The following is a 144,179-nucleotide window of genomic DNA, read 5'->3' as shown; positions in this document are numbered from 1 at the left end:
TGTCACGGAAGTAATCGGAGGAGGAGCATACAGGATAAAGGACAAGAAGACAGGGGTGGAGGAGCCAAACCCCTGGAACGTGGCGCAACTTAGGCGGTTCTACGCCTAGAGTCGAAATATAGTCCTTGTAAAACTTCAATGTACTGAAACGCCCGCGAGTTTTCAGACGCACTCTTTTCCTTTTTCGGGGCACCGAGTGGGGCCGGAGAAGGTTTTTAATGAGGCGGGCTCGCGATGCTGCAATATAATAAAGATAGTGAGGATATAACTTTTCTTCTTTATCGACATGATCAAAGTCTTTGCTCCAACGAATTTCAATATAGTTCATCGACAAAAGAAAAGCCTTGCCTTGGTATTTAAATACCTCGTGAGTCAATAAAAATACAAAATAGTACTCAATAAAAAGCTCGGGGGCTCATATTCACCATAAAAATATAAATGCCTTGGTTCAAAACCTCGCAAATATACAAATACAGTAAAGAGTCACCGAAACACTCGGGGGCTAGACAAACAGAGATTGCTTTACAATATAGTCATGGATTACAAAGAAGAAATATCTACAAGAAGAAAATAACTAGTCTTGATTCAATATGTCATCAAGAGTAATTCTGTTTTCCTCAGGAGCAGCACCAAGAAAATCGGCATAATGGCCATCGGCAAAAAAGTCGGCGTCCATCCGAAGAAGGTCCTCAATCATTTCTTCGGCTATAGGCGTAACCTTCGTGTTAATCCTGTCAACACCAACTCTCCGACGTTTTACCTTTTGGTGAACCTTCGCGACAACCTGGGTAAGGTCAAGCTTCGAGTGGCAGATCTGGAGCATGATAAGAGCAAATCTGGCGCCAGCTACTAGTTGAGCTTTGACAAAATCATGGATACTGCGAGCGTCCTTGAACCTTTCCATCAATTCAGGAAGAGTTTTTGGTTGGACGTTCCGAGGAAACATGGAGTTGTAAACCATGGACAAGGTCTTGGTACAGAAGTCAAGGAAGTCGCGAGTTTGAGAGGTGCGATCTTGAAATCTGACAATTTGGCGGGTCCTCTCTGGGGTAGCCCAAAACAAAGAACCATGGTCCAGGGAAAGATTAACAAGGAGGTTTGTCCTAGCATTTACCCTCTCTTCCTCGGCAGCAGCATCAGTAAAGGCACCTATCAAAACAAAGAAGTGGAAACCTTTAAGAGACAATAGCATGAAGATAAAAGATATCAGAGGATGAAACAGGCATACCCGACATATCTGCACTGGCTTCATTCATTAATTCGAGCATGAAATTTTCTCGAGTAGTCGCCTTTTCAGCCTCGGAAGCAGCAATTTCCTTAGCAGCCACAGCCTCGCGAGCCTGCTGGAGAGCAACTTTTTCGGCTTCAGATGACTTACGAGATTGCTCCATCATCACAAGTGTTTGCTTCTTCGCATACTGAAGTTGTTGTCGAAGTTCGTCCAGTTCTTGCGACAAGGTATCGTCGACAGGTGCAGTATCAGCAAAAGCTCTCCTCGCGCGAGAAGAAGAAGGCGAAACATTGGAAGGAGCGGAAGTTGGAGTATAGTTATCAAATATCAACTGAAATTTAAACAGGACAATATCAAACGACAAGCAAAGATAGAGTTTTTCATTAATCTCTTGGAATAATTACAAGGGCATTACAGTGGAGCTAACGAAATACGTGTCGCCAAATGACTACTTTGGCGACAAGAGCAAAAGAAACAGAAAGAAAAACAGAGGCATGCAACTAGACCTCCGGCCTTGACGAGCTAGGAGTCGACGCTGGCTTAATCCCGAGATAGGCCAAGATCTTCTTCGTGTTGGGCTTGGCTGCCTTGATCAGCGACTTCCACCTTGATTGCTCTATTTGCTCGGTGTCGCCAACTTTCATCCAGTCAATAGTCTGTCGACTGTCAGCAACCAAAGCGACCGTGTTTTCAACGGCAACCTTCATATTCTCTTGGCGCATCTTCAGTCCAAGGTCTTCCGGTGTATTGAACATCTTGGCAAGGTTGAGGAAAGTCGCAGGCTCCTCTTTCTTCGGGAAGAAGTAGGGGAACAATGCCGACAACACTGCGCTAGCATTCGACACACCTTCACGAATCTCGGACCCATGAAGCTCCAGATAGGAAAGTGCGTCAAGGACAGGGTCATTGACAGGATTCGTCAGATCAAAATCCTGGTTTGTTTGGGCTGTCAAGAAAACAAAGCATTAGTGGAAAGACAAGAAACAACGATTCTCATAAAAATAGAAGGGATCAGCAAACTTACTGAAAGTGCGGCGACTCTGAGTTTTCAGGCGCTTGAGGATTCCTTCTTCACGAGAAGCTTGCGCAGCTTTGTGCTCATCTAAGGCAGCTGTAGCATCCTCAAGTTTTTTCTGCAATTCCTCGACACCAGCAGCTTTCGCCTTGGCTTCATCAGCTTCGGCCTTGGCTTTGCTAGCAGCGAGGTCGGCTTTCTTGCGAGCCGCCTCACTTTGCTCAAGTTTTCGAGCAAGTGCGTCGGCGCGTTCGTTGGCCTCTGCAAGTTTCTCTGTCAAGATATGGAAAAAAGAGAGAAGAAAGATCAAAAATCGCGTCAAGCAACAGGAGTAAAAAAGCAAGGAAAAACAGCAAGTATAAAAGTCGTTACCTTCGGCTCTATTAGCATATTCACGGTACCCAATAAATTGGGAACCGATGCGGAGAAGATCTTTGATCATAGGCTGTTCAACGTGAACACAGCAAGAAAAAACATCGGCATGACAAAGAGAAAAGGTGTGAAAAAACAAAATAAGGAAAATATAGATGTCGACAAGCTTACATCATCTAGGAGCAGAGTCGACGAACTGCCCAACTGAGGGGCAGGTTCAACAATCTTTTCAACCCTTGTCCTTTTTGGTGAAGGAGCAAGGGGGCTTGATGGTGGAGTAGTGGTGACGACATTTTGTTGAGGAGGCGACGTTTCTTCTCCTTCAACTAGCGTGTCTGAGGCAAGTACAGTACGTGACGTGCTTGTCCGAGGAGCCACGTCAGTAACTGGTACTTCTTCCTCCTCATCACTGTTGATCAAAAAATCGGCAGTATAAAAAGCAAGACAAGATAAATATTTCGAGTACAAAAATAGGGAAAGATAAAGATGACTTACGAGCTGACGAGGGATTCAACATAAGGATCATAAGCTGCCTTCGGATGAGAAGGAACAACTTCTTCAGCCTTAGAGGTGCCAGAATCTTCGGCATCAGTCCTTTTCCTTTTGTTCCTTGGAGAAACAGCAGGAGGAAGGGATTGCGTCGATTCACTGGCTTCAGACTCAACTTCTTTTTCATGAGAAGCCGCAGATTTGTGAGAACCCGCGACTTCACTTTCAGGAATAGAAGAACCTTGAGTATCTTCGGCAACGATGGCCTGTTCTTCGACTTCTCCACCCTCAGGAAGAGGAGGAAGGGAAGTCATAGTAGGATGGTTCTGTAAAAAAAAAAAAATAGTGACCAAAGGAAAATTAAAGAGATGACAATACAATGAGATGCAGAGAAAGTGCGGAACAAGATAAAAACTCGGGAAGACAAAATACCTCGGGGAGTGGATTGGTGGAGCTGTACGGTTCCACGCGACTTGGGGAAGGAATTGGGTCTTTGCCCAGACGAGAAAGTCTTCGAATCAACTTCTCGAAGTCTTTGGTGGAAAGATCACCGGAGATTCTGTTGGCGTCATTTTTACCAGAATACGTCCAAAGGGGATTTTTGCGAGCCTGAAGAGGCTGCACTCTAATCCTAAGGAAGTAGGCAGTGATTTGAACACCAGACAGCTCCTTGCCTCGAGTGTTTTGAAGCTGACGAATGCGAGACATGAGTGCCTCTGTCGCCTTTTTCTCTTCCTCAGAAGCTTCGGCATCCCAGGAACGGCGGCGCTGAATTCTGGCACTTCCGTCGAAAGGAATTATGTTGTGCTCAACGGAGTTGGCGCTTTCTTCGTGAATGTAGAGCCACTTTTTGCGCCATCCTTGGACAGAATCAGGAAACTTGACGTCGAAATAGTCGACATCAGTACGAACACAGATAACAACGCCACCTATGTTATAAGTGACGTTGTGGGAGCCATTGCGGCGGAGGCAGAAAATGCGTTTCCACAGAGCCCAATTGGGAGGGATTCCGAGGAAACATTCGCAAAGCGTGATGAAAATAGAAATGTGAAGGATGGAATTGGGGGTCAACTGGTGCAGTTGAATCCCATAAACGAAAAGAAGGCCGCGGAGGAAATCGTGGATTGGGGTCGAAAGGCCGCGGATTAGATGATCAACAAAACTAACCCGGTACTCCATGGGAGGATTGGGGTAGCTTTCTTCGCTAGGAAAGCGGATGGCGTCCTCCTTCTTCATGAGGCCAAGCCTCTTCAGCATGTTGGTGTCTTGGTTGGAGATTTTGGATCTCTCCCACTCAAGATCCTCGGCGGCCATCTTGGATTCCGGAGTGCTGTGGCGAGTCAGACGCGCGCACGGTGGCATCAACGGCAATGGGCAGAGCAATGTAGGTGCGTGCGGAAGATCGGAGAGAGTTGGGCGCAGGGGAAGTTTTGCGAAGAGGAACAAGTGAGCGGCGCAAGCGAGGGGATGAACGGAGGTTGAAGAAAGGTTTATATAAGAATCGGGTGAAGCAGTGTGCCGTTGGATGAAGAAATCGTGTGGTGAGAATGGATCTTCTAGATACAAGGGCAAAAAGGTATTTTTACTGAGATAGGCGTTACCGTACGTGCGCCAGAAAAAGCGGAGGACGTGTGTCCCCCACTTGCACGACGTGTCAACGTGGTGGAAGCAATGGACCCACAGGGCAGAAAAATCACGACTATTCGAGAAGGATGAAGTAAATTTGATTAAGGGAAGCATGTCGACAAGAAAAATAAAAGAAGATTGGCGACAGGAAGAATTATTCAATACTTCGGGAGCCTTTGATCAAAAACAAGTTTTTGCCCAAATGCTCGGGGGCTACTTCGACAAAAAGTAAAATTTCGAGTATGGCAATATAGAAATTGCGGGAGCCTACAACCAAGCACAAGTCCTTGGCTGTAGCCTCGGGGGCTACTCCCATCGGGAGCGCTGTTCGCGCACCCGAGAGATAAAAAAAAAAAAGAAGGAAGAGATCATATTGGGAAGTAATGGCAATATAGCGACAAGGTGGACTAAAATGTTGAGCCTACAACCAAGCACAAGTTCTTGGTTGTAGCCTCGGGGGCTACTCCCATCGGGAACGCTGTTCGCGTGCCCGATGAAATTAACAAAGGAAAAATAGAAAAGCAAAAGAGTATATTTCGAGTTATAATTAACTCTACATATACTCCCATCGGGAGAGCAATATAAGTCATATTTGACTCGATAAAATGTGCTATTCCAACAGCCGGAAAAGCACTCGACAATATATTCTCAGAACGCCGAAGTTGCGATCAATTTCTGAATGCCGCAAATTTGCGAAGGTAAGACCCCAGATCCGTTCTGCTGGGCGTAGCATCGCCAAAGACTGCGCTCTACTACTTTTATCCGTATCAACAGATACGAAGAAAAATCCTAACGGACGCGTTAGGTACCCGATAAATTTGACTGGGACTCGACAGAATGGTAAGACCTTAAGCGGCACCTGTCGAAGTTTACACCAGTATCCCGAGATCATGTCCAGGGACGTGATTTTGAAGTAGGTTTTTGCGGATTGCCACTAGAGCAGTTAACTAGTACCTGATCCGTCAGATGAACTAGCCCCAACTACCAGTATCCCTGTACAATATAGAATTTTATGTGAAGAAATATAAAAAAGTTAAAACTTTCGAGTAAAAATAAACAGTGGAGATTTTCCCTGACTCTACGATTCAAGCAAAATCTCGGGGGCTACTGACATAGGCATCCCAAATGGGCCTGCCGAATATAGTACCCGGGGTTTACTGAAGGCCCACTACCCGAAGAATAAGAAGATTCGGGAGCCCAAGATGTATTTAAGGAAAAGATAGAGTTGTAATAGGAAGTGTTATTTGTAATCTGGCGGGATGAGTTAGAAACCGTCCCGGACTCTGTAAACTTGTATAGCACGAATCCCTCGACTCCACCTCCTATATAAAGGGGGAGTCGAGGGACGAAGAATCAATCGAATCATTGTCTAAAAACCCTAGTTTTCATAATCGTCGAGTACTTTTCGGCTGAAACCTTCGAGATCTACTTACCCTCTACTTTCAACTAAACCCTAGCCTACAATCCATAGGCATTGACAAGTTGATACCTTGTCAGCGGTGGCTAATCGAGGCAGTGGAGTGGCTCAGGTGGTTGGGTGAGAAGAGGGGAAGGCGATGGTGTGCTCAGATCGACGAGGAGGGGTCTCCTTTTATAGGGACGCGAGGGTGCTGCGGGGCCGTGAAGAAGTCGACCATGGCGCGGCTTCTCCGGCGTGCTATCGAGCTAGGCGAGGTGGTGGCAGTGTTCTACGGCTCCTGGCGATGCTATTGGCGGTGACAGCGGGGTTGGGCGGTGGCTAGGTTGGTCGCATTGCTTCCGTGTCCGTCGCGTCCGCGGCGGACCAGGGTTCTCTTCTCCGGCGACGGCGGTTGCGGGTCGTGGTCGAGGGCATGTCTGGGAGCGTTGCGGTGTCACGGTGATGCTCAACGTGCTCGCAGGGGGTCCAGGGGGTGCTCGAGGTCGTGGCGCGGCGCGTGTCCAGTGCGTGCCCGTGGTGTGCACGCGCTCGATGCGAGCGGCGTCCAGGGCGCCATGGACGCGTGCTGGTCTGGCCGATGCCGGGCTCCTCCTCGACAATGGCCGGTGCTAGGTGGTCCAGTAGAGTGAGGTGGAGGGCAAGGACATGGTGGCCAGGGTTGGCGAGCAAGGGGGAGAGGGGAGGCTCGGCATGGTGATGCCATGGCCGACATGGCCATGCCATGCAAGCTATCTCCTCCTCCTTAGCTCCACTATGTGTCATTCATAGATGGAGGGAACTAGGGGACCATTTGGGGTTGGTTAGGGTAGGTTTGTTTGAGTAGATCACTATTTGCTATAGTGTGTGAATAGTGTTCAATTTTGGAAAATACAAAAATATCCAAAATGGAAAAATTCAAATGGTGAATGTTTTTGAAAAGTGAGTGTTGAGATAAGTTGTAAAAGACCAGAGGTGAATGGAGGTGGTGGTGGAAAAATTTGAATTCAAGATTTGGCCAAAATGGCTAAGTGGAGATTGTTGAACTTGTTAAAAAGTTAAGACTTTGGATGAGCATAGCTAGTGATCAAAGATGAATTTGGCAGGGTGGTCTTCATCAAAGTTGTTCACCTTGATGTTGACTTTGAACTGGTGCAAAGGGTTAGCAAGCATTGGTTTGGGAAAATTGAATTGCAGGGGCTCAAAGTGGTGATCAGACTAAAATTGGCAGATTTGGCCATCATCACATGTGAGTGGGAAAAGTGTTTGAAATTCATTTGAATTGTGCAACCCTGGTTCCAAAAGTTGTAATAAGTGTTTAATAACATTATTCAACTAATGGTGAAGACCAAATAGGTCTAGGGTCAAAATTTATAAAAAATGCCATAGGGCATATGTGAGGGTTTTTAGGGTTTTCCAAATATTGGAATTTCTTCCTCTTTGATATTATTTGGTTGGTGATCTTCATATGATCACTCTAGGGTTTTAGAGCATATCAAATACAAGTAATAACAATCATCATGGCATATCACTCAAATGCACAAGTCCTATGCATGGTACTATATGCAAAAGAAAAGTTTTTTGTTGGTTTGAAATTTTGCTTTCTGGAATTCTCTAACTTTCTTTTCATTGAAATTTGGGGTGTTACAAACCCTTCCCCCTTACAAAAGATCTCGTCCCGAGATCAAAAAGAAAGTTAGGTACTAAAGAGATCTGGGTATTCCTTCTTCATGAAGTCTTCGCGTTCCCAGGTGGCTTCATCCTCGGTATGGTTGCTCCATTGGATCTTCAGAAACTTGATGCTTCGGGTGCGGGTGGTTCGGTAAGCTTCTTCCAAGATGTGAATCGGCACTTCGCGGTAAGTCAGATCCTTGTTGATATCCACCGATCGGTGATCGATGTTCTTGAACACTTCGGTCTTCTCAGGGACTTCAAGACATTTCCGGAGAAGTGAGATGTGAAAAACGTCGTGCACAGCCGACATTTCTTCAGGCAACTCCAGTTGATAAGATACTTCACCTCGGTGGCTGAGGACTTGAAAAGGTCCCACATAGCGAGGTGCAAGCTTTCCTTTCAGCTGAAACCTTTGCATCCCTTTCAAGGGGGATACTTTGAGATAGACGAAATCTCCGATCTCAAAGGTCATCTCCCGACGTCTCTTGTTGGCGTAGCTCTTCTGTCTGGATTGCGCAGTCTTGAGGTACTCGCGGATCTTGTGAACCTTCTCTTCGGCTTCACGAAGAACGTCTGGGCCGAAAACTTGACTTTTTCCAACTTCTGACCAGTTCAGGGGGGTACGGCACTTCCTTCCGTACAAGGCTTCAAAGGGGGCCATCTGTAGGCTGGCTTGATAACTATTGTTGTAGGAGAATTCTGCGTAAGGTAGGCAGTCTTCCCACTTGGATCCGTATTCCAGTACGCATGCTCTAAGCATGTCTTCCAGTATCTGGTTTACTCTCTCAGTCTGTCCGTCGGTCTGAGGGTGATAAGCGGTGCTGAAATTTAGGCGAGTGCCTAGTCCTTCATGCACCTTCTGCCAGAACCTTGAGGTGAACTGTGATCCTCTATCTGACACTATCGATTTGGGGGTTCCGTGCAAAGCGACTATTCTGGAGATGTAAAGTTCAGCCAACTTGGGGCCTTGATAGGTGGTTTTGACGGCGATGAAATGGGCGACTTTGGTCAATCTATCGACCACTACCCATATGGAATCATTGCCTTTGCTGGATTTGGGCAGTCCGGTGATAAAGTCCATTCCTACGGAGTCCCATTTCCATTCTGGAATCTGAAGGGGTTGCAACAGTCCAGCGGGTCTTTGGTGTTCTGCCTTGACTCTCTGATAGATGTCACACTTAGCGATATAGCTACTGACCTCTCTCTTCATTCCGTGCCACCAAAATTGTTCCTTTAGGTCCTGGTACATCTTGGTACCTCCGGGGTGGATTGAGTAAAGGGTGTCATGGGCTTCTTGTAGGATGACTTGTTTCAAGTCAGAGTCCGATGGTACGCAGAGACGTTCTTTGTACCAAAGCACTCCGGCTTCATCTACGGTAAATCCGGGGGCTTTTCCTGCGGCTATCTGTTTCTTGATTCCGTCAATGCTAGCGTTGTCTTTCTGGGCTTCCTTGATCTGACCAACCAAGGTGGGTTGCATTTCTATGCTGGCTAGGAATCCTTCACTCACAAGTTCCAGTCTGAACTGTTCAAACTCTTGGTGCAAACTGGGTTGTTCGGTTGCGAGCATGGAGTTCAACTGGCACGGCAGTCGACTCAAAGCGTCCGCTACCACATTGGCCTTGCCGGGGTGGTAGTGAATCTCCATGTCGTAATCCTTGATTAATTCGATCCATCGGCGTTGTCTCATGTTCAACTCCTTCTGGGTGAAAATATATTTGAGGCTTTTGTGGTCGGAGTAGATCTCGCATCGATTACCCATGAGGTAATGACGCCAAACTTTCAAGGCTAAGACCACGGCTGCAAGCTCGAGGTCGTGGGTTGGGTAATTCTGCTCATGTTGCTTGAGTTGTCGTGACAGGTAGGATACAACCTTGCCTTCTTGCATAAGCACGCATCCAAGTCCAGTCTTGGAGGCGTCGCAATATACGTCAAAGGGCTTTGCGATATCTGGCATGATCAGGATTGGGGCTGTTGTCAGTCTACTCTTGAGCTGTTGAAAGCTCTCTTCACACTTGTCGGTCCACTCAAACTTTCTGTCCTTTTTCAGCAGTTGGGTCATTGGTCGAGCGATGCTCGAGAAACCTTCGACAAATCTGCGGTAATATCCGGCTAATCCAAGAAAAGCACGGACCTCAGTTTGTGTGGTTGGGGCTTTCCATTCCATAACAGTTTTGATCTTGGCGGGATCTACGGCAATTCCTCCTGCAGACAAGATGTGTCCGAGGAATCCAACTTCTTCCAGCCAAAACTCACACTTGCTAAACTTGGCGTACAACTGGTGCTGTCTAAGGGTTTCTAGAACAATCTCCAAATGCTGTTCATGTTCCTCTTCGGACTTGGAGTAGACCAGAATGTCGTCGATGAAAACAATGACAAACTTGTCCAAAAAGTTCATGAAGATCTTATTCATGAGATTCATGAAATAAGCGGGGGCATTGGTCAATCCAAACGACATGACGTTGTACTCATACAACCCATATCTGGTGGTAAAGGCAGTTTTTGGAATGTCGGTGGCCCTGATCTTCAGTTGGTGGTATCTAGTTCTAAGATCAATCTTCGAGAAAACTCGGGATCCGGTGAGTTGGTCAAACAAGTCTTCGATCTTGGGTAAGGGGTATTTGTTTTTGATGGTGACATCGTTAAGCTTACGATAGTCTGTGCATAAACGATTTGCACTATCTTTCTTGTCGACAAACAAGACGGGGGATCTCCAGGGGGATGCACTTGGTCTAATCAAACCTTTGGCTAACATGTCATCTATTTGCTTCTTCAGCTCCACAAGTTCGGCTGCGTTCATGCTGTAGGCTCTCTGGGCGATGGGTCCAGTTCCGGGGATTAACTCAATGATAAACTCGATATCCCGGTCCGGGGGCATACCGGGTAGATCATCTGGAAACACATCAGGGTAGCGACAAACGACCCTGATTTGATCCAGAGTTGGCTTGGATACACTTTGGTTGCAGGTAAATTTTCTGGGTAGTCTTTCAGAGACGTGCTCAACTACGATACCGGTGCTGCTAGTCATGGTTATGGCTTTCTTGGCGCAGTCTATCAATCCATTGTGCTTGGACATCCAGTCCATTCCTAGGACAACTTCCAAACCTTTGGTTCCAAGTATGATTAGATTTGCAAAGAAATCTACATCATGGATTTTGATTGGCACATTTTTGCAAAATTTTCTGGCTTTGGTGGTTGATCCGGGGATTTGAACTATCATAACATGCTTCAAACTGAGGGGTTGAATTTTACTTGTTGATGCAAAATCTTCGGTGACAAAGGAATGCGATGCTCCGGAATCAAACAACACTCTAGCAGGGTGTGGTTGACAAAACATACCCAAAGACAACATCCTGTGCTTCCCGGGCTTCTTCGGCGTTCATGTGGTAGAGGCGGCCGTTGCGGTTGTTGGGGTTGTTGGGGACGAACTTCTTGCCGGTGGAGACACGGCGTTGCTGCTGAGCAGGAGCAGCGGTGTTGCCGGCGAGCTTGGCAAGACGCTTAGGACACTCGTTGGAGTAGTGCCCCACTACACCACACTCATAACAAGTGATAGTGCTCTTGTCCTGCTTGTTCGCAACGGGAATGGCATTGCTCCCGGTTCTGGGGTTGGTGTTGGTGTTGGTGTTGTTGGTGTTAGGGGCTCGGGGTGGAGCGCGGTTGTAGTTGTTGTTGTTGTTGTAGTTGTTGTTGTAGCCTCCTGGCTTGGAGTTTCCTCCACTCCGGTTCTGATAACCGGGGCGAGTTCGCATCGGGGTTTGTTGTGTCTCGGAGTGAAACCTCCGCTTGAGCTAGGGCGAAACTTTTGGGGGTGGCTTGATCCACTCTGACTTGCCATGCGGCGCTTGCGGTTCTCATTGGCTTGGTTTAACTTGCCCTCCATCTGGATGGCGGAGTCAACAAGGGCTTCGAGGTCGGCGAAGGGGATGTTGACAAGGACAGTCTGCATCTCATCATGCAGTCCGTTCAGGAATCTCTCCTTCCTCTTCTCAACGGTGTCAGTCTCATCAGGGGCATACCTTGACAAGGTGAGAAACTTGTCGCGGTACTCAACCACCGTCATGCGACCTTGTTTCAGTTCACGGAATTCATCCCTCATCTTCTTGATAAGACCCGGGGGTACATGGTACTTGCTGAACTTGAGTTTGAAATCCTCCCAAGTCATGAATTGACCTCCGTTCATGGCACGGGTACTTGTCCACCAAGCGCGAGCTGGTCCAGCGAGATAGTGAGTGGCGAACAACACCTTCTCGTTGGCTTCCACTCCAGCTACTTCCAGATTGTTTTCCATGGTTTGGAGCCAATCATCGGCGTCGAGGGGCTCCTCGGTCTTGCTAAACACCGGAGGGTTGGTGTTCTGGAAGTTCTTGAGCTTGGATCCGGGGTGGTCATGATTTCCATGGCCTTGGTTGGCGATGTTCTGCAAGGCGATGATGTTGGCTTGGCGCTCGGCTCTCTCGGTTTCCCGGTCTGCAAGCAGGGTTTGCAGAAGTTGCATCATCGCGTCGTTGGTGCGATTCGGAGGGGCCATCTGAAGATATAGAAGATCATGAGATAAGAGGGAACATTCTATGGTTCATTTTGATTATGCTTGAAAAACATTTGAAAACTTGTAATCTTTTCATGACAAACATAACATTCATTCATTCATTCATGCAACACATAGTACAAACTACACACATACTCCAATGGTTTTAAGAACCATTCTCATGCTACGATACAAAGGACGGGATACAACTCACACCTACTATAAGTGAGACTAGTGCAACTACTCCTCATCATCGATATCGATCGGGACGTAGTCATCGGGTCCTGCCTCCAGGAACTCGTAGTCCTCCTCCTCGGTGTTCTCGTCCTCCTCAAAGTCATCGTCATCGCTCAGAAAGGCGTCTCCTCCTTGGATGTCGATGCCTCCATCGTCATCCTCCAGCTGAAGAATCTGATCCTCCTGGGCCTTGACAGTGGCCTCAAGTGACGCGATCCGGTCGCGAAGGCGGCGAATCGTAGCGTCCTTCTTGGCACGCTGCTGGCGAAGGTTCCTGCGATCGTTGTTGAGTAGCTTGATCGCCTCACCCTGCTCGATGATGTGAGCATGGGTCTGGTTCGCGTAAGCGCGAGAGGCGTCTAGGTCCCTCTGAGTCTGGTAGAGCATGAAGTCCAAGTGATCCACATGGTGCCTCAACTGGGGGTGCAGTGGCACATCCATGGGTCTTCCGTCAGAGTTGCGCCTCGCGAGATGCGCAAAGCGTTCCTCATGAAGGGCTTCCGCATTCTGTCCGCACAGACGAGCAAGTGCTTCCTGAAGAGCACGTGCAAGCCCGTCGAGCCAGTTGCTTTCCCTGAAAGAGAAAAGGATCCTCTCCGAGGTGGGAGGCTCCAGCTTGCCCCTCAAGTCGGCAGTGATAATCCACTGCAGTTCCCCTCCCGGCTGGTCGTCCACCTGAATCCCGTGAAACTCGGGGTGTGGGCGGCCAAGGTGATCCGACAGGGAGTCGAGGTCATGCTCGAAGATCAAGCTTCCTCCGTTTCCAAGCTGATAAAACTTGGTGTTGAGGGGTTCATTCGGCTCCATCTGAAAGAGAATTGGATGAGTAAGTTAGAGAGTGCAAAGTGTGGCAAAGTTTTAAGTTGATTCAAATAAGATAGAACATGATTCATCAAATTTTGGCAAAGTCTCAAAGACAAGAGTGTAGTAAATTTTCACAAATAATTTCTTTCATTTGATTTCAAAGTTAAATTTTTCAGAACGCCCATTCTAACTAAGGTCTTCTAAGGTCAAACAATGGCTCTGATACCAACTTGTCAACACCCGGATTTTTAAGTCCAAATGCCTATTATGTCATACATCGCAATCCCAGGAATATTGTTGTTGCGAGGCATAATAGTTAAGTATCACAGTCATCATTCCTTACAAACCATAGATCTTACAAATTGGAATCACATGATCCATATTACACGAATAGTTGATCTATTGATCAACGAACAAACACAGGTTCATAGTTCAACATAGCGGAAGCGTAAGATACAAGGACTCTCTAGTCCACAGGCCAACGCTTGACGTCGGAAGGCGCTTAGTTGTCGTAGGCGTCCTGCTGGTCATCTCCTTGTTCATCTTCATACTCTGGCCATTTGAATAGCCAGGGACAAAGCCGTGAGTACGTTGAGTACTTGCAAACTAATACTAATGTAAGTGCTAGACATTCTAGTAGGGTTTGCTAAGCTCTAGTTTATTTGCATAAAGCTAGTTTTAGTTCACAAAGTTTTGAGAAAAGCTTACTCAAGTGCCAACTAACTCAATGGGAACATTAGTGTCATTCCCACCATTCAAGTGGTGATTTCAATTCAATCCACCACAAGTCAATGCACCACCACCTTTCAACATCATTTTCAAAGATATGACATCGGAAACTGTATGGCCTTTCCAACCGTCCGTAACCGTGGACGCGGCTATTCAAATAGGTTTACACTCTGCAGAGGTTGCACACTTGTGCCACAACATTTGATTTCATCCGTCGGGATTTCCCCGAATAATCGTAACACAGTACGCGGATCATCAACCATAACCTTTCACTTACGAACCCTAGTATGAGCACCTCTCCCCATGAGCTTGGCCTCCCAGTGAAGACAGTCAGTCAGCCTGGGAACTGCACAGGGCTTGGGCCAGACATTCACCTCATTTCGCATCATATCGTATCGTTTCTTTTGTGGTAGAGGCAGCTTTCGGCATAACCCCGATGACGCTTGTTTAGAGGGAACCCATACTAAGACGCATAAACTTACAGTTAAGCCCTACCCATAATCAGGTATTGTGGGGGTACTTGATAATTGGAAAGGTATCGCATTCAAACCAACGTCATTTTTTATCAAAAATCACCATCTTTTCTTGGTCATATTCACCTTCAAAAATCATTCAATGGAATGCATCTTCATTCCAAGGTTTCAAAATCCTTTCAAATTCACAAGGTTCCCATCTAGAGTAGTCAAGTTTAGTTCATTAGCACTAGCTCTAATTCATGAGGGGTGCTACCTTGCTTTGCTTGGAAGAGACTAACTCACTACTCTAATAACCAACTTGTACTTTGACCAAAGTTAACTATAAAAGTAACTCCTTTAGAAAACAAGTAAGAACTTGTAAAGTAAAAACTTGGGATGGGTTCACATAAGGAAAGATAAGAAACATGGTGCCTTGCCCCAAGGGGGCTTTGCACCTTGCAAGATTATTAGCTTGCAGTAACTTGCAAGAGTAAAGCTTGCCTTGGTAGTTCTCAAACTGTTCCTCCTCCTCCTCTTGGTAGCAACCTTCTTCTTCGGCGTACTCTCCGGTGCTACCGTCTAAATTTGAATACGAGTATAATTACTCACTAATTCAATGGCTATTCCATACATCACAAATAAACACACAAACTACTCTATGCACACCAAATAAATAAACTAGGGTGCAAGGGTTGGGGGATTTAAATGGACTTTGTATTTCATATGTAAATGATAGTTTCCATAGGGTTCTTGAGAAATAATCTCCTCTTATTGAAATCTTCTTAAGATTTAATCTCTCCAACAATCATGGATGAACTCATATTGACCTAAGTCAAATGTTCATCATCATCATTTGGGAAAATGATTTAAATGAGGTGGATCACCTCATACCATTTAAATAACATTCTATTTGATTTAAATCTCAAGTAATTCATATAAGAGAGTTTGGGACCAGGGGTCCAAACATCCCATGAATTCATGTGAGACAAGTTTAAATGAAGTATAAGACTTCACACAATTTAACCTTAATAGTTTTGGATAATATCAACTAGTTAAACTAGTCAAAATATCCATTCATTAAACCATGGCATGATCATGCAAGGTGACCACACCATTTTATTGCAAAAACAATTAGTGTAAGTCAAATGTGAGCTATTAGAGTTGGAATTAACTTAATATCTATTTTGGTTGATTTTTAAGAATTATTTGAATAGGGAAAAGTCCCTGTCTTGTTATTTTTGTCAAATTAATTCTACAAAGAATTTGACCATGAGGCCAGTGGCATGTTGTAGGGAATTTCAGTGGCTTTCCAACAATATCAAATTCACTAAATTTGGTTTAGCCAATTTGAAACTATTTAATTTCAAAGTTTGGGGCAGTATGGAAATTTGGATGGAAATGATTTAAACGAATTTTGAATTAAAGGGCCGGCGGGAAAACGAAGCTGGGCCGATTTGAATTAAAACGGCCCACTCCAGCCCACCACGGTCCACAGACGCGCGGCGTGCTGACAGCGTGGGGTCCACGCGTCAGTGGCTGTTAAAACCCGAACCGGTATGGGTGAAGCTGGGGCGTAGGATTAGATGCAAATCGAACGGTCGAGGTTCATCGTCTTCTCCGACGAGAACCCGACGTGCTGGCGGCGGACCTAGGGGGTGGGAGTGCTAACCAGGGCTCCCGCGGTGGCTGGCAGTGTGCGTGATGTAGATGTGGACGACGGCGGTTCTCCTGGTACCGGCGGCTTGTCCTGGGGCGGCTCCAATCGACGGCGAGCTGCGGCGGCGATCACGGGCAGTGAGGCTTCAATTGGACGGCGGCGGTGGCTAATCGAGGCAGTGGAGTGGCTCAGGTGGTTGGGTGAGAAGAGGGGAAGGCGATGGTGTGCTCAGATCGACGAGGAGGGGTCTCCTTTTATAGGGACGCGAGGGTGCTGCGGGGCCGTGAAGAAGTCGACCATGGCGCGGCTTCTCCAACGTGCTATCGAGCTAGGCGAGGTGGTGGCAGTGTTCTACGGCTCCTGGCGATGCTATTGGCGGCGATAGCGGGGTCGGGCGGTGGCTAGGTTGGTCGCATTGCTTCCGTGTCCGTCGCGTCCGCGGCGGACCAGGGTTCTCTTCTCCGGCGACGGCGGTTGCGGGTCGTGGTCGAGGGCGTGTCTGGGAGCGTTGCGGTGTCACGGTGATGCTCAACGTGCTCGCAGGGGGTCCAGGGGGTGCTCGAGGTCGTGGCGCGGCGCGTGTCCAGTGCGTGCCCGTGGTGTGCACGCGCTCGACGCGAGCGGCGTCCAGGGCGCCATGGACGCGTGCTGGTCTGGCCGATGCCGGGCTCCTCCTCGACAATGGCCGGTGCTAGGTGGTCCAGTAGAGTGAGGTGGAGGGCAAGGACATGGTGGCCAGGGTTGGCGAGCAAGGGGGAGAGGGGAGGCTCGGCATGGTGATGCCATGGCCGACATGGCCATGCCATGCAAGCTATCTCCTCCTCCTTAGCTCCACTATGTGTCATTCATAGATGGAGGGAACTAGGGGACCATTTGGGGTTGGTTAGGGTAGGTTTGTTTGAGTAGATCACTATTTGCTATAGTGTGTGAATAGTGTTCAATTTTGGAAAATACAAAAATATCCAAAATGGAAAAATTCAAATGGTGAATGTTTTTGAAAAGTGAGTGTTGAGATAAGTTGTAAAAGACCAGAGGTGAATGGAGGTGGTGGTGGAAAATTTTGAATTCAAGATTTGGCCAAAATGGCCAAGTGGAGATTGTTGAACTTGTTAAAAAGTTAAGACTTTGGATGAGCATAGCTAGTGATCAAAGATGAATTTGGCAGGGTGGTCTTCATCAAAGTTGTTCACCTTGATGTTGACTTTGAACTGGTGCAAAGGGTTAGCAAGCATTGGTTTGGGAAAATTGAATTGCAGGGGCTCAAAGTGGTGATCAGACTAAAATTGGCAGATTTGGCCATCATCACATGTGAGTGGGAAAAGTGTTTGAAATTCATTTGAATTGTGCAACCATGGTTCCAAAAGTTGTAATAAGTGTTTAATAACATTATTCAACTAATGGTGAAGACCAAATAGGTCTAGGGTCAAAATTTATAAAAAATGCCATAGGGCATATGTGAGGGTTTTTAGGGTTTTCCAAATATTGGAATTTCTTCCTCTTTGATATTATTTGGTTGGTGATCTTCATATGATCACTCTAGGGTTTTAGAGCATATCAAATACAAGTAATAACAATCATCATGGCATATCACTCAAATGCACAAGTCCTATGCATGGTACTATATGCAAAAGAAAAGTTTTTTGTTGGTTTGAAATTTTGCTTTCTGGAATTCTCTAACTTTCTTTTCATTGAAATTTGGGGTGTTACAAGATGCATGCTGGATAGCGGTCTATGTACTTTGTCGTAATGCCCAATTAAATCTCACAATACTCATCATATCATGTATGTGCATTGTTATGCCCTCTCTATTTGTCAATTGCCTGACTGTAATTTGTTCACCCAACATGCTATTTATCTTATGGGAGAGACACCTCTAGTGAACTGTGGACCCCGGTCCATTCTTTTACATTAAATACAATCTACTGCAATACTTGTTCTACTGTTTTCTGCAAACAATCATCATCCACATTATACATCTAATCCTTTGTTACAGCAAGCCGGTGAGATTGACAACCTCACTGTTTCGTTGGGGCAAAGTACTTTGGTTGTGTTGTGCAGGTTCCACGTTGGCGCCGGAATCCCTGGTGTTGCGCCGCACTACATCCTGCTGCCATCAACCTTCGACGTGCTTCTTGGCTCCTCCTGGTTCGATAAACCTTGGTTTCTTTCTGAGGGAAAACTTGCTGCTGTGCGCATCATACCTTCCTCTTGGGGTTCTGATGGCGTGTATTTCACACGTTCGTTGGGCAACCCCAAGAGGAAGGTATGATGCGCACAGCAGCAAGTTTTCCCTCAGAAAGAAACCAAGGTTTATCAAACCAGGAGGAGCCAAGAAGCACGTTGAAGGTTGATGGCGGCGGGATGTAGTGCGGCGCAACACCAGGGATTCCGGCGCCAACGTGGAACCTGCACAACACAACCAAAGTACTTTGCCCCAACGAAACAAAGGAGGTTGTCAATCTCACCGGCTTGCTGTAACAAAGGATTAACCGTATTGTGTGGAAGATGATTGTTTGCAGAAAACAGTAGAACAAGTATTGCAGTAGATTGTATTGCAGTAAAGAGAATTGGACCGGGGTCCACAGTTCACTAGAGGTGTCTCTCCCATAAGACGAACAGCATGTTGGGTGAACAAATTACAGTTGGGCAATTGACAAATAAAGAGAGCATGACCATGCACATACATATCATGATGAGTATAGTGAGATTTAATTGGGCATTACGACAAAGTACATAGACCGTCATCCAACTGCATCTATGCCTAAAAAGTCCACCTTCAGGTTATCATCCGAACCCCCTCCAGTATTAAGTTGCTAACAACAGACAATTGCATTAAGTATGGTGCGTAATGTAACTAGTGACTACATCCTTGAACATAGCACTAATGTTTTATCCCTAGTGGCAACAGCACAATACAACCTTAGAACTTTCTGTCATCGTCCCTGTGTCAATGCAGCATGAACCCACTATCGAGCATAAGTACTCCCTCTTGGAGTTACAAGCATCTACTTGGCCAGAGCATCTACTAGTAACGGAGAGCATGCAAGATCATAAACAACACATAGATATAACTTTGATAATCAACATAACAAGTATTCTCTATTCATCGGATCCCAACAAACGCAACATATAGAATTACAGATAGATGATCTTGATCATGTTAGGCAGCTCACAAGATCCGACAATGATAGCACAATGGGGAGAAGACAACCATCTAGCTACTGCTATGGACCCATAGTCCAGGGGTAGACTACTCACACATCACACCGTAGGCGACCATGGCGGCGTAGAGTCCTCCGGGAGATGATTCCCCTCTCCGGCAGGGTGCCGGAGGCGATCTCCTGGATCCCCCGAGATGGGATCGGCGGCGGCGGCGTCTCTGGAAGGTTTTCCGTATCGTGGCTCTCGGTACTGGGGGTTTCGTCATGGAGGCTATTTGTAGGCGGAAGGGCAGGTCAAGAGGTGGCACGGGGGCCCCACACCACAGGGCCGCGCGGCCAAGGGGGGGGGCCGCGCCGCCCTAGGGTGTGGCCCCTCCGTGGCCCCTCTTCGTCTCTCCTTCAGACTTCTGGAAGCTTCGTGGAAAAATAGGCCCCTGGGCTTTGATTTCGTCCAATTCCGAGAATATTTCCTTACTAGGATTTCTGAAACCAAAAACAGCAGAAAACAGCAACTGGCACTTCGGCATCTTGTTAATAGGTTAGTTCCAGAAAATGCACGAATATGACATAAAGTGTGCATAAAACATGTAGATAACATCAATAATGTGGCATGGAACATAAGAAATTATCGATACGTCGGAGACGTATCAGCATCCCCAAGCTTAGTTCTACTCGTTCCGAGCAGGTAAAATGATAACACAGATAATTTCTAGAGTGACATGCCATCATAACCTTGATCATACTATTTGTAAAGCATATGTAGTGAATGCAGCGATCAAAACAATATATATGACATGAGTAAACAAGTGAATCATAAAGCAAAGACTTTTCATGAATAGCACTTCAAGACAAGCATCAATAAGTCTTGCATAAGAGTTAACTCATAAAGCAATAATTCAAAGTAAAGGCATTGAAGCAACACAAAAGAAGATTAAGTTTCAGCGGTTGCTTTCAACTTGTAACATGCATATCTCATGGATATTGTCAACATAGAGTAATATAATAAGTGCAATAAGCAAGTATGTAGGAATCAATGCACAGTTCACACAAGTGTTTGCTTCTTGAGGTGGAGAGAAATAGGTGAACTGACTCAACATTGAAAGTAAAAGAATGGTCCTCCATAGAGGAAAAGCATCGATTGCTATATTTGTGCTAGAGCTTTGATTTTGAAAACATGAAACAATTTTGTCAACGGTAGTAATAAAGCATATGCATCATGTAAATTATATCTTATAAGTTGCAAGCCTCATGCATAGTGTACTAATAGTGCCCGCACCTTGTCCTAATTAGCTTGGACTACCGGATCATCACAATGCATTGTTTTTACCAAGTGTCACAAAGGGGTACCTCTATGCCGCCTGTACAAAGGTCTAAGGAGAAAGCTCGCATTGGATTTCTCGCTATTGATTATTCTTCAACTTAGACATCCATACCGGGACAACATAGACAACAGATAATGGACTCCTCTTTTATGCATAAGCATATAACAACAATTAATAATTTTCTCATTTGAGATTTGAGGATTGTTGTCCAAAACTGAAACTTCCACCATGGAGCATGGCTTTAGTTAGCGGCCCAATGTTCTTCTCTAACATATGCATGCTTAACCATATGGTGGTAGATCTCTCTTGCTTCAGACAAGACGGACATGCATAGCAACTCACATGAAATTCAACAATGAATAATTGATGGCGTCCCCAGTAAACATGGTTATCGCACAACAAGCAACTTAATAAGAGATAAAGTGCATAATTACATATTCAATACCACAATAGTTTTTAAGCTATTTGTCCCATGAGCTATATATTGCAAAGGTGAATGATGGAATTTTAAAGGTAGCACTCAAGCAATTTACTTTGGAATGGCGGAAAATACCATGTAGCATAGGTAGGTATGGTGGACACAAATGGCATAGTGGTTGGCTCAAGTATTTTGGATGCATGAGAAGTATTCCCTCTCGATACAAGGTTTAGGCTAGCAAGGCTTATTTGAAACAAACGCAAGGATGAACAGGTGCAGCAAAACTCACATAAAAGACATATTGAAAACATTATAAGACTCTACACCGTCTTCCTTGTTGTTCAAACTCAATACTAGAAATTATCTAGACCTTAGAGAAACCAAATATGCAAACCAAATTTTAGCATGCTCTATGTATTTCTTCATTAATGGGTGCAAAGCATATGATGCAAGAGCTTAAACATGAGCACAACAATTGCCAAGTATCACATTACCCAAGACATTTATAGCAATTACTACATGTATCATTTTCCAATTCCAACCATATAACAATTTAACGAAGGAGAAACTTCGCCATGAATACTATGAGTAGAAACCAAGGACATACTTGTCCATATGCTACAGCGGAGCGTGTCTCTCTCCCATAAAGTGAATGCTAGGATCCATTTTATTCAAACAAAACAAAAAACAAAAACAAACCGACGCTCCAAGAAAAAGCACATAAGATGTGATGGAATAAAAATATAGTTTCAGGGGAGGAACCTGATAATGTTGTCGATGAAGAAGGGGATGCCTTGGGCATCCCCAAGCTTAGACGCTTGAGTCTTCTTGATATATGCAGGGGTGAACCACCGGGTGCATCCCCAAGCTTAGAGCTTTCACTCTCCTTGATCATGTTGCATCATACTCCTCTCTTGATCCTTGAAATCTTCCTCCACACCAAACTCGAAACAACTCATTAGAGGGTTAGTGCACAATATAAATTGACATATTCAGAGGTGACACAATCATTCTTAACACTTCTGGACATTGCATAATGCTACTGGACATTAGTGGATCAAAGAAATTCATCCAACATAGCGAAAGAGGCAATGCGAAATAAAAGGCAGAATCTGTCAAAACAGAACAGTTCGTATTGACGAATTTTAAAATGGCACCAGACTTGCTCAAATGAAAATGCTCAAATTGAATGAAAGTTGCGTACATATCTGAGGATCACACATGTAAATTGGCGTAATTTTCTGAGCTACCTACAGGGAGGTGGACCCAGATTCGTGACAGCAAAGAAATCTGGAACTGTGCAGTAATCCAAATCTAGTACTTACTTTTCTATCAACGGCTTTACTTGGCACAACAAAACACAAAACTAAGATAAGGAGAGGTTGCTACAGTAGTAAACAACTTCCAAGACACAAAATAAAAACAAAGTACTGTAGGTAAAAACATGGGTTGTCTCCCATAAGCGCTTTTCTTTAACGCCTTTCAGCTAGGCGCAGAAAGTGTGTATCAAGTATTATCAAGAGACGAAGTGTCAACATCATAATTTGTTCTCATAATAGAATCAAAAGGTACCTTCATTCTCTTTCTAGGGAAGTGTTCCATACCTTTCTTGAGAGGAAATTGATATTTTATATTACCTTCCTTCATATCAATGATAGCACCAACAGTTCGAAGAAAAGGTCTTCCCAATATAATGGGACAAGATGCATTGCATTCAATATCCAAGACAACAAAATCAACGGGGACAAGGTTATTGTTAACGGTAATGCGAACATTATCAACCTTACCCAAAGGTTTCTTTGTAGAATGATCAGCAAGATTAACATCCAAATAACAATTTTTCAGCGGTGGCAAGTCAAGCATATTATAAATTTTCTTAGGCATAACAGAAATACTTGCACCAAGATCACATAAAGCATTACAATCAAAATCTTTAACCTTCATCTTAATGATGGGCTCCCAACCATCCTCTAGCTTTTTAGGAATAGAGGCTTCGCGCTCTAGTTTCTCTTCTCTAGCTTTTATGAGAGCATTTGTAATATGATGCGTGAAAGCCAAATTTATAGCACTAGCATTAGGACTTTTAGCAAGTTTTTGCAAGAACTTTATAACTTCAGAGATGTGGCAATCATCAAAATTCAAACCATTATAATCTAAAGCAATGGGATCATCATCCCCAATGTTGGAAAAAATTTCAGCAGCTTTATCACAAAAGCGTTTCAGCAGTTTTAGCAGTTTCAGGCAGTTTTTCGCGCTTTGCATTAGAAGTGGAAACATTGCTAACACCAATTTTTTTATTAGTATGAGTAGGAGGTGCAGCAACATGTGTAGCATTAGCATTACTAGTGGTGGTAATAGTCCAAACTTTAGCTACATTCTTCTCTTTAGCTAGTTTTTCATTTTCTTCTCTATCCCACCTAGCACGCAGTTCAGCCATTAATCTTATATTCTCATTAATTCTAACTTGAATGGCATTTGCTGTAGTAACAATTTTATTATGATGATTCTCATTAGGCAAAACTTTTGATTTCAAAAGATCAACATCAGCAGCAAGACTATCGACTTTAGAAGCAAGTATATCAATTTTCCCAAGCTTTTCTTCAACAGATTTGTTAAAAACAGTTTGTGTACTAATAAATTCTTTAAGCATAGCTTCAAGTCCAGGGGGTGAACTCCTATTATTGTTGTAAGAATTCCCATAAGAATTACCATAGCCGTTGCCATTATTATAAGGATATGGCCTATAGTTGTTACTAGAATTGTTCCGGTAAGCATTGTTGTTGAAATTATTATTTTTAATGAAGTTTACATCAACATGTTCTTCTTGTGCAACCAATGAAGCTAATGGAACATTATTAGGATCAATATTAGTCCTATCATTCACAAGCATAGACATAATAGCATCAATCTTATCACTCAAGGAAGAGGTTTCTTCACGTAATTTACCTTCTTACCTTGTGGAGCTCTTTCCGTGTGCCATTCAGAGTAATTGATCATCATATTATCAAGAAGCTTTGTTGCTTCACCAAGAGTGATGGACATAAAGGTACCTCCAGCAGCTGAATCCAATAAATTCCGTGAAGAAAAATTTAGTCCTGCATAGAAGGTTTGGATGATCATCCAAGTAGTCAGTCCATGGGTTGGGCAATTTTTAACCAGAGATTTCATTCTTTCCCAAGCTTGAGCAACATGTTCAGTATCTAATTGTTTAAAATTCATTATGCTACTCCTCAAAGATATAATTTTAGCAGGGGGATAATATCTACCAATAAAAGCATCCTTGCATTTAGTCCATGAATCAATACTATTCTTAGGCAGAGATAGCAACCAATCTTTAGCTCTTCCTCTTAATGAGAAAGGGAACAATTTTAGTTTAATAATATCACCATCTACATCTTTATATTTTTGCATTTCACATAATTCAACAAAATTATTAAGATGGGCAGCAGCATCATCAGAACTAATACCAGAAAATTGCTCTCGCATAACAAGATTCAATAAAGCAGGTTTAATTTCAAAGAATTCTGCTGTAGTAGCAGGTGGAGCAATAGGTGTGCATAAGAAATCATTATTATTTGTGGTTGTGAAGTCACACAACTTAGTATTTTCAGCGTTGGCCATTTTAGCAACAGTAAATAAAACAAACTAGATAAAGTAAATGCAAGTAAACTAAATTTTTTTTTTGTGTTTTTGATATAGCAAACAAGATAGCAAATAAAGTAAAACTAGCAACTAATTTTTTTTGTATTTTGATTTAGTGCAGCAAACAAAGTAGTAAATAAAACTAAGCAAGACAAAAACAAAGTAAAGAGATTGAGAAGTGGAGACTCCCTTGCAGCGTGTCTTGATCTCCCCGGCAACGGCGCCGAAAATGTGCTTGATGGCGTGTATTTCACACGTTCGTTGGGCAACCCCAAGAGGAAGGTATGATGCGCACAGCAGCAAGTTTTCCCTCAGAAAGAAACCAAGGTTTATCGAACCAGGAGGAGCCAAGAAGCACGTTGAAGGTTGATGGCGGCGGGATGTAGTGCGGCGCAACACCAGGGATTCCGGCGCCAACGTGGAACCTGCACAACACAACCAAAGTACTTTGCCCCAACGAAACAGTGAGGTTGTCAATCTCACCGGCTTGCTGTAACAAAGGATTAACCGTATTGTGTGGAAGATGATTGTTTGCAGAAAACAGTAGAACAAGTATTGCAGTAGATTGTATTGCAGTAAAGAGAATTGGACCGGGGTCCACAGTTCACTAGAGGTGTCTCTCCCATAAGACGAACAGCATGTTGGGTGAACAAATTACAGTTGGGCAATTGACAAATAAAGAGAGCATGACCATGCACATACATATCATGATGAGTATAGTGAGATTTAATTGGGCATTACGACAAAGTACATAGACCGTCATCCAACTGCATCTATGCCTAAAAAGTCCACCTTCAAAGTTATCATCCGAACCCCTCCGGTATTAAGTTGCTAACAACAGACAATTGCATTAAGTATGGTGCGTAATGTAACTAGTGACTACATCCTTGAACATAGCACTAATGTTTTATCCCTAGTGGCAACAGCACAACACAACCTTAGAACTTTCTGTCACTGTCCCAGGTGTCAATGCAGGCATGAACCCACTATCGAGCATAAGTACTCCCTCTTGGAGTTACAAGCATCTACTAGTAACGGAGAGCATGCAAGATCATAAACAACACATAGATATAACTTTGATAATCAACATAACAAGTATTCTCTATTCATCGGATCCCAACAAACGCAACATATAGAATTACAGATAGATGATCTTGATCATGTTAGGCAGCTCACAAGATCCGACAATGATAGCACAATGGGGAGAAGACAACCATCTAGCTACTGCTATGGACCCATAGTCCAGGGGTAGACTACTCACACATCACACCGGAGGCGACCATGGTGGCGTAGAGTCCTCCGGGAGATGATTCCCCTCTCCGGCAGGGTGCCGGAGGCGATCTCCTGGATCCCCCGAGATGGGATCGGCGGCGGCGGCGTCTCTGGAAGGTTTTCCGTATCGTGGCTCTCGGTACTGGGGGTTTCATCACGGAGGCTATTTGTAGGCGGAAGGGCAGGTCAAGAGGCGGCACGGGGGCCCCACACCACAGGGCCGCGCGGCCAAGGGGGGGGGCCGCGCCGCCCTAGGGTGTGGCCCCTCCGTGGCCCCTCTTCGTCTCTCCTTCGGACTTCTGGAAGCTTCGTGGAAAAATAGGCCCCTGGGCTTTGATTTCGTCCAATTCCGAGAATATTTCCTTACTAGGATTTCTGAAACCAAAAACAGCAGAAAACAGCAACTGGCACTTCGGCATCTTGTTAATAGGTTAGTTCCAGAAAATGCACGAATATGACATAAAGTGTGCATAAAACATGTAGATAACATCAATAATGTGGCATGGAACATAAGAAATTATCGATACGTCGGAGACGTATCAGGTTCCCAACGAACGTGTGAGTTACACGCCATCAAGCTCCTGCGGAAGTCCCCTTATCTTCTCGCATGATCCCCATTGTGGCACTCTAATTGCTGCACAAAAATCATCAAATGGCAAGTTGACAATTTTATTATAAATTTTGTATCGAACCATGGGGTTAGATTGAGACCAATTGAATTCAAAATCCTGAACCACAGACATGGTCAGTTTTGCATATTGGTATGGTTCACCAACAACAAAACTTTCCAACCCTGCATTGGAAATTGGTTTTTGAACATCTCGCAGGATTCCTGCACTCCTCATAAAATCAACGCACGGATAGTAAGAGGGGTATACTCCCTCTTCGCGGTTAACTCTCATAACTTGTTGCACCTCCAATTCTTGTTGGTTTAGTTGATGACTATTCCACTCCATTTTCTGAAATTTTTCAACAAACAATATAAAATTTGATTTGGTGTCATATAATTGAGGGAAACTACTATAGGAACTTGCTAGAGTACTAAACATGCATCAAAACTAGTTTTTACCACTTAGAACAAGCATGCAAGCTCACTAAACATGTTACCTACAGCAGCAAAATATTCAAGATATACTCAACCAAACGAAATTCTATTTGGATAATCGAAGGAGTCACATACCGGAGAGCAAATGTGCCAAATTTCAGACAGAAATCTGGGCTGAGCAAAGAGATCGAGAAATCTTGAGCTCTTGAGCAGAAACGCGAGTGAGAGAAAGTGAGTACGAGTTTTTTCGGGAGAGAGAGTGCAATGAGTGGAAGAGATGATGAAGTGGGGCAAGGAGGGCCCCACACAACAGGGTGGCGCGCCCCCTTCCAGGCCGCACCGGCCTGTGGGGTGCCACCCTGGGGTGCCCCACTGGTCATCCCCAGGTGTTCCCAGGTGCCTCTTCGAAAAATAAGACCAACGGTATAATTTTTGTGAATTTTTGAAAACTTTTGAAAAATGCACATTTCTGGGTATTAATTTATTATTACTGGGCAGAAAAAGATTTTGAAATCTCTAATTAATTAAGGAACTTTACAAAATAAAAGTGCTACAACAAGTAAAACAAGTGGAGGAAGAAAGAAAGAAATGTTGTTTAGCTCTTCTATGCATATAAAATATATTTGTTAACAAGGTTGATCAAGTCTTGCCACCAAATAATTTTACATGTCATAAGAAGAAATAAACCTCAAATCAATCATGTTACCTTGTATTGTATTGATACGGATCCAATCACAAGAGTTTGATATTCTTCTTTAGGCTCATATATTGGACAATCAATATCTCCCACTTTGATAGATCTCAAATTAGAAATTGTATTAACTCCACATATTTTATCGATCTTCTTGGGAAAATAAACAGTATGCTCCTTGTCATCGACATTGAAAGTAACTTTTCCTTTATTGCAATCAATAACAGCCCCTGCGGTGTTAAGAAAAGGTCTCCCAAGAATAATAGACATATTATCATCTTCAGGCATTTCCAACACAACAAAATCAGTTAATATTAAGCAGTTCTGAGTAACTTGAACAGGAACATCCTCACATATACCAACAGGAATAGCAGTAGATTTATCAGCCATTTGCAAAGATATATCAGTTGGTATCAACTTATCTAAATAAAGTCTCTTATAAAGAGAAAAAGGCATAACACTAACACCCGCTCCCAAATCACATAGAGCAGTTCTAACATAATTATTCTTAATAGAACAAGGAATAGTCGGTATACCTGGGTCGCCAAGCTTCTTTGGAACCTTGCCATTGAAAGAGTAATGAGCAAGCATAGTGGAAATCTCCTCATTAGGAATTTTCCTTTTGTTAGTGACAATATCTTTCATATACTTTGAATAAGGAGGCAATTTAATAGCATCAGTCAAAGGGATTTGCAATAATAAAGGTTTCATCCAATCACAAAATTTATTATAGTGTTCTTCTTCCTTTGATTTTAGTTTCTTAGCAGGAAAAGGCATTTGCTTTTGAACCCAAGGTTCCCTTTCATTACCATGTTTCTTAGCAATAAAATCTTCCTTAGTATACTTTTTATTTTTAGCATGCTTTTCAGGTTCATCTTCAACCTCTTCTTTATCAGAAGCGTCATTCTTATCATTATCTCTATCATGTTCATTACCACTTTCAGTTTCAGAATCAGAAATAGAAATACTATTAGGATCATTAACAGGTTCAGAGGATTCTACAACATTTTTATGTTTCTTTTTCTTTTTCTTAGAAGGAGCACTAGTTTCAGTTCATTGAGAATCTTGTTCAAATCTTTTGGGATGCCCCTCAGGATATAGAGGATCCTGGGTAGAAACACCGCCTCTAGTTGTTACTTCATAAGCATGTTTTTCTTTAGAATTATTTTTTAACATGTCATTTTGCACTTTAGTGAGTTGATCAATTTGAGTTTGAACCATATGAAAATGTTTAACAAGCATATTAACATCATTGGAGGTTCTCTCCACAATACCATGCAATTCACTAATAGCTCGAGAATTTTCCATTAAATGATTCTCTACTCTCATATTAAAATTTTCTTGCTTAACAATATAATTATCAAACTCATCTAAGCATTGAGTAGGAGGTTTCGAATACGGAATATCTTCCCTAGTAAAGCGTTCAAGAGAGTTTACCTCAATCATGGATGAAGGGGGAGTTATCTTACATAAATCTTCTATAGGAGGTAAATTCTTCACGTCTTCGGATTTAATACCCTTCTCTTTAAGAGATTTCTTGGCATCCCTCATATCTTCATCATTTAATTTAATCATACCCCTCTTCTTCAATATTGGTGTCGGGGTTGGTTCAGGTGTAGACCAATCATCATGATTCCGGCCTATTCTAGCCAATAATTCTTCAGCTTCGTCTGGAGTTCTTTTCCTGAAAACACAACCAGCACAACTATCCAAATATGCTCTAGACTCAATGGTTAGTCCACTATAAAATATATCAAGTAAATCATGCTTTTCCAAATCATGTCCAGGCCGAGCTCTGATAAGAGAGCAAAATCTCGCCCAAGCTTCAGGCAATTTCTCTCCATCTTCCTGGTCAAAGCTATAAATTTTCTGCAAAGCAATATGTTGAGCACTAGCAGGAAAGTATTTCCGAAAGAAAACATCAAGCAAATCACTTGGACTATCAATAGAACCAGGAGGCAAACTATTATACTAAGTTTTAGCATCATCCTTTAATGAGAAAGGAAAAAATTTAGCAACAAAATAAGTATGTTTCTTAACATCATCAGAAAACAAGCTACTCAGAGTAGATAGCTCAATCATGTGTTCAACAACACTTTCTTTTTCAGTACCACAAAAGGGTGTTTTCTCAACAATAGCTATATGAGATAGATCAAGAGAAAAATCATAATCCTTATCCTTAATATTTATAGGAGATGTGGCAAATTTAGGATCAGGAGACAGTTTATATCTAATAAAGATGTTGTGCAAGCAACTTTTTAATTTTTCTTGCATCAGTAGTAGCATTGCATTTATCAATAAAATCATCATCAAGTTCCACATAATCTTCATCATGATCATCACTAGAGTATTCAACAGACTCAGGTGAATTAACAGGTGTAGCAGCATTTTCATTAGGAGTTTCAGCATTTTCAATTTGTCTAGACCTAGCAATTGTAGCATCTAGAAATGATCCTAACGAACCATCATTATCAAGCACAGCAGAAGCATCATCAAAATTATAAGAGGAATTTTCAGATTCAGCAGAAGTACCAGCATGTGAAGCTTGTGGTGGTGAAACAAGTTTATCTATCACAGATGGTGAATCAAGAGCAGCAGAGGTACTCAGAGTTGTACCTTTTCTTGTAGTGGATGGTAATCTGGCGACTTTAGTATCGCGAGGTTTACCCATGATGGAGAATTTGCAGCGAACAATATCAATCCAAGTGAACTTCCAAATAAAGCTATGCTCCCCGGCAACGGCGCCAGAAAATAGTCTTGATGACCCACAATTATAGGGGATCGCAACAGTCTTCGCGGGAAGTAAAACCCAATTTATTGATTCGACACAAGGGGAGACAAAGAATACTTGAAAGCCTTAACAGCGGAGTTGTCAATTCAGCTGCACCTGGAAACAGACTTGCTTGCAAGAGTTTATCAGTAGTAACAGTTTTATAGCAGTGGCAGTAGTGAAATAAAAGCAGCAGAGTAACAAAGACAGCAGTAGTGATTATAGTAAACAGCAGGATTAAAATACTGTAGGCACAGGGATGGATGAACGGGCGTTGCATGGATGAGAGAAACTCATGTAACAATCAAGGTAGGGCATTTGTAGATAATAATAAAACGGTATCCAAGTACTAATCAATCAATAGGCATGTGTTCCATATATAGTCGTACGTGCTCGCAATGAGAAACTTGCACAACATCTTTTGTCCTACCAGCCGGTGGCAGCCGGGCCTCTAGGGAATCTACTGGAAATTAAGGTACTCCTTTTAATAGAGCACCGGAGCAAAGCATTAACACTCCGTGAACACATGTGATACTCATATCACCGCCTTCCCCTTCGGTTGTCCCAATTTCTGTCACTTTGGGGCCTCGGGTTCCGGACGGCAACATGTGTATACAACTTGCAGGTAAGATCATAAAACAATGAATATCATCATGAAACAATAACATGTTCAGATCTGAGATCATGGCACTCGGGCCCTAGTGACAAGCATTAAGCATAACAAGTTGCAACAATATCATAAAAGTACCAATTACGGATACTAGGCACTATGCCCTAACAATCTTATGCTATTACATGACCAATCTCATCCAATCCCTACCATCCCCTTCAGCCTACAGCGGGGGAATTACTCACACATGGATGGGGGAAATATGGCTGGTCGATGGAGAGGCGTCGGTGGTGATGATGGCGACGATCTCCTCCAATTCCCCGTCCCGGCGAGGTGCCAGAACGGAGTTTCTGGTCCCGAGACGGAGTTTCGCGACGGTGGCGGCATACTGGATGGTTTCTGGCGACTTCGACTTCCCGTCTCGCGTTTTTAGATCGAAACCCTTAAGTAGTCCAGAGGGGGGTGTCAGAGGCTGGCCGAGGGGGCCACACGCTAGGGCGGCGCGCCCCCCTACAGGCCGCGCTAGCCTATTGTCTGGGGGGGGCTGGGCCTCCCCCAGGCCTGCCCTTCTGGCTCCGTGATTCTTCTGGAAAAATAAGCCCATCGACATAAATTCCGAGGATTTTCCTGAAAGTTGAATTTCTGCACAAAAACGAGACACCAGAGCAATTCTGCTGAAAACAGCGTTAGTCCGTGTTAGTTGTATCCAAAATACACAAATTAGAGGCAAAACAATAGCAAAAGTGTTCGGGAAAGTAGATACGTTTTGGACGTATCAGAGAGAAAGGGCTTCGAGGAGGCGATCATCTTCGGGCTTTTCAAGTTCATATTCCTGGCTCGTCTTCCCTGCTGAAGCAAATTCCAGATTACTGACAAGCATACGCAAACATTAAAAACAACCCGAGGAAAGTGATGGGTACTTACTGACAAAGCGTTGATTTTGCGACTCCAAGCGAGCGGCGATATCAGCTTCACGAGCGAGCTGTTGGGATGTGTGCTCACTCAAGGCATTTTCAGCGTCATGGAGTCTCTTTCGCAGACTCTCAACTGAGGCAGATTCTAGCTTCGCTTTCTCACGGGCTTTTTCGCTCTTTGCCAGCTCGAGAGCAAGATCATCGGCGCGCTTATTAGCTTTGGTGAGAGCCTCTGGTAAAATACAGCAACAAAAGTTACAACAAAGTAGCAAAGAAAAAATTGTTCGACAAGGAAAAGATAAGAGAAGTACCTTTCAAACTATTCGCATGGTCGCGGTTCCCAACAAATTGATTACCAAGACGAATAAATTGTTGCATCAGAGGCTGAGAAAACGAAAAAGGGATAAGAAAGCCAGAAGAAGAAAAGTTCAACAACAACAAAAATGGGTGGTAAGGCCACTTACATCATCCAGAGCGGAAGTCGACGAACTCCCGGGCAGAAGGTTTGATCCTTAGACAGGTTCAACCCTCGCCTTCTTCGGCGAAGGGGCACGGGGCTGCCGGGAGGAGTCAAGTTCCCTATATCCCGCTGAGGAGGTGAGGTTTCTTCGGTAGCAGGGCGAGTCTCGGAAAGCACCAAGGTATGTGACGTGCTCGTGTGAGCAGTCACATTAACAATGGGGTCCTCTTCTTCGTCGCCACTACGCATCAAAAGATAGTATGAGGATATGCATAAAAAGCAATATAGCAAAAAATACAAAAGGCGATGTGAACTTACGAGCTAACAAGAGCATCGTCGTAAGGGTTGAAGGCTTTCCCCTCTTTTTCGGGAGAAGTCTCCTCGACAGGAGATTTTCCCGCTTTGGAGGTGCCGGAATCTTCGAGTTCCTCCCTCTTCCTCTTATTCTTCGGGGAAGCAGCTGAAGGGAGCAAACGCGAAGACTCGGAAGCCTCGGTTTCATTTTCTTTTTCAGAGGAAGCCGTGGATTTGTGAGAACCCGCAACTTCACTCTCAGGGCGAGAAGTGCCCTGATTATCGTCAGTGACGATGGTTCGTTCTTCGACTTCCCCGCCCTCAGGGAGGGTAGGAAGAGAAGATAAAACTTGATGTTTCTACAAGATGACAAGATATGTCGAAAATAAGTTATACAAGGGAAGTCAGCAAAATAGTAGTCTACAAATGTTAAAAACTCGGAAGGGCAAAAAAAAAAGTTCACCTTGGGGAGGGTGTTGGTGCTGCTGTACGGCTCGACGCGGCAAGATGATGGAATGGTGTCTTTCTTGCTCAGCGACGAAATCTTCCGGACAAGCCTCTCCAAGTCTTTTATTGACAGATCCTTGGAGAAGCGATCCACGTCTTTCGCGCCCGCATACATCCAGAGAGGGTTCTTGCGAGCCTGAAGAGGCTGCACCCTAATCCTAAGGAAGTACGCAGTTATCTGAATACCCGACAGCTCTTTGCCGCGGGTATTCTGGAGTTCATGAATGCGCTTCATCAGTGCATCTGTCGCCGTTTTCTCTTCATCGGACGCTTCCGCGTCCCACGAACGACGACGAACGATTTTTTCGCCACCATCAAAAGGAGCGACATTGTACTCCTGCACGTCATTGTGCGCCTCCTGGACATAAAGCCATCTTTTGTGCCACCCTTGAACAGAGTCAGGGAACTTAACATCGAAATATTCGACATCTGGGCGGACGCATATAACTACACCACCTACATTGTAGGCGGTGGTGTGGGAGCTGTTGCGGCGGACAAGAAATATGCGTTTCCACAGGCCCCAGTTGGGAGGGGTATCGAGAAAGCATTTGCAGAGGGTGATGAAGATGGAGATGTGAAGGATGGAATTGGGGGTGAGATGATGGAGTTGTAGACCGTAAACAAAGAGCAATCCACGAAGAAATTCGTGGATCGGAGTAGCTAGGCCGCGGATGAGGTGGTCGACAAAAGTTACCCGGTATCCAATGCGTGGCGTGGGGTAGCTCTCCTCGCCGGGGAAGATCAGTGTCTTCTCCTACTTCGTGAACCCGAGCTTCTTGAGCAGGTTCACATCTTGATTCGAGATCCTAGATCTCTCCCACTCGGAGGACTGCAGGCCTTCCTTCGCCATGGGGGAGGTGTGCTTGGTGAGCCTAGACCGCGGCGACATCTAGTGGGGTTGAATGCAGTAGGGAAGTAAGCACGGGCACATGAGCGTATTTGGCAATGGGGATTTTGGAGAGAGAGAGAAGCAGAGGTGCGGCACAGCGAAGGGGAGAACGGAGGAAGAAGAAGGTCTTTTATAGTCAATCTGCGAATCGAAGCACCATCGGATGATATGAGAACGGATTGGATTCTTTACACGTGGTTCAAGGGGTAAGAATGTACAGCGTGCGTGCCAGAAAAAGCGGAGGACATGTGTCCCCCACTTGCGCAACGTGTCAACGTGCTGCAGATTTTGGGTCCACGGGTCAGTGACAAGATAGAACTCGCGTTTTCCCGATACCGCGGTTGTGGCTATCGTCAGCACTGATGTCACTTTAGCAAAGAGAAATTTCGGCTGCGGTGTTATGAAAATTGGTGATAATGAGGAATTGATGAAAATCTCGAGAGCTTTTGATCAAATACAAGTTTTTGATCAAATGCTCGGGGGCTACTTTAGAAAGAAGAAAAACCTCGGGTATGGCAAGAAAGAATAGGCGAGAGCCTATGATCAAATGCAAGCATTTGTCCATATGCTCGGGGGCTACTCCCATCGGGAGCGCTGGTTGCGCACCCGAGAAAAATAGCAGAAAGATGACAATATAGCAATAAAAGGTGTTAAAATGGTGAGCCTACAACCAAGTCCAAGCACTTGGCTGTAGCCTCTGGGGCTACTCCCATCGGGAACGATGTTCGCGTGCCCGATGAATTTAGAAAACAGCATGACTGGTATATTTCGAGTTATACAAATAACTCTTCATATACTCCCATCGGGAGGACAAGATAAAAATATACAAGTCATCTGTTGACTCGCATAAATGAGCTATTCCATCAGCCGAAAAAGGCACTCGACAATATATTCTCAGAGCGCCTTAGTCACGAATAAATCTCTGAATGCCGCAAAACTTTGCGAAGGTAAGTCCCCGGATCCGTCCTGTGCGGCGTGGCACCGTCTCTGACGGCGGTTTGCTACTTTTTTCCGTATCAACATATATGAAGAAAAATCCTAACGGACGCGTTAGGTACCCGATAAAACATAACTGGAACTCGACATCTGGTAAGACCTTAAGCGGCACATGTCGAGTTACGCCAGTATCCCGATATCATGTCCAGGGACGTGATCTTGAAGTAGGTTTTTGCGGATTGCCACAAGAGCAGTTAACTAGTACCTGATCCGTCAGATGAACTAGCCCCAATTACCGTTATCCCTGTACAATATATGACTGTTCTATTAAAGATATGTGCTAACTCGAAGAAGTTATTTGATAATAGTAAAGTTGGAGATTTTCCCTGATTCTCCGATTCAAGCAAAATCTCGGGGGCTACTGACATAGGCATTCCCAATGGGCCTGCTGAAGATGGTACCCGGGGTTTACCGAAGGCCCATGAAGTCGAAAGAATATGAAGTTCGGAAGCCCAATTAGTTGTTAAGGAAAGATAGTTGTATTAGGAATAAAGAGATTTGTAACTTTACGGGTTGAACTCAGAGAGTCTCCCGGAGTCTGTAAACTTGTGTAATACGAAACCCTCGGCTCCGCCTCCTATATAAGGGGGAGTCGAGGGACAAAGAGAGGATCGAATCATTGTTCACGCAACCCTAGTTTTCATAAGCAGTCGAGTACTTTTTCGGCTGAAACCCTCGAGATCTACTTGCCCTCTACTTCCGACAAAACCCTAGTCTACAACTTATAGGCATTGCCAAGTTGATACCTTGTCAGGCACCGACCTGGTCGGTGTATAGGTTTTCGCACTCCTACTGATGAGTCCCCTTCTGGCGTCTATCGAGTATCGACACATCCTCTCATACGATACGACGGTTCGTGTATAAGTATAGAGGAGAGGACATTGTTGCAACCTGGGTTCTCGAATCGCATCGATCAACGGGGAAACAACGGAAGTAAGGAGAAATCAGGCCCTCCACGACTCCGCCCTAAGAGCATCTCCAGCCGCGTCCCCCAAAGCGTCCCCAAAACGGCGCCGAATTTAGCATTAGAGGACGCTTTTTCTTCGTGCCGCGTTTGGGGACGTCGCTCTCCAGCCACGTCCCTCAAACATAAATTAAGATTTTTAAATTTTAATCAAAAATAAGTCAAATTCATTTAATCTTGAATATATTACATAAATTTGAACGAAATTTGATGAAATTTAAACCTGAACTCTAATATAGTAGTAGTTGCAGCGGCCAGAGGGGTCGTAGTACTGGTGGAAGTTGTAAATGCCGTCGTCGATGACGTCCTGCTTGTCGCGCTCGTCGGGCTCGTCCTTCACTGCCCCGCTGGCCCAGCTTCGCCTTCGTTGGTGAAGTCGACGAGCAGCATCCCAGCGTCGCGGATGGATGGCGGTCGCCACGTCAAGGTCGCCCCTCCAAGCGTCCTTGTCATTCAACGACGCCATGTACGCCGCCTGCAACCCTGGGCAGTCCTCGGGGTCATTGCTGCTGGCGATGAGGCGCTGCCGCCACTCAACTCTGCCATCTGGGCGGCCTTCGCGGCTTCCTCGTCGTCCTACTCCTCCTTCACCTCCGGCTTCGTAACGAGGAGAGCGCCTCCGGCGCGCCACTGCTGCTCCCGCGCTAGTTCGCATATGTTGATGTTGTTGCCGTCGTGCATCCGAATCGCGTGCGGCGTCGCGTACTCGGGCTCCTCCTTCACCTCGCGCTTCGGCACGTTGTACGGCGTGGCGCGGTGCGAGGAAGGCGTCGATCGTGCCAGCCCTGAAGAAGAAGAGTTCAAGGAGGACGAGTACATCCTCCTCGGTTGCCAGCGCGTTGCGGTCAGAGGAGATAGCGGCGGAGAAGCTGGCATCTCCAACCTTGCGGCGCCCCTGTGGATGCCGTCGACGACGTTCGAGAGGGTGCGCCCAGGAACGCCCCAGAAAAGGACGTGCCCCTCCTTGTTCCACGTGTTCCTCCGGCTGACGAGGCCGTCGGTGTTGTTCATGTCGGCGTCGTACTGCGCCTAGAAGAAGTCCGCCCACCAGTCATCATTGCCGGTGGGCGCCCAGGTGGGATCGGCGCGCTCCTCGGCGTTGAGGCGAGTGCGCTGGGTCCTAATCGGGTCCCTCCAGCGATCGGTTCCCGGCGGCGGCGGGACGCCGATCCTGTTGACGATCATCCTCCAGTCGCCGCTGCTTGGCAGGCGCATGTCCGGCGGGACAGGGTACCACGCGCGGTACAACGCCCACGCCTCCGCCACCGTGAGGCTGCCGGGCCCGAAGCCGTTCGCCGCGAGGATGTTCTTGCGGGAGGACGACATTGGCGTTGAGGCGAGAGGAAGGAAGGAGGTGCGGCGAGATTAGAATGGGGAACATGGCAAGAGGAAGGAGGGGCGCCCTTTATTGTACATCGGCGGCAGGCGACGCGGCAGCGGGGCGTTGGCGCAATAAACGCCCGCGCAGATGGCCACGCGGCCATGCATGACGAGACGTTTTACTGCGTCGCCTGGGAAAGCTGGCGCCATTAACATCACTTGACCAGAGGTAGGCGACGGGATTTATACTTCCGTGTCAATGGCGCGTCGGGCCCGCCACTCCCCGGCTCGCTTCTCCCTATGCCCGGCGTGCCCGGAGCGTCCCGTGTGGACCGGAGGATGGGTTCAGGAGGAGTCAGGACGCCGGACACCTGTATTGGGCCGCGTCGGATGGAAAGGGCTTTTGAGCCGCGTAACTGGTAACGAAAAATATTCGGTGCATCCAAAAATCTATGGGAGACGTTTTGGAAGACACGGTTGGAAATGCTCTCAGTGTCTCGGCGACCGATCCCATACGCACTGACGCGGTAGCCCCTGAATCGGGCGATCACCATACGTCGCCCAACCCTATCCTGTCTGCCCTTGGTCTGTGCCCGCCCTCCATCAATCAATAGTTCTGCAAAATCAACTTGGTAATTCCCTATATTTCTTCTATCTCTTTTACGAAAATGGTTGCTACTAGTCTACTAGATGAAGCGCCAAGACAAATGTAGCTACCAGGGATATAAATCTTGAGGATGATTTTGTGCAGGGTGTTCATATATGCATGATGTATCATTTTGTTTGTCAAATTTTAGAGTCTCGTGTAAATCAACTATTTGCCAAATGCAGATATATAATGGACAGATTTCTTCTCGAAAGAAAAGCACAAGATGTTCCTAAGACATGAATTGGAAAGAAGAGAATCATTATGATCTAGGCAAGAGAAAATTGATAGAAAAATATTATCTCAATTTAAAAGAATTTGCGGTATGTTGATACCACTTTTTTGTATTTATATGTTGCCTTTTATTACGTCATATCATCTATGTTACATAGTATAAAATATTCATTTAAATAGTAGATTATCACTCAAAAAATTTACGCCATAGTGAAGTAGTGCATCAGGGTGTGACTTGACCTTCAGCTCCGCCCCTGGTCTACCGTTCTTTTTATTAAGTGTGGTATCTTTCCAGTGCACATTTCGTAATTTATTTTACCTATGCTGACATCATCTACTTCCCCTTTCATGTGTTTCATCTTATAGTGCCTCTGCTATCACCACGTATTCGACTAGCTCGATTTGTGATGGCTCCCAAGTGCAGGAGATTAATCATAGTACTTTTTAATAAAAAAGGTTGTCGAACCCACGAGGAGCTGAAGGTATTGGTTAGCGGATTTGACAAGTAAACAGTAATAAAGATGCAACAGTTTTGGTATATTGAGTTTATAGTTTTCAATAAAATAAAATGTGAAAAGTAAATAGCAATATGCAAATAGTCTTCGACAAGTAATATTCCTCTATGCAGCAAAATGAGAAGCTCAAGTGTGTGCGCTTATATGAGACAAGTGTTTCCGAGTGCAGCGTGGATTTACTAGCATTAGAGTTCTACACAACATGGTAAATATTGTGTCAATTTCATTCCCCTAGGGGCGGAGCCTAAATTAGGTGCAGCCATCGATATGAGCAAATGCACCCCTTATGATGGGTCCTAGAGCAATTTTCATGTGCAAGTATATATGAATCATTAAGACGTAAATGTCGCACCATAGCAATAATATCATTGGTCCCCGACATAAACCCCTCTAATGCAACTCAAAGTATTGGAACGGTTTTTATCATTCCGTCCCTTCCAACACTCATTTATTACATTAAAGTGTAGCCCTATGAGCCATATAGGTGAAGTAATATGCAGTCGACGTTCTCATAAAACCATCATAGAACAACATGAAGATAAAAACTTGACCAGATACTCATTGCACATCATATAGAATCATAGCCATATCATCCTATGCCCTCAGAAAGATGGGGAACTACTCACAAGTGTCAAACATATTATGGACCAGAGGCATAATGATTAACACAATGTGAATATATAATATCTTCACCAAATAATGACAAAGTACCAATCACAAACATGCAACTAGCCCTTAAAAAATATCCGTGGTGCAATTAACACAAACTATGAGGGCGATGAAGTCGATCTCGTAGATGGTGTAGTGGTGATGATGGTGCTGATGGAGATGCCTCTCCCTACATCAAGGAAGAGTGGTGATGATGATGACATAGATTTCCCCTTCACCGGAGGCACTGGTGCGGCATGATCTGCCATCTCCCGGAATAGGAGATCGAGGACTTTCGCCTCCTCCATTGTCTCAATAAATCTTGGCAAAATATGTCTTAGATTTTTGGGCGAAACGGAGGCGTTAGTATAAAGGGGGGCCCAAGACAATGCTCGAGGCCAAAACGAGCTAGGTGGTGCGCCCTAGTATGGTGGGCGTGCCACATGGTCTCTTTTGGACCTATGGCCCACCTCGTGTGCTTCTTTGGCCCACGATACTTCTCTAGGTGAAAATCTAATCAGGTATTTTTTTCCTTCGATTCTTAGGTGTCCAGAAGGCCCGTGAAACAATAAATTACGAAAAAATAGGTTTTCTACCTCCCAGGAATTAAATACCAATGAAGGGGACTTTGTAGGAAAGTCCTGGAAATCAACTAAAAATGCATAAATAATGATGTATGATGGCAGATATCAATAAAAACTAAATATATATGTAATAATATTGATCATGTAAAATGTACATATCAACTCTCCCAAGCTTAAACCTTTGCTCGTCCTCGAGCAAATAAGCGAATTGATCGTATCATGCATCAATAAGCTTGTGGTTGATAAATAGAAATACGAGCATTGCATCATCAACTTATGCATATTCAATTGTCTTGTAAAATTTCTGAACTAACAAGCATACAAATGTGGACTCCATATGATAGAAACTCTAGCAACTACCCCTTACCATTTGAACAAGACTAACCATTGTATGTTGGACAATTGATCAAACAATGTTTCATGTATATCGTCATCTCGATATGCTTGGCTTTTACCAGCTTTCTTTTTCTTTTAACATGCCTTTGCAATGAAGATAAACTCACATAGAGCAACTATTTACAAGAAGAGAATTTTCTAAACAACAAGATAAGCATGAAGTTCGACTCTGTCAAACACTTTGACATATTTTCAATGGGATCTATTAATAGTCTTGTCCCCTAGTAACCAATATATAAACCTTATTTATGGATCTTTCAATCATGTCATATGCTTTACATCTACCTTTGTCTTTCACTTTTCATGGCTAACCGAATCCTCGAGTGCCGACCTTTTCATTCACAAACTTGTTTTAAGCATATGTATTAAAATATCCATGACAATCAGTTTACCCGTTGATTACTTAGTAGTACAAGAGTATGCCATGCCCCCTTGTCATCATCTCTTCCCGACTATTTGTTCTCCAAGACCACATCTCCACCACAATGTAACACCCCAGGTTTTCAGACGATTGTGTGGTAGAACTAGAAAGGGATGTGCACTGCATCGCAAAAACTAGAAAAAAATGAGCATTTAATTGCATAAAACCTAAGGGGGTCGAAGTTTCTCCCTCGTTACCATTAGGGTTTAGGGTTTCCGTCCTCACGGGGATGCCGCATGTATCGATTCAACCGATGACTCGGAGATGTCGACGATCTCCGTCCTCTTCCGCTTCTTTGAAACCTCCTCCTCCTCGTGAGATGTCGCAAAGGGGAGGGAAACTTTGATGTTGGATGCCTCGTATTGCGCGTCCTCCTCCTCATCATCATCGCCCTGCGGGGTGATGTCGGTTTCAGTTGCCTCGCTTCAGTAGTGATGACGGCTACTAGCAACGCCAAAAAGATCTTCATACGTTGGGACTCCAAGTGCAGAGTATTGTATCAAGAAAGTATCTTCCCCACAAGGGTGACTCGAGGGTTTATATCGAATTCTCGGGGAACTGGATGGAAAAGTATTCTCTTCTCTCTTCTTCAAGCAATCCTGCAAGTAAGTAAATGCCTTGTGTCCCCAACTCCACCGTGTGGTTGTCAAGCACAAAGTTTCGCGTAAGTAAATAACACAAGTAGTAATAAAACAAGTAGTAAACTAAACTAGATAAAGCAACTAAGTAAAAACTGTAAAGAGATTGATTGTTTTTGGTGTTTTAGATGCAAATAAGAAAAGTAAATATTTTTTTATTTTCGGAATAAAATAGTGCAACAAATAGAAAACAATGTAAATGCACTATAAAGGTGTTTCTTATGATAAAAAGTGGACCGAGATTCATGGATTTACTTGACTATTCTCTCGTAAATTTGTGGTGGACAAAAGGCAATTTATCAATAAGATATGAAGGTAAAAATAATATTATATGTAATATCAGAATTAATATGGGCATCACGTCCTAACATAGAAATGATGCAACACACCTCTCTTATGCTCCACAAGAATAAAACTTCATCAATCATGCATTAAGAATTAACAGAGCATAGAAATAAGTACTTTGACATGAAGTTTGAATATCAAATATGCTACCTTGAACAAACAAGATCATCATTACTATCATATGAGGAACATAGCACATGCATTCACTTAATCCCTAGTGAGGTAGAAAAGAAAGGCAAAACCATAATAGCTCTTGAACATATTGTTACTATCCAATTACTAAAACCTTGCTACTCCATCTAACACACACATCACCCCACACACGCTCTTCCATAGATGTTGGATCAGAACATAAACTTAAGAAAGGTTACATAATATGCATCTAGCAATACATCTTACAAATATAATAAGACCAGATCTCATATAGCAATATCATAGAACAAGGATCCACTACATAGGTATTACAAATATGACCATAATCATGATAGGCAGCTCATATGGCACTAAGTACTATGAAGAACATGACATAAATAGGTCAAGCTACTGCCACAAACCCGTAGTCCAGAAGTGGACTACTCCCTCTTGATCATGGTGATGATGATGAAGACATTGGAGAAGGTGGAGATCCCTATGGCGATGATCCCGGTGGAGTTCCCCCCTCCAATCTTCTCTGCAGCAGCCTCTGTTTGGTGTTTCTATCTTTCTGCGGCGCTCCCCTCCTGAGAACTCTTCGGGGCCATATATATAGTCGTTTTTAGGGCAAAATACGTCGGTGGGCGAAAGAAACTGGGCAATCGGACGATCGAGGGGCGAACAGAGGTGGGTGGCGCGGCCAGCTTCTTGGGCCACGCCACCTATGCTCGTTCAGCCCTCGGGCCTCTCCAGGTGTGCTTGAAAAGTCCGTTGTGTTATTCCCAACGAAAAAATGATGCTCCAAAAATCCCAGGTCAATTTGACTCCGTATAGGTCTCTGAAAATGGAAAATACGCGAAACAGGGTTTTCTTGTTCTACAGGGTTATAAACTAAATAAAGATGACCATTGGTAAATCCCCATAAATTAATGTAAACCATGGTATTATCATCATATATGTTGCAAATATGTTGGAATTCAATATGATAAAGGACAAAGTTCATGTATGCATTTTACATAGAAATTTTTGCTGTAGATTTTTTTTTTGGACAGATTCTGCCTTGTTTTGTTAGATCTATTCTTTTGAGTATCAAATCGGTGTTTTAATTGGATCTTGTGATATGCTAGAATGAGCAGAACATTATGCTATCTCTGGTTCACGAAGATATAATTTTATTCTTCAGTAAAATAGCAGCAAGCATAATTTATTTGTACCTCTAATGTCACCCATAGAAAAGAATGGGCAGAAAAGTCTGTGTTGAAGTTTTTTCACAAGGAATGGAGGAATATCACACTAATATGATTCAAGTATGATGAAGATCATAAGCTTGGGGATGCCCATGCAACCCAACTTGGAAAAATTCGGAGCTACCAGTAAAAATACAAAAATCATGCACTAAAAAGTGAAGCGCAGGAATCAGCAACTCCATATTATGTTTGCAACTTTAAACATCAAATGGGTAAAAACTTGATACTTTATTTTAAAACCCAGAGAGTAAATTAAAAGAAAACTAACATGATACATCAAGCATGCAAAAACACAAATAAAAACATCTCGGGTTGTCTCCCGTAAAGTGCTTTCTTTATAGCCATATAGCTAGGCTTACTTACTTGATTCAAGTGACATGGAATTTTTGTGGTAGCATAAATGTTGCCTCCATCTTACTTGGAAAGTGTTCCATACACTGCTTATGAGGGAACTGAAACTTAACATTCCCTTCCTTTGAATCAATGATAGCCCATGTTGTTTTCAGAAAAGGTCTTCCCATGTCCATAACAATGAAATCAATAGGTACATATGTCATATGTAATTCAAACATTACATCTTTTACTTTGCCTAATGCCTATGTGGTTGAAGCATTTTTCCATATTTTTAAGGTTTAGTAAATCATATAACTCTTTAGAGATAACATAAACACTAGATCCTAGATCAAGAATAGCATGCTGTGTTTCTTTGTCAATAGATATTAAAATCTTGGGAATCCACACATCCCCAAGCTTAGGTGGTATCATGGCCTCATTATTATACATCTGAATCTTTTCTTTAATAACATAGCTGGCAATATAAGAACCAAGCCCAACTTCATTAACATTGATAGTAGGATCTGTTGCAAAATTTTCAAATAGCAATCAATTCATTGAAGCTACTTCTATCAAGATCCAAGAGTGGTTCCCTAGCTTCACTAAGCATTTTAATTTCTTCAACATGTTCATCATTGGTAAGCATAAGAGTTTCTTTTTCATCCATAGCATTCAAAGTTTTCCAATATCTATCTACAACTTCTTGCACATATTTTATTGTTTCTTCATGGTTCTTTTGTTGCAAGATATTTTTAAAAGAGATAAGAGATAACTTCTTGTGTTAAAAATTCAAATTTATCAATCAAATCATCTTGTCTTTCAAATTTTTCTATGAATTATTTATTCAATTATTTTTGTGAAGCAATAAAGATCTAGTGGTATTTTCTAATTCATTAGAGTTATTACCACTAGCATATTTGTTGGGTACATAGGGGGCCGACCATAGCTATTGTTGTAATTATTCACATACCCATTGTTGCCAAAGTACCTTATAAAATTAACATCCACATTTTCATTATTGTTGCCAACTAAATCTTGTAAAGGGACATTATCATTATTTTGTTTAGCTATGCAAGCAAGGATGGCATTAATTTTACTAGATATATAAAGGATTTTCTTCTTCAATTGAATGCACCTTCTTTGTGGGATTAGGTGCTCTTTCAGTGTGCCATTGACTATGATTATGCAACATGATTTCTAATGTGGCTTTAGCTTCAGGTACAGATTTTCCCATAAAAGCACCTCCCACAGCAGAATCTATCATGCTTCTAGACATTATGTTTAACCCATTATAGAAAGAGTGTAGGATAGTCCATTCATTAACTCGATGTGATGGGCAAGTTCTAAGCATCTTTTAATTCTTTCCCACGTTGTTGCCACATGTTCATTATCCTTTTGTCTAAAGGACAATATGCTTTTTCTATTTTGTATGATTTTAACATGTGGATAGTACTTTTTAATGAAAGCCTCTTTAAGATCATCAGAAGAATTAATACTACGAGTAGGTAAAGACAATAACCATTCTTTGGCTTTTCCTTTAAGAGAAAGTGGGAATAATTTAACCTTAACAATATTGTTCTCCACATTTGTAAATTTTTGCATGTCACAAATTTTATAGAAATCATGTAAATGCATAGAGGCATCTTCACTACAATTACCACAAAATTGTTCCCTAGTTATAAGATTTAATAACCCATGACTTACTTCAAAGCTTTCAACAGTTATCTCAGGTGTAGTAATAGGCTTAGCAATAAAATGATCATTAGGAGTGTTTGTGTAATCACACAATTTAGTATTTGTTTCCCCCATGATTTTCAGAAGATAGTTGTCACTACTTTTTATGTGTTTTTCAATTTTTTAAGAAAGAGAACTAACTAGCAAAAACTAAAAACAAGCAAAAAAGACTAAAAATAAGATAAATAAAATATGATGCAAAATCTAAAAGAGATAGGAGAGCTCATATATAGTGATGTTACCTCCCCAAGCTTGGGCGAGAAACAACGCCAAAAAATCTCTTGCAGTGCTTAGAGCTTCTTGCGCAGCAACCACTGAGATGTAACTCTTCTTAGTTCCCTAGCAGCGGCGTCAGAAAATCCTCTTGATGACGGCTATTAGCAACGCCAAAAATATCTTGATACGTTGGGACTCCAAGTGCAGAGTGTTGTGTCAAGGAAGTATCTTCCCCACAAAGGTGACTCAAGGGTTTATATCGAACTCTCGGGAAACTGGATGTAAAAGTATTCTCTTCTCTCTTGTTCAAGCAATCCCGCAAGTAAGTAAATGCCTTGTTCCCAACTCCACCGTGTGGTTGTCAAGCACAAGGTTTCGCAAGTAGTAATAAAACAAGTAGTAAACTAAACTAGATAAAGCAACTAAGTAAAAACTGTAAAGAGATTGATTGTTTTTGGTCTTTTGGATGCAAATAAGAAAAGTAAATATTTTTGTATTTTTGGAATAAAATAGTGCAGCAAATAGAAAACAATGTAAATGCAATATAAAGGTGTTTCTTATGATAAAAAGTGGACCGGGGTTCATGGGTTCACTTGACTATTCTCTCGTAAAGTTGTGGTGGACAAAAACAATTCATCAATGAAATATGAAGGTGCAAATAATTTTATATGTAAGATTAGAATTAATATGGGCATCACGTCCTAACATAGAGATGATGCAACACACCTCTCTTATGCTCCACAAGAATGAAACTGTATTAATCTTCCATTAAGAATTAACGGAGCATAGCAATAAGTACTTTGACATGAAGTTTGAATGTCAAATATGCTACCTTGAACAAACAAGATCATCATTACTGTCACATGATGAACATAACACATGCATTCACTCAATCCCTAGTGAGGTAGCAAAAGAAAGATAAAACCATAATACCTCTTGAACATATTGTCACTATCCAATTACTAAAACCTTGCTACTCCATCTAACACACACATCACCTCACACATGCTCTTGAATAGATGTTGGATCAGAACATAAACTTAATAAAGGGATACATAATATGCATCTAATAATACATCTCACAAAAATAATAAGATCGGATCTCATATAGCAATATCATAGAACAAGGATCCACCACATAAGTATTACAAATATGACCATAATCATGATAGGCAGCTCATATGGCACTAAGTACTATGAAGAACATGAGAGAAATAGATCAAGCTACTGCCACAAACCCGTAGTCCAGAGGTGGACTACTCCCTCTTGATCATGGTGATGATGATGAAGATGTTGGAGAAGGTGGAGATCCCTCCGGCGGTGATCTTGGTGAAGTTTCCCCTCTAATCTTCTCTACAACAGCCTCCGTTTTGGTGTTTCTGTCTTTCTACGTCACTCTCCTCCCGAGAACTCTTCGGAGCCATATATATAGACGTTTTTAGGGAAAAATACGTCGGTGGGCGAAAAAATCAGGGCAATCAGACGACCGAGGGGTGAACGGAGATGGGTGGCGCGACCAACTTCTTGGGCCATGCCACCTATGCTCGTTCGGCCCTCGGGCCTCTCCAGGTGTGATTCAAAAGTCCATTGTGTTCCCCCCGACGAAAAAATGATGCTCCAAAATCCCTGGTCAATTTGACTCCGTATAGATCTCTGAAAGTGAAAAATACACGAAACAATATTTTCCTGTTCTGCAGGGTTATAAACCAAATAAAGGGGATCATTGGTAAATCCCCATAAATAAATGTAAAATATGTTGTTATCATCATATATGTTGCAAATATGTGGGAATTCAATATGATAAAGGACAAAGTTCATGTATGCATTTTACATGCATGAAGTAGCGACTGCGGCCTCAGGCACAGCTCCACCTTCAGGAAGAGGAGGGAGAGATGACAGGAAGCGATGGTCCTGAAAGACACAAAGAACAAATGAAGAACAAGTTAATAAGTAGTTGCAGGAAACTAAGGAAGAAGGTAGACAAAACGTACCGGAGGCAGGGGATGGTCCCTATTGAAGCGCTCAGCTTGACATGAGATAGGCACTTCATCGGCTGTGGTCAGGGTGGTCAGCCAACGAACCATCTTCTTCACCTCATCTTTAGTAACATCATCTTTAGAAACACGGGTTTCATCGGTTGAACCCGCGTAGTTCCACATCTGATGTACTCTGGCCTGCAGGGGCTGAATGTGCATCCGCGTGAAAATAGCCATAAGCTGGAGGCCCGAGAGTTCCTGGCCCATCGTCGACTGGAGGGCCTGGATCTTCTCCATCATCGACTCCATCTCTTCCAGCTCAGCAGGAGTCAGGGGATAACCCCAGGACTTTAATTTCTTCACTTCAGCGGCAGCATCAACGGGAGAAAGTCCATATTTTTGCCCATCGGCTGGCGTGTTCTTAACGTAGAACCACTTCTTCGCCAGTCTTTGTTAGAATCCTTCATACGAAGGTCGAACTAGCCGGCTAGGCCTTTCGTCGAGATAATGGCGCTACCAACGTCGTGGATGGCGGCCTGAGAGACATTGCACCGAAGGCAGAAGATGCGGTGCCAGAGCCCCCAATGGGGGTCGATGCCAAGAAAGCATTCACATAGCGTGATGAAGCACGCGATGTGAAGGATGGAGTTGTGTGTGAGCTGGTGAAGCTGCACACCATAGACAAAGAGCAGTCCACGAAGGAACTCCTGGACTGGGAGAGAGAGGCTGCGGAAAAGAAACTGAGTGAACATTACCCGAAAGTTCACTCGTGGACGAGGAATGACCTCCTCGTTGGGCATCATCACCTCAATGGTGATGTCGAGGAGCCTGGTAGCGCGCAACTTGTTGAGGTCGGCCTTGTTGAAGGTCGACGCGGTCCATCCGATGGCCTTATGCTTCGCCGCGGCGTCGCTGCTGCTACCCGCACGCTTCCCCTTCGACTTGCACATGGCGCAGGCTGTGGTGTCGAAAGATGGAGGTGTAAGAGCTACACTAGAAACAGGAGCGGCGACGCGAGGAAGAAGAACATGAAGAAGAGATGAATGGGAAGACTAGTACTGTACGAGGGTGTTTCTCCCCTTTATATGTCAAAGAGCAAGAGGAGGGCACCGTCCGATTGCAAGGGACGGTTCGTATGGCTTCAATCTAGGGCACCACGTGTCAAACCAAGTGGAGAAAGTTACCACAGTAACTCCACGCACCGCAGAAAAAGGGGAAGTTACTGCCCAGCGGGCCGGTCGCTTTGATTCTCGCGCGGTCGTGGGCGTCAAATCAAGCGACGTGGCAAACACTGCCGCCCATCATCATGAAGAGGGCCCACAAGTGACTAGTCATGTCAAGCATCGCGCCAGAATGCAGTCAAGCACGCCATTGTCGTCAGCACTGACGTCATGGTTTATTCAAAATTTGAGACAAACAACGAAAAATCATCGTGTGTGTACATAACAAGAAAAAATCCATCGGGAGCGCTGAGTGCATACTAAGCGGAAGGAACACTCGAAGATGCTTCTTTGAGCCTATGCTCGAGTACTCATACTCGGCCATAGCCTCGGGGGCTACTTCCCACCGGGAGCGTTGAATGCGCACCCGATGAAATTGGCATCATCCGGGAGGAATAAGGTAAGTCTTTAATTTGTATCATAGTTATCTTCATGTGCAGGATTCTCTAGCCTATACTCAACTACAAGTACTCGAGAATAGCCTTGGGGGATACTCCCATCGGGAGCGCTGGCCACGTATCTGATGAAAACTTGGAGCTATGTGAAGATGAAATGGTTCGATCCTATACTCGACTACAAGTACTCGAGTATAGGCTCGGGGGCTACTCCCATAGGGAGCGCTAAACGCGCACCCGATAGAAATCAAGAAGAGTCAAAATCAATCATAAGTCAGGTGTAAAGCCTCAGATACATGATCAAGTGGTAAACACTTAACGATCATTCAAGTCGATCGGAGGTCAAGCGTAAAGCTTCGAATACATGTTTAAGTGGTAAACACTTAACGAACATTTCTTCGTCCCTTACTCCCATCGGGAGTGCACGCATCTAGAATAAATTTAACCCGATAATTTCGGGAACTCCAAAAATCAAACTTGGCATCTGATAAATAATAAATACAAAAGCCTGAGCCGCGTCTTCGTGAGCTTCCAGATGCCATGCTAGACCATGAAGGTAAGACCATCGGAATCATGGCCTGTGAGGCCTAGCACCGTCACAGACTACGCTCTACTAGAAATATCCGCATTGTCAGCAATGTGATGAATAATTCTGATGGACGCGTTACGTAAAACTCTTATCCTGGAACTCAGAACACGATAATACCCCCGCGCCCCGAGCTGAGTTCCCCATGTTTCCGAATTCGTGTCCGGGGACGCGAGTTTGAAGTAGGTTCCCCGCATTTTCCCAGGCAATTAACTGATTCCCGATCTATTCAGATGCATCAGGCTAGTTTACCAATATCCTACGATTATAATATTTATTTATACAGGAAATAGCGGAATATTTCTTCATGATCAAAGACATAAGAAGTCAAAGAAAGAAGGAATCGAGGTTTTGAGATTCGACCCGAGTCTGTGACTCGAGTAGAATCTCGGGGGGCTACTAACATGGGTATACCGTATCAGGCTATGAGCGTTGCTATCCCTGGTACAAAGCCCATGAAGGAATAGATGAAATTCCATGAATAAGTCCGGAGGAATCTGAAGGAACCTCATTAGGAAATATAAGCTTATATCGGGTGAACCGACATGAACTGTAACTCGACCTCGAGCTGGAATCTGAGACCCATCCCGTTATATAATGTCTGGGAGGAGCCACCGAGGTGGGCATATCGAATCAGAGCAAACACCCCTGTAACCCTAGTTCCACATATTGTAATCTCGGTGATTCGACCTTGATAGTAATATCCGTCGACTGCCTAAGTTTGGCTGACCGGTCTGTTGATTCACCGATGTCCTCCTTCCTGAAACCCAAGTCCATCATAATGGGCATTGACGAAGTCAACCCTTTGTTAGAAAGTACGATAAATTTCGACATGACCTCTTTTGAAATTAGGGTTTCGAAAGGGAGCTGAATTTGAATTGATATTCAAATTTGAAATTTGATTTTGAATGGACTCATAAATGAATATTGAAATCATTACAGAAATAGAAATACAATTTGAATTCAAATAATAATAGAACATAAGTGAATATTTGAATTCAAAATACAAATAGCTCAATAGGGAAAACCTTGAGCTTTATTGATAATCACACACAAATACGTCTTTACAATATTCAAAAATATTACAAATATATTCTGGAAATGAATAAGTAAATAAAAATAGAAACTACAATGCTACAAATATAAACCCTAGTCTAAAATCCTAGCTACCGTTCTCTGCCTTTGATCTTCCATTCCCTTGATCTTCTATTCTTGAATCCCTGCAAAATGAAACTAAAATACAAACAAAAGAACAAATGGCAATACCACTTGGCTGTCAAAAGAAAGTTCACCACCAGGATAATATCAAACCAGCTGAGTTGATCCACTCAGCTCAAGCACCAGGCAAGCACATGTAGGGATTCGTAGCATAGAAAACAAAAAAAATTCCTACCGCGAGAACGCAATCCAAGCCAAGATGCAATCTAGAAGATGGGAGCAACGAGGGGATGAACGAGTCTAACCCTTGAAGATTTCCAAAGCCTACAAGAGGAGGCTCTCGTTGCTGCGGTAGACGATCACTTGCCGCTTTCAAAAGCGCGTAGAAGATCTTGACGGTGCCACAATCGGGCAGCACCTCCGTACTCGGTCACACGTTCAGTGTTGATGAAGACGACGTTCTTCTCCCCGTTCCAGCGGGCAGCGGAAGTAGTAGCTCCTCCTTGAATCCGGCAGCACGACGGCGTGGTGGCGGTGGCGATGGAGATCTCCGGCGGAGCTTCGCTAAGCATTGCGGGAGAGGTGGAGGAGTGGGGCGGCTAGGGTTTGGGGAGAGGGGGTGGCCGGCCACTTAGGGGTGCGGCCAAGCTATTGGCTTGTGGTGGCCGGCCCCCTCCCCTATGCCCCTCATTATATAGGTGGAACCCCAAGTGTTGGACTACAAGTCTTCGAATAAGACCCCAACCCAAAACCTTCCATGTAGTAGGGAAACCTACCCAAGGTGGGACTCCCACCCAAGTGGGATTCCCACCCTTCCATGAAGGGGGGTGGCCGGCCCCCTTGGTGGAGTCCACCTTGGACTCCCCCCTCTAGGGTTGGCCGGCCATGGGGAGGTGGAGTCCCTCCGGGGCTCTTCCTTCCTTAGTGATTTCTTTCGGACTTTTCTAGAACCTTCTAGAACCTTCCATAAATGCACCGGATCATTTTCAAACTTATAAAATGACTTCCTATATATGAATCTTATTCTCCGGACCATTCCGGAACTCCTCGTGATGTCTGGGATCCCATCCGAGACTTCGAACAATACTTCGAACTCCATTCCATATTCAAGTTCTACTATTACAACATCAAACCTTAAGTGTGTCACCCTACGGTTAGCGAACTATGTAGACATGGTTGAGAACTCTCTCCGACCAATAACCAATAGCGGGATCTGGAGATCCATAATGGCTCCCACATATTCAACGATGACTTAGTGATCGAATGAACCATTCACATATGATACCAATTCCCTTTGTCACGCGATATTTTACTTGTCCGAGGTTTGATCATCGGTATCACTCTATACCTTGTTCAACCTCGTCTCCTGACAAGTACTCTTTACTCGTACCGTGGTATGTGGTCTCTTATGAACTTATTCATATGCTTGCAAGACTTTAGACGACATTCCACCGAGAGGGCCCAGAGTATATCTATCCGTCATCGGAATGGACAAATCCCACTGTTGATCCATATGCCTCAACTCATACTTTCCGGATACTTAATCCCACCTTTATAACCACCCATTTACGCAGTGGCGTTTGATGTAATCAAAGTACCTTTCCAGTATAAGTGATTTACATGATCTCATGGTCATAAGGACTAGGTAACTATGTATCGAAAGCTTATAGCAAATAACTTAATGACGTGATCTTATGCTACGCTTAATTGGGTGTGTCCATTACATCATTCATATAATGATATAACCTTGTTATTAATAACATCCAATGTTCATGATTATGAAACTAATCATCTATTAATCAACAAGCTAGTTAAGAGGCTTACTAGGGACTCATTGTTTGTTTACATAACACACATGTATCAATGTTCGGTTAATACAATTATAGCATGGTATATAAACATTTATCATAAACATAAAGATATATAATAACCAATTTTATTATTGCCTCTTGGGCATATCTCCAACAGTCTCCCACTTGCACTAGAGTCAATAATCTAGTTTACATTTGTAAAGATATAACACCTTGGCCTTCTGGTGCTTTATCATGTTTTACTCACGGAAGAGGTTTTAGTCAACGGTTCTGACACACTCAGAAACGTATGTATTTTGCAATTCATTTGCGTCTTCACGCATCACTCATTTTCCGAATGAGTCGGCATTAAATATGTTTGGTCTTCTGGTGGAACCTTAATTCCGCGGTCTGAAATATGTCACTAATATTGTCACACACAATATAGCTTCAAAGTTCTGACACTATCGGAACTACACCAAGTTCTCAAAGAACTTATTGACTCAACATCCTCAATCATTGTCAAAACAATGACATACTCTGCCTTCTTTTGTAGAATCCGTCACAATATTTAGAACTCTTCTAAATATAGCATTGTGCTACCTTTTAATAACACTTAGTATAATTGAGACTGAAATTTTTATATGTGACCAAACTAATATCGGTGCAACACTTTACAGCGATTTTGTTTGTCATTTCCCATATAAAACTATATATTTATCCTTGGTTCTTCTAAAGCACACATGGATATTCTTACTGTTTGTCAATGATCATCACATGAATCATTCTGGTATATGCTCCTAACCTTTTAGAGCTCAGGACATCTGATTGTGTACATATTAATTGTGATCTAACATCACTCATGTGTTTTTACTCATTGAGTGTCAGATACACTCAAGTCTTGTTAAAACTTCACATGACAAGAACATTTTCTTAATATTTCTATATTAAACTACTTCAATATCCTTTCTATGTACTTTGACTTAAACTTATTATGTGTTTCAATCTATCTTCATAGATCTTGACACTAAATATGTTTCAGTCCATATTCTTTCATTGAAGTTAATTCTCAATGAAACCTTTTATAATCAAGTATATAATTACATCATTTATAATGAACTATATGTCATCTACATAAAGTATTATAAATATGTCTCAGCGCTCCCACTTAATTTCTTGCAAATGCAAGCATCTTCATCGTTTCTGATGAAATCAAAAACTCTTTGACTATTTCATCCGGTGAAGATTCCAACTCCGTGATACTCACTTCATCCAATTGAAGTTTGTATACCTATCTAGTATTCCACGGACTAGCAAAACTCTTGGTTGTATCTTGTATACATCTTTAATACATACTTCTGTTAAGTAATGTATTTTGCCATCCTACTAGCATATCTCATAAAAGAAATATGTAGCGATTACTAGAATAATCCACATAGACTATAAGCATCGCTACGAAAGATCTAATCTTATCGTAGTCAACTCTTTGAACTTTGTCATAAACTACTATTTGACAAGTCGAGCTTATTCAAGGATATTCCATCCAAGTCCATCAATTTTATAGATCCATTTACTTTAAAAAAAAAATTCATCTATCTTGGATTTCATGGCGTATAGCCATTTTAACGGAGTCAGGGCCCATCATAACTTCTTTGTTTGTAGTTGGTTTATCATTGTTCAAAATCAATCCTTTGTTCACAAATCATTTATTTGATCACAAAGTAAACCATACCTACAAGGTTCAATAGGTACTTTGATCTCCATGACTATAACATTTTGTAGACATGGGAGCCATGATCGTCGTGGTCGCTTCCGGAACCAATTTCGATGCTGCGCTACTCTGATCATTATGCTCAGGTTCATAAACCTTATCAAGTTCTATTGTCCTCCCACTCAAATACTTCGCTAGAAAACAATTTCTTGGAAATAAGCAAGTAACATTAACAAACACTTTTGTCTTTTACTTCATAGTGGAAAGAATTCCCAATTAATTCTTTGGGATAACCAACAAAGACATTCATCCGATTTTGGTTGTAAACTTATTTACCTTATGCTATGCATACCAAAATTTAAGAAAGGACTATTAGGGTTCATACTCATGCCATAACTCGTATGGTGTCATTTCAACGGATCATGATGATGCTCTATTTAGTGTAAAAGCGGTAGTCTCTAAAGCATAATCCACAAAAATATAATGGCGTCATTTTATTTTATCTCATCATTGATCCAACAAGGTTTGGATACATCTCTCGGATATTCCATCATCACTATGATACTCCAAGAAACGTGAGTTGTAGAACAACTTCATAACTCTCTTAGATGTTCGCTAAAATTCGTAATTCAAATATTTCCACCATGATCCAATCATAGATATTTGACTTTTCTATTACGATGATTTCCACTTCATGCTAAAATTTATTTGAATATATTAAAATGTTTCAAACTTCTTCCTTATCGAATATATCCACATATATATACTCAATTCACTGTTGGAAGTTTTCATGAAGTAGAAGAATCTTCCGCACACAACTATGCCCAGTGAACCACATACATCATCATGTATTTTTCCACTAAGTTAGTTGCCCGTTCAACTCTTGGCCTATGAACGGTATTTTAGTCATTCTTTTTTAGGAAAGATTTGCAAGCGCCAAACGATTCAAAAATCAAATGACTCCAAAAATCCATTTGCATGGAGTTCCTTCATGCGTTCTTTTCTAACATGACCTAAATGGCGGTTCCACAAATAAGTGGAATTCAAATCATTTGCCTTATGGCATTTTAGCGTCAGTGTTATGTATGTGTGTTTCACCATTAAGATTTATAATAACTTATCCATCGTACATGGAGTAATGTCATAATTTGAACAACTCATTGTTTTCATTTGACCAGAGCAAAATAACAATTATTAAGTTCTTTATTATAAATTCTAAGGGCTAGATAAAATGCCAATGACGAACATAATAACACTTTATTTTTTGTTCCAGAAGTGCATTCCTATCATATTCCTTGTCAGTCACTTAGGCCATAGTATTCTTGTATTGCGTTGTTTTGTATGACACTTCATACCAACCAATATGGTACTAATACCCAAGAATTTCATTGTGTGACCAAACTAGGAATACAACCATAACATGTATATCATTTATATACACCTGAGCTAGACTTTCTAGTCTTTTCTTTTCTTTCTGCCAAAATATCTTTTGTAGTTTCTCTTTTAGTTTTCCTCATTATTCAGAAAATACTTCACCTTCAATAACTTCTAGGTTTGTTGGTCAAATACCAATAAACTTGAGGTTCTTACTTTGAAGTTGATCATCATATGACAAGTGTTTCAGATTTCACTATTAGTAACTTTGTAATATGATGAACAATTTCACTCATAATTGTATCCATCAATTCATGATGACTTTCCGAGACCATGTCTGTACATGCTAGGCTCGTAAAGTTTAACCTCAGTATTCGCATGTGCAAATCTGGCTTGCACCCATTGTATGCACACGTAGAATCTATCACACCCGATCATCACGAGATGCTTCGAAACGACAAGTCTTAGCAACGGCGCATACTAAGGACGATCACTTCATGGATATGCAAATATCGTTAGTGCCCCAATAGTTGGAGGATTGGGACGCCTTGCGTCTTCAATCTTCGTACATTCCCATAAAACTTATGAGTTTATGTAGTCTCACCAAATTATATTCTATCATCTTGTAATAAGGTCTTAGATATCAAATATATCTCATACCTTGATTATTTCTGAAAACTAAATTTTCAGCTCCTTACTTTTCAAACAGATTTGAACTTCAAGTTTTATGGAGACAAGATAACTTTAGGTACTAATTGAAACCATAGCTCTTTGAATCAACAATGTGAGGTTTACTAAAAGTTTGCAATAGGACTTAATCATTTCTTGATTCTTTAACAATACGGTACCAGTCCGTAAAGTTTCTTGTCAGACTTAACAGTATTTCTATCTCAATTACAAGACTAGCGCATGGTAGAAAAACGGATGCCAATACTACAAAATTAATTCAAAATACTACTCAGACTATGTTTATGATAATTAGTTCATGTTTTAATCTAATTACTAATGAACTCCCACTTAATACAACATCCCTCATAGTTGTTAAGTGGTACACGATCCAAATCCACTACATCAAAACCGATCATCACGTGAGATGATGTAGCTTCAATGGTGAACATCAACATGTTGATCATATCATCCATATGACTCGTGTTCAACCTTTCGGCTTCCGTTGTCCCGAGGCCATGTCTGTACATGCTAGGCTCATCAAGCAAACCCAAGTATTCCGCGTGTGCAACATGGCTTACACCCGTTGTATGTGAACGTTGAGTCTATCACATCCGATCATCACGAGATGCTTCGAAACGACGAACTATATCAACGGTGCATACAAGGGGAGAACACTTTATTATCTTGATATTAATGTGAGGGATCATCTTATAATGCTACCGTCGCGTTCTAAGCAAAATAAGATGCATAAAGGATTAACATCACATGCAATTCATATGTGATATGATATGGCCCTTTAGTCTTTGCGCCTTCGATCTTCATCTCCAAAGCACGGACATGATCTCCATCATCAACGGGCATGATCTCCATCATCGTCGGCGTAGCGTCAAAGTCCATGGCGCCGTCTTCATGGTTGTGCACCTCATGTAGCAACTATTACAACTACTTTGAAATACTACTCAACATGAAATTTAAAGACAACCATAAGGCTCCTGCCGGTTGCCACAATACAATAATGATCATCTCATACATATTCATCATCACATCATGGCCATATCACATCACCAAACCCTGCAAAAACAAGTTAGACGTCTCTAATTTGGTTTGCATATTTTACGTGGTTTAGGGTTTTCGAGTGAGATCTAATCTACCTACGAACATGAACCACAACGGTGATACTAGTGTTGTCAATAGAAGAGTAAATTGAATCTTCACTATAGTAGGAGAGACAGACACCCACAAAGCCACTTATGCAATACAAGTTGCATGTCGAGTGTGGAGCAAATCTCATGAACGCGGTCATGTAAAGTTAGCCCGAGCCGCTTCATCCCACTATGCCACAAAGATGCAAAGTACTCAAACTAAAGACAACATAAGCATCAACGCCCACAAAACCATTGTGTTCTACTCGTGCAACCATCTATGCATAGACACGGCTCTGATACCACTGTAGGGATTCGTAGCATAGAAAACAAAAAATTTCCTACCGCGAGAACGCAATCCAAGCCAAGATGCAATCTAGAAGATGGGAGCAACGAGGGGATGAACGAGACTAACCCTTGAAGATTTCCAAAGCCTACAAGAGGAGGCTCTCATTGCTGCGGTAGACGATCACTTGCCGCTTTCAAAAGCGCGTAGAAGATCTTGACGGTACCACAATCGGGCAGCACCTCCGTACTCGGTCACACGTTCGGTGTTGATGAAGACGACGTCCTTCTCCCCGTTCCAGCGGGCAGCGGAAGTAGTAGCTCCTCCTTGAATCCGGCAGCACGACGGCGTGGTGGCGGTGGCGATGGAGATCTCCGGCGGAGCTTCGCTAAGCATTGCGGGAGAGGTGGAGGAGTAGGGCGGCTAGGGTTTGGGGAGAGGGGGTGGCCGGCCACTTAGGGGTGCGGCCAAGCTATTGGCTTGTGGTGGCCGTCCCCCTCCCCTATGCCCCTCATTATATAGGTGGAACCCCAAGTGTTGGACTACAAGTCTTCGAATAAGACCCCAACCCAAAACCTTCCATGTAGTAGGGAAACCTACCCAAGGTGGGACTCCCACCCAAGTGGGATTCCCACCCTTCCATGAAGGGGGGTGGCCGGCCCCCTTGGTGGAGTCCACCTTGGACTCCCCCCTCTAGGGTTGGCCGGCCATGGGGAGGTGGAGTCCCTCCGGGACTCTTCCTTCCTTAGTGATTTCTTCCGGACTTTTCTAGAACCTTCTAGAACCTTCCATAAATGCACCGGATCATTTTCAAACTTATAAAATGACTTCCTATATATGAATCTTATTCTCCGGACCATTCCGGAACTCCTCGTGATGTCCGGGATCCCATCCGAGACTTCGAACAATACTTTGAACTCCATTCCATATTCAAGTTCTACTATTACAACATCAAACCTTAAGTGTGTCACCCTACGGTTCGCGAACTATGTAGACATGGTTGAGAACTTTCTCCGACCAATAACCAATAGCGGGATCTGGAGATCCATAATGGCTCCCACATATTCAACGATGACTTAGTGATCGAATGAACCATTCACATACGATATCAATTCCCTTTGTCACGCGATATTTTACTTGTCCGAGGTTTGATCATCGGTATCACTCTATACCTTGTTCAACCTCGTCTCCTGACAAGTACTCTTTACTCGTACCGTGGTATGTGGTCTCTTATGAACTTATTCATATGCTTGCAAGACTTTAGACGACATTCCACCGAGAGGGCCCAGAGTATATCTATCCTTCATCGGAATGGACAAATCCCATTGTTGATCCATATGCCTCAACTCATACTTTCCGGATACTTAATCCCACCTTTATAACCACCCATTTACGCAGTGGCGTTTGATGTAATCAAAGTACCTTTCCAATATAAGTGATTTACATGATCTCATGGTCATAAGGACTAGGTAACTATGTATCGAAAGCTTATAGCAAATAACTTAATGACGTGATCTTATGCTACGCTTAATTGGGTGTGTCCATTACATCATTCATATAATGATATAACCTTGTTATTAATAACATCCAATGTTCATGATTATGAAACTAATCATCTATTAATCAACAAGCTAGTTAAGAGGCTTACTAGGGACTCGTTGTTTGTTTACATAACACACATGTATCAATGTTTCGATTAATACAATTATAGCATGGTATATAAACATTTATCATAAACATAAAGATATATAATAACCACTTTTATTATTGCCTCTTGGGCATATCTCCAACAGCACAGAGTTTACTCAGGACAGTACATGTCTGACAACACTTACACACAACTTAGTCACGAAGTGACTCACAGGCTTGTGTGTCGACCAAGGGAGAAGCCAACCAGTGCTATAAATAGCATTTTATACCAACTCATCCATCGGCACACCCCACAGAACCACCAGAACCAAAACCACCAGGAACAACATCAGTTGTTCGTAGATGTTCTTCTTCAAGAACAACTCACAACAACTCAAATGGGGCCATAAATCAAGCACCAGGAGCAGTAGGAGCTAGGAGGAGAAGGACAAGCTCAACATCAACAACAGCAGAAGCAAATCCACTACATCAACAAACTATAATCTAGGATCTGGAGTGAGGTATACCAATCTCAAGAACAGACCCAGGGTTCTGTTCTTAAATGCACTTGCATGTCCAACAGGAAACACACACAGAGGGCAGTAGCCAACTCATAGTTGATCATCATTTGGTCATAAACCAAGTGAGGTTGGCAAGAAAAGAAACTGCTAGGGATCAATACTGATCTAGTAGCTATGGTTGTGCAAGCGCAGAACTAGTAGCAGCATAGCCAAGAGTTAAAACCAGAAGAGTGCCAAATCACTGGAAGCTTACAAGATTCACCTAGTCACACTAGCCCATTTAAAATAATCAACATAAAAGGGATTGTCCTCATATTTAGTTCACAGTGGCAATCATAAATATGATCACCTACTGTGAACTTGTCCATCCACACCAAAGCCACACTTTTCTATAGTTGTGAGAGCAACCAGAAGCAACCGTGAATCACTGTTGAGGTCACATCAGTCACAAGCAAATCCAACATCAAATAAACCAAGTCATCATCACCAAAAGAGGTTCGGACTATTTTATAACCTCCAATAGATCTTGGAGATCATATAACTTAAGATCAATTTAATTGAATCATCACTGCCTAAGAAGTTCATCAATAGTTCATCAATATTTAAGCCCAATAACCCTCAACAAGCAAATATATGATAAGCAACCCTAGTTCAGATAGGCAACAACATTTTAGAAATGCAACTAGTAAAATAACAGGGAGCACCACAATCCTTATTTATGAATTGTTATGCTTCCATAAGCATCTCAACACTAGCAAAGACATCTAGCCACTAGCAGCCAGTGTCCAAATGGATCACTGGAGATATACAGAAATCACTCCAAGCTATAGCAGCCACAACAACATCAATAGCCACTAACTCAACAATCATCCATTAGCAACAAGTGCTCATGTGAATACCGAATAAGTTATAGGAATTATAGCAAGCTACACATAGCAGTAGAGCTAATAGTAGTACCACTAGAATACACAGAAGCAAGAGCATCTGCATAGTAAGTCAACATCACGAGGAGTCACAAGGCCAGGCTCATCACTAGAGCCACTAGGGGAAGAGAGTTCGGAGCAGACAGAGAGGGAATCGAGGAATGCCTGCAGCAGCAGCACCATGGAGGCATCCATGGCGGCATGGTGACACATGCCGATCACGGCGGCGCCAAGCCGCGACCAAGTTGGGGCCATGCCAAGCACCACCACCACCAGAGCATCGTCGAGCATCACCAGCGCGTCCAGGGACGGTAGCTCGGCGAAGATCGCCGCAACTAATGAAACCTTAGCCATGGGCAGGGTTGCATGCGAGCACAAGAGGGGCGTCTTTCAAATCGACGCGGACAGAAGTGCGCGGAATTGTGAGGCGCGTCGACCGAGACCGTCGGCGTGGCCTAAAACCACCGGAGTTGACCGGAGCAAGTCGGTGATGGCGGATGCGATTCGGGTGTCTCAGGAGCGAGAGGGGATTAGGGTTAGGGAAAAGAGAGAGGCACGCGCGGGTCTGAGGCTGATGGGCCTAGCCAGGGCGAGCTGGTCCGGTCTAACCGGTTGGTTGACCTGACCAGTGGGCCCAAGATTATTTTGGTCTTTGACCAAGGGTTTTTCTTAAATAAATTTAGGAAATCTTTTAAAGCCATAGGAAAAATCCTAAAAATTAATGAAAAATAGGAATAATACCCTAAAAATCATCCTCTATTCAGAAATGAATTCTAAAGAAACTTTTAAACACAATTTAAAAGGATAAAAGAATAAAGGAGTATATTTTAATATCAAAATCCAAGGAAATTTAATTCTTTAACATGAAGAAAATAGTAAAACATTTCTTATTTTCTTGACAATGAAGAAATACAAGAAAATCTTAAAAACTATTTTCTAAAAGGAATAAAAAGGTTTTCTTTGAAAAGAATTTCTTTAAACTTCAAATAGTATTTTATAACTCATAAGGAGTATAAATAAACCTTAAATCGTATTAAACTCAATCTTTTATAGTACAATAACTTTTGAAGTTCAAAAGTAAAACCTGACATCCAAGTGGGGGTAGTCACAACTAAAACTAGAAAGCATGCATCATTTGGATCTTTAAATATTGCCCTTATCGGACAGTGATGCTAATTTTCAGAAACCGAGGTCTAGGGTCAGTCCAAACAATCCAACTGCACTACCTTGCAGTATCTAGGCAAGTTCATCGCTTGCTCATGCCACTTGATTATTTTTATCAAATTACTTGCAAAGTACTATACTTATTACTCCTGCATTGAAAAGTAAAATATTACTTTTCCAATTATGAATATGACTATGTGGTGGACAATAAAACCATGGTATGAGTTTGGTGGAAGTTCCATTGCAACTGGGTTACTCATCTAGGATTAATAATCAATGTCGTCTAGTGATTCTTGTGCCGTATAATCCGTGTTAACCATAAGATATATAATTGCTCTAGGAAAGTCAGCTATATCTTTTTTTTTACTTTCACATATCAATGGGCCATTAATAGGGGTTGCCTAGATCGTGCTATCGATAGGGTAAAGGAGGGAATGCAGGTTCTGCTCGGTCTACCTTTTAATAAAGGAGAGAGCAGACTTATTAAAGACCTACGAAGGATTGTAAGGGTTGGTCCGGGTCGTGCTATCTATAGAGTATGGGGCGGGGCATGCGGATGTCAGAACGGTCTACCATTAGGGTAAAGGGGATGACAATGACATATGCCTTAGGGTGGAAGGGTGGACGGGTTTGCACACCCGGTTGGAAACAAAGATAAGTTCTCTTATGGGAGTGTATCAAATTATTGCTTGTCACTCCCTGTTCCAGGTTTGGAACTGCGAACGTAGCTAGAAAGAAACTCCATGAAATTCTAGACACCCGGTAAAGAGGCTGACAGACATAGTTTTTCATAATATAAGCAACCTTTAAAGAAATGTTTATGAAAACATGCATTGCCTATGACTTTCTAGTCTATGGATGTAGCTAGTGCATCAAACTCTTCTTTCCCTATAATAAACTTTGAGTCCGCTCGTACTCACCTTTAAATAAAGTATTAACGAAATAACAGTGTTTCTCGGTCGTCTTAAATGTAAATGCTCCTCGATAAATGAATTTTATTATCACATGCATGCATCGTCTATGCATTGAGCTAAATACGCCACAGATGAACCAACTCCCACACACACGACACACAGCTCGAATCTTACACATATATAGTTCCCAAATTAACTATTTCCTCCTCTTCCATGCTTCAACGAACAACCAATCTTCCACCCAATGTGATCGTCTTATTCCACCATCCAGCAGCAGTCCATCAGCCGATCAGCGCACGCATCATGATCATCAAATTTCTGCAAACAATATGTGTACAAGTTTCACACAATCAAACACTTGGCCATGATTGAGTCCATGCATGTGTACTTGGTCGATTGATTCATAATCAGTTACCAAAGGTGGAGGCCGTGGCCGGCGTGGAGACTGCTGCAGGCCGGGTCCTGCAGGTTGGGCTGCGTCGGCTGCAGCCGGAAACCGGCGGCTTCGGCAGCTTGGAGCTGCAGCTGCGGGGATGTCAGCTGCAGCGCCGTGCTCGAAGACTCCTCACCACCGTAGTAGGGCGTCGGTGGGAAGGCCGGCGTCAGCATCGACAGCACTGGCGGCATCCCCACCATCTTCGGCTCACCGCCCACGCCATGCTGGTTCTCGCTGATCTATAGAACAAGAACCCAATAAGATGAAGCACCGCTATCTAATCATTGTAATTCACACATGCATGCATATATAGTTTGCTTTCAACAAAATTTTGGATTGATTCATTACCATGCGGCACAGGAAACTGTTCTGATCTTCCAAGATATGCTCCTGTTGATTGTTCAACCAGTACAAAGAGATTAACCATTTCATGCATACACCAGAACAGCAGATGGAATCCGTTTCAAAAAACAAAAGAATAGCAGAGATGGAAATGAAATAATCTGTTACCTTGCGACGCAAGTTGTCAAGCTGCTGGTTTAGGAGCTGATGCTGCAAGAAGCCAAGAACACATGCATTAACCGGGTAATTAGCACATCAATGGTGAAACTAGTTCGTAATAATTAGTACGTGTGATGCAAGCCTGGAAGGGCAGTAGCTACTAAATATTTGACTGGATAAATATCATATCATGGCATGAATTATCATACTATCTACCTTTCTTGTGCGAACTTTGCTGACGGAGAACTCAAGCTGCTGCTCTATGTCATTGATGTCGGCGAGGGAGAGGGAGGCGAGATCGTCGCCGGTGTACCTCCGGATGCCACTTTCCAGCTTCTCCATCTCGTTCCTCATCCGTGTCATCTCCACAAATATTTGCTGCATCCATGAATGCACAATGATAATAAATTCACCGGTGAAATCAGTTAGTAGAGCAACTAAATAGTACTGAAAAAGCAATCAACAATTCAAATGAGTATATATTTATTTTGTTTACCTGATCGTGGTTAATCTCCTCAAATTGACTGTTGCTGGTGTTCTGGTACTGCTCAATGAGATCCCTCAAGCTAAAAGAACAGGTAGTATAACAAGTATGTTAGTTAAACAATCCACTTAACTAGTTTTTTTTACCTGCACTTAACTAGTGTTTTGGTGATGACAACTTTAGCTTAGTTGTGTGGTATTTGACTAATTCATGGAAAACAGGGTCTTATTGTTGACAAACATCAGATAGATTACATGGAAAACCAATCTCGATTTGTGGATTTTCTTGATGCATGCCATGCATACATGTATCATGTTAAATGTAAGATAAATTTTGTTATGAAGACCCCATATGTTAGAGATTATAGCTAGGCAACTAGCTGAACGAATTTATTACTAACAAGATCGAGCTTCTACCAAAAGGTGCTCTAGTCACATAATACTATGTCTTTAGATTCACAGTAAGAGATATGAGCTTTATGATTATATATATGACTTCATGTCCAAATTACTGTTTTGGTTCTGGGTTTTATGCTGAATATAAGCAGATGACACATGACAGGCACATGTGCATGCATGTTGTTTATCAACAATTTAGCCTCGACTGATCTGAATAATGAGCTTGAATATAACTTCGAAATAAACATACAGTTTGGACTTCCGAATGCGTGGTTTTCTGAAAGTTTAACACATTTCAATCCGTGGTATTTTAACAGATTAACACATAACCCTTGATCCACACAGAGACACAGACCAACAAATTAATCCAAGGCCTTGAGACGACATGCTAAAGAAAAAGACAATAGCTCTCTTCGCAAAGAAAATCGTAAAATAAAAGCAACAAAAAAACAATACAAAGTAGAAAAACATACTCCAATTTTAGTTCGCGCACACCAAATTAACAGCGTAAACCATCTGCTAGTAGATCCGGTGGTACTCCCAAAGTCAAAAGAAAGAAAGAAGAACGTGGCAGATCATGGAAGAACATACGTGCACGCAGGGCTGGAGTACTCGAACATCCTGCCGGTGCTGGAGAAGACGACGACGCCGACGCGGGCGTCGCAGAGCACGGCCAGCTCGTTGGCCTTCTTCAGCAGCCCTCCCCGGCGCTTGGAGAAGGTCACCTGCCTGTTCGTCGCGTTCTCGATCCGCTTGATCTCGATCTTCCCGCGACCCATCACGATCGATCCAAACAGGAAACACGCCAAGTTAATCCCTTTCTGCGTCTCCTGCGCCCCTTGATTTCTCTCCTTCTAGCTGCAGGAACAAGATCGGATAAAAAGGAAGAAGGGTTAACCATGTTCATGGGAGCTCCCGTGCATCATATTAACTGGATCTAGCTAGGGCGCATTCATTCTAGTATTTGCCACAGAAAGAAATCGCTCGAACCATATTAGAACTATACAATTACAAATATATCGAAATTTCCACTCAGAAATTAGAACTAGCCAGATGCGGCCCTCTTAATTTGCCAAAAACCAAAGAACACGCTAGTCCAAGCTAATTATAAAAGAACACACTCAGAAGTAGAAAATTTCAACTGATTCTGCAAACAAGAAATAAGCATTCCTTTTCGTACTGATCATAAGGATGGAGAGACAGGAGGGGGAGTAGCTAGTAGCAGTGGTGATATGCGCATTACCTTGTGCAGTTCTTGCTTCAAAGGCTAAGGCAGAGGTGCAGAAGGAGAGACATATATAGAAGGATAGTAAGGTGCAGTACTACTGCCACTTGCTGGCTGGCTAGCTAGGTCTACACTCTCCTCACGTCATCATGCCTGTACAACAGGTCAACAGTCCAAGTAAACGAAAAGGTAAATGGTCAGCAGTAATAATTAGCTAACTGGCAGTGAATAACTATCTTTTGCTTGCATTTGTTTTGTGTGTTTGCTCCCGTGGTTGTCCACTTGCGATGTTCTGACACACGTTTTGACTAATTATTTCCTTGATAGGATTACACACAAATAATGCTCAGTTTACGTGCTGTTAGAGCAACTCTAACAGATACTATAAAATTTCGTCCCTTAAAACGTGTAGAATGGCCATCGAGAAGTTGTTTTGAGGTTTGAAAAATCATGCGGTAGAACAGAAACCATAATCAAAACCGTAATTTTTTTAAATGCACTGGCGGCAAAATTAAGTGAACTGCGCAAAGAACATACATAGATCATAAATTAAAATTAACATAGTTCTACTGCACACATCGACACTTCATCCGCCAAAGCCACTGCTCCCCGTCATCAGAGTAGCGTCGAGGTAGTCCCCAGGAAGGAGAGCCTCCTTGTACGCCTATTCGAGCCTCTCGGTGACAACGCTGGAGCTCACCGCAACCACGAGGGAGGGCGGCGGATCCACACTGTTGTTCGTGTATCGGTGGCGCCTGCAAACCTGTGCGGTGTTCAACCGCACCGCATGTGTGGCCTCCTCGGTGAGCGTGCAAGGTTCGGCGATGAAAAGCACACGCTCGGCGGGGGTGCCCACATCTTATATGACGAGGATAAGTCCACCGGCCACATCTGCGAGCGGCGCTTTTGGATATGCTAACCACGGTCACGGATTTTGCCGGAGACGCATGGAAACAGCGGCTAGAGGCGGTGGTACAAATGGCAACGAGGGTGGGGAGACAAAGAGAGGGTAGGGGTTTTGGCTGGTTGCACCCTTTATTTTTAGCGGCTTGACGGCAGGGAATACGGTGTATTTTATTTTGTTTTAAGGGCCAGCCTATTATACGGGCTATGTTTGAGCCCTAAAAACTATAAACCCGCCGAAATATTTAAGCATCAGTGATAGAGTTGCTCTTATATTTTTGCTCTCTTTCGGGAGCATACCCTAGCCTGGTGATCAAATCTCTGCAAACACTTTCATGTGTATTAGTCTAAATTTCAAGATCTGAATGTTCTGCAATACTGAAGGTTACACTCAACCCAGTCACTAGATAATTGGGAGTCAAATTATGACCACAGTCCACATGAGCATGACCAGTGCATGCAATGATACAACCTGCGAGATGCACGAGAGACTTTCATACGCTGCAGGCCACCACACACACAAACACACAAAATTCAGACGCTGCACAACTATGTTTGCTTCATGTAGCTGGCTAGGCAACGAACGGTCTGCATGGCCCTCAAAGGCACCACGGAAAGCAACGTCCTGATGAGCTCGGTGTGTGTGGACGTGTAACCGCCCTCTGACCGTGATGGCCCCAGCTGGCAGGATTCCTGAGGTGGCCTTGGCCAGAGACAGTGACACTTGCCACTGCACCCAAGAAACAAACCCTAGATAGCTAGCAACACCGTATTGACCACAGTGGCTGCATTGCTTGCCTTCATGGGGATTGCCACCTTGTTGCACATGGGGTGCTAGCTGGGATGTGCTCCCGTTTGGGAATGGGGGAATAAAATGTGGCAGAGATTTCCTCTGGGTCATTTGGGTCCATCTCCATCATATACCATGCATTGTGCCTGCTTGGATATGGTTCATTTCATATAGTTCCATGGTTGTTTTTTTACCTTTTGTGAGGACCTACACAAATATGTAACCATGCATGATGTAGTGTGAAGTTTCGTGAGGCTTTGCATTTTAATTACTCACATAGCCCATATGAATTACTACTGAATGTTACATACTGTAGCGTATGATCGACCAAACTCGAGAACTTGGAATGAACAGATGGTTAGAGAATGTTGTCTACCTATTGATGCGGCGGCTATTCTTGCTATAAAACTTCCGGCCAGGCCCTGTGACGATTTCATTTCTTGGCTACCTGAACGGAATGGGATTTTTTCAGTTCGATCAGCCTACAGACTTGGTATGCAGCCTTTGATTGAGTCTCTGAGTGCAGGTCAGAGTAGTTCAGCCCCATCTGGAGACCGGAGCATTTGGGATATTGTCTGGAAAGCAAAGGTTCCTAACAAATTAAAGGTTTTTGCTTGGAGAGCGGCAACGTCTACCCTAGTTGTTCGCTCGGGACTTAACCGGCGGATGCCAGAGGTTGACAGCACGTGTACTGTCTGTGGCGTAGCAGCCGAAGATGAACATCACGCCCTTGTTACTTGTACTTTGGCGAGAGCTCTTCGTGAAGGGATGAGACAATTCTGGGATCTGCCTAGTGAGGAGGCTTTTTTGTTTAGAGGGACCGACTGGCTGCTTGTTTTGCTTAGTAATTCATCTCAGTCTGCAAGGTCAAGGATCATTTTTCTTCTCTGGCGAGTTTGGCACCATCAGAATAATGTCGTTCATGGTGACGGACGGGCCTCCGTCTCTGCCTCGGTTTCTTTTATACGGAACTACCTGGATAGTTTCACCTCGGCTTGTGGCACGGTGTCGGACCCGAAGGGGAAAACGCCGGTTTGTTTTGCGCCTGTTTATAGTTCTGAGGGTTTATCGGTGGTGAACCGGTGGACAGCTCCAGCCATTGGCTCCCTCAAAGCCAATGTTGATGCGGCATGGGACGCAGCGAGCCGTATGGCAGGGATCGGCGTTGTCATTCGGGACCATACTGGTTACACGCTGTTATCGGAATGGAAGCATTTACCATGGTGTTCGAGCGCTGAAGAAGCAGAAGTCTTGGCTTGTATTGGGGGATTACATCATCTTATTGGCATGTCATGTGAATTTGCCGTGTTGGAGACAGATTGTCTAAGGACCATTGATGTTATGAAGAACAATCTGGTTGATAGATCATCGAGCTGGTGCCTGTACAGAGAAGGGCAGGAGCTGCTTAAGGTCTTCCGATCCATTTCTGTTTTGAAGGTGGATCGGGGGAATAATAGGGTAGCGCATGGATTGGCGCAGCTAGGCAAGAAGGGTGATTCCGGAACTATGCTAGATTCTGTTCCTGCTGCTTTGGCGGGCTTAGTTAGAAAGGATTGTAACCGGGTCGATGAGCCTTAGGTGCTTAGGTTTGTTTTGCCTGATGTAACCATTCTGTAACTCTTTGAGCAGCAAGTTTCTTACGCACTCTTTTCCTTACCAGGGTACCTAAGGGGACTGGAAGGTTTTTAATGAGGCGGCTTGCTTGCGTATATATATTATGGTTCATCTTCAAAAAAAATGATCGACCAAACACATCATTTAAAAAAAATCGTGTGGATGAAGTCATGGGTCAAGCAGGGATGCACTCGCAGTATGCTTTGGTTTTCATTGTGCCTGCTTCGATACGGTTCATTTCATATGGATCCGTGATGTTTTTTTAGATGATATCGATCCATGCATGGAGAGTTGTCAAGTTTCACGAGGTTTTGATTTTAGTTACTCTTATATAGTGCATATGAATTGACAATTCAATGTTAATTATTGCAGTGCATTTTGACAAGACGTGCCATTTTCGTTTTCCTTTTTCATTTGGATCAAGTCATGGGTTTTCTTACTTTGGCAATATCATAGATTCTGAGAGGCGCAATACACTGAGATTTTTGGGTGTCATCCGGGTCAACTCCCTATATTGTATCTCAAAATTCTGATCAATTATTGTAAGTTCCGTTACTCAAAATGGGAAAAGGTTGAATAAAGATTAGAGAAGTGGCTCGCCGGTTGGAACACGAAGTATCTATCTTCTGGTGGACCGCTTATCCTTATCAACTTTGTTCTCTGCATTACGTTTTCTATATGGATGCCGTTCTTTCAATCACCAAAGGATGCGTTACAAAGGTTAGATTATTTCAAATCGATATTTGTTTCTAACAAAGTATAGTAAAAAGGAAGAAGACTAAAGGGAACATTGCTTTCCTCCCATAAGACCAATGTTGTTTACGAGTTTAGGATCTTGATGTAAAAAATATTACACTCCTCAGTGAAAACGCTATTCACACCTCGTACTTAGGATGGTACATGGAAATATCAACCATGTGATTAGTGTTAAGGTTCCAAAGCGATTTCACATATCCAGTTGAAACCTATAGACTCTCACTTTTTTTTTGATAATGGGCGCTTTATTACTCATAAAAAGTAATTACACCCGACCTCTGCATAGCTAAGATGCACACAGCCGTTTAAAAAGTCTCAAAAGTCTGGAGTGCTAAAAAAGACGAATTACATATTAGACATGAGCAAATGTAAAACGCCTAAGGTAAAGGCGGGCACTTCTAAATTGGTCTGGCAAAAATTAACTAATTTTTTTCTAGTTTGGAACTTCTCCAATAAGGATGGATTTCATTCGAGGTTATGGGAGGACCCTTGGTCAGGCAATTTGCCTCTATAAGATCGACATTTGTTCCGTAGTTTTTTTTTTTTTTGACCAAAAACAGTAGGAGAGGCTCCTACTGTGATATATTATAGATATAATATTTACATCATCTCGGGTGCATACACCCACTTACATAGGTCTAGAGATACAATAAAATCAAAGTCTACTAATATAAGAAGAGATTGTGTTTTGTAGGTTTTGGTTAACCTTAAACCTTAGGAGTTCTAAATCTGCTATTACTCTTGCCTTCCAGGAAGCTCTTGAACGATTTATGGGGTTAGCTTCTCCTCCAAACGTAACCTTTCGGAGGGTTCTAGTTGGTCAATTGTTAGCTATGTGGAATGCTTTGTTGGGTCGACTAGAGTCGGTTCACTTAAGGTGCAAAAGAGTTTAGGTGTGTCTAGATCTCTGCAATTGCACTTTAACTTGCATTAATTCATAGTTTCATGTTGATTAATGATAAGATTTGTGGAGGCTAAATGGTCCCCTAAAATTTAAACCGTTCGGTATTTGATGAGAGGAGTGGTTTTTGTCTTGACGAAGGATAAAATTGCTAACCCTCATTGGCAAGGACATACATAAAAATGTGTTTTTGCCATGATGATGCATGAGTCGATCAAATATCTCCTTTTAATGCAAATTCGTTTGAGGGGTGTGGTTTTCTCTATAAGTGGCTTCAAATCTACACCCATCTAGCGAATGTCAGCAATATATTTAGTAATTGGTTGTGGGGAATTTCATAAGAAGTTTTCTTAACAAATCCTGGTGAGGACGGTGGCCTTGTGTTCGGCTATTTCCCTATGCAAGAATGATATATTATGTTCGATAAAAAAAAGTTTCTTCTTCACTTCATGTTATACACTCATGTACATTGCCTGTGTGGCTATGTACATGGTCTACTTCAGCGCCCAGAACAAGGAGCTCTTTACAATTGCATATACTCAGTTGGAGCGAGTAGCTAAGGAGGTGTTTACCCTCCATGGATGGCGGTTTAATCTTCGGATCGACCCCCTGTCATCCTAGGTGGACTTTAATTTGTTATCAAAGTATAACTTTTGTTTCTTTGTTATGTCATTAGATCGTGTTGGGATGCGTGCATCCTAGTCCTGCTGAGACTATGTGTAAACTCTTTGTGATTATATCGCCTTTATTATTCATAAAGCTCCCTTTATACAAAAAAGAAAACTTGTGATAGCTACCATGACTAATATGGATGCTCTTGTAGGCATTACTAAGGTATATATATTAGTATCAAATGTGTAGGGTACTCTTTAAGATATTTAGTTAACCACTGATTTGATAAGAATAAAAAGAGAAGTTACATCTCTTTTTTTAGCAAGCAAAAGTATGAAAATCATCTGTAATTAATTGAGTAAATATTGGAGAAAATAAAGTTTCCCCAAATATCTTTACTTCTTGAGGCTAGATATAGTTACCATTGAAGGTTGTATGCCCCAAAATTAATGCATATGCATAAGCTCACTGTATTCATGTTCATGCAAAAAAAAAACGTTCAAGTTTCATGTTAGAAATGCTTTCTTTTAAACAATCATGTTGGAATTGAAATGTTAACAGTGCCGTTTCTGAGCATGTGCACAAACAGCAAACACTGCAAGCACAAAAAAACTTCGTTTCAGAACTGTGTAAGCATGCTAGTTAATTTTTAGATCGTTGCACACGTCCAAAAGTAAATGTTAGTAAATGAGCATTCTCACCCACATTCACACACGAGAGCCAAAAGTAAATTTTCCATTTGCACATTGCATACCTATCCTCGAGGGCTGTCTATATAGAGAAGGATATGGTCGAAAACTCGGAAGTCAGCCCGAGCTTGGGTGCTCCGTTTATCCTACTTCCATCGAGCCATTCGTTCCCTTGACGTACGTCATATATCATGGTGTATAATTCTGTGCACACGGGCGAGACGAATACATAGCCTGAGCATGCCAACCACCTCACTGCTATGCATCCTAGCAAATCAGGATGAAAAGGTGACAGGCAACGCGTTTGCATTGTACCAAGTTCCTGGACTGCACCCTGTCCTCTTCTTGTGTTGAAACATGTGACGCCTGTGTTCATACGATGTGTGTATATATAGGCACCCAATGTCCGAATTTTTGGCACATGTATGCTATGCACCCTATAAATTCTAAAATTCAGGGTAATTTTAAATACTGAAACAAAATTTTGAATCCTCCTGAAAACAAAAGATGATCAAATATTGTACTCGTATAAAAATATTTATGCTCTAAATAATTTCATGGTATTCTGGATAAAAAAAGTAAAATTTTGACAAATATAGCGTGGATCGTGCCTAGACTGTTCTCATTTCGAGCCAAAACATTTTTTTATCCAAGTACAATATTTAATCATCTTGCTGGCTCCAATTAGAGCATCTCCATCGGCGGCCCCCAAATAGGCGTCGGCAGCTGCACCGGCACTCGCGTATGGGGGATGCCGGCACGGCTTCCTCCATTTGGGGAAGGCTTCCCCACATCGGCGGCCACAATAGGATTTTTTGAATAAAAAACACACAAACATGGATAGAAATTCAAATTTAAGGTTTTCGAATACAAGTATAGGCTAACATCCGGCCACCAAGTCGCCGTCATTCATCATAATCCGGCACCCAAAAAATAGTTTGTGCTTCAATGCCAAATGATCACAGGAAGGGCGTCAACGGAGGCTGCACCTAGACAACATCCTCCCCGTCAGCGATCACCTGCGGCACCTCGTTAGTGGACGCCGGTGGAGACATGCATGGGAGCCGGCGCAGCCATGCTCGTCGATACAAATGTCGATGTCGGCATGTACACCGGCGCAGGCAGGTGTATCGATGGTGTCGATGCTACCATGGACGCCGCCGCAGCTTGCGTCACCATCACCTCCTTGCCGATGCGCTCGCGGTACATCTCGAGGCACACCCTCGCCAATAGATCCATGCTCGCCATGTCCGCCATCAAGATCTTCGATTCTTGAGTCATCTTGGCCAATGATAGCTGCGTCGCTTCATTCATGGCTTTCATGACGCCGGCTTGAGCTTCCATCTTGGTCGCCTCCACCTTCTCCCTCTCGAGCCCAATCTTCACATCTTGCTTCTCTAACATTGCCTTCCACATGGCGGCGCCCCTATCCTCCGCCGCCTTATTCTTGATGGAGAAGGAGGACACCATCTTCTCGATGGAGGCGTCGATGGTGGCTAATGTTGGCGCCACATTCCTCTCGGCCATGGCTTTCTTGTTGCCAGGGCCGGCTGCGACTGGTCCATCTTCTCCAACGTGGTTCTTGTCATTGAGAGTGAGGCAGACGGCGTCCCACTTCTTGCAACCCTCAATCTTTGTGAAGCAATGCATGAAGGGGAAGTCCTTGTCGCCATTTTGATGCTTGTACATGGTGAGGGCGTTGAGAATCTAGCAAATGCATGAAGAGCCTGCAATTCATGAATACAATGACATGAAGCTATCAAATGGTAGACATGAATACAGTGCCAATACATACCCAATACACCATCGTTTTGCCGCTCTCGGCACGGTTCTTCACCTTCTCATAGTAGCCATTAAACATGTTGCATGCCTTCTTGATGAGGTTCCAACGGTGAGACATGACGAACTCGTTCTGGATCATGTGGAGGGTGGCGTACTCACCAAAATTCTTCCTCGCATTGAATTGATCAAATATGCTTTTGTAGTACTTGCCGCCGGATTGATTGGCGCCGGTGATGGGGCAGAACCTTACCAGATTCCACGTGTCGACGAGGCACATGTCCTCTAGGGAGTTCCACTTCGGCCCTCAAGTGTCGACGGCCTTCTTCTTCCTCATCTTCTTGTTCTTCGTGGACATGCCGGTGTCGATGTCGATCAGCTCCTCCTCGGCTACCTCATCAGCGTCCTCGTCGATCTTCTCGCTGTCCACCTCATCTCCTTCCTCGTAGTCGTCGCCCAATTCACCGTAGTCATCCTCCTCGAAGACGGGCTCGTAGGCGTGGCCGTGGCGGATCATGCCACTCAGGATGTCAATGCCGTTCACCTAGCAAACCAATCAAAAGGCTCACATTTTGCTCCCGGAGCTCTATTATATGTGCACAAGCCATGGTTCAAGGGAAAACTTACATCTTCGTCCTCCATGGCGGCCCCGGATGCGCTGCCGAACACATGGTGGGTGCTCCTGCTGTCACCGCTGAACAGGCTGCGGGGGAGACCAGTGCGGTCAGTCACGTGGCCGGCGCTACCTCCTGATGCGCGGCGCAGATCCGGCGTGCCATTGTTAATGTCGCTATTGAGGTCGATGGTGAAGCGTATGGCGTTGCTACCCCTCGGTGCCGACGCCCGCGAGTACGTCGCGTTCGGGTCGACGGTCATGTCGATGTCGGCATACTCGGGGGAGTAGCGGGCGCACCCCTCCATCTACGAGAAATGCATCTGCGATATCGATGGAGGCTCGGCGAAGTAGGCCGTCGAGGAGGGAGAGGCGCTTCTCGAGAACGCACCGCCGCCTGCCATGCTGCGGCCAGTGAGGGGGTAGCAGCCGCTTTCGGCTTTGGATGGCATGCCACCCAAGCTCAGGCACATCTCCATCGTGGCTGCCGTCGCCACTTCCTCAACTGCTTTCGCATCGCTCGCGAGGCGACGCCGTCTACGGTCCACCGTCAAGATGGAGTAGCGCCTCTTCTCGTCGTCCCACTACTTCTGCGTCATGTGCGCTGGCTTCTCCTTCGGCGCCACCACACGCGGTTTCGCCGTAGCCTTCTTCTTCGGTGACATGGTGGCGAGGGTTTTGCGGCAAGGATTTTGCATCATGGGAGCTGGATGGATGCGGGAGATAGAGCGGCGAGCGGTAGGGGGGAGATTTTGGGGAAACTTGTAGGGATTGGGCTCGTGTGGATGATAGGCGGAGCCCACTCGTTGAATCTGACGTGGTGCTGGCGTGCCCGTTCGGCGCCCCGCACAAAGGGGTCAGCACGGGGTTGTTGACTGTTTTATTGGGCTCGAAACAGCGCCGGCGCTTTTTGGGACGCGCCGGAGTCTGTGTGCCAAAAAAAAACTATTTCATGTTGATATTTTTGCACCGTACAATATGGCATTGTCAAAATCCAGGAATTTTTTGTCGGACTGTTTTGAAACTCTAAAATGCTGGTTTGGAAAAATAATCTCCACGGAGGCAACTTTCAAAAACCTAGTTAGTAGCTATAGCTTAACACAACAGGTCCAAGATGTGCCAAACTTCGGTACATGTTGCACCTGCTCAACCACACAGCCGGATTTAATTGATTTAATTCCCATACTGCCGACCATCCATATTCATTCAATATCTTACGGGAGATGTACACAACGTGCAGTGGTATAGCAAATTTCAGCCAATTCTTCATACTAAAAAATAAAAACATTAAATGCTCATGGATTAACCTCAGCCACACATTCATCGAGTGCACCCAAGCTCGGGTGTAATTCGTCCGCACTGAGGATATGGTTTCCATTTATGATGCACTGATAGAGAAAAGAAACAGCCTCTCGTTACATCATGTGGTGGAGTACAAGTGCAAAACAGTTCACAATAATTGCCCCTTCTTTTCTGCCACTGATTAAGCTTAGGTGGAATCAAATGGCAGCAGAAATGGAAAAGGTTTGTGGTGAGGAGGTTTAGTAAAAAATGTTCCAACAGCCAACACCACTTTACAGCAATGACAAGGGCATCGATGTGCCAACTGCAAGTTGTCAGGAAAGATGAAGTTTTCTTTTTTTTTTTCAGATGAGAGATTATGTGATGAGAAGAAGTAAACATGTTCGACTAGCACTTTCTTTAAACATGTTGCTTAACTTTGGGTGCAAATTTAATAGTTGTCATAAATGAAGTCTAAATAGTAGTTCCAACAATTCAAGAGACAAGCTAAGAACATCACCTTGCATGTCTCTGTTAGGTGTACAAGTCAAGCTACGAGCAGACATGATTTGCCGTCCATTCTTCTGTCTTACACATATCACAGTTTCCTCAGGTTGTAGCTTATTAAGTAGCTGCTCTTTCTTCAGAGCTATGAGTAGCTATGAAGTTGGTATATGCAGTATGCTTATGAACAAAAATCTGAATGCACTCAAGGATAATCTTGTACGAACGTACTGCACACATGCATTTCAAGACTCAAATGAAATAAGCTGCGAAATGGAAATGTACATGCACCAACACACGTTTCAACAGTCGCTATGTAAAACACAATACTTTTTGCCCCTCAGTATTCCTCAAACAGGGGGTAGACAGGCAGTTCTATCTTTTTCACACAGGCATAGGATCCACTATGAAGAAAGGAACCAATCTGTTTACCGTGCTGGACTAGTCTTCACGCTCTGGTGACTACCAGTTCAGGAAGGCAGGATTCTTGCAAGGGCAACATGATGATTGGCAAATGAGGCAAACCAGCAGAGGTATGACATCAACCTCCACCAATCTTTTTTTTCTTACAGGGCTCTCCATAGGAGAGCATTCGGAATATTGGATTATAGGCTTGGGGGGAAAGAAAGTACTTTTCACTAAATCAGTTGCAAATCACCTAACAAATCACAATCATTTTCCTACCGCTGTCATACCAGCGTCGAAACTACCATCAATAACCCTAAGACCTAATCAGAAGTAACTGTTCCAGCCAACAATGATGGGCATAAATTAACAGAAGCCTGAATTTAGAGGCCTTTAGTTCACAATCATGTCATGACTTCATTGTAACATCTACTGAGACTGCTGCGGCTCTTCAGGGGTCTCGACCTGTTGCCCTTGAGGCTGCTGCCACGCATACGTCGCTGGGTGACCCTGCTGTCCACCATACATCATTCCTACTCCGGGCACCTGTTGCGCTGGCATGTAGTAATAAGGAGGATAGGTATCAGCTGGTGCCCCTACAGCAGGTGGCAAGCCCACCCTCGGAAGCCCAAGGCCCTCCTCCTTCATGTCATCCCTAGGAATGATGTCCACCAAGAAGTCATAGATGTCAGTCCTTGTAATAGCAGCTGCAATGTCATTTTTCTGCAAGGTCCTGCGCTTGTTCTCCTCAGTGTGCATCCATGACCTGAGTGTTAACTCTAAGATAAATACCTCACACGCCTTTGCAAAGACAACAGGAGCTTCTGCAGAGATCATTCGGACATCCTCGTCAGCCTTCATTATCTTTTTTATCCTAGCTAGTGGTAAGGTGTGGTTCTTGAAGTCAGCTGCCTGCTCGATCTCCTCCATTTGGCTAGCCCAGAACTCACGGAGTTGCTGCTGCTGCTGTTGCTGCAGTTGTTGGTGGAATTGCTGGGCTTGTTGATAAACCAGTTGGTGCTGAGCACTGAGTTGAGCTGGATTAGTGGGGAATGGCATTGTTGACTGTGAGCCGGGAGGAATGGCACCCGGAGCTCCAGCTACCATGGTTGGAGGTGGATAGGCACCAGCAGGAGGATATGATTGTGACCCAGCAGTAGCAACACCAATCACAGGCTCAGGTTGCGAGGATGGCTCCATGTGAGATCTTGTTCCCCCAAAAATCAATTATCTTTCAAACTCTGGAGAAAACAGTTGCAGGTATTAATCAACTTGTTTTTCATCTCAATTAATCAGAAAACGGATAAACTACTGGAATTTTGCCAAATATATTGTAGATGAATCTGAACTCCTCCTTATATGACTGAAGCTCTGTTTTAAAATATTTTCAGAACAGATATGAACTCAAGATTTCATCTTGATAGGTCCATCACAGTATTCCAAAGAGAAAATTATTAGCGCCACACACAGAAAAAGTGAAATTAAAATGCAAAGCACCATCACCAACACAGGCAGAAGTGGAATAAAATCAAACAGACAATGTAAATCGTAATCACAACTTTCCATCAATCTTGTCACATTATGTGTGGTCGGAAGGCAAATTTTCTTTTTATACTCTATCCAAGTCCAGTATCAATAAATTTGAAAGTGTGTGTATGCACATGCCAACAAACAACAAATAGTATGGACAGATGCAGAAGAGTCCAATTTATGAATTACTTCAACAAAGCAAGTTACATGAATCCGCGTGAACCACACATACAGTTCAGAGCCTCAGACCATCCATGTATAGCATACACCAAATGTCTGAGGATTTTCTGTGCAAGCAGGTCCCCCGGGTGACACGCAAAAGCTACATAAACCCACACCTTCAGTTAGGACTTGGGAGTGTCTACCAAAAGGGTGGTTCGGGTAGCTACATATTCCTCCTAAATTAGTAAGGCAGTGCCATACATTTGCATTAACCAGAAGAAGCTGTGAATTAAGTCAATATCACACCCAGATCCAGATGACAAACCTTGTAAAGCTTAAATAAAGTCAAAGTGAAGTGACGTGACGTGTAAAAGAAAACTTTCTTTATTTCCTGATGGCACAGCTTATGTATACAAACTTTGATGACGGAAAGAACAAAGTTAGTTTAATTAGACCTACTACATCATCAAGTTTGTCACGCACGACCAAGACGCCAAATGGTTTACGCTGTCTTCTCATCAACACTTTTCACCATCACTAAAAAATGGCTTATTGTGTCCCGCAAGTAATCTAAAGGCAGATAACAACTACCTTTAATAGGATATCTTTCAAGGAAAATAGCAATTGGGCAGCTTCAGATCGTTCACATGTATGGCGTGGGCAAAGGAGGACCTTGTGTATGCCGTGTCACCATGACATTCGGACACAGCTGGGCATCACTGAATACCTTCCAAAACCCAGACTCATAAAAGCATGCAACCAAAAACGTGGTTTCCAATACCTTGGTATAATTTAATGCTTAGGAGGTACCAAGGGGATGAACCTACGCCAATACTCATTTGTCGAAGCCCGAGCTTCTCCGGAGCCAATCCCAACTAAGCACGTCGCACAGTTAAGTTTGTCTATTTCGCAAGCTTACTGAATTTGCACTGAAGAGTGTGCACAATAAATCTCTGAAGTCTATTTGCATGGATAGAAATAGCACACAAAATTGAATACGCCACGTACATCCAGTTTCTTAGCTCTCATATCTACAAGGATCGAGCCTGTCACACAGTTCAGCAACCTGGAGAAGAAAATAAAAACTGCTGCGCATGTACAATTGCACAGAATAGGCTCAGCAAGCTGCCCATGCCTGAAAAATCGCAGAGAAACAAACAACCATACCTACGAGAAAATACCGCTGGACGTATAACTGAATCTAGCTTAGAATTACGGATCGCTCGGATGCATGCCCTGTAACAGTGCCAACGCCTGGCCAGGGTGATGGACCGATGACTACTGAGGAGTTACTCGAAGAGCAGGGCACCCATAATTTTAGCACAAACACCGCCAATTTCAACCACGGATCACTCAGGCACGTGCCGTAGAACAGTTCCAAGGCTTGGCCAAGGTGATGGGCCGATAGTTACCGACGATTTAACCGACTCCTCCCTCGAAGATCTCCAATAATTCTAGTACGAACGCTACTAATTTCAAAAGTGAACCCGTCTCCAAATCGCGCTAATCCAACGAACTCGGCAAGCACGGAAACTGCTAACATATAGCACAGGGAGCACACGTAAAACGGGAGAGAAAATTCCGGCCAATCTAAGCACGCATGCATGCGGTAACCGGACGGGATCAGGCCCGGCTTAGCCGAGGATTAGGGGGAAAGTGGAACGGAAGCAGGGTCGTTACCGATAAACCGCCGGATCTCCTGGAGGCCGGATGCGACTGCGGGCGGCGCCGGCGAGCAGGGCGGTGGTGGAGGGGCGCCCTACTTGGCTGGTAGATTCTCCGGAGCCCTCGGCGGAGCGGAGGCGGAGAGAGACGGGGTCGCCCTTGGTCAAGGACGAGGAGGAGAAGAGTCAAGGACAGAGAGACGAGACTAGTGTAGCAGGGTTAATTATGGTGATGGGCTTAGAAGCAAGATAAGCCTCGGCCTTGATGATGGCGTCACGTTGAAGCGAGATTAACCCGGCCCGTAATTAGCCTGTATAGGCCAGAATTTGACGGCGCCACGTACAGACCGTGGGCCTTCCAATTGCATGCCGTTTGGGCCTTCGCAATTGTTTATGTTGCGGAAGAGATTTTCTTATTTCTTCCATGTACAAGAAATATCGAAATATTGGAGTTTCTCGTACCTCAAAACTAGCTCAAGGTCGGTAGAAGTTAAGTATTAACAAAATTTTACAGCCCGAGTTTTAATTCAACACGTGCTAAGATTAGCCGGATTTTAGCTCAAAACTAGCATAGGGAGTATGAAGCCGAGCTAACTAACTCGAACTCAGTTTGCAGCCCTAAATGCAACCCATAGTCCTCCATAGGAACCTTTTTTTTTTACAGAAAAGGGTCGCGAAAGACCTAGAAACTGCATTACTCAGCGGTGGTAACAATACAAATTACAACAAGGCTCTCGAGAGATACAAAAACTACAACAAGACCTAGGATTCCTTCAAAACAGACCCTACAAAGATTGAGAAAAAAAAAAGCAATTGAGTCCACTTTCTTCATCACCACAAGCGTTGCTTGACCTGCGATTCCGATGACCCATCCCAGCTCCGGGGGCAAAACCTCATGGTCTAGGAAGAGCTTGCTCTGCATCATCGAGGTTGAAAGGCCTCCACATAAGGAGGTTGAAGATGCACCTGCGCATACACTGCACTGGCTCGTGGAGTGGACGCCCTTGGCCAGAGATCACCGCGGCCAAGCTTGCCGTTGTGTAGGAACTCCACAAAGCAGCTTCATGATCTTTCACTGGCACTCCAGATCCCAACACAGCTGCCCACCTTCGCCTCCATGGCGGCCAGGACAAGGGAGCTCGGCGTGAGGAAGAGCACCAACGAGACTGCCCTTATTTAAGAGGATTCTGCAAGATCCCTCCCTAGATCTCAATCTCCACCACAGAGCTTCGTCGGAGAACGACACCCACAGCCACCCGAAACCGGCCTCCTCCCCCATCCCCTCTAGCCGGCACCTCATGGCATCTGATGTGACGAAACCACGACATACATCCTAGAGGGAATGCAACTTGGGCTACAGAAAAAAAGCTCCAAACTTGTGAGTGGCTCCACATCAACTTATTTTTTTAGCTCGACTCGAGTTTCGCTCAGGAAGAAAAATGAGCCAAGTATGAGTGCTTTATTTAGCTTAAACCGAAAGAGAAACAAGCTGGTCTCGAGCCAACGATAGCTCTGCTCGACTTAGCTTGATAGACTGAAAAATATAAATGCGCATCATAATTATGTTACATATTAAAAGAAAATATGTCATTTACAATGTGGATTGAATTGTTTCCTTATATTGTTGATGGAATTTTCTGTCCGCATGTTTTGGAAGAGATTTGTTTATTTCTTCCATCTACAAGAAATATGAAAAACTATAGTTTCTTGTAGCTCAAAACTAGCTCAAGGTATTTACAAGTTAACCATCAACCAAATTTTGCAGCTCGAGTTGTAATCCAACACGAGCGGAGCTTGCTCGGATTTTAGTACGAGGCTGAGCTAATTGACTCGAGCTGAGTTTGCAGCCCTAAATGCAACCCATAGGAACCTCTACGCACACACACGCGCCGATCGCCTGTTTGTGAATCTGGATGTCAGTGGCACAACCCTGTAAAATTACAAACGGACTGCATCGGCAAGATTCCACAGGACGCTGCCGTTGCACGTCCATGTCATCGTTATCGTTGGCAAAGGCAGGCAGGCAGGCGGCAGGCATCTTCTCGTCCGCCCCCACATCCCCGAACCGGTGCGGTGGTGGTGACACTGACAGATCACTGAAAGACGTGACCGCAGGCAGAGGTAAATTCATTCGATTCGATCAGGGCCAATAATTGCGCCACCACCACCCCGACCGTCACTTATTCGCTTCCCACGGCGTCGCCGTCACCGCCGGGTACCACCCCACCGCGCGCATTCATTGCTCCGCAGGCCGCAGTACTCCGTACGTACGCCTCGCCGTCTGCATTTCTGCAGCTGAGGAATCAAACAAACCATCTTTTGTTCGTGTGCGTCTCCGATCCAGTATGCAAGCTCGACTGATCCAGCAATGGCCTACTACTATATTAATTTACAATGAATCGTCTCGATTCCACGGGCTTTCCCTTCGGATCGGGAAAGTTTTCGATGCTTTCCAGAGGTTGAGGAAAAGAGCATGAAGAGAAAAGGTGAGCTAAAAACAAGCAGTGCAGCACAGAGGCTAATGATCTGCTAGTGGCTCGCGGCGGTTGGCCGGGCGGCGGTGACGATGATGCCGGCGGGCGCTGCAACGGCTCCCGCGACGGACGAGGAGGTGGTGATGGCGGCGCCGGGCGCGAGCACGAAGCGGGAGGAGAAGGTGTAGCTGTAGTAGAGGCTGCTGGCGTCCGGGTCGCCGAAGCCGGTGTGGTCGAAGTTGCGCGCGTAGCTCAGCGGATCGTACTGGCACCCGCGGAGCGCCTCCGCCGACGCCGATGGCGGCCTGGCCGCCGCGCACAGCGCCTGCCTGCCCTGCCGCCGCAGCCGCCGCACCAGCCGCCCCAGCCCGCACCCGCCGCCGCAGCACCGCCGCGCCGCGGGGCCGACCACGCCGCCGCCTCGGCAGGACGCAGCGCCGGCGCCGCTGCCGGCTTCTACCATCGCCGCTTGCTTGCTCCCTGTGGTGTGGCGTCGTGCGCGCAGCACTGGAGTGCAGTGCGGCTCAGCTCGGGGACTTGTGCCGGGCGCGTGTGGGTTGTTGGTAGGTAGGCGTGTCCGTGAAGACCGTGGCCGTGGCCGTGATTTATAAAGAAGGAATCCAACCGTGAGCGCGGCGCACCTCCATCCAGTCCAAGAGAGCGAATATCGTCTGAAACGAGCCATGAGCCAGTCGGAGAGCACCGAAAATAGGCAACAAGTTCAGGGTTCATAGAATCACCCAGCAGCTAATCTTTCAAGGAAGGCATCTAAATCTACAGTTAGTTTAGCCTGCGAACGCTATAGAGATGAGATGACGGTAAATCTGTAATTTGAGCTGCTAACATCTGGCTCGATCATTTGGGTTTCCTTTGGATCTGGAGTGTGGAGTGGAGGGGAGGGAACAAAACGGTGGGCAGTACGGTTGGCAGTGGCACCCACGCGGGTCGGCATCGGCAACGGCAAGGACGCCGGCATGGCATGGGCCTCCCTTGTCGCAGAGCAAAGCGTGACAGCAAGCCACGTCGTCCCTACTCGCCCGTCCCGATCTGATCTAGTCCCTCTCTCTCTCTCGCTTGCTCATTTGGCAATGGGCAGTGGCACACAATTCACAGCTGTGCGCTCTCGGATTAGCTTCCAAGCACACCATTGCCAGGTTGCCATTTCGACCGAGTTCAGCTTGCTGACTGTCCACTGCAGTTTTATCCACCCTTTGCAACAACTTCCTTACAAAAATAAATAGAACACTCGTCTTAAGTTCGGCAGTGCTTGATGCCACTTTCGATCCTCCGACGTAACGTAGCTTGTGTAGGAGAAATCTTGAAAAAACTCAGACATTTGAAGAAGCATCGGTTCGAAGATGTCAGTGACCACGATCTTGCGAGTTTAAAGTCCCGGGGAAGCTAGTACCAAGGTGGGATGGAAGATAATCTCAACTCCAAACAGACAAAGAGAAAGGAGAAACGGTAAGTTCCTCGATGAAGTCGTACTTGGCTGAGCTTCATTAGGTGGAGGTGGAACTCGAAGATACCAGTACGCTGCGACATCATCCCCTCCATAGGACACTATCGTCGTAGACCGACACTTTTCACGCCAAACCTAATGTCCGTCGATCGACTCCAAACTCCAGCCTATCCACGCTCTTCCGAGGAAGAGGCACTTTAGGGTACAATTTACTAGTCATGTTGGCTAGTAGTAGTGATTCATATGATCATATCCACTACTGAATGCATGGTTATTTTGTGCAATCAGATTTGGTAGTTTCTAGAGGCAATTTTCTTTAACTATAATTGCACGAGATTTAGTTTGATATATGTACATCTTGGGATGGGTATTCCAATCATACTTAATTATCGTGCATTCATGTGGCTTGATCAAGCTCCATTACTTCTGTTTACTCTAATTCATGAAATTCATTTGAGTTGAGATCAGGTGTACATTATCGGATAGAGCCGTAAGACTAGCCACAATGGGAGTATCATAGGTAGTATCATGCATGCCATGTAGGCAAAAATCTTATGTGGCACGTCAATTAATGAGGAGAGATGTGAGAGTAGCATCATAGGTAGATACGGTATCATAGCACGTAAAACTAGAAATTTTAGTGGCAAACACATCATGTACAAATATTTGCATTGAGATTCTACAAAACATTAAATAGGATGGAACTATGATACTAATTCATGATACTATGCATTGTAGGTGTTGTATCATAAACTAGTATCATATGCATGATACTAGTCTATGATACTTCCCATTGTGACTAGTCTAATGATTTGGCATACCCATGTGTTCTATAATAAAAGATGTTATTATATTTTTGAAAACTTTTATAATATGTTATTATAACGTACTAAATTAATATAGCGCTATAAATAAGAGTTGTCGAAATTCTTGGCAATTTTGGCTACCCATGTTTCCCTGAAAGCTATGGGCTGTCTAATGATGGCAAGCCCGAGAGGACACGTGGTGCCATCGCGATGGATCCCACTTTTTTTTTTTGGCTCCGGCCCCACCCTCGCATCGCGCCACGAGATTCACACGTCCTTCGCTCTTTCACGCGTGCGTCTCCTCCCTCACGTCGCTGGATGATGGGCCTCCACGCCTCCTAGGCCCTTGCAACATAGACGCTTGGTAGGGAATTGGTCGGGCGAGCGGTTCTGAGCGTGGGAGTCCTCTGGTTCCGTCACATGCTCAACCCTGCCAATGTCCGACGTAGCCTAGGCCAGTTGTTGTCGTATGCGGGTCCCGACTCGACGCGATCCTGGGTGTACCCTCGACTGACGCTCACGCCCATCGTATAAACTTTTCTCTATTCTTGTTTGTTATAGATCAAAAAGTTATTAATCACAGTCGTGTAGGTAATTATTTATCTTGTTTCTCTACGATTTGTAGATTCTCCTATACGAAAACTGATGTAAGGAAGGTTAAAACAAGAAAATTAAAGGAATGTTAAGCTAAAGAAACGAGTGTGGTGTTTTAGAGGCCGAGATGCATGTAGCTTTTTATTTTCAAAGACATAGAATTGGTATTTCAAAGTTTTAAAAAAATCTGAAATAAAATCCTAGAGGTTGCCCATGATGTATGCTTCAATGGTGCAAAATCTCGATTCAAACTGATTTGTATTCTAGGCTACAGGAAATTTAGTAGTCTTGAAATATGTACTATTCACTATAAAATTTGTCAGAATTTGTTATTTTTGTGTAGCTTAGAATATAAAGTAGTCTGTATTGAGATTTTACATCATTATAGTATACATCATTAGGTATCTCCAGAGTTTTAATTCAGATTTTTTAAAATTTCAAAATACCAATTCTAAGTGTTTGAAAATAAAAAGCTCCGTGTAGCTCGGCCTTCCTTTGAAGTTTTTATAAGGAAACTAGTTATTATAAGGAAGGCGTCTGGGTGAGAGACTTGACCTCGTGTTGCATCTACCAAATTTAATCTTTAATGGAAAAAAATACTAGTCCTTTAATCAACAAATATTTATCAATCTGGACCACATGATCAGTTGGGCTAGATGGTTAAGGTTTACCCGTCCTTACCGTAAAAAGCCTCCCTAGGAAAACATCGATACAGGTTGAACGACTTTATTCTCATCTTCATCAATGCCCCTACACTACACCGGATGCAAAGAACTGGAAAACCTCATGAGACCGTGCACCGAGCCAAGGTTCGTCCACCCTTCAGCCACCCTAGAGTATATTTAGGTTGTCAATTTGACCAATATGAATTGTAGAATACAAAAATTATGTCATTAGAATGTAGAACACTTAAATTTTCTAATGATGTACAGTATGTTTTATAATATATACATTTTATTACGTTAATTAAATTTACGTCCTAGGAATACATAGAGGTCTTATAATCTCCAACAGAGGAAGTACTATCTAGTGTAGAACGTAGTAGTAGAATATTACTCGACAACTCGCCGTATGCAGATTAAAATCGATCCGGCTGATAATACTAGTACTACTAAACTTTTCTTTACGTGACATGGAGTACTGAACTGAACTGGATTGGGTTCGGGCTACCTAGAAGAAACGTTGCTTCGAGCAAACGCCTCCATGATTAGGTGTTTTTATAAGGTCAGAGGAAAAAGGTCCGACACTTTAATCCAGTCCTCCGAGGCATCCGGTAAGACGGCCGGGATGCCCATCATCCCAGGCAGGCTGATGAGCATATCTGGCCATGGGCAGCCCGGCCCGACGGCCCGGCCCGGGCCCGGCCCGAAAAACTCGGGCTTGGGCCAGAAATGTTGGCCCGACTGCCGGGCCGGGCCGGGCCTGGGTAGCCCGAAAACTCACTTTAACACTACGGCCCGGCCCGCGGCCCGATGGCCCGACGGGCTTGGTGGGAATTTGGTCGGGCCGGGCCGGGCTTGGGCCGGATTATTTTGCGTCGGGCCTACCTCGGGCCGGCCCGAGGCCCAGCCCGGCCCGACACATGCCCAGGTATACTGATGAGCCACCACAACATATTAAGATTTTGATTTTTACATACAAATCTAAAATTATTTATGTCCAGCCCCAGGAATCATATTCATCTGATCTGATTTGCTTCGGATGCTTGGTGAACGGTAGGCGTTCTTAAGACCAAGTTCACGTGCCTGTACAGTTTTCTTGCTTGCTGTTTAGAACAATAACCAATCAACCATACTTGCTAATGGCTAGGACCCAGATTGTGATTGGCACTTTGGCAGAAAGACCTGTTAGGGTCACAATCCGATGAGTGAATCTATGGAGCAAGCTCACGGGAACTCTTTGTGCTAAACTGGGTGGAATAATCAGATGCAGCTAAGCATCACAGTTCGGGCCTACCTAGTCAAGAGATTTGTCCTTTAGGATGCTTCAACTTGATAGAAGGATGAATTCCGCTTTGGGGAATCTTTGCCGTGTTTAGGTTTGGTTCAACATGAGAAGTTGAGAAACTCATAACAATGCACCCTCGGTAGGCCGTGTGGTTAAAAAAAAATGAAATACAGCCTGGCTCGCTTCACTATACAGTGAAGCTTGAATATACGGCACCAATGAGGCCAACGACCATTCATTAGAAACAAACCTCCAAATTTACATCTGACCACTCATGTAAGAAAAGAACCTGCAAATTTACATCCTCCAACCTCGAAAAATAATCGAAACTTTTTCATGAAGACTATTGTTAGAAATCAGATATTCTATACAAGGACGCATATGTTTTAAAACAAGTTCTACTTATCCAAAGATGAGGTGATCACCTGAGACTTCAATGAAACAGCGAATTCTTGTATGAAAAAAATGCACTTCACTATTTACTAAATGCAGAAGAACGACGATATTTCAAGATTCAACAGAGAACAGAAGCAGGGGGCATATGACTCTATGAACACTGACTCTAAGTCTCTATCAATCACACCTGTCCGAGTTACCAATTACACGTGAGCAGCATGGTGAGCGGATATCCCCTGTATCTCAAGTTGCCCATGCAAGTTCTTCGCTTGTCACTGTCGAATCCTTGGGGATGAAATCTGAAATTCCGCAGAGCACCGATAAGCCTTCATATATACTCTAAATGATACCAGAGCAGAAGCCTTACTAACAGTACCCTTTTCAAATATAATGTAACAGAGAAACAAAAGTTTGTTAATTACAGATGAATTATTTCAATTCAGGTTACCTTCAGTTACAAGATCAGTGAAAACAAGGCTTTGCTAGTTACTGCCTGCAGCCTGCATTCCACAAAGAAAAGGAAGTTATATGCTTGGCTACAGTAGCCCGGTATATTAGTCTTGCTGCAATCTTATGCATAGAATGGAAAAAAAATGGTTCAGTCATCTCATTTACTATTGTTTTCGCATTTATTGATTAAATTGGTAGAAAATGAGGATCAATAATAAGGTGCAATGATGGAATTCAACTGCTGTTCATCTACCAGTTCCTAGCAGCTTTTAGAGGCACAGGGCTAGCAGTTCGGTAGTACATGTATGCTACAGAGTACTGGTTGGCTAGCATGGCATTGACATCCATCCTTGGTAGGGAACGGGGTAGGTATATCTGTCTGTGTCTCATGATGCCCGCTTGTTCTGCAGCAACCCTACAAGGAAACAAACTGTACCTAGAAAAGTGGACATTTTGGATAGACAACCATGTGAGTCATTGCAAGTTAGCAGCACGGATGTTCTGGCTTTTAGGCCAACGTTGTAGGTTTTATGTTGTTTGGGCTTTTGTTTTCAGTTGAAATGTTACCTGTAAGACTCAATCTGGACGAAAAACAGCTATGCTATCTTTCATAAAAAGTACACTGCTAGTTATGAACTAGATACAAATACGCAAACCAGACATTTGTGGGGTAACGGCATGAATTGGCGCACAATACCAGAAAAAATTAGAATACAACGAGATCCTTCATGCTACAATAATTGTTTGAGATTTCAGTAAGAGTAGACTACAAGAACCATAAACATCTGTTGCTGACAAAAATCTGAAGTAGCAAAACAGAGTAGACAGAAATGCTTAGAAAGAATAGATACCTTTAGTAACGAAAACAACACGAACACATCAGAGAACTTCATAAAATACAACAGCTCGCTTGGTCCCTGAAAAAGTAAATTTGCTAGTTTGATTAGCGACTGCAAGTCATGTTCAAACCAAATCCATTTAAGATGATGTCCGTCTTAAAACCTAGTAGTGTTTTGCAGTTACGAACAGATGTTACATATGTTATGGATACATGTTTGAATATGTTAGTGTTGGTTGGCTATTTGGATAACCAAGTTTTTATAGGTAAATAAAACCCACTTTATAAATCCTAATCTCATGTTGAGTTAAACAACGAGAAAAGGCATACTTCTTTGGATCTTCATAGTGCCTTAAAGCCTCCAGAAATTTCTTCCAATATGGGCCAGTCTCCTGAAGGTTCACTTTGTCAGGTCCCCCAAGATAAGCTTGAACAATGAATTCATGGCTCCTCTCCCTGAACGGAGGATCATAGAATGTGTCAAATTATCGTTTTTATTGTGCACTGAGATGAAATTTATTGTCCATAATCGTATTAGACTGACCTTCCTTCATACTGCGACAACCATCCCAAGTAAGCCAATCCAAAGTACATTGATGCAAAAGGATTGTAGAGATCATCTACCGAGCTGACTGTGTATGTTGTATAGCCACAATCTCTGCATGCTCAAATGCAAAACTGAGTGAGGACAACTACATGGAAACTGTAATACTCCCTTCGATCCATAATAAGTGTAAATGTGGATCGGAGGGGGTAGCAAAGTTGAACAACAAAAGTGCCAATGTGGCTTCTGATAGCCTATGAAACCAACTTGAAACAGATAGATTCCACGTTATTAGATCAATATTTGCTCTAAAATATGATTTGCTGATTCAATAACAGAAAGTAGGGGACCAAAAGAATTCCCCTATTACGTTTTGAACTTGGATTCACCATATACGTAATGTATGAAACAGTGTATACTAAAAAAGAAGTTCAGCTATCATGCGTAAAAACAATATAAAAAGTAAAGCAACGATGACTGGTAAAACAAAGAATTTTAGGTTCATCTGCACAAACACTGTCATTTAAAATGTTAAGATCCTTGTCAGATTCCACAATCACCTCACCAGATCTGTTTGGATAAAATGTACAGCTAGATTGCTAGCGAAAGCAGAATGGTAAATATAATGTAGCACTCACTTGTAAAGCCATGCAGCAGTAGGATAATCTATTCCCATCAATCCTGTCCGTGAACGTACTCCTTGGACAAAGCGCATACTGCACACCTCTGCAAGAGCAGCTAGAGCTTCCTATGTCCATTTAAACCAGAATAGAGGTTTAAGAAGTTGTTTAGGATGCAGGGGCTCATAGAACTGGGCATAGGGAATTCAAATGATATGTTTATTGTTACTTGGACAGCCCAACAGGCACCTATATTATAAGCAATACTACTGGTAATTTTAAAAAGGAGGCATTTACATAATTTTCAAATGTTTATATGAAGAGAGAAATAACGGAAATTTTCTTATAACTAAACAACAAGAAATGCACCGATTAACAAATTGACACATTATGACGATATCATGTTCACTAGAAGAGCGTACACAGATTTAGCGACCCAACACTTACCGGCTTTACTCCTCTTGAGCTCAAATGGCGAGATATGATTATTTCAGCAACAGCCTGAGATCAATTCAGAATTGCGTGAGTGTATGATGGATGGAAACTGCGCGTTGCTAGATAAATTTCGCTTTTACATGAAACAGTCAGAAGACTACACCGATACAGAGTCAAGGCGATTGTATCTAATGACACCTGTTACATGGCATCCACATGATCGGTTCTTGTAATGGTATTAAAGTCAGAATCTTACTAGTATAAGAAGGTGGAGAAGTTTAAATGTAGCTTTACTTACAAACATATGTTAATTAAGTTATAGTATGGCAGATAGGGAAGCCCACTTAGTGGAAGGAAATGTGAAGTAACTGTACAACTATTCATAATCAAGCATACCTTCACTTCAACTCGGGAAAGATATGGTCTCTTCTTGGCATCATGAGAAAATCGGACATTTCCACGTCTCTCACCAGAATTTGTCCACTCCTTCTTCACGTCAGGATGACTCCACATTGCACCCATATCTTCCTCTGATACTTTGGAATCCCAATGTATCAGCTGTGTCCCTGACACAAAGATGATAACAAGATGAGACATTGCATGTTTTAAGAAGCTTCTCTGGAATTAAAATAGGGGTCAGCATTGAGAGTACATATGTTATTTTGTGTTTTGATTATATTTCAACATTATGGATCTAAAATAAATAAATATAATCAACAAAGTAAAATGTAACCTGCACTTGCGGAATTTTCTAGGAGCTGAGGAGTTAGCTCATTGAAACTGTCTGGTTGTCTGCCAACAAATTAGTAAGGAACAGTTTGTCAACAAGTTTGAACCTGGATCTGAGGTAAAACAAAGGAACAGCTTTTGTGCAAAAACATAACTACTGAATTTTAATTCAGTGAATAGTCTCGACACTTCTATCCTAATGGAGATTTGATGGGTTTTAACTTATAAGGAGTTGAACATGTAACCAATATATAGCTAAGGGCATGCATAGTGCACTGCAAGATGCTTTTATGTGGGTGCTTACAGAGAGAATATATATCAGCATCAGTAAGCATACATGCAAGAGTCATCCTCTTGAATGCAAGCACACATACTATTAAGATTAGCACCTTATCAGTCATAACTCATACTAAGTTGCAAGAAAACAGTTTTCTTTCGTTAAGCAACTCTTTGATTAGTAAGCACTTAACGACACAATCGTCAAAGAAACATCCAATGGACTGTCGTAAAAAACAAAAACCTGGATATTTCATTAGCTTGATACTTTGACATGTCCGGTGAACATAAATGATTAATTAAGAAATCAACCAAATATTAGTGGTGTCCAATGTAGGTTACTACAGTCTACGCTCTGTAGTCCACTATAATAGTAGGTTAGTACATGGTGATTTTCTGGCCCCATTTGTAGGGGTTAAACTTAAGATGATTTTTGGCTTAAAGTCCAGTTGTTTCCAGGAGCTCAAATCCTCAAAGAATGGTACCCAAACCCGAGGGCTTACTAAGCTTACAAACGAAGCTCAAAACCTTAAAGACCGTACTGAACATTGAACAACATAACAAAGTTAAAAGTTGAATATGAAGAGAGATTATTAAGAATGAAACCTCATAGAAAGCAGTGTCTCTTTCACATAAAGATAACGTTGGAAAATGGGTGCAGATGACTTGTGATTAGCTTTCTTTTTGCCTCCTTTGTAAGCTCGAGCGACGAACTCTTCAGTTCTTTCTCTGAAGCATTTTGCCAAATAATTGTGTTTAGTAGTAGAAAGATATGAGACAATAGTGCCAATTGAATGTAACAAGCACAAGCTACCAAACAAATACATACTTTTCATCACATGAGAAGAGCCACTTTGCATAAGCAGCACCAAAGTAGACATTTATGAAAGGCCAGTAGAGCAAATCAATATTCTCTCCGAGTTCAATGTCATAATTCTTGTAACCCAGTTCCCTTATCAAAAGTGATGAAAACAAGAATTTTCAGTGTAAGAACACAGATGAGTAAGGAAGATAGTAAAATTAAGTTAACCAGGCCTGTTGAGTACCTGCCAAGCCATTGAGCAACTTCAGGTGTCACCTGCATTATGCCCATCTTTGTCTCCTTAGTCTTGCGATCATAGTTATCCACAAAGAGTCTCCTTCCACTTGCAATTTCAGCTAGGGCACCTATCATATACTGTGCAAAAGAAGTAACATGCTTAGCAAAGTCCACCAGAATAGTTATCACTTAACAATAACAAGATAGCTGTACTCGTTCACCACGATAGTCATGTTTCATAGTCGCATCAATTCTTACTCTTCTACAAGAGTCTATGTGTTGGGAAGCATATGTTAGCACACAGTTGTAATGCAGCAGTGAATTTTTCAACTATATACACAAATGCAAACAATGGTATAACATAGAGAAATAAAATCATTACCGGGTCTAGCTGAGATTTGAAATGCCTATGAACAGTGATTGCAGCCACTGCCTGAAAGGATCAATGAATGCATCTAAGAATAGTTCAAATCCATCATTATGCAAGCAACAAACAGAATAATTGCTGAAAATAATAGACTCCTACTTTGTGATTTTCTTTCTCATAGCTCAGAAAACTCCAGCACTGCAGTAATAAACTTCTAAACAGTAATTTATCCACTACGGTGAATATAGCGAGAAACCAGCATGTTTGCCAACTTATCTCACAGGACTACAGGAGTGATAGCATTTTATCTTGTTTACGCTTCAGCAGAAAATTCATAGTCACTACTGATAGCCTACTTTTAATGCCACACACTATAGCATATTAATTTGAATGGAGATGATTGCTGATACGAATTAACCAAATAATGGATATACAGGATATGTCAGACCTTATTTTAGGAACTGGTGGACATTCTGAAACAATAAAGGTTGGAAAACCAGATATAGCAATCTAGCGAACAGCACGAGTTATTCAACATCTAGTACTAACAAAGGTTTACAGAGTTAGGCTGATAACCCACCATCATTTCAGTTTGTGTTAGATATGCCTCACCATCAGGATCCCTTGACAGGTGAACTTTCTGTCCCTTCTCTTCCCCAGCGTCGATCCACTCTTTACTTACATGAGCATCTGCCCACATCAGTCGCATATCATCCGGATCCAAGCAGTCGTCCCAATATTTAAAGCTCACAGTCATTTTCTGCTAATCAATAGTTGTTTCTGTCGATCTACATTGAAAACAAAAAACGAGTGAAAAACTGAAAATCGGATGCCATATGGTTATAACCTTTCTCAAAGCACAAACAATCCCAACGACCTAATTGGCTGTTTGTTCTGAACTTACGGACTGGGTGAGGCAGTTTTGACAGGATAACAGGTCAGTAGATACATTGGAACCAATACTTGCACAAAATGCAATCACATAATAAGAGGAAAGAGTATGCATTGACTGACTGCATGAGAATAGATGTGAGGGAATCCGAGTGTTTGTAATGCAAACTGCGCACTCACTTGAGATGAAAATTCGTCCTATCAGGTATATTTATGCACCATACGGCAGCATATAACAAACACAACAAAGTAAACGTGACATGAAACTAATCACTGAAAATGAGTAGTAGTATGGTGAACAAACACGCCAGATATCACAGTATGTTAAGTGCAGGTAGAAGTAATCACCAAAATAAGTACAGAGGATTCAGCAAGTCACACCACAACCATGCGAACTACCGAGCCAATACCCACTCAAAATGAACAATTCAGTCAAAAGCAATTAGAGAAAATAGCTCCACAAAATTGTACAACTCCCACAAAATCTCATGGGAGTATGTGACGATCGAATCGACAGGCACAAAGCACCTCATGGTCACTGTTTCCACGGATGTTTTATCTTAAGTTCATAAATTGAGCAGCGTCTCCAACTAAATAAAAACTAAAGTTCAGTCAGCAGAAACACTAGATCAGTAAATGTTCAACTCGGACCAAATTCTGCGAGGGGACGACGGACCAACCAGCCAGCAGCAGCAGCATTGCGTGATCGTACCGGTCACGCCATAGCTTTGTACACACGCTGCACCTGTAGCAACCGCATTGTCCTCATCGGCCCGCCACCAAACAGAACGAGCGCGCCGAGCATCCCACGCAACAACAGCAAAACAAAAAACAAAAAAACGCACCTCGACGTCTCGCGGTCTTAACCGGAATCTCCACGCACGACAAGGCAGAAAAAACCGGTAAAAACGAAATCACTAGACGATACGAAACACCTCGCTCCGACGCTCGAGCGCCGAAGGAAACGGGGGCTGCGGCGGGACGGCAACGGGAGCTCACCGGGGCGCGCGGAGTCAGGCAGGAGGGGATCGGAGGGGCTCCCGCCGCTGGCTCCTTCCGATCCGAAGTGGGTGGTGGAATGGGGAATTGGAGAGAGGGAGAGAGGCGCGCGCGTAAAGTGGAAGAATGGAGAGGATGGTGGTGGCAATGGCGAGTGCGCTACAGTTTAAACGTAGGCCCGCGGTGACACGTGTCGGGTAGTTAGATCTCTGATTTTGTTTTGTTGGGGAGATCAGATCATCAATCGAATGGAACTTTTTTACTCGCTCCGATCCATAATACTATAGCTCTAAATATTGCCACAGATTCAATAAATTATACGCACACATTAGCTAATAATTTGCCTAAATCTATTCCCAAAAAATGTTTACCTAAATCTACGGCAAGTATTTAGGACTGGAGAACTATTTGCTTTTTGAATTGTAGGGAGTTACACGATTTTGGACGCGCTACGCTAATACTAAATGAAATATTCTTTTATTGTGAGATACTCCCTCCGTTCACTAATATAAGATGTTTTAGCTTTCAATGAATTTTGTATCTAGTCTACTCTTAGTGTGTAGATTCACTCATTATGGTGTGTATCTAACTCACCTTAAAATTGTAAAAGGTCTTATATTTATGAACAGAGGGAGTATAATGATTTTATCGACTGCGACTCTACGAGACTTTAGAAGTAATTTCAGTCATTTCAAGGACATGTTCAGAAGTCCTCCAAAATCTGTCAAAATCCAGGTAACACTGATGTCTACGTTCCCCCTCCTTTCCTGTAGACAGTGTTGGGCCTCCAAGAGCAGAGGTTTGTAGAACAGCAGCAAGTTTTCCCTTAAGTGGATCACCCAAGGTTTATCGAACTCAGGGAGGAAGAGGTCAAAGATATCCCTCTCATGCAACCCTGCAACCACAAAGCAAGAAGTCTCTTGTGTCCCCAACACACCTAATAGGTGCACTAGTTCGGCGAAAAGATAGTGAAATACAGGTGGTATGAATATATATGAGCAGTAGCAACGGTGCCAGAAAATAACTTGCTGGCGTGTAGTTGATGGTGGTAGTATTGCAGCAGTAGTAACGCGGTAAAACAGTAAACAAGCAGCGATAGCAGTATTTAGGAACAAGGCCTAGGGATCATACTTTCACTAGTGGACACTCTCAACATTGATCACATAACAGAATAGATAAATGCATACTCTACACTTTTGTTGGATGATGAACGCATTGCGTAGGATTACACGAACCCTCAATGCCGGAGTTAACAAGCTCCACAATTTGTTCATATTTAAGTAACCTTATAGTGTAAGATAGATCAACACAACCAAATAGATCACATCAATACCATCATAGTAATAGTTAACTTCACAATCCATAAGAGATCACGATCATAAACTAAGCCAAGAACTACATGATGCACACCCTGTCCACTTTACACCATGCAGGAGGAATAGAATACTTTAATAACATCACTAGAGTAGCACATAGATGAATTGTGATACAAAACTCATATGAATCTCAATCATGTAAAGCAGCTCATGAGATCATTGTATTGAAGTACATAGGAGAGAGATTAACCACATAGCTACCGATACAGCCCCGAGCCTCGATGGAGAACTACTCCCTCCTCATGGGAGCAGCAGCGGTGATGAAGATGGCGGTGGAGATGGCAGCGGTGTCGATGGAGAAGCCTTCCGGGGGCACTTCCCCGTCCCGGCGGGGTGCCGGAACAGAGACTCCTGTCCCCCAGATCTTGGCTTCGCGATGGCGGCGGCTCTGGAAGGTTTCTGTGGGTTTCGTCAATTGGTGTCGAAGTTTTAGGTCATGACGGCTTAAATAGGCGAAGAGTCGGAGTCGGAGGGACCACGGGCTGCCCAAACCATAGGGGGGCGCGCCCCCCCCCTTGGGCCGCGCCGCCCTAGGGTGTGGGGCCCCCCTGGCACCCCTCTGGTCTTTCTCCGGTGCTCTGGAAGCTTCGCGTATTTCTAAGACTTTCGGTGTTGATTTCGTCCGATTCCGAAAATATTTCCTTACTAGGATTTCTGAAACCAAAAACAGCAGAAAACAGCAACTGGCCTCTCGGCATCTTGTCAATAGGTTAGTTCCGGAAAACGCATAAAAACGATATAAAGTGTGAACAAAACATGTTGGTATTGTCATAAAACAAGCATGGAACATCGGAAATTATAGATACGTTGGAGAGGTATCAGCATCCCCAAGCTTAGTTCTGCTCGTCCCGAGCAGGTAAAACGATAACACAGATAATTTCTGGAGTGACATGCCATCATAACCTTGATCATACTATTTGTAAAGCATATGTAGTGAATGCAGCGATCAAAACAATGGTAATGACATGAGAAAACAAATGAATCATATAGCAAAGACTTTTCATGAATAGTACTTCAAGACAAGCGTCAATAAGTCTTGCATAAGAGTTAACTCATAAAGCAATAATTCAAAGTAAAGGCATTGAAGCAACACAAAAGAAGATTAAGTTTCAGCGGTTGCTTTCAACTCATAACATGTATATCTCATGGATATTGTCAACATAGAGTAATATAATAAGTGCAATAAGCAAGTATGTAGGAATCAATGCACGGTTCACACAAGTGTTCGCTTCTTGAGGTAGAGAGAAATAGGTGAACTGACTCAACAATAAAAGTAAAAGAATGGCCCTTCGCAGAGGGAAGCAGGGATAAATCATGTGCTAGAGCTTTTCAAGTTTTAAAATCATATAGAGAGCATAAAAGTAAAGTTTTGAGAGGTGTTTATTGTTGTCAACGAATGGTAATGGGTACTCTAACTACCTCGCCAACCAGACTTTCAAGAGCGGCTCCCATGAAGGACGTTATCTCTACCAGCAAGGTAGATCATCCCTCTTCTCTTTTGTTTACACATGTACTTTAGTTTTTATTTATTTATGGGTGACACTCCTCCCAACCTTTGCTTACACAAGCCATGGCTAACCGAATCCTCGGGTGCCTACCATCAATCTCATACCATGGAGGAGTGTCTATTTGCAAAATTAAGTTGCTTACTGATGAATCAGAGCAAAACATGTGAAGAGAATTATTAATGCAAGTTGTAATTAATTGGGGCTGGGAACCCCATTGCCAGCTCTTTTTGCAAAATTATTGGATAAGCGGATGTGCCACTAGTCCATTATGAAAGTCTGTCAAAAGTAAATGACAAGGTTGAAAGATAAACACCACATACTTCCTCATGAGCTATAAAACATTAACACAAATTGAGAAGCATTTTGAATTGTTTAAAGGTAGCACATGAAGTATTTACTTGGAATGGCAGAAAATACCATGTAGTAGGTAGGTATGGTGGACACAAATGGCATAGTGGTTGGCTCAAGGATTTTGGATGCATGAGAAGTATTCCCTCTCGATACAAGGTTTAGGCTAGCAAGGTTATTTGAAACAAACACAAGGATGAACCGGTGCAGCAAAACTCACATAAAAGACATATTGTAAACATTATAAGACTTTACACCGTCTTCCTTGTTGTTCAAACTCAATACTAGAAATTATCTAGACCTTAGAGAGACCAATTATGCAAACCAAATTTTAGCATGCTCTATGTATTTCTTCATTAATAGGTGCAAAGTATATGATGCAAGAGCTTAAACATGAGCACAACAATTGCCAAGTATCACATTACCCAAGACATTATAGCAATTTACTACATGTATCATTTTCCAATTCCAACCATATAACAATTTAACGAAGAAGAAACTTCGTCATGAATACTATGAGCTAAGAACACATGTGTTCATACGAACCAGCGGAGCGTGTCTCTCTCCCACACAAGCATGATGTAATCCAATTTATTCAAACACAAAACAAAAAACAAAAACAAACCGACGCTCCAAGCAAAGCACATAAGATGTGATGGAATAAAAATATAGTTTCAGGGGAGGAACCTGATAATGTTGTCGATGAAGAAGGGGATGCCTTGGGCATCCCCAAGCTTAGACGCTTGAGTCTTCTTAGAATATGCAGGGGTGAACCACCGGGGCATCCCCAAGCTTAGAGCTTTCACTCTCCTTGATCATAGTATATCATCCTCCTTCTTGACCCTTGAAAACTTCCTTCACACCAAACTCGAAACAAACTCATTAGAGGGTTAGTGCATAATCAAAAACTCACATGTTCAGAGGTGACACAATCATTCTTAACACTTCTGGACATTGCCCAAAGCTACTGGAAGGTAATGGAACAAAGAAATCCACCCAACACAGCGAAAGAAGCAATGCGAAATAAAAGGCAGAATCTGTCAAAACAGAACAATTCGTAAAGACGAATTTTAAAATGGCACCAGACTTGCTCAGATGAAAATGCCCAAATTGAATGAAAGTTGCGTACATATCTGAGGATCACTCACGTAAATTGGCATAATTTTCTGAGTTACCTACAGAGAATTAGGCCCAGATTCGTGACAGCAAGAAAACAGTTTCTGCGCAGTAATCCATATCTAGTATTTACTTTTCTATCAAAGACTTTACTTGGCACAACAAAACACAAAACTAAGATAAGGAGAGGTTGCTACAGTAGTAAACAACTTCCAAGACACAAATATAAAACAAAGTACTGTAGCAAAATAACACATGAGTTATCTCCCAAGAAGTTCTTTCTTTATAGCCAATAAGATGGGCTCAGCAGTTTTAATGATGCACTCATAAGAAATAGTATTTGAAGCAAAAGAGAGCATCAAGAGGCAAATTCAAAACACATTTAAGTCTAACATGCTTCCTATGCATAGGAATCTTGTAAATAAACAAGTTTATGAAGAGCAAAGTAACAAGCATAGGAAGATAAAACAAGTGTAGTTTCAAAAATTTCAGCACATAGAGAGGTGTTTTAGTAACATGAAAATTTCTACAACCATATTTTCCTCTCTCATAATAACTTTCAGTAGTGTCATGAGCAAACTCAACAATATAACTATCACATAAAGCATTCTTATCATGAGTCTCATGCATAAAATTATTACTACTCCCAACATAAGCATAGTTATTCTTTTTAATTGTAGTAGGAGCAAATTCAACAAAGTAGCTATCATTATTATTCTCATCAAGTGTAGGAGGCATAGTATTATCATCATAAAAATTACTCTCCATAGTAGGCGGCACTAAAAGACCAATATCATTATAATCATCATAAATAGGAGGCAAAGTATCATCAAAGAAAATTTTCTCCTCAATGCTTGGGGGACTAAAAAGATCATGCTCATCAAAACCAGCTTCCCCAAGCTTATAATTTTCCATATCATCAGCAACAATGGTGTTCAAAGCGTTCATACTAATATCATTGCTACTAGCATGCAAATAAGATTCCATAGGTTTTTTAATTTTCGCATTAAACCATTCATGTCTTGACTCAGGAAATAGAATAAAAAGCTCACAGATGTTGTCCATTATGCCTTACTAGTGTAAACAAGAAACAAAAAGTTGCAATTGCAGGATCTAAAGGAAATAGCTTTGAGTACTTACGGCGCCGGAAAATAGCTTAGTAGCCGAGATCCGGAGTGTGAGTACCTTTTACCTTTCCTCCCCGGCAACGGCGCCAGAAAATACTTGATGCTGTCCAGGACTGGCGCGTGGTTGACGAGGGAGGAAATCCCTGTTGTGTAGCTTTCGGTCCCGACAACGGCGCCTTAAAATAGCTTGATGTCTACGTTCCCCCTCCTTTCCTGTAGACAGTGTTGGGCCTCCAAGAGCAGAGGTTTGTAGAACAGCAGCAAGTTTTCCCTTAAGTGGATCACCCAAGGTTTATCGAACTCAGGGAGGAAGAGGTCAAAGATATCCCTCTCATGCAACCCTGCAACCACAAAGCAAGAAGTCTCTTGTGTCCCCAACACATCTAATAGGTGCACTAGTTCGGCGAAGAGATAGTGAAATACAGGTGGTATGAATATATATGAGCAGTAGCAACGGTGCCAGAAAATAACTTGCTGGCGTGTAGTTGATGGTGGTAGTATTGCAAAGAAAAGAGTAATCACAAAAAACGATGAAACAAGCAGCGATAGCAGTATTTAGGAACAAGGCATAGGGATCATACTTTCACTAGTGGACACTCTCAACATTGATCACATAACAGAATAGATAAATGCATACTCTACACTTTTGTTGGATGATGAACGCATTGCGTAGGATTACACGAACCCTCAATGCCGGAGTTAACAAGCTCCACAATTTGTTCATATTTAAGTAACCTTATAGTGTAAGATAGATCAACACAACCAAATAGATCACATCAATACCATCATAGTAATAGTTAACTTCACAATCCATAAGAGATCACGATCATAAACTAAGCCAAGAACTACATGATGCACACCCTGTCCACTTTACACCATGCAGGAGGAATAGAATACTTTAATAACATCACTAGAGTAGCACATAGATGAATTGTGATACAAAACTCATATGAATCTCAATCATGTAAAGCAGCTCATGAGATCATTGTATTGAAGTACATAGGAGAGAGATTAACCACATAGCTACCGATACAGCCCCGAGCCTCGATGGAGAACTACTCCCTCCTCATGGGAGCAGCAGCGGTGATGAAGATGGCGGTGGAGATGGCAGCGGTGTCGATGGAGAAGCCTTCCGGGGGCACTTCCCCGTCCCGGCGGGGTGCCGGAACAGAGACTCCTGTCCCCCAGATCTTGGCTTCGCGATGGCGGCGGCTCTGGAAGGTTTCTGTGGGTTTCGTCAATTGGTGTCGAAGTTTTAGGTCATGACGGCTTAAATAGGCGAAGAGTCGGAGTCGGAGGGGCCACGGGCTGCCCAAACCATAGGGGGGCGCCCCCCCCCCCCCTTGGGCCGCGCCGCCCTAGGGTGTGGGGCCCCCCTGGCACCCCTCTGGTCTTTCTCCGGTGCTCTGGAAGCTTCGCGTATTTCTAAGACTTTCGGTGTTGATTTCGTCCGATTCCGAAAATATTTCCTTACTAGGATTTCTAAAACCAAAAACAGCAAAAAACAGCAACTGGCCTCTCGGCATCTCGTCAATAGGTTAGTTCCGGAAAACGCATAAAAACGATATAAAGTGTGAACAAAACATGTTGGTATTGTCATAAAACAAGCATGGAACATCGGAAATTATAGATACGTTGGAGACGTATCAAACACATAAAGCTCAGTTTCAGCTATTTCCTCAATATGCGAATTGTAGCTCAGTTCGCTCCAAGAGCGCTATCCAGTAGCGGAGAGGATCCAAACAGGTCCTAAAACTCGGCAATACAAGTCTCCATTAGGTCATTGGACATTATGCTATAGTGTGAAAAGGCACGAGCGTGTATAAGACATTTCTTAAACGTCCTGCTCAAAGAGAAGCAAACGACCATTGTAGCACCTGTTGCAATTTTCTGTGTAGAATACCATTGACTTCTTTTTTTTCTAAAAAGAATACACGTTTACTTGTATTCTAGACCCATTAATAAACATCAAAAGCATGGCCTTGGTGCTCTAAACACGCAAGGCTTTCGCATAAATCATGACGTTCTCATGTATCCAAAGCTAGCTGGCTTTAATTTCTCCAGAAGTTTTAATGGCATCAATTTTATATTTGGTTTATAGTATCACAAACCACACAAAATGTTTAGGTTCAAGAAGAAACCACAAAATGTTTTCTTGCATACTCCTTCCGTTCCTTTCTATAATGCCTATTGTTTTTTAGCATTTGTTTCAGAATATAAGAGTAAAGCTATGTTTTTTTTGCAAAGAACCCCTTCCACCGATCAGGTCAAGTCTAGAAAATGTGGAAACCGATCTGGTCATGTATTTCTGAGATCTGTTTTCAGTTTCCTATTTTGTCTGTGATATCGTTAGGGGGTTTTGTGTGAAAAAATGGCTCGCACTAATTTCCGTGCCAAAAAACAGTAGGCACTATAGAAAGGAACGGAGGGAGTATAATATAGAGTGCTAGACGTCAGCGGACTAGTGCATTAGCCGGTTTGACGGCTCATTCATGCATGGATAACCCATCATGCTAAAAACATCCCGAACTTACATTTTTGTGTGTAGTCCAATGAATCTCTAAATATTTACAGTAAATGTGTTGGTAAGTACGGGTGAGTTAGACTAATTTATGGGTATGCGATGCATACCCAATAATTTTGCTAGAAAAAATATTTACATCTACAAGCCTTACTAATTTTGACTAAATATTTAAGAAAAAAATATCTACATCTACAATATCCAATGGACATATTAAGAAATTATATTTTATGGTGAATTTACTTATACTGATTTAGGGGATTTAGGGTGTGTTTGGTAGCCCGGGCCAATAGAGAAGTGCTATCTACCCTCATACAAGGTGATCCTAGCTAAGTTGAGCACATATTTCTCATGTGTTTGGTAGCTCGCACGAATAGAGACATGTTGAGTGTGTCCGTTGTTTGGTGGGTTGTGTGTGGTGAGAATAGCTGGGGAGGTCTAAAGTTTGCACAAAAATCCCTGCATAGAAAATGAAACACAAACATGCCCTTGTATACAAAATAAAAAGCAATCAAGTCCCTGTAAATAGAAATAAAAGCAATCGGGTGCCTAAAAACTCAATCGAGTCCCTAGCAATTTTGGGCTAGAACTCCGGCGAGGCAGCTCCGGTGAGAGAGCTCCAGCGAGGCGAGGCAGCTCCGCCAGCAGCAGCTCGCTGCTTCCCATGGTCGGGTGTCCACTAAATCGATCCGATGGTTGTATAGCTCGCCGTCGCCCGTGTGAAGACCAGCAACAGTCATGGGTGCATCGGGAGAACGGGGGCTACTACTGCTACCGCTACTTATGCTCCTACTTCAACTGTTACTTCTGCTCCTACTTCTACCGCTACCGCTACTGCAGCTACTGCTCACGTATGAACAGTGCACATGAACAGTGCACCTTACATTTCAGGCGATTTGCACAAAAATAACCCAAAAGTGAAAGAAAAGCACAGAATGACCCTCCGGCGAAACTATTTCACCAATCTAACCCTTTTGTGTGGCGCCCCTCCCACGGGCGCCACACATGCCCATGTGGCTCCCCTCATGCCGGCGCCACTGACCCAGCCGACGTGGCCCCCTCGCCGCTGAGCTGGTGCGCCCATCCGACGTGGCAGCATGTGTGGCGCCCCTCCCAACGGCGCCACACATGCCAACTTATATCAAGTTTTGGGTCGAAAACATCCAGGGGCTCCGGAACCTCTGGGACTTAGCCGTTTTGCGAGGCTCGATGTGTGGCGCCGACTCCACTGGCGCCACACTAGCATATGTGGCGCCGATGCCACGGGCGCCACACATAGAGGCTCGCGAAAACGGCTAAGGACTTATCGTCCGGAGCCCCCTGGATGTTTTCGACCCAATGTTGATATAAGTTGGCATGTGTGGCGCCGATGCCACGGGCGCCACACAAGCACTTGTGGCGCCAGTTGGAAGGGCGCCACACATTGACTTTTGTTAAAAACATGAAAAATCCTACCAAACTCCAACAGTTACGAGTACAACATTGGACACAACAAGTAGCAATTTCATGACATACACATATAACACTTCATAGGTCACATTGGAGCACGTAGATTCAAACAACAAGTAGCATTACAGACCATGGTTCGACATGACATAGGGTTCACAAATCGATACTTATGAATATAGAGTTCACAACAACACGTGGGCACATCCTAGTAGCGTCCTCGACGTGCCGTCCTCGCGGGCTGCTTCCGGACGGCCATCCTCTTCGTCCGCTGCCGTGGCTGCTCCTGCTGCTGCTCCTGCTGCTCCTGCTCCTGCTCCTCCTCCTCCTCCTCCTCATCCTCCTCCTCCTCCTCTGAAGAGAACGGCTCGTCGTTCCTCATCCTCGACATATCTGATCTCCGCCGCGGCCCCTCATCCTCCTCAGTGACAACCTTCTTTCCTCGGCTGACATAATCTTCCGGAGTGTACCGGTTTGGACCCTTGCCCCTTGGCTTCAACTGGTAAGCTGACCGTGCGGCTTGCTTGGAGGTACGCTTTGGAAGTATGGCTTGACTCAGAATTAGCTCGTCCTCAGGAATCTTCACAAACACGAACACATGAGATTACAAAGTTGAAATTAGGAAGAACATGTTTGACAGCAACAAAATAGTCCATACCTCCCGCTCTTCTGAAGAGGAAGATGTAGCGATTTCGGCTTCTCGGCAACCTAGCAAGCTGGCTAACCGCCGCATCTTTCGTGCAGTGTTCTGCGTCATCCCGTTCATGGTTACAAATCCACCACATCATAGTATCGTACATTCAAAGTTGGTGATCATACCTTAATGAAATACCGCAACGGTCGGACAGGCTTGTCATCTCTCCCGCTCTGCTCCCACATAACCTCGCACTCCTCAGCTGTTTTTTCGATCTCCTTCCGCTGTGACAAATATAGCATACACAATTGAAGCGTTCACATGGCAATGTAGATGATGTACTAGTTACTGAGAGAATAGAATACCACGAAGTTCAGCTCGGAAGCAATAGAAGTCGATCTCCCTCTGCGAGCAAATCTGTCGTGCTGGCTTTGCCCAACCTCATCGAATCGGATGGGGTCGTCCAAGATCTCCTCAGGATAGCGTGCTTAACTAACTCGATACGCGTGTTCTCATGGAACCACTCGAGGTAGTTGTTGAAAGCGGCGAAGTTGTGAGGCACAATCTGCTCAGGGCCAGCATTCCGTGCCGCTTCCAAACACTGTTGGAACGCTGCGATGTGGCCGCTATGATGGACTGGCCAATTTGTGATCTTCCTCTGCCGCTGCCTATCAAGCCTGCAAGAATCAACAAGTTAGTTTGTACCTCTTCTATCAAGAATCTTCCATCGCATGATTCCAGAAGTTTACCTATGAAGCGCCTTGTCCGTGTCTTGCCACACTGGTGGGCACTCCTGATACAGCCCAAACTGTCTCATCACTCTTTGCGGCTGGTGGTGTTCAACAAGCCACATGCATATGAGTGGGCAGCGCATACGCGTAACCGCGCCTCCTCCGTGCACTTGTGGTTGAGGTCGATCATCGACGCGCCAATACGGTAGTAGCTACCATATGGCTCCCATTCCACCCGCAGCATACAAACATCTCGTAATTTAGAACATGCCGGTAGAATCAATGAAAACTAGGATTGCAAAAGAGTGATCGGTTACCTGCTCAGCGGTAAGAGTGTCCAACTCCGCAGTTGTACCGCATGTACATGATCTTTGGATCGCCCGACATCTCCGAGACATTGTCCCAAAGGTATGCCCAAGTGGGCTCCCGATCAGGAAAGTGAGGGTAATGAGGCCATGGCCTCTCGTTGAGTACCCTAGGCCGCCCAACTGATAGGCGGTCCCAGCTCCATACGGAAAGTAGGAGCATGCATCCACCAATACCGCCGCTCCCAGTCCTGCTCCCAGTTCTGCGACAAGCTTCGTCCAACTGCGCACGTAAGACATTTGGTTAGTACTCTGTCTAGCACACTACTATAGGAAAATAGTACATAGAGCAAATCATCACCTGCCGGTAGAGGTAGGCAAGTGCCGCTGTTCCCCAACTCCAACGGCCATCCAACACCGTTAGCGCCTTCAGCCAACACCAATGGGCCAGCTTCCCCCCACTGTCAGGAAAGAGAGTCCTCGAAATCATGTACCATAAGTACACGCGGGCGTACGTCCTCCGAGTGTCCTCGTCGGCCTCTTCCGGGCATTCTCCAAAGTTAGTCCTGATCCATTCGAAAGACGCGCCGGCGGGAGCTCTCTTCTTTGGATCTGCTGGCGGCGGAGGAGCCCTGCCAATAAGCACCTCCATCTGCTGGCGCCACCCATCAGAAGCTGTGTTCATACACAGTGGCTCGCCCTGAATAGGTAGTCCAAGGATCATGGAAACATCCTGGAGAGTAGGGGCCATCTCGCCGGCCCTCAAGTGGAAGGTGTGAGTCTCCGGCCTCCACCGGTCGACAAGGGCGGTGAGTGCCGACGGGTTCATGAGTGGACCCCCACGGCTTACAAGGGATATGAACGGGAGAAGACCGGTAGGCCGGATGAACTCCGTGTACCTCTCGTCGTACGGTATATCCGATGTGCCATGGTAACGAATCTTCAAAGGTTGAAGATCCGTTCCCTTCTCCGTCATATGAACAGCCCGGTGCACCCTGTCGTACTCTTCATCCAGAAGCCACACCATCCTACATGTATGAGCAACACATACAACATATTATGAGCCATTCATACCAAATATGAGCAACACATACATGAGAATATATCCAAATAAGCCATCACACATACATTCCTAACAAATATGAGTTATTCCATCAAGAATACTAGGCATATGTAACACATATGAATTTCGTAAAACATACCATTCCTAGCCGCATAATTTCGTAAAATTTCATTCAACACATCTAGGGTTCCTACATATCTAGGGTTCCTACATATCTAGGGTTCCTACACATACACATTCAACACATACATAGCCATTTCAAATCTAGTTTCCATGTCTAGGGTTGATGTACAAATCTAGCAAGATCTATGAAATTAGTGGATGAATGTGAGGGATTCGAAGGGGATTACCTTGAGGAATGGATGGGGAAGAGATTGGCCGGTCAGATCTGACGAATTTGTGCCCGATTTGTTGGGGGAGAGAGGGAGGGAGGAGGAGGAACCGCCGGCCGCCTTGGGGGAGAGAGGGGGGAGGAAAAGAAACAGAGAAGAAGATGGTCGGGCTGGGCGCGGGCGCGGGCGCCACACTTAAGTGGATGTGTGGCGCCCGTGGCATCGGCGCCACACAGGCAAGTGTGGCGCCCGTGGGGTCGGCGCCACACATCGAGCCTCGCAAAACGGCTAAGTCCCAGAGGATTTGTCTCACAGTATGTTTGGGCAATTCCAAGTGCATGTGTGGCGCCGTTGGGAGGGGCGCCACACATGCTGCCACGTCGGATGGGCGCACCAGCTCAGCGGCGAGGGGGCCACGTCGGCTGGGTCAGTGGCGCCGGCAGGAGGGGAGCCACATGCGCATGTGTGGCGCCCGTGGGAGGGGCGCCACACAAAAGGGTTAGATTGGTGAAATAGTTTCGCCGGAGGGTCAGTCTGTGCTTTTCTTTCACTTTTGGGTTATTTTTGTGCAAATCGCCTACATTTCACGTGTATGAACAGTGCACGTGAACAATGCACCTTTTTTACTTTTTATTTAATTTTTTATAGCAATTTTGTAATTTTTAAGTAATTTTTCACGGCATTTGGGGTAGAAATATTTAGATTCCGTGGTAGTTCGTCGCTGTAACTATCTATATTTTTCAAAAAATAATTTTTTTGGTAGATATCTTCACCGTTAGCAGTAATTTACCGATGCTAACTATGAAAGGTATCGTGAACTACCTAATAGTAACTATTCGAGGTTGCATAATTCCATGACGGTAATTTTCCAATGGCTAACATGCGTGGTATTTTTTTCCACGAATCTGCCTCAATTGTGGTTCTAGACATTATTTATCCACCTATAAGTTTTCAGCAGTACATAATTCTTTAACGATAATTTTTAAAAACTCCAATATTCTTCCCTCTTTTATCTAGAGAAATTATGTTGTGTTCTTCTACGATACCATCAAAAAACTATACTTACTCCATTGTTCGTCATTTTATTCTGTACCAAATAAAAAATACTCCACCATCCGCTGCGTCTTCTTGTCGATGAAAATAATACTTCCTTTTCTCCCGCATATCCGAAAAACTTGCTTCTTCATACGTCATATCTTTCAACCTGTGTGTTGTCTTTGCTAGGAGCACTACATCTACTCTGTAGTTCTACTAGCATACTACCCTATTTTTCCATCGGCCTATGTTTTTTCGTACAAACCTCTTTTTTCATCGCTTCACGATTAGAGTTTCCCTCTTTTCTGGTTCCTTCCATTTTACCACCGAAAATACAACTTATAATAGCAAAGGATATTTTTAATATGTTTCAAACAAATGGTTTTACACTTTTATCCTTCATGTCTTTTCCCGATAGAGGAGTTTCACTTTCAACTTTCTTCTGCCTCTTCTTGCCGCAGTTGCGAGAAAATCGCTCTATTTTTTCCAGCAATTCCTATGAGCGCTAAAAAAAATAAACCATGTCGCTACATTACCAGTTTTGTGTTTTTTTGATCCGTGCTTCCATATCAGGTAACTCACGTGGTTTAGTATTTCTAAAATACTATGAAAAACTGTCTAACAGCCAAGGGCGCGGCATGCCACTGTGACAAACTTTTAATAAAAATAAATCCATCTTCGATCTGCACAAAGCTCCAGTGCTCACGCATCAGCTTCGTGGTTTGCACCGCACCTGCCGCTCGCATGATGCTTGCACTACTGAGAAAAGGCTTATAGTTGCAACCGCACTCGTGAAGCAAAACTGGACATCCGCCGGTGGTAAGCTGAACTACTGACGGGCAAAAAAAAGACCGTCAGCGGTTCATCGTTTTATGGTCTCCGCGTCGTCTATTAAGAGCATCTCCACTCGTCCCCCGACGAGGCCCCCGAGCGACGTTTTTTTCCATCCGGACGGTGAAATTCGGCCCAGTCGCGCCCCCGGTTCCTCGTTTTCGTCCGGATTTGGCCCTTCATCCATCCGGCGAGCCCACGCCATCCCCGGCCCCCTGGGGCGCGCTCGGGGACTCCGGACGAAAGATTTTGGCGCGAAACGTCGTGTGGACCCGCGTAGTCGGCGACTGGAAAACCAAATCCTGTCGATTTTCCCTCCAATTTGCTTGCATATCCCCATTCCCTCCAATTTGCTTGCATATCCCCATTCTCTCCCGCCGAAATTCCCCAATCTCCTCGTCTTCCAGCTCCAGTTCCCGGCGGCGTCTTCTCGTCCACCACCACTCTCCTCCTCGTCTTCTCGTCCACCACAATGCCGCCGAAGGCGCCGGCGAGGAAGATGCGGGCGAAGAAGACGAAGCCGCCGGGCATGTCGAACGCCGAGTGGGCGGCGGATGAGAAACGGCGCGAGGTGGAAACAAGCGGCAGGGCGGAGAGGGTGAAAAGAGCCGCCGCCAAGAGGGCGGCGGCGGCCCAGGACGAACAAGCGAGGATGATCAGCATGGCCATGAGCGGCGGCAGCATGTTCCCCGGCCAATGGCCGACGCAAGGTACAACCAGTTCCCCGTCGTCCTTCTCCCCTTCGCTGTACTCGCCGTCACCGACTGCCGTGTTCCAAGAGGGCGCCTACGTCCCACCGTCCAGGTCCACGCCGTCGCCGCCCGAGCTTGACGTCGGCGGCGGCGGCCAGTTCGAGGGCACCTCGCCGGCCCTGCGACGAGGGCCGCTCGCGTTCGGTGCGATGGCGGCGCCGAACGAAGAGGAGATCCACGAGATGATCACCTCCGGCTCCGCCGCCGCCGCTGCGAGCCCGGGGTTTTTCATGGCCGCCACCGCTGCGTGCCCGGGGTTCTTCACACAAGAGGAGGCGAGGGCGACGGCCGCCGGCGGGCGCGCAACGAGCATCGGGAGGATGTTGCCGACGGAAGCCAAGCCGTCGAAGAAGAAGACGAGGAAGAAGAAGAGCCAACACAAGCCGCCGCCAACCTGTCGAAGGGGAAGAAGAAGAGGAAGAAGGACTCGCCGCCTGCCGAACCGCGTATCAAATGGACGCCGAAGGAAGAGGAGTGCCTCGCCGAAGCTTGGAAGACCGTGTCCACGAACGGCATAATCGGGGCCAATCAGTCGTTCGACACATACTGGCTTCGAGTGAAGCAGGCATACGAGGAGCGCAAACTCGTCGATCCCTACTTCAACAAGACGAACATGAACGTGTACCGGGGAGACAAGGCAATGGCCACCCATTGGGGGATCATGCAGACGGCGTGCAACAAATGGCACGGCATACAGGAGGAGTGCGACAAACGGCCGATCAGCGGCCACGACTTGGAGTAAAAGGTATGCTCCGTCGACCCTGCATCACCGAGGTACATCGTCGTTAGCTGACCCGTATCGCCGTGCTCTTTTTTCCCCAGCTGCGCCGAGCTTTGGACATGTACACGGACGACACCGGCCTGCAGTTCAAGTTCCTCAACGTCTACGCCCGCCTCGAGAATTGCGAGAAGTGGAAGGAAACTCACACGACCCTCTCGAAGAGCAAGACCGAGCAGTACAACCCCGACGCTCCGGCGGCTTGCGCGGCGGAAGGGCGCCCTGAACTCGGCCAGAAGAAGCTGAAAGAGCTCAAACGGACGGACAATCCCGCCGACAGGATGCAGGCGTCGATCGACAAGTGCTGGGCCGACTTGAGGTCGCACGCCGATGGGAGGAACGACAAGTTCGACGGCAGGTGGCGGGAGATGCTCACCAACCAAGGCGTCCGGATCGCCCTACTGAAGACGACGGCGGCGGCGAAGAAGAGGAACACAGACTTGGCGTTCCTCATGGGCGGCGGCGACATGGAACTGATGGACGAGGAGACGAGGAATTGGTACCAGGGCCACCGCAGCGACATCCTCCGAGCCACTCCGGCCAGTCCTTCGTCGTCTCCGCCGGCTCCTACCTCGTCTACCTCACCATCTACCTCGTCGACTGCGGCTGCTTCGACGTCCACTGCCGCTGCTTCCTCGTCGCCCGCCGCAGCCGCTTCGGCCACGGCGTGTGACGAAACTGGTCCGTCGGACACCGCCGTGCCGGCCGGGACTACCGACGAGCCTGTCTCCGTGTAATTTCCCTCCGATCGCCGATCTGTGGCTGATCCTTTTGCTCCTTTTGCCGATCAACTGGCCGTACTTGTAGCGCGGGACGGCGATTTGTTTGAATTTAAACTCTATCCGCCGAACTCCGGGTGGATGACTGAAAATACGGTACTCCCCACGACTTAATTTTGTCCAATCCGGCGGTTGTTTCGTCCGGATTTGGGCGTGGGGAGCGCCAACGAGTGGGGATGCTCTAGTTTTCTCCCCTAGCGAAAAAACTAGGGTTTCTCCCTCCTCTGGCGGCGCTTTGGCGATCCCGGAGTTTTGATCCTTCCATCGATCGAGCGGCCTATTCCTTTCGTCGCTAAGCGGTGGGTAAGGGCAAGGAGATCTCGAGTGATGTCTACGCAGGGAAAGCATGAGGAGAAGATGGCAGATGAAGGAGAATCAAGTGGGGCATCGACAGAAAAGAAAGAGGAAGTGGAGGATCTCATACGACGGCTGCACCTTCATGAGGACGAGATTGAAGACTTTGTCTGGGAAGAAGAAGCAGAAGAACCAGATTTCAAAGCGAAGTGGTTAGCGATCGCGAGAGTTCACACATCAAAGTTAGGGTTCAGTCAAAGTGCCCTATTTGCTGACATGCGATCGTCGTGGAATCCGGCGAAGGAGGTAACCTGGAGGAGGGTAGATTCAAATCTCTTTACTATACAATTCAATTGCTTAGCAGATTGGAATAAAGCTTTGCATCAGGGGCCATGGCTGTTCAGAGATCGGGCTTTAATCATTGAGGAATATGATGGTTTCACAAATCCGAGAACTGTAAAACTAGACAGAGTGGGGGTGTGGGCGCAAGTTCATAAACTGCCTGATAATTATCTGAAGGCGCCAATTATAAAAGGGATGTGTCGTAATGTTGGAGAGGTGACCGAGGTTCAGATTAAGTTACCGTCGGGGTTCGTTGGAAGTTTTGTTCGTATAAAGGTGAGATTGGATGTGAATAAGAAAATTAGCAGATTCGCATCGGTGACAAGAGATGGGAAGAAAGAATATTTCGAGGTGAAGTATGAGAAGATGCCAGTGTTCTGTGCGTGCTGTGGCATGATCGGTCACTGGGATGAGGAATGTGGCACGGGAGAACATGAAATATCAACGCTTGAATGGGGTGATTTTATGCTAGCGGATGGCGGCAAAGGGAGAGGTCGGGGTAGAGGCTCAGGCCGTGGCAGGAGTGGTGGAGGTAGAGATGGTTTTCCGTGGGGTCGAGGCATGGGCAGAGGTCCGAACCCTTTTCCGAATGAGGGAGATGGGGGAGAAGGTAACTTTCCATCAGATATGGAGTATGAGGGGCATGTCATCCATAATCCTTTTATTAGGAAGAGGATAGCGGAGAATTCTGCAAGAGGGATAGGAGCATCGGAAACGGCTGTGGTTGATCCCAATACAGGAGGTGGTGTGCTGGCTATGGTTGGTCAGTTTGAGGGTGGAAAGGAGATTGGTAACACTACTCCCCAGAAAAACCTGAATAAAAAGAAGGTTCGCCTAATGATGATGGCGAGACACCTGAAACAAATGAGAATATATTGGCGGCACCCCTCGAGGGTGACCGCCAGGAGCAATGAAAATCCTAGGACTCGGCCTTGTTGGGGCTGCGGCAGTTATTGCGCTTGTGAATCTTCAGAAGCGTAGAGGTGCGGATGTTTTATTCTTATCTGAAACTCATTTGGATACTTGGCCAGCAGAATGTTTACGGAGAAAGTTGAACATGGATCATAAAATAGTGGTAGCAAGCGATGGTAGAAGTGGTGGTCTTTTATTACTTTGGAAAAAGAGGTGGTAGTTGGTCTTCGGTACAAAATGGAAAACTTCATAGATGTTACCATAGGTAGTGGCCTGGAGAATATTTGGAGATTCACTGGTTTATATGGTGAACCAAAATGGCAGGATAAATACAAGACATGGCAGCATCTTCGTGATCTACATGCTCAGAGTTCCATGCCATGGGTTGTGATGGGGGATCTGAATGAAATTCTTTATCCATTTGAAAAAGAAGGGGGAAATCCTAGACCTCTTCGATACATGCAAGCTTTTCGGGATGCACTTACGGATTGCAATCTTCATGATCTTGGGTACATTGGAGATAAATTTACATGGCACCGAGGCAAAATCCGAGAGAGACTTGATCGGGTCCTGATTAATGATGCTTGGAAGAATAAATTTACGGGGGCTAGTCTAGAGAATTTGCCATATAGTCGATCTGATCACCGTCCTTTGCTTCTGTTATTAGAGGAGCAGGAATCACATGATACTTATGGACCAAGGGTCTTGAGATTCGAGGCGAGGTGGCTAAAAGAAGGTCGGTTCAAGGAAGTGGTTGAAGGGGCATGGGAATCTGCACTACATATACATGGTCTTGATCTGGCGGGCAGGTTAGCCCGGGTTCATGATCAGCTACATCGGTGGGATCGTACAGTACTCAAAAGTACTAGCAAGTGTATTAAAACAGCACAACGTGATCTTGAAAAAGTGGCGAGAGGAGCACTTACTGATGAAAACATTGCTCGACAGAAGGAGCTAGCAATAGAAATTGAAAATCTTTTGGTTCAGGAAGAAATTCACTGGGCTCAACGGAGTCGAGTAAACTGGCTCCAATACGGTGACAAAAATACATCGTACTTTCACAACTCTGCAAAGGCTCGTAGACAAAGAAATAGAGTGAAGAGGTTGAAGGATGAAAATGGAGTCTGGAGGGAAGGAACAGCATATCTAAATCCTATGATTTCTGATTATTTTTCAGGGCTGTTCTCTACTGAAGTTTATGATATTGATCCAACTCTTCTACAGAAAATCTATCCCCGTGTGACAGCCAATATGAATGACTCTCTACGTCGACCATACACGGCTGAAGATGTCCGAAAAGCTTTGTTCTCGATTGGGGATATGAAGGCACCTGGCACAGACGGTCTTCATGCGATTTTTTTCAAAAAATGTTGGCATATTGTGGGTGAAGTTTTAACCCAAGAGGTGTTGCAGGCCATTAATGATAAGGTAATCCCTGTAGGTTGGAATGATACTGTTATTGTGTTGATTCCAAAAGTGGAGACTCCTGAATCTATTTCCCAATATAGACCAATTAGTCTATGCAATGTTCTATACAAGGTTATATCTAAAATGATTGTTGTTCGTATTAAGCATATTTTAGATGAAGTTATTTCACCCGTACAAAGTGCCTTTGTTCCTGGCAGAATGATCACAGACAATATTCTTGTGGCATATGAAAGTTTGCATACTATGAAGAACAAAAAGAATGGAAAGGAGGGATACTGTGTTGTTAAATTGGACATGCACAAGGCCTATGATCGTGTAGAATGGATTTTTCTTGAGAGAATGTTAATGCAATTGGGCTTTCATCCTGAGGTGGTTGAGCTGCTAATGGCTTGTGTGAAATCTGTGAAGTATAAAGTGAGATATAATGACCAAGAAACAGAGGGTTTTATTCCAACCAAGGGACTGAGACAGGGGGATCCTCTCTCTCTCCCTACCTGTTCCTGATTTGTGCGGAGGGTTTATCGAGTTTACTAGCTCATCAAGAGGAGGTTCGTGGTATTGAAGGGGTAAAGGTGTGCAGAAATGCACCATCAGTGTCACATCTTTTATTTGCTGATGATTCCTTAATCCTAATGAAGGCAAACATAGTTAATGCAACCTCGTTGAGACAAGTGCTTGATCAATATTGCACAAATTCGGGACAATTGGTGAGTGAAGGGAAGTGTAGTATTTACTTCAGCCCCAATGTTGATGTTCTTACTAAGGCTGATATATGCTCTGAGCTGAATATTATGACTGAAGCCTTATCTGATAGATATTTGGGTCTTCCTGTTATGGTGGGGATAGACAGAAGTGATAACTTTATGTATCTGTTGGAAAGAGTGATAGCCAGGCTGAATGGTTGGAAGGAGAAAACAATGTCAATGGGAGCAAAAGAAATTTTACTCAAAGCTGTAATTCAATCTATATCTGTCTTTGCGATGGGAGTTTTTAAAATACCAAAGAATATTTGCAAATCCATTACTGATGCTATGGCAGCATTCTGGTGGGGTGATACTGAGGATCAGAAGAAGATGCATTGGAGGGCATGGTGGAGAATGTGTATTCCAAAAATTGATGGAGGGATGGGATTTCGTGATCTCCATTCTTTCAATTTGGCGATGTTGGCAAAACAGACATGGAGACTCCTCAATAATCCAACCAGCCTATGTGCTTCCATTCTTCAAGCAAAGTACTACCCAGATGGAAATTTGTTGGCTGCGGGGCCTAAGAAAGGGTCTTCTTTTACCTGGCAGAGCATAATTAGTGGCATACAAACTTTCAAGAGAGGCCATATCTGGCGTGTGGGTGATGGCACAAGGATCAATATATGGAGAGATCATTGGGTACCAGGGAGTGTTACACGTAAAATTGAAACTAACCGTGGTAATTGTTTACTGAGGACAGTTGATGAGCTTATTGATCCATCGTCTGGCGTTTGGGATGAACAGTTAATCAGGGACAATTTCAACCCTTTGGATGTTAGAAGAATTCTACAGATTCCCATTAGCCAGGATTTGGGTGATGACTTTGTAGCTTGGCACAAGACTAGTAATTTTTGTTTCTCTGTTCGATCTGCCTACTACTCAGAATGGAAGCATCAGTTTGGTCTGAAAATCAGAAGCAATGTTGGACAAGGCTCATCATCTATAAATCCAGTATGGGGAATTGTTTGGAAACTGCAAGTTCCATCTAAAGTCAAAAATTTTATCTGGAGAGCTTTACATGGTTTGGTCCCTGGAATGTCTATATTAGCAAATCGATATATCAAAGTGCCAGCTCAATGTCCTATTTGTAAGATGGGGGCTGAGGATATTCTGCACTTGATCTTTACATGTAACGGAGCAAAGGAGGTTTGGACGGCCCTAGGTCTGAATGATTTTATCATGCAATGGTCGAAACTGGATAAATCTGGGAGTGTTGTGCTTGAGGAGATATTACGCTCAGATTTGAATCACCCGCCTTTACTTGGTCCCCTGAGTCTGAAGGAGACAGTGGCGGTGGCGGCTTGGTATATATGGTGGCAGCGGCGAGAAGGAGTAAAGGGAGAAAAGGTGGCTTCACCAATCAGCTCAGCATTCTCGATTAAAGCCCTGAGTATGAATTTTTCTCTAGCAGAACAGAGAGCAACACCGAAGGTGGTAACATGGAGTAAACCTCCAGCTCGAAATTATAAGCTTAATATAGATGCATGTTTTTTCTCGAATGGTACAGGGGCTGCGGCAGCTGTTATTAGAAATGATCATGGTGAGGCGATTGGAGGCGGGACGTGGCCTTTACTGGATATGTTAAGTCCAGCAACTGCTGAAGCAATGGCGTTGAAAAATGGCTTGATGTTACTTGAAAATATTGGATGTTCACCGGTAGTGGTGGAATCTGATAGCTTAGACTTGATTACAGCATGCAATGGAGAAATTGAGTTATGGAGCCCTTATGCGTAATCGCATTTGTTTTCAAATTGCTCGAAGAATTGGGAGGATATCTTTTCAGCATTGTCCCAGAGAGGCAAACAAGACGGCGCATAATCAAGCTAGATTAAGTTTTGAGTCTAATATTTTTTGTATTTGGGATAGTAACCCTCCTTCATCTGTTTTAACACATGTGCTGAACGATGTAACTGTACTAAATTTGTGAAGCAGCAAGTACCAGACGCACTCTTTTTCTTACCAGGTTACCGAAGGGGACTGGAAGGTTTTTAATGAGGCGGCTTGCTGACTTAATATATTGGTTTTCAAAAAAAAAACGAGTGGGGATGCTCTAAGGGTGGGCCTTGGGCCATCAATCGAAGTCCAATATCGTTACGGCCCTGCGCAAGCAACAAAGGAAGGGACGCAGAGGGGAGCCCCTATTCCCCGCCCTTAGCGTTACCTACGTGGGGCTCCGCTCAAGTTACCTATACTTGGGCCTGGCCCATTTATGCTAGCGTGGCTTCTTTACTCCCACGTTCAGTCTATCGCTGACAGGTAAACTGTATTCCTTTTGCTCCGGTTTTCTGGAGTTTTTTTTTTAATATTCGGATTTTGAATAAATTTAAAAAGTTCAAAATTGAAAAATGTTCAAATCCAAAAAATGTTCAAAACATCAAAATTGTTCGGATTAAAAAATGTTTAAATTGTAAAAAAATCAAATTTGGAAAATGTTCAAATATGAAAAGGTTCAAATTTTGAAAATGTTCAAATTTAAAAATTGTTCAAAATTGTAAAATGTTCAAATCCAAAAAATGTTCAAAACATCAAAATTGTTCGGATTAAAAAATGTTTAAATTGTAAAAAATCAAATTTGGAAAATGTTCAAATATGAAAAGGTTCAAATTTTGAAAATGTTCAAATTTAAAAATTGTTCAAACGTAAAAATGTTCGAATATAAAATTCGTTCAATTTTGAAATTTGTTTACATTTAATTTTTTTCCATATTTTGAAATTGTTCATATTAGATGAAAGAAAGTAAACAAAAAAACAGAAACAGAACAAATCGAAAATGAAAAATCTGAGAAGAATGAGAAGAAAAACCAAGAAAGAAAATGGAAAAACCGAAGAAGTACCGGGAAGGCACGAAGACAGGAACACATAGCTCGACCTGATCCAACGCGAAGAACGTGAAACAAAGCTCCATCGCTGGTAATGGGCCGGCCCAGAATAGGAACACCCCTGTGCGGCGAGCCAGATACAGCCCGCAATAGGCGGAGAATAGGGTTTCCCGACGCAGAGGCTACTTACTTTTACCTGAGAGACGGAGACGGTATCGATGACCAATTGTAATCCAATTACTCGACCTATTTCTACTGTTCTTCTCCTCCACGACAACAACTTCTGAACAATAACTGGACTACATATACTCCTGTTCTTCACCTTTTGCCGTGCGAGTTTATTATCCAAGTACGCGTATTTGTTGGCTACTAAAACGCGCTGATCGCCTGTGTCCTCTATGTTGACGTGATCGATCGTCGGACGAAACCCAACTATAGCAAGCAATGGACGTCCCCACGGACGTGCTGGTGAAGATACTGCTGCTACTCTCGCCAATCTGCCGGCGGCGGCTCCGACTCGTCTGCCGGCTCTGGCGCGACCTAGTCCACGAGCGCACCCCCAAGATACAGATCGCCCCGGCCAGGCCTCTCATCGAGACGGTGTATCCCCGTGCATACATCGTCGACGACGTCCAAGGGCGTGGCGGATGCACTCCGCTGTGGACGACGGGCCACGACGAAGCGTACACGGCGATGCAGCTAGTCGGCAGCTGCAACGGCCTGCTGTGCCTGTGCGACAACCACAGACCCGGTGGCGCCATAACCTTGGTCAACCCTGCCACCGGCGAGGCTCTGGGCCTCCCGCCGATCCCAGGCGCCGGCCGGTTGAGGCGCCCCAAGACCGGCTGGCATCACGCATACGGCTTCGCGTACCACTCGGTCACGGGGCAGTACAAGATCGTGCGTGCCTCGTCCGACGAAGACAAGGTGCAGGTGTTCGCGCTCGGGGAAGCCTCGTCGTGGAGGGATGTGCCAGCCCCTGATGGGAGATGCAGGCTCGACGCCGGCGTCGTCGGCCTAGACGGGGCAGCATACTGGGTCGCCCTCAGCGAGAAGGGAGCCGAGAGAATCATGTCGTTGGATCTCGAGGACTGCTCCGTCGCGTCCATCGAGTCACCGCCGGAGCCTATCCGCCACCTGGCGGAGGTGCGTGGGAAGCTGGCCGCCGTCATTAGTGATGGCGTCATGGCGCATGAGAAGATCCAGGTAGCATATATTTTTCTTTTGACATTGTTCGTTTACTGATGTACATTCACTATATGTGTCTTTCCTCAATCGATTGCCATTGTTATAGGTGTGGATTCTCGAGGGTGAGGGGATGGAACGAAGCTGGAACCATCGTTACAGCGTGCAGCTGCCACGACGAGGACTGCAGGAGCATCCGCTGCCGAGGCCAGGGCAGCGGCTCGCGCGGCCACACCTGGGTCATGGCATGTCCACCATCCTGACGCACGGGACATGGCTGGGCGATGTGCTGGTCCTATATGAGCACACGCCCACAAGCTCGCCGTGCATGCACTAGTGCGGTGCAGAACCATCCGTGGAAGCCACGGCCGTTATTAGACTGCAACAACAGAGGCCGAATTTACAGGACGTTCGCGTACACGGAAACCACGGAGCCGCTCAGCGCTTATAAGCTTTGGTGACCCAGGTTGCTCGCGCGAGCAGGCGACGAACCCTAGTCCCAAAGGACCCTCATCCCCCTGTGTCCCTGGCGGCCCGACGGTGCAGAGCCGAGGAGGACGTCAAGCGGGTAGGGTGGGCACAGCGGAGCGGCGGAGCATGGCCTGGAGCCCTGGAGGCGCAGTGGAGCTGCTAGAAGCGAGGCGGCAGTGCTGGCCCGATGCTGCGGCTGTTACGTGAACGGCTGTGTGTGGCGGCTGTTCCGTGGTGCAGGCCATCCCACGGACGCGCGGGAGGTGGATGGTGAACCGATGCTGACGTTTCTCGGCGTGCAGGAGGCAGGACGTGCTCTCGGTCGTGTGGGTGTGTAGGTGGACCGCGGCTGCAAAGGTAAGCTGCTCCGGCAGCGGATGATGTTGTCCTAATCCGGTGGGCAAGGACGGATGAGTGCGATGATCCGAACGAAAGTCCTGCCCGTCACCTGTAGGTGCCGGCCGGCGGCGACGGCGCCCTTGCGTCTACTGCTTTGGTAGTTATTTTTGAACAAAAGGTTTGGTTACTCGGTTTTAATATATCTCAGTCAACTGAGAATTTCTTAAGTCTAAGTCACTTACAAAAAGGTACTTGAGTTACACTTTTCTGTTAAAAAGTACAATTCCAGAAATTTGCAACTTTTCTGAGGTGACTAAGACTTAAAAAAATCTCAGTCAACTGAAAGGCACGAATGAGATTTTCTTATGTCTCAGTCGACCTAAGAACCGTTGGATAATTCTGTAAGATTCGTGCAAACTGAACAAAGACGAGAAAAAGAATAGCGCGGGCGCGTGGAGTCGAACCCATTGCAGCACCAGATCAATACCGGCAAGCCACTAGCTCTTAATGATAAGGAATCACTATGACAGTTTTATATAGATAATTTCACTGGTTTGTTTCCATATAGTTCAAAGAGCATATTAGACTGCATTTGTTATGATACTTTTTTTGTTTTTTCTTTTGCTTTCTTTCTCATTATTTATATTATATGTATACCTTTTTATTTCATTTCCATGTTGACCTTTAAAGAAACTAGATTTAGTTGTGCGCCTTGGCGCACGACCCCGTAGAATTCGCACCAACTTATACGATGATTAAAATTAGATGGGAAATGATAATATATAAAAATTTGAATTACCAATTTCAAAGTCCTTAGCTCGTGAAGTTCAACACAGACTAAGCATTGGGTGGTATATTGAATCAGATGCATAGTGTGTAATATTTGACTAACAAAAATCACAATCTGTTTCTCATAAGTATATAATGCCATAGGTTCGGAAATAGCTACATATTAGATAGCACTTTTCTAGGTAACTAAGCCACAACCATAAACTGGAGGTTCATAGGAATGAGAAAATTTTAGGAATAGTTAGGCCTTTGCTAGAAAGAATAGAAATAATCGAGCACACCCCGTCCCTCAGCAATACACAGTTTTGTAGATCACTATATTGATGATGGAAAAAAAAGCAACATCACATAAGTAGCACACGGGGACTGTTGCAGGAAACTGGTCAATCATCATCACAAAAGAAATACATGATCCTTGGCACACGCCCCGTCCCTCAGTAATACATAGTTTTGTAGATCACTATATTGATGATGTAAGAAAATCTATTATAAGCAAGCAGCATAGACCTGCTGGTTCACAACATAACACTTGCTTTTCAAATCACAACAATCATTTAATATACTTCAAATCACAAACTTTATTTCTTTTAACTAACTGGGAACAAGTAAATAAGAGGGAATTAGATCTCTAAGATGAAGTGCCAATTTCTAAGAGGGGCATGCACAATATACGTGGTGGCCCAGATCGGGCTCCAGCAAGCCAATTCGCAAGGCAAACCACAATTGCCGGCTCGCGCCACCCGGAGGTGCACACCACCACAGCACTGTCCGCAAAGCCACCGCTGAACAGGCCATGCCATGGCGTCTGGCATCCACGGCGTGCCAGGCCTGAGGTGGTCGTCCCGCACCGACGACCTGCGCAGCTGGAGCATCATCAGATTGTAGCTCAAGTAAAATTACCACTTGCAGCAATGATGGATCTCAGTTGAGCTCAGTCTTGAGGAACACGTTGGGATCATCATAACGACTACTTGCACTATTATGTTAGTTAAAGTTTAGTAGAAAACACAAAATATATCTCAACAATGACTATGTACTTGCGTAAGGATAGCGGTAGCACGAGCAACCAATGTTTAGCAGCTAATTAGTGGTACATAACAACATAGGAGTATCGTATTTTGTTACTGAACCTTCCACAAACTGGCCGTCATCCGTTGAATCTTCAGACAACAAATCTAATACAGAAACATAATAGTCAGGGCTGTAGCATTATAGATTGGGACATGGAAGAAGTAATCTACATCAGATGGCAAAACACCCGGAAAAAATAATGTCCAGCAAGCGTGCATCTGTGCTCGCTTTCAATTTACAAAAATTGAATGATTAGGTGGAGTGGAAACCTGAACATTACACGCTATCTACTGATGGTTGACTATGAGCATGGTTTCGTTCACATAGAAATGGAACCTGTGCATAAATCCTTTTGCGTAATAACACACAAAGTTATTCCTGTAATTTTAACAACATAGAACTACTGGAAACCAGTATGTAAGGCTGACAACGGGAGCAAGTAAAACCCAGTCAAGAAGGAGAACTAAAAATGCCAAGAAATTATAAGAGCACTCACCTGGACCCTAGGTTGTAGAGTTCGAGGGAGACAGCGAGCCTGGAGTGGGTGAATGCTACCTTGCTGTGTGCGGTGGACCCTGCTGCTCACTCCACTCGTCGCTGCAGAACGCCACCTCGCCCCTGCATCACACGGACATATAGACATAGGAAGAATTCAGGCATCATGTCACACCTCAAAAACATCTCTAATTCTCAATTCAAGCATCGTGTCACATCACAAACATCTGATTTTCCAGCCAAGGATTTTTAATCCATCTTAATGTACTCAGGAAACCATCTATAACTTTGGTTGATGGTAGATTGTGACAATTAAACAAACACCGGCGCTAATCAGATGGTACCGCCACCAAGTGACCAGATTTGTATGAATAATCAAGCAAGAACTCATATGATTGGTGGGTTAATTTTGCTTAATGCGCGTATTCTAAAAAGAAATGTTTAATGTGTCTTTAGGGGAGTACAGTATGTTAGCCTTGACTCGAAATCTAAAATATCTCCCAATAGTTTTATATTCTGGAACAACACATAGCAGATCTTGTCCAAGAAATGGCACATGTTTAATTGAGATGCATTCATAAAAAATAGATTTCTGAAGACGACTAAAAGAATAATACGCCTATCACACACAACGGAGAATGGTATGATCCAGCTAAATACAGTTGACACTATCAAATGAGATAAGCTTTTCTCCAGCTGTAAATAAGGGATGCTACCACGAGTGTTACCACCTGAAGAAGAAGCTCGCTCCTCTATCAATACCGTTGCTGGAATGCCACCTGAAGAATGGTTGTTCCTGATATTAACTTCAGCCCACCTACTGAATAAGGTCAGAATTTAGAGGAAGAAGAGGAAGCAAACAATGCATCAGATCTTAATTTCCACTTCACTTAATCAAGAATAATTCAGTGTACTGTTGGAGTAAATGACAATATAACTGAATACTACAACACTACTCCAACAACTACAAAGAGAAATTATAACACTCATACATCAAGTACTCCTACATCAAGAATTTTTGCTTGTTCACTAAACAATTACCTCACTTTTCAGCTACTCAAACATGAATCATCACAGCTCAGAGGAGAACAGCACAACAAGCATGAAGCATGGTACTACACGACCAGTAGAAAACATGCAATTTACAGCTGCATTACACTACACTTCTGCAGGAAAATGCCCCTAAAATTAAGGAGTATATAAGAAGTACACCACAGCCAACTTTACTTTTAGATATTTAGACGAAGATACAAATTCTCCTATAGACAATAAGGAGTATGCAAGGAGTATATAAGAAGTACACTATGATCTAACCTGTTCTTATAAAGCTCGAAGGACTAATGTAGTGAAGCTCTTAAATCAACAGTTATCTCCAGCAGTATAGAACCACTGAAAAAAGGCGCATATGAAGCTGAACGAAGAGAACTTGTACAATGCATTTACTTGCTTCCTGCAATTATCATACTCAAATCTTGTTAGTAGGAAAAAAACCAGCGGGTGTTCAATTCAAACATAGATGCAGACAGACAGTAAAATGCAGACAAAAGATATATGCCAATGTTTTGAAGTGCAGCATGATAAATATGCAATTTTTCAGTATGTCGAAGTACTCAGAACAAACAACACGAGCAATTTGGGAGTAGGTCACAGTAGATTAATGCAGTTGAATCATGCAGTGACCGTAAATCTACCTTTGTACTAAGCATGCCCCAAGAAAGAACCAGCAATATAAATTACTCTAGAGGAGTTACTACTGTATTCCAAATAGACAAACAAAAAATGGTGTAGAAATGATGCATGCAGTAGGCACTGAAACTCATGTGTCGATTCGGACGGCGTGTACCACTCCTAACATGGACACGCATGAGTAGGCATACTGCATCAACATTCGTTGTGTGCATATAGTAGATAATCTTGCAAGTTAATAGTTGGTACATGGATAAGCACTTACAATGGTTAAGACTGCCTTGCAGATAGATATGTGTTGGATATACCATAAATAAAGAAGATGAGAAACATCAAACCTCGGTAAAAAAGAAGAAGCAATAATCCTAGGGAAATAACATAAAGAGCATAGAAACTTATTGTGGTTTTGTCTCTCTGCACTTGCACGTAGTAGACATGATCTTTCAACAGTTGTAACCACCAAATGTGACATTCAACATCCCTAGACTGGGCAAATATGGTTTAGCACCTGAAAATCCAAAACAGAGCCACAACATAGAAAAGATTAGAAGATTAATTCAAGAACCCAATTATGAAGGATGCACATAAATAAGCACTAAAACATAGGTTAGTTGCCTATTTTTCTGGCCTAATGTAATGCTAAATTTAATTTGCATCAAAAAACCAAGTAAGTTCTGTCTAGAAGGATAAATAGCGGAAACATTCTAACTACAGGACAGAACACCTTATATAATGCCCAGTTGCCCACAAAAATTGGTTGGGAGGAAGAAATCAGAGGAAAAAAACATTACCAGACAACTCTTGTACATCCCAACAAAATACATAATTCAGTACAAAGAATTACATTTTGTAATAGAAATACAAATATTAGTCTTAAGAAATGATATACACATATAAATCAAGACCTACATTTTGTAATAGAAATTCTTTCCGATTCAAGATGTGCTTCAACCATTAATAGAAACTTCAAACATAGATTGATACAATGCATCAACGTCAACCAAAAACTATATTTATGGTCACTGAGAACTTCAAGTTTGGAATATAGAGGTTTATCTAACCACCCGACTCACAAATAGATTACTACTTTCTTATTTACATGTGGTAATATCCATAAGCAATATCCGCCATATCGTCCACATCCATCAGAGATCAAAGTCGGATCACACACAAATAATCAAAGGAGAGTAAATGAGAGAATGGGTAGACCATCATTACACCCTCAGATCCAATGCAACAACATTGGTGGATTGAGAGGCCATTACCAATAACTTCATATAATTTTGGATCAACCAATTTAAAGGCATAGACAGTGAAGTGCAACTTAAATTGATCACAGTCCATTTAGATGTGTGAAATGCATAAAATATCATAATTTTTTCAAGTCTTACGAACTTTTCTAGCTAACACAAACCCAGATCCGTTTAGTAACCTAGGTGTAGATTTCAGTTTTTCTAGTGCCTGAAGTCAAATAGTTTGTGATAAAATAAAGGTTGATTCACTAAAATACATTTCAACACATAAGTGAATCTAACCTGTGATATCTTTATAATGTCCTATTAACTTTTGAAGAACGATGGTGGGTCAGAAACCTGGCAAACCATCAAACTACCATCAGATGAACCATAAGCAAGCACATCTCAGTATTGTAACTGCCAAGAGTAAAATCAATAATGGATGAGTATACTACTCAATTAACTCAGGAGTATGAGAAAACTTCATCTTTAACAAGAACAAAATGTATAACTATGATAAAATAACCTGATGCTTTGCAGTTATCGAAGATGCAATGCATTCGAACAAAAGAGAATGCAAGTTCACCAAATCTGACATGGCACCCAGGTTCACTGCTTTGAACTGACACCTACGGTGCGGCTTAACACACCGTCGTTATTTCTGAGGTCCTGCAGCAAAGAAGTTACATGTATCAGCCTTCACACCAACATCCGTACTGCTGTAATTTTAGAGCTCAACACATTAGGCACACCTTGGAACTAAGATGATTATAGAAGTGTATGCAAAACAAGGTTCGGTTCAGTAAACCTGTTCATTTATGCTGACATTCATTTCTTCACAGTGCTAATGCAAATGTGTTTCTCTATGTAAAAAATGACAATTTGGTGGGCATCACATTAACGCAAGTATAATGAAAAAGTAGCATAACCCGTAGAGGGCTTGGTGAACTGTACCTCGTTCTCAAATAGATGAAAGTTAAGTTAGCAAGAGACCTCCTAGGATTGTTCCGCTGCCTTGGTCGACAAAGAGATAATGTTAGGCACCACAATAGCCGTGATGGGCTCGAAATAGTCTACCAAACTGTGACAAACCCCATGAGTATTGTATATCTCATTCATGTGACTTGATCTACGTACCATCACGTCATTCTTACATCACTCATGAGAAATAAAACAAACTCCAACAGAGGGATGAAGCCTTACATGTTGTTGATCTCGATCTACTCTAGGAAGACAAATCGGTTCTTGAGAAGAGTCATATTGTGCTGCAAAGCAAGCAAAAATAAAATAAAAAACTAACAGGTGATAAGAAGGCCTCGTACCATGCCTATCTACAACAGAAATAAGGGGATCCACACAAACAAAGACAGAGAAGAAGAGAGAGGAACCTGGCCGTTGGTGGATGGAGATGTGGCTAAGAGGGTTGAAGAGCAGCAGCAACATCGCCACCAGGGGACCGTGCTTCTGGCCAATACCAAGCATCCCCGCGCCGGTCGCCATCTTCCCGCGTGCTCCTATCGTGCTCCGCCTCCTCATCCATGGCGTCCTTCTGCCCTTTTCCTCTCCCAGCTTCAGCCATGGAGACAACCAGGAGGTGGGTAACGAGAAAAGGGGAAGAACACATGGGAGAGGGGGTTGTCGTTGGGGGCTGGTGGGGGAGAAGAGGAGGCGAGATGGGTCGGGCAGGGAGGAGGAGAAGGGCGGGCGGCGGCCAGGGAGCCGGAACTGAGCCGCCCGAGGAGGGAATTGGGGAGCACAAGCACGGGAAGGATTGGGGCATGGGGCTAGGGTTTCCTTCGTGGGATTCCCATTTTATACCACCACGGTAAAAAATGAACGGCTTAGATTTGTTTGAGGTAAAATCAATGGCTAGTCAAATCTGATTTACCTAGTTGCCCCATGGGGTTGCATCAATTATACCTTTAGATGTGCAACTAACTCGTAAAAAAAGTGCAACCATGATTTATTTGTATTTTATTTTTTGTTATTTATGTTGGTATTTTTTGTCATTTAAATATATTTAAATTTTCTCCATAATTGCACCGTTTGTCAACAAAAGTACAACCAGTATTTTTCTAATTTTTATAATATTATTTTACAAGTCACACTTTTATTTTCTCAAGATCGTTCATTAACGAGTGGTTTTTTTTTTCAATATACATGCACTTTTCTCAAGAAATACTTAAATCCATCTGATTTCAATATGAGTTGCATTTTTCTCGAGAAATGTGCAACTAGCAATCGGTTATTGATATGATTTATATTTTTCTATAGAAATGTGCAAGTAGAAGTTTTTTATAGGAATCGCAATTTTCTCCAATAATGTGTAAACTAGAAACCGAATATTGGGTATGAGTTGCACTTTTCTCAAGAAATATGGAATTAGCAACCTATATTCGATGTGAGTAGCATTTTTCTTAAGAAATGTGCAACTCCATTCGATTTCAATATATGTTGTACTTTTTCTCGAGAAATGTGAAACTAGCAATCGTTTATTGATATGGGTTACACTTTTCTATAGAAATGTGCAACTAGATTTTTTTTTGTACGAGTTGCACTTTTCTCCAACAATGTGTAAACTAGCTACCGATTTTTGGTATGAGTTGCACATTTTTCAAGAATATGCAATTAGCAACCTATATTCGGGTGCAACTCCATCCGATTTCAATTTGAGTTGCATTTTTTCTCGAGAAATGTGCAACTAGCAACTGGTTATTGATATGAGTTACGCTTTTCTATAGAAATGTGTAACTAAAAGTTTTTGATACGAGTTGCACATTTGTCCAACGATGTGTAAAACTAGCGACCGATTTTTTTCTATGAGCGTGCAACTAGCATATTTTTCTGGTTTCCATATGTTTGTCTTTTTTTGCTTGTTCTTCTATTTTAAATCATTGGCACTTTTGAGTTAAATTTTAGAAAATGTCTATTTTTTTTATTCGAATGAAGCCCAGTGATTAGGGGGTACGTGAGCACCCCCTAACTACTCAACACGTGTCTAACGTCATCCATTAATCCGTTAACACTATTGGCTGTTGTCCTGTCTAGCCGGCGCACTCGATGGTCAGGTATGCAATGATTGAATCTTTGACCACGTCCAATCCACCCGACCTCCCCTCACCAAATCCTTCTCCCCTCACCTCGCTGGCTCGTCCTCCCCTACTCCTCCTACCTTGCCGACGGCAGCCTGTCCGCTCCGTGCTCGGCGGCGGCCTCCCCTGCGCTAGCCGGCGAACCCCTCGAGCTCAGCCACGCGCAGCCTCCCCGACGCGTTCTCGTCGACAGCTGTGGCCGCGGAAACCTCCTCCCCGTGCTCGTCGGCGCGCCCCCGACGGGATTGGCGGCGGCAGAAGGCTCCTCCGCGCACTCGATGGCCCGCAGCCTCTCTGATGCGTGCACGTTGGTGGCGGCGGCGGTAGAAGGCACTCGCGCGCGGCGGCGCTCGGCCTCCCCCGATGCGTGCGGTAGTGGCCGGGAAGACAGCGTGAGCTCCGCCGCCGTGTGCCCCGTCTCGAGGAGCGCCCCCAATTTGCTGCCGCCAGCCCTCCCGCGGGAGTCCACCTGCGTCCATGGCGTGGCCGGGATCGTGCGGACGCGGTTTTCAGCGTGGCCGGGATTGTCCGCTGGCGCATCTCCCGCTCCGTGTCGATTCCGCGTACAGCTCCAGCCCTCCGCTGCACATTGATTCGATTTGAGGTGCGGGCGCGGCGGCAGTTTCGACCTCCGGGTCGTGGGGTGCTCTGGAGACCCCAATATTTTCTTTTCTTTGCAGGAGACCCCCATTTTCCCCAAATCAAGGGCGCCCATCTTCAATTCGCGCCTGCGAGGGGACGGGGCTTGCCTGTGCCCGTCTAGTGCGACCATCCGTGCGGCATCAGTCTTGGACGGCATCGAGCGGCACCTACTCCCCAACCCTCAGCTCAGGTTGTTCCCAAAAAAAAAAAGACGACACAGCCCCCTCTCGTATACGAATCCTTCCGTAATACAAGCACAGCAACAAAAGTAAACAGAAAATAGGAGATCACTGATCCCATCTTGCGGGAAAACATCCACAGAATATACAGCGCCCGCCAAAATCCAATCTCCTGCTGATGCAAATAGAAAGAAACCGAAGGTTGAACCCAATCAAATCAACACAGGCAAATTCCAATTGAACAACCCAGGAATCGTAACTTCATACACATGCTCCAATTGAACAAAGCAGCAATCAGCTGTAGTCGCTGATGAATTCTTCAAGTAATCATGAGCATGATGATGGGATTGATGGCGATGAATCTCATGGACAGCAAGAGATCTGACCGGCGCCATCGTATGCGCTACGTCTTTAGTTGGGAGGCTCGCCGCCACACGAACCAGGCAGCGCCTCACTGCCGCGACTAGTCCGGTTCCTTGCGGTGGTTGGGTTCCTTTCCGCTTCCTCCTTCCATCAGATCGGTGTTGAGAGTGACAGATAACTCGAGAGAGTCTCAGAGAAAAGGATTTGGAGGAGGGAGATTGGATTGGGAGGAAGAAGAGATCAGGAAATAGGGGCGGATAGGTCTAGAAAGGCATAGAAGCCAGACGCCATAGAGGACACCGCTCTCCGTTTCCGCGAGAGACAACTAATTAATTGTTGGTTTCGCGCTAGCTATAGACCGACCAAGCACCCGAGCTCGAGTTCAGACTTCAGACCCAGGAAGAATATACGTATGGGGATGGATGAGCAATCGTATACGGGAGAGCATACATGTGGGGTTGTGTCGTCCTTTTTTTACGAAACAACCTGAGCTGGGGGTACGGGAGTAGGAGTCGCTCGATGCCGTCCAAGCCTGATGCCGCACGGATGGTCGCATGAGACAGGCACAGGCAAGCCCCGTCCCCTGCGAGGAAGCTGTGCCACCCCCTGCCCACGAAGCAGGGCCCATCCCGGTCCCGTTCGAGGTCCACGTGCCACGACCGCCCCGCGGGGTCCCGCAGCGTGGCCATGGCGAAGCCCGGCGGGATGTCCAGGCGCGCCGCGAACTTGGGCGGCAGGCTCTGCAATCGATAATGCAGAGTAGTAATCGGTTTTGTAGATCGATCATGTCCAGGGGATGTTTGTGACGATCATGGTGGTACCTACCAAGGTGGATGTGAAGGGGCTGCTGGGGATGAGGACCTTGAAGAACTTTTGCCGGCGTACCGGACAGCCGCCGCCGCCATGCGATGCAGCCATGAGACCCTCCAACGACTTGGTACCACGCGTATCCCTAGAATAGTTTAGCACCAATGTACTACCGTAGAAGCGCCTCAGAACAACTAGCACAAAGGCATGGAGGTAGAAGTAGATTTCACGTCCGTTTGATCGCCGTGAGCATCTACTCGCGGAGAGCGAATCTAAAAGCAAATCCAAAAAGTGTTTAGGGGGTGCTCACGTATCCCCCTGATCACCCAATCCGCTCTTTTTTTATATTTTTGTTGAAGTGCCAATACTAAGCTAAGTGGAATATACGATATATTCTGCAAATAGCTAAGTGCCAAATGCGTTAGTTAGCTTCGTCCAAATTAAATGGATGTACGATATATTCTGCAATAGGTAGGAAGCTAGCTAGCAATGCTACTGTGCATGCGCATCGTAGAAGTGGGCTGATGCTGCTCGCTGCATGCTCGTACGGCGTCGACTGAGACGTAACGATTTCTCAGTCGACTGCTCCCTAGCTAGTCAGGATCAGCGAGAGGGTCCCCCACCTTGTTTCTCCCGTGGCATCATCGTGTTTGGATACATGGCTTGGAGGTTCTATGTAACATAATTAAGTATATTTTTTGCTGGTTTTCGAGGTTGATCTTCAGGAACGCAATGTATGCTATCGCCGGTGAGTCGACAACACCCTTTGAGGACCGACCAAATCACGCCATGTACTTGTCATCTCCTTAGTTTAAAATAGCCGGTTATCTCATTTAGCCGCGATATTTTTCGAGGCTATGAAAGGCAATATTCAGGCTATTTTATTTAGCAATTTTTTAAATGTTTTGGAATATTTCAGTCATATCTAATTAAAAAAACAAAAACTATGATTTAAACACGATCCATGACAATTTATTGAACCATTCAAAGAAAAAAAGAGTATTAAATTATTCAACTCACAAGTTTTATCTAATCATATTGAACGCAAATTTCAAAAAAAAAAGAAAAAAAAGAAGAGAAATTTAAAATGCATGAGGTTTAGCGGCTAAATTTGAGACTAATTAGGGCCTAATTCCCGGGCATTCCCCGTTTCTACCGGTTTCCGTCGGTTCCTCGAACCAGGCCGTTGGCGAGAGGTTTAACTGGTTTGGTGCGGTGTAGACCGTAAAAACACGACGCGCTCTCACGGGCTGGTGCGGTTTGGTTAGGCGGTGCAAACTGGTTTGACACCGGCTGAAAAATCAACACACATGCAAGCAGCTGTTACCGCGGCGAGTCGGCAATGGCTGGGCTCCCTTAACCGGACGAGACCAAGCATGCAGAACTGCAAGTCCAGTGCACAGGATCGATTTCGGCCGCTACGCCCGGAGCTGTCGACGGAGCGCGACCGGCAACAAGTTCGCTGACAACTGGCGGCGGAGGACGGAGACATGGCGCTGCTGCTTGACAGGTAATTCTCCCCGTCGTGACATGATGCTCAGGGCAGCGTCGTTGACGACGCCGATAACGCAGCGCCGGCGTGGGCTGCGTCCATGAACCGGGAGTACTCCATACTGCTCATGACCATGGCGCAGCACGCCGAACAGATCAACCTCGACATGTTCGTGCTCGAGAACCAGATTCTCGTCCCCTTCTTGCGCCAGGCTGAAGCCCCGGCATTCCGTCGAGCAGGTTGTGCTCAGATGTTTCGACGACGTGTTCCTGAAGCGGGCGCGCCTCCCCTGCCATGGCGTAGGCCACGAATTCCACATGTCCTGCATCTCTTCTACTGGTCCCTCTTATTGGAGACCAAGTACTCCATCTTCTACAAAGCCGCTGAAACTCAAGATCAAGAAGGACCCAGAGCCTGCTCCATGGAGTTGTGGCACTCAGCGGTGAGGTTTCGGCTGGCGTCGGCATCGGGGGAGTCCGGCCGGCGAGCCCCAGCGGGCCTTGTTTGGTACTAGAGTTTTTGTGGGGATAATATTCTAGAGTATTGGGTGAAACCCCTACCTTCACCCAATCCCCACTAATCCCCACAAAACATCATCCCAAGAAATCCCTAATCCCCATTTCTTTGAACTTTCATTTGGTAGGCAGGGATTGTTGCAGGGATTGTTGCAGGGATTGGTGCACAAAAACAATAAAAATTAGCAAGGCAAATCAACAAAACGTTAGCAAAGATCTGATTTTTTATGTCATAGGCCACACGTCAACTTTGAACTGAAACTTCAGATTCAGTCATAACACGAAGCCACTTTCGATTCAGGTCACAAAAATACTACAAGCCCATCAAAATTGCATTTCCTGGTTTTTAAAATTAAATTTCAACATATTATATAATGTCAAAAAAATCCGATAAAAAATGTTACGGATACATCTTGATGTTCTATGTGTTTGCAAAGTCGTTTCACGAAAAATCGATACTTTTTGTGTCATGTGTAAAAAAGTTAAAATTTAGTGCTAAATATAAGCTCTTCACAAGACGTTTTGCTTGTCATTTTTACACAGGACACCAAACCTACCGGTTTCGCGCGAAACTTGGCATACACATATGGATTGTTGACATATACGCGTGAAATTTGTGTTCGTATTTTTTGTGATATTTTAAAATGTTTTTCTCTGTAGCAGGAGCATATGCACCTGAGATCAAAATTGCATTTCCGTTACACACGTTGATTTAAATAACATGAAGCCCATCACAAGTTCCATTTACCTAACATTAGACGTGTCCCTGACTGGACAAAAGTACTAAATTCAGATTACATGGAAGCATTGCCGTTGCAAAAACAAGACCACATAGGCATCGCATACATCATGTTCAAACTCATACTTGCCGATTAGCAGCTGCAGGTACATTTCAAAATGATGGGTGGATGATGCCCTGCAGTCCAACACAAATAACTACCGATCAAAGGTAGAAGAAGAAACTTGACCTGAAATTCAATGAACCAGATTAATTATTTCACATGGAAGAAACTTCATGCAAAAATGCAGAAGAATATTCAGTTTATGTTTTCACTTTTCAGTTTCCATGAACAAGCATAAGTTGATGGTATGCACATATTTCTTAGAAGATGGCAGTGATATACACTTTCTGCTTGGAGAAACAAACACAAGATGGATGATTAAAAAACTTCTAAGCACTAAGCACAGTATGTGTTTTCGTTACTTCTTAGTATTACCATAAAGTATATTTCAAGCTTCAGCTCTTTGGTTCCAAGAGTTTCTGCTGCAAAACCTCAAGCAAGAGACTTGAAGAGAGCAACCTTAAATGTCACACTTGTAGAAGAGAAAAACCTATGCTTGTTTACATGAAAATACTGGGCAGTGGCTGTTTACACATAGCAACTTACAGGCTACAAATGCACACTCCAATGTACTACTTGTGGAATTTATTCAAGCTGGTGAGGATGATGCTCAGAATACCTCACTTCTTCCGTGACCATATATCCTTAGTTTACAATTTCTTTGGCTAGTTGAGCATGGTAAGAAACAAAAGCAATTTATACCTAAGCTGTGCACCATGGTCACCTGCCAGTCAAGTTCATTTTCTTGACATATTGTAGCTAGATTTTACTAACTGAGGTAACTATCAGGAAAGATTAGAAACGGCAGGTGGAAAATACAATAAGATACATAGTTTTGATCCTTGATGTCAGGAATGACAGCGCAAGCAACAGGGTGATAAAGAACTCAGGTCACACAGCCTGCTACTACAGTAATTGGCAAACAAACTCTTCCTGCACATAAGCAACTGCGAGCATAACCATCAACTAAAAAAACCAAGAGTACATTGTGTGTGCTAGCTGTAAGTTGTAGTAACGGTACTAGATGTCAGGAAATAGTGGTGCTGGACTAATGATACTACTAGCAAATGATAATTATAATGGAAGGTTGTAACTTGTACTGGAACGTATATTCAATGGTCTAGTACTAGTGGCTGTACTCTAGCTTCCAGGAAAGCAAAAGACAAAATATTACCTCATGGTAACTTGGACATCTCTGTTATTCCCTGTCATAAACAAAAAATACATCAGTTTTAGTAACTAACAATTAGACAGTACTGCTCTTATCTGTTATACAACTAGTACCAGGTTAATTAACCATGAGAGTATATATACAGAACTTGCAAAAAAAGAGTTTATACATATTAACCATGATGATGATAATTAGTTGCCGCCGGAACCAGAGCGGAAATACTACTCACATAGCAGTGAACACAAGAGCATGAAGGTACAAATGCAAACATCTGCATATGTAGTTTATAACTGAATTCTGGTAGCTAAAATCAATTCTAATAACATGACAATTCCCAAATTTCACAGACGGATTCATTATAATATCATTATCACCATAAGGACAAACTTATTTGGCACCATGACTTAATTATTTCTTGGGGCAGTAAGCATGGATGAGGATTATGTGCGCAATGGGGGCTGTCCCAAAACCTACTGTCTAGCTTAACTATCTCAGTTTCTTTCTAGATGCAAGTGCACTGAATTCAAAACCCACATCTGGCCCATAATAACAGCTTAACACACCAGTAACTCCCATTAACATAAACACTTCCTAATCTCAAAATATCAAAATCCATTTCAACACAACGAATCCCCAGTCCCAAGTCAGTTACAAAGGACCAAATTTCACAACCAAATTCTCACGCAATCATACAAAAAGAGATAAATCATAGCATGAATTCCTCACAACTGTGCAGCAAGGTACCACATTTATTCAACCAAGCCATACATTGCCCATATCAGGTGAAGCTATGGATGGGGATTACGTGCGCAATGGGCTGTAGATGGTGCACATGCATCTCAAAAGAGTCCAGGAAAGGGAGATACGGGCTGTAGATGGTGAAATGGAGCGCAACAGCCCGACCGCCTGCCCCATTCCTCTCCCGCCTCCGATCAGTCGGACACTGCGATCCTAGCGCGATTTCTCTCCCAGAGCTCGTCCAGACCTAGCACCAGAGAGGGAGAAATAGAAGGGGGTTACCTGAGAGGATGCAGACTCGAGTACAAGACCGGCGGGAGGTGGCGTCGCCGGTCAAATACCAAGAACGGTGGCGATCTGATGTGGAGCGCTAGGCGGGATCCATCCTTGCGTGCGCCGGCAAGGTTCTCCGCCTCTCCCGCCCCTCCTGCAGTTCTAGCCGCCGCTCCGCTCGCTGTTCGCCGCCGTTACGCTCGACGCTCGCCGCCGCTTTGCTCGCTCGCCGCCGTCGCTTGCGGTAGGGTTTCGGTCGGGGACGAGCGAGGACGGGGATAATACGCGAGGTCCAGGTCCGGGATTCGGCCCAAGTCAAAAAATGGGTCGGGGACGGGGTTAATCGGGGATGGGCGGGGATTATTTGGCCCAAAACTCCTCTACCAAATGGGCTTTCGGGGATTAGCGGGGTTTCGGAAATGGGCCGGGATAATACTCTCCCATCCCTGCAAATACACTTGTACCAAACGAGGCCAAATGGGCTTTCGGGGATTAGCGGGGTTTTGGAAATGGGCCGGGATAATACTCTCCCATCCCTGGAAATACACTTGTACCAAACGAGGCCTGACGGGGATGAGCATCCCGTGCTTGTCATCCACCAGTACGGCGCGGTGATACTGTACAACAGTACAAGATGCCAGGCGAAGTGTGTAGGGCGCGACGTACGTCCCGTGTGATCGACGGGTTGGCCGGTTTACCTGGTTATTACAACCCCGTATCAGCCCAGCAAAGACTTTTGTTTATCACGGTTTCAATGTGTAAACCGGCTTAACCCAACATACACCGGTGATTCGGTGCGGTGCGGTCTGGCGTGATGGTTTTCACAGTTTCAAACCAAACTGTGTCCGGGGTTAGGGCTAAATATGGCTACAGCCGGCTATTAGTGTTTTTTTTCCTTTTTAGCCTATAAATGGTATAGACGCAACGGTGAATCTCCCAAAAGGCTATAGCCGAGCTATAGCTAGGCTATAGCCGGCTATTTGAAACTTACGTTGTGGTGCTCGTGCGACACGGATGAGCGAAGTGTTGTTGCAGCGAGTTAGGCAGTGTGGATGATTGAAACCAGAAATTTTCGGACTTTATTGCCTCGGGAGAAATGGCGAGCCTCGTCTCCACTCTTCCTCATCATCGTTTAGTCGTTCTCTCTCTCTCTCTCTCTCTCTCTCTCATGGGGTGAAGACAATTGTACACCTACCACCCTAGCTCTCACTCTCGATCGATGGCGAGGCAGCGGAGATTAGTGGGTGTGACGGATCTCCAAGAAGTCGTGGAGGTGTGCGCAGGAGGCAGTCGAAGGTTTGGACATGGCGGTAGTGGGGAGGGCCACTGTGAGGCTGCATAGTGGCCATGACTTGCATCTCGGTAAGGAATTATGTACATGCATATTCCATAAATTCAAATCCCCCCATTTTCCTCTTTCTCTAGCAGCAATTGTTTTTTCCCATTGTTTTTTCCTAGGTTAACCTGCCTCGTGTGATGGTGCGGTTCCGATAGGTGTGTTTTATTTGCTTCATTCGCGTGGTTTGATCTTGAGGTTCAAGTGTTGGTGCGGATCCGATAGATATGTTCTACTTGCTTCATTCTTATGATTTGGTCTTGAGGTTCAAGTTTCAGGTATCCTATCTTCTTACAAAAATGTCAATGATGATGTCCATTAAAATTATTTGGAAGATACAAGAAAAAGCATAACGATGACACAATGATTTAATTTATATTTTCTTGAAGAGCACCACGATATAGCTTTGAACAGAAATTCTTAAAACTACTCACGAGAATGAGAGAATAACTTGCCAGCAATGCATCCGGCAAGGCAAGGCCGACGCCCGCTTTGTGCCGAGGTCACTGACGACTGACCTTGGCGAGTTGCGACGGTAGAGAATCCCGCTGGCTTCGTGGCGTCTTTTTAACAGTGGGAAAGCGCAAAGGAGGATAAAGGGAAAGCACCTGCAATTGCAGCTTGCCAACGCAAGACACATAGCCGACCTCGCTGGTCCTGGCTGCTCGACTTCCTTTACCTTTTTGTGTTTGTGCATGGTTTATTTCTGCGCACGACAAAGGCACACGACAAAGATTCATTGCCATGCCGTTTTTGTAGGATAACGTTGCATAGAAAACAAAAATTTTCCTACCGCGAACACGAAATCCAAGCCAAGATGCAATCTAGAAGACGGTAGCAACGAGGGGATTATCGAGTCTCACCCTTGAAGAGATTCCAAAGCCTACAAGAGGAGGCTCTTGTTGCTGCGGTAGACGTTCACTTGCCGCTTGCAAAAGCGCGTAGAAGATCTTGATCACGATCGGTTCCGGCGCCACGAACGGGCAGCACCTCCGTACTCGGTCACACGTTCGGTTGTTGATGAAGACGACGTCCACCTCCCCGTTCCAGCGGGCAGCGGAAGTAGTAGCTCCTCTTGAATCCGACAGCACGACGGCGTGGTGTCGGTGGCGGTGGAGAAGTCCGGCGGAGCTTCGCTAAGCTACGCGGGAGATATGGAGGAGAGGGGGGCGGCTAGGGTTTGGGAGGGGGTGGCCGGCCACTTCAAGGGGGGCGGCCAGCTTGTGGTCTTGGGGTGGCCGGCCCCCTCCCTTGGCCCCTCATTATATAGGTGGATTCCCAAGAGTTGGTCTCCAAGTCTTCGAATAAGACCCGAACCAAAAACTTCCCATAAGAGGGGGAAACCTAGCCAAGCTAGGACTCCCACCAAAGGTGGGATTTCCACCTCCCATATGGGGGGGTGGCCGGCCCCCTAAGGGGGAGTCCACTTGGGACTCCTCCCCCACTAGGGTTGGCCGGCCATGGAGGTGGAGTCCCATGTGGACTCCACCTTCCTTGGTGGTTTCTTCCGGACTTTTCTAGAACCTTCTAGAACCTTCCATAGAACCTTCCGCGACATTTTAATTCACATAAAATGACATCCTATATATGAATCTTATTCTCCCACCATTAGGAACTCCTCGTGATGTCCGGGATCTCATCCGGGACTCCAAACAAATATTCGAACTCCATTCCATATTCAATTTCTACCATTTCAACATCCAACTTTAAGTGTGTCACCCTACGGTTCGTGAACTATGCGGACATGGTTGAGTACTCACTCCGACCAATAACCAATAGCGGGATCTGGAGATCCATAATGGCTCCCACATATTCAACGATGACTTTAGTGATCGAATGAACCATTCACATATAATACCAATTCCCTTTGTCACGCGATATTTTACTTGTCCGAGGTTTGATCTTCGGTATCACTTTATACCTTGTTCAACCTCGTCTCCTGACAAGTACTCTTTACTCGTACCGTGGTATGTGGTCTCTTATGAACTTATTCATATGCTTGCAAGACATTTAGATGACATTCCACCGAGAGGGCCCAGAGTATATCTATCCGTCATCGGGATGGACAAATCCCACTGTTGATCCATATGCTTCAACTCATACTTTCCGGATACTTAATCCCACCTTTATAGCCACCCATTTACGCAGTGGTGTTTGGTGTAATCAAAGTACCTTTCCGGTATAAGTGATTTATATGATCTCATGGTCATAAGGACTAGGTAACTATGTATCGAAAGCTTATAGCAAATAACTTAATGACGAGATCTTATGCTACGCTTAATTGGGTGTGTCCATTACATCATTCATATAATGATATAACCTTGTTATTAATAACATCCAATGTTCATGATTATGAAACTAATCATCCATTAATCAACAAGCTAGTTTAAGAGGCATACTAGGGACTTCTTGTTTGTCTACATATCACACATGTACTAATGTTTCGGTTAATACAATTATAGCATGATATATAAACATTTATCATAAACATAAAGATATAAATAATAACCACTTTATTATTGCCTCTAGGGCATATCTCCTTCAGTCTCCCACTTGCACTAGAGTCAATAATCTAGATTACATTGTAATATACCTAACACCCATGGCATTCTGGTGTTGGTCATGCTTTGCCCTAGGGAGAGCTTTAGTCAACGGATCTGCTACATTCAGATCAGTGTGTACTTTGCAAATCTTTACTTCTCCATCTTCGATGTACTCGCGAATCGAGTGGTAACGCAGCTTGATATGCTTCAGTCTCTTGTGTGACCTTGGTTCTTGTGCATTGGCGATGGCACCCATGTTGTCACTATATATGACTAGTGGGTCCAATGCACTAGGAACCACACCGAGCTCTATAATGAACCTCTTCATCCATACCGCTTCTGATGAAGCCTCTGAAGCCGCTATGTACTCCGATTCTGTTGAGGATTTCGCCACCGTGCATCGCTTCGAGCTTGCCCAGCTTCGCAAAGCACCATTCAATATAAACACGTACCCGCATTGTGACTTAGAGTCATCGGGATCGTTGTTCCAACTTGCATCGGCGTAACTTGTTACAACGAGCTCTTGGTCACCTCCATAACAAAGAAACATATCCTTAGTTCTTTTCAAGTACTTCAGGATATTCTTGACCGCTGTCCAGTGTTCCATTCCTGGATCACTTTGATATCTGCTAGTCAAACTAACAGCATGTGCTATATCCGGTCTTGTACATAGCATGGCATACATGATAGAGCCTACTGCCGAGGCATAGGGGATCTGACTCATCCTTTCTCTTTCTTCTGCCGTAGCCGGACCTTGAGTCTTACTCAAGACCTTGCCTGGTAACATAGGTAAGAATCCTTTCTTACTTTCGTCCATTCTAAACTTCTTTAGAATCTTGTCCAGGTATGTACTCTGTGATAGCCCTATTAGACGTCTTGATCTATCTCTATAAATCTTGATGCCTAATATATATGATGCTTCACCAAGGTCTTTCATTGAAAAACTATTATTCAAATAACCCTTTACACTGCTTAATAGTTCTATATCATTCCCAATCAATAATATGTCATCTACATATAATATCAGGAATGCTACAGAGCTCCCACTCACTTTCTTGTAAATACAGGCCTCTCCATGACACTGTATAAACCCGAAGTCTTTGATCACCTTATCAAAGCGTCGGTTCCAACTTCTCGATGCTTGCTTCAGTCCATAAATTGAACGATGAAGTTTGCATACTTTGTCAGCATTTTTAGGATCGACAAAACCTTTGGGTTGTACCATATACAACTCTTCCTGTTGCGGTCAAAACCCACCGGCGAGCAGCGACGGGCAACACAGTAGAGCCAGGAACAACTTAGGGCTGCGGCTGGCCCTGGTCCCTCCGAGCGACGGCCCGCAAAGCCTCTGGTACACACGTCCGATGCTGATGCAAGGGCGTGCCACCTGACCTATACCTGGTCAGGAAGGTGATGGAGATGCCTCGCTTAGTTTTCTGCATGGCATACACGTAAACATTAAATACGAGCCTCGATCGGCTCTCAGGATATCCTGTGAATCGGCTCAAGGAGCCGATCCACCCATGATTCGTATGAGGTGCACGAATATATGGTGGTCCTGCTTGATCAAGATAAAGCTAATGCGATCTACGACGATTTAGGGTTTTCACCGCATAATCGGATCATCCTACTCACGATTGGGCCTCGCGGCCACGCACGGTGATCGTAAGCCGATCCTAGACAAGGCCTAAAAACCAACACGAGGTTGATCCCCGGAACATCCTGTCTAGGACTAGCAAACGACACCCTGCGTGTCGCTGGATCCTCCAACCCTTTGTAAGGCCTAACTATTGCAGATATTAAACTAATCCTTGAATAACAAGGAGCAACCGTAACGGATCGGATCTACTAAATAATGATCAAGCGGGGTGCCGCCCCCACACCTAAGATAGGTGTGAGGGCGGCTAGATATGCAAGGGTTGCACTACGATAGCATATGATACGAAGAACAATGCTAACCCTAACATATCTAAGATAACTACGTTGCTCGCCATCAAAAAGGCTTCAGTACGAGCAACGCATGAACAACATAAAGCTTGTGCTGCCTAGATCGCAAGATGCGATCTAGGCAACATGATGCTTACCGGTAGAAACCCTCGAGACGAAGGAGTTGGCGATGCGCCGAGATTGATTTGTGGTTGAACGTTGGTTGTTGTTTATTCCATAAACCCTAGATACATATTTATAGTCCAGGGGACTTTCTAATTCAGGCGTGCACCTAACCGTGCACGGGTCAAATTCTACCTAAACAACACGTATCCTACTATATTACAGATACACGGGCCAACTAGCCCAAACTTTGCATAATAGGCCGATTCACGTATTTCTTCCATATATATATTCTTCAAATTCATCTTGATCACGGCCGACCTCTGACTCGGTCAAATTCTGGTGATAACACATGCCCCCCTAGTTTTGGAATTAGCAATTCCAAAATCACTTTGCTTTTCCTTCGTTGGGTCATGTCGTGGCAGAACCGTTGCAGTATCCTTCATCATGATGCCTTGCCTTCTCAACTTCTCCGCGTGACCTGGCAGTTTTCTTTTATTTCTTTTGGGCACCACTTCCTCGGAAACTGCTGTGGCATTAAATTTCCACTATATCCCCTTTTATTTAACCGCTCCGCACAGTTTACTTCCGCATCTCCTTCGCATTAGCACTCCAAAAGCCCTCCTGTGCCACCATGTCTTCTTCCTCCTCTGCTTCATCGGACCTTTCCAGCCAGTCCTTTTCTTCCCGCGAGCCGACACCGGATCCGAACCCAGCGGAGGTCCACGCGGCCAACACCCGCCGTGCCATTGAGGCCGGGGAGGAGTCTAACCATGACTTCTCCATCTGGTCAGAGGACGACAAGTCCCTAACCGACGGGGAAAGCAACCTCCGCTTCCTCGCCGACGGGGAAACGGAGGAGGAGAGCGACGATGATCGCTTCCCCTACGATGACTTCACCTCCCCTGAGGAGGAGGAGGAGGAGAAGGAGGAGGAGGAGGAGGAGGACAACACCCCCTCCAACGAGCCGCCGGCCAAACGGTTCTGCCCCTAGCCGGGGAACCTCAGCGACTTCGACAGCGACGACGACGACGCTGACGAGGAGGACGAGGACAACGAAGGCCCGGTCGGCGGCCACTGGAGCAGCGACGACGAGCCCGCCGGGAGTAGCGCCGGCAGCGGCGATGATGGCGAAGACGAGGGCAGTGACGGCCCGTAGATAGGACTTCTAGCATAGGACCAGTAGTAGTAGATGGGGCAATGTACCCCCTAGTATTTCCTTTTGAGAGCAATCAGCTCTTTATGTAAGAAATCTTGCTAATCAATGAAGAACTTCTCCCAATTTGATTTTGCCGATTTCCTTTGAGCTTAAATTAGCCGATTTTGCTTTATACTGACCTTGCCGATTTGTCCCCTTAGCCAATGCGTACTGAGCCGATAGCAACGCATCGGCCCTTTAAAAATCCATCCTTCAATTCTTCAACTGATGATTTCGAGATCTGGTGGACAATGTGAAGTCTTCAAGAGAGCCCTTTAAATTTCTCTCACCAGTTTCAGCGACCCTCTTCTGCGAGCATTCATCATTTTGTAAAGAAGATTGCAATGAAGGATCAACCGATGTCGCCTCAATCAGCTTCTAAAAAACAGAGCAACTACCAGACCAGCTGCCCCCCGAGCCTCAGTTAAGGCGAGAATGTCGACGAGGATGCACCAAAACCGATCACCTTTCTTTCCTCGAAAGCCGATATATCTCTTCTGACAGCACCGCTGAACTAGCACCAAGGGCTGAAAAATACTTGACAAGAAGGTTCAGGCACCAGAATCGGCTCAAGGTAGCTGAGGAAGCTCTCAATGTTTACTCCCTCGAGGGAGCATAAGATCCCACAGCAGAACTTGACTTGGTGAAGATCCGCACTTTGAACACACAGCAAATCCTGCGTAGTCATACTTTGTTTCTCAGTTCTAAAGTCGATGTCCTTGCATCGGCTGTATGTCATTGATGCTGATTTTTTGTTTTTTTTTCTATCAGCCCCCAATGTTCCACTGCACACAGGTTCATCTGCACCTGTTCATCTGATTAGATGCCCCCCGAGCCGAATCTGCCAGGTGACTGCAGATATCGGCTTTGTGGTTAGCCAAGGCACTGTATTTGCACGTCGGCTCCGCTAGGGTTCGTGTGGACTCTCATCCGCCGACGTGACCGCTGCTCAATAGATCAACGTTGAACGTAAGCAGAACCTGTGGTGAAGATAATTTTGGCCGATTGCTGAAAATCGGCCTCCATATTGATCGAAACGCTCAATGAAGGTCTTGTAATTTTCCTTCATAGATTTTTTGGGGCCGATCACAAAGATCAGCCTCGCCACGTTTGCTCATTGGTCTGCTCTAGTTACATGGTCAGGCCAGTGGATAAAACCAGCCTAACCCTGCCCTTTGTCACGTCGATGCGCTCGCAGTCGTCCAAATTGATACCTGAGAGGGGCTCTTGTCCTGCTGCTTCCCACGCGTTCATGCCAGCCGTTGAAATTTCGGCTGAGTCATCGGCCTGGACGAC

At 44.2% G+C, this 144,179-nt stretch overlaps 6 protein-coding genes and 3 long non-coding RNA genes across 14 annotated transcripts; 1 reads left to right on the top strand and 8 right to left on the bottom strand.

The window, feature by feature from the left end:
• Positions 1-63,085: 63,085 nt before the first annotated feature.
• Positions 63,086-66,196, bottom strand: LOC127307995 (MADS-box transcription factor 29). 4 transcript variants are annotated; one of them, XM_051338753.2, is made up of 8 exons: positions 66,098-66,195; positions 65,446-65,712; positions 64,469-64,538; positions 64,189-64,350; positions 63,982-64,023; positions 63,820-63,861; positions 63,451-63,710; positions 63,086-63,353 (listed from the first exon to the last, which is right to left on the bottom strand). In XM_051338753.2, coding segments are annotated over exons 2-8 (765 nt in total). In that variant the 5' UTR covers positions 65,634-65,712; positions 66,098-66,195; the 3' UTR covers positions 63,086-63,352. The 4 variants fall into 4 exon arrangements, with proteins under 4 accessions (XP_051194713.1, XP_051194710.1, XP_051194712.1 ...); XM_051338750.2 differs by lacking the exon at positions 63,086-63,353 and having other exon boundaries at positions 63,447-63,710; positions 66,098-66,196; XM_051338752.2 differs by lacking the exons at positions 63,086-63,353; positions 66,098-66,195 and adding an exon at positions 66,035-66,078 and having other exon boundaries at positions 63,447-63,710.
• A 7,180-nt stretch (positions 66,197-73,376) lies between these two features.
• Positions 73,377-74,403, bottom strand: LOC139832395 (uncharacterized). Its single transcript, XM_071822145.1, has 2 exons — positions 74,140-74,403; positions 73,377-74,051 (listed from the first exon to the last, which is right to left on the bottom strand). Exons 1-2 carry the CDS (start codon positions 74,401-74,403, stop codon positions 73,377-73,379), a joined length of 939 nt encoding a protein of 312 aa, XP_071678246.1.
• A 2,625-nt stretch (positions 74,404-77,028) lies between these two features.
• On the bottom strand, positions 77,029-80,499 carry LOC127307993 (nuclear transcription factor Y subunit C-4). Its single transcript, XM_051338749.2, has 2 exons — positions 80,299-80,499; positions 77,029-78,167 (listed from the first exon to the last, which is right to left on the bottom strand). Exon 2 carries the CDS (start codon positions 78,124-78,126, stop codon positions 77,356-77,358), a length of 771 nt encoding a protein of 256 aa, XP_051194709.1. The 5' UTR covers positions 78,127-78,167; positions 80,299-80,499; the 3' UTR covers positions 77,029-77,355.
• A 2,086-nt stretch (positions 80,500-82,585) lies between these two features.
• On the bottom strand, positions 82,586-83,345 carry LOC127307992 (uncharacterized). Its single transcript, XM_051338748.2, has one exon. The coding sequence runs from the start codon at positions 83,217-83,219 to the stop codon at positions 82,812-82,814; it is 408 nt and encodes a 135-aa protein (XP_051194708.1). The 5' UTR covers positions 83,220-83,345; the 3' UTR covers positions 82,586-82,811.
• A 4,532-nt stretch (positions 83,346-87,877) lies between these two features.
• Positions 87,878-95,296, bottom strand: LOC127307991 (uncharacterized). Of its 2 annotated transcripts, none has more exons than XM_051338746.2 (15): positions 95,150-95,296; positions 93,840-94,047; positions 93,275-93,325; positions 92,900-93,030; positions 92,683-92,805; positions 92,460-92,582; positions 91,582-91,640; positions 91,245-91,414; positions 90,861-90,914; positions 90,432-90,541; positions 89,794-89,907; positions 89,580-89,705; positions 89,263-89,328; positions 88,410-88,461; positions 87,878-88,300 (listed from the first exon to the last, which is right to left on the bottom strand). In XM_051338746.2, exons 2-13 carry the CDS (start codon positions 94,014-94,016, stop codon positions 89,301-89,303), a joined length of 1,266 nt encoding a protein of 421 aa, XP_051194706.1. In that variant the 5' UTR covers positions 94,017-94,047; positions 95,150-95,296; the 3' UTR covers positions 87,878-88,300; positions 88,410-88,461; positions 89,263-89,300. The 2 variants fall into 2 exon arrangements, with proteins under 2 accessions (XP_051194706.1, XP_051194705.1); XM_051338745.2 differs by having other exon boundaries at positions 87,878-88,260.
• A 9,995-nt stretch (positions 95,297-105,291) lies between these two features.
• Positions 105,292-105,670, bottom strand: LOC139831921 (uncharacterized). Its single transcript, XR_011746322.1, has 3 exons — positions 105,591-105,670; positions 105,411-105,509; positions 105,292-105,339 (listed from the first exon to the last, which is right to left on the bottom strand). It is a non-coding gene; the product is annotated as an uncharacterized lncRNA (long non-coding RNA).
• Positions 105,671-118,816: 13,146 nt separating this feature from the next.
• Positions 118,817-119,894, top strand: LOC127310484 (F-box protein At3g07870-like). The gene is made up of 2 exons (XM_051341156.1): positions 118,817-119,578; positions 119,667-119,894. Exons 1-2 carry the CDS (start codon positions 118,817-118,819, stop codon positions 119,892-119,894), a joined length of 990 nt encoding a protein of 329 aa, XP_051197116.1.
• Positions 119,895-121,905: 2,011 nt separating this feature from the next.
• Positions 121,906-124,016, bottom strand: LOC127309659 (uncharacterized). The gene is made up of 3 exons (XR_007857274.2): positions 123,764-124,016; positions 123,454-123,542; positions 121,906-122,845 (listed from the first exon to the last, which is right to left on the bottom strand). It is a non-coding gene; the product is annotated as an uncharacterized lncRNA (long non-coding RNA).
• A 9,393-nt stretch (positions 124,017-133,409) lies between these two features.
• On the bottom strand, positions 133,410-136,198 carry LOC127307990 (uncharacterized). Of its 2 annotated transcripts, XR_007856138.2 has the most exons (3): positions 135,767-136,091; positions 134,750-134,780; positions 133,410-133,701 (listed from the first exon to the last, which is right to left on the bottom strand). It is a non-coding gene; the product is annotated as an uncharacterized lncRNA (long non-coding RNA). The 2 variants fall into 2 exon arrangements; XR_007856137.2 differs by lacking the exon at positions 134,750-134,780 and having other exon boundaries at positions 135,767-136,198.
• Positions 136,199-144,179: the final 7,981 nt, after the last annotated feature.

The sequence above is a fragment of the Lolium perenne genome, chromosome 6, assembly GCF_019359855.2.
Source record: "Lolium perenne isolate Kyuss_39 chromosome 6, Kyuss_2.0, whole genome shotgun sequence".
NCBI classification, from domain to species: Eukaryota; Viridiplantae; Streptophyta; class Magnoliopsida; order Poales; family Poaceae; genus Lolium; species Lolium perenne.
Note: the sequence above shows the minus strand (reverse complement) of the source record. Positions and strands in the feature narration are given on the sequence as shown.

Coding starts and splice junctions, on each gene's coding strand:
- LOC127307995 (XM_051338750.2), bottom strand. CDS start 65,633: ATGGGTCGCGGGAAGATCGAGATCAAGCGGATCGAGAACGCGACGAAC. Junction 64,024..64,188: donor GCAAAGTTCGCACAAGAAAG/GTAGATAGTATG, acceptor GGCTTCTTGCAG/CATCAGCTCCTAAACCAGCA. Junction 63,711..63,819: donor ACAGTTTCCTGTGCCGCATG/GTAATGAATCAA, acceptor CTTGTTCTATAG/ATCAGCGAGAACCAGCATGG.
- LOC139832395 (XM_071822145.1), bottom strand. CDS start 74,403: ATGTGCCTCGTCGACACGTGGAATCTGGTAAGGTTCTGCCCCATCACC. Junction 74,052..74,139: donor GCAAAACGATGGTGTATTGG/GTATGTATTGGC, acceptor TGCATTTGCTAG/ATTCTCAACGCCCTCACCAT.
- LOC127307993 (XM_051338749.2), bottom strand. CDS start 78,126: ATGGAGCCATCCTCGCAACCTGAGCCTGTGATTGGTGTTGCTACTGCT.
- LOC127307991 (XM_051338746.2), bottom strand. CDS start 94,016: ATGACTGTGAGCTTTAAATATTGGGACGACTGCTTGGATCCGGATGAT. Junction 90,915..91,244: donor TTTCCCGAGTTGAAGTGAAG/GTATGCTTGATT, acceptor AATTGATCTCAG/GCTGTTGCTGAAATAATCAT. Junction 89,706..89,793: donor TTGTCGCAGTATGAAGGAAG/GTCAGTCTAATA, acceptor TCCTCCGTTCAG/GGAGAGGAGCCATGAATTCA.
- LOC127310484 (XM_051341156.1), top strand. CDS start 118,817: ATGGACGTCCCCACGGACGTGCTGGTGAAGATACTGCTGCTACTCTCG. Junction 119,579..119,666: donor TGGCGCATGAGAAGATCCAG/GTAGCATATATT, acceptor CCATTGTTATAG/GTGTGGATTCTCGAGGGTGA.
- LOC127307992 (XM_051338748.2), bottom strand. CDS start 83,219: ATGGTAGAAGCCGGCAGCGGCGCCGGCGCTGCGTCCTGCCGAGGCGGC.